The 121,896-nt window shown below is 39.1% G+C and overlaps 5 protein-coding genes and 1 non-coding gene across 10 annotated transcripts in view; 2 read left to right on the top strand and 4 right to left on the bottom strand.

Annotated features, from left to right (window-relative positions):
* The first annotated feature begins 15,657 nt into the window (after positions 1-15,657).
* On the top strand, positions 15,658-65,147 carry cbfb (core-binding factor subunit beta). 4 transcript variants are annotated; one of them, XM_012856689.3, is made up of 7 exons: positions 15,664-16,214; positions 16,608-16,694; positions 27,436-27,552; positions 50,297-50,413; positions 50,549-50,644; positions 53,721-53,790; positions 60,762-65,147. In XM_012856689.3, the coding sequence occupies exons 1-6, from the start codon at positions 16,137-16,139 to the stop codon at positions 53,748-53,750; spliced, it is 525 nt and encodes a 174-aa protein (XP_012712143.1). In that variant the 5' UTR covers positions 15,664-16,136; the 3' UTR covers positions 53,751-53,790; positions 60,762-65,147. The 4 variants fall into 4 exon arrangements, with proteins under 4 accessions (XP_012712141.1, XP_012712140.1, XP_012712143.1 ...); XM_012856688.3 differs by having other exon boundaries at positions 15,666-16,214; positions 60,757-60,865; XM_012856687.3 differs by lacking the exon at positions 53,721-53,790 and having other exon boundaries at positions 15,658-16,214.
* Positions 65,148-68,282: 3,135 nt separating this feature from the next.
* On the top strand, positions 68,283-81,469 carry c2h16orf70 (chromosome 2 C16orf70 homolog). The gene is made up of 16 exons (XM_012856684.3): positions 68,283-69,382; positions 70,896-70,978; positions 73,663-73,746; positions 73,853-73,896; positions 74,220-74,299; positions 74,379-74,473; positions 75,747-75,811; positions 75,986-76,098; positions 77,202-77,335; positions 77,479-77,562; positions 78,159-78,241; positions 78,352-78,395; positions 78,496-78,545; positions 79,796-79,854; positions 79,991-80,063; positions 81,324-81,469. Exons 1-16 carry the CDS (start codon positions 69,319-69,321, stop codon positions 81,417-81,419), a joined length of 1,251 nt encoding a protein of 416 aa, XP_012712138.2. The 5' UTR covers positions 68,283-69,318; the 3' UTR covers positions 81,420-81,469.
* Positions 81,470-91,320: 9,851 nt separating this feature from the next.
* Positions 91,321-99,303, bottom strand: b3gnt9 (UDP-GlcNAc:betaGal beta-1,3-N-acetylglucosaminyltransferase 9). 2 transcript variants are annotated; one of them, XM_012856682.3, is made up of 8 exons: positions 99,088-99,303; positions 96,753-96,884; positions 96,521-96,673; positions 96,316-96,435; positions 95,003-95,329; positions 94,679-94,920; positions 94,342-94,597; positions 91,321-92,398 (listed from the first exon to the last, which is right to left on the bottom strand). In XM_012856682.3, exons 3-8 carry the CDS (start codon positions 96,626-96,628, stop codon positions 92,054-92,056), a joined length of 1,398 nt encoding a protein of 465 aa, XP_012712136.2. In that variant the 5' UTR covers positions 96,629-96,673; positions 96,753-96,884; positions 99,088-99,303; the 3' UTR covers positions 91,321-92,053. The 2 variants fall into 2 exon arrangements, with proteins under 2 accessions (XP_012712136.2, XP_035982296.1); XM_036126403.1 differs by lacking the exon at positions 99,088-99,303 and adding an exon at positions 96,964-97,339.
* Positions 99,304-100,925: 1,622 nt separating this feature from the next.
* bbs2 (Bardet-Biedl syndrome 2) lies at positions 100,926-116,174 on the bottom strand. Its single transcript, XM_012856681.3, has 18 exons — positions 116,052-116,174; positions 115,436-115,570; positions 112,412-112,639; positions 112,190-112,315; positions 110,851-110,913; positions 108,627-108,704; positions 108,369-108,473; positions 108,186-108,272; positions 107,950-108,085; positions 107,683-107,822; positions 106,109-106,238; positions 105,320-105,491; positions 105,082-105,211; positions 104,814-104,933; positions 104,015-104,152; positions 103,641-103,753; positions 103,251-103,399; positions 100,926-101,630 (listed from the first exon to the last, which is right to left on the bottom strand). The coding sequence occupies exons 2-18, from the start codon at positions 115,550-115,552 to the stop codon at positions 101,524-101,526; spliced, it is 2,139 nt and encodes a 712-aa protein (XP_012712135.2). The 5' UTR covers positions 115,553-115,570; positions 116,052-116,174; the 3' UTR covers positions 100,926-101,523.
* Positions 116,175-118,305: 2,131 nt separating this feature from the next.
* trnap-agg lies at positions 118,306-118,377 on the bottom strand. The gene has a single exon. It is a non-coding gene; the product is annotated as a tRNA-Pro (tRNA).
* A 1,214-nt stretch (positions 118,378-119,591) lies between these two features.
* The window catches only part of LOC105921006 (caltractin), a gene marked incomplete at its 5' end in the record, with an annotated part of 2,381 nt that continues 76 nt past the window's right edge, over positions 119,592-121,896 (bottom strand). The window contains 2 exon segments of the mRNA XM_036144821.1: positions 119,592-119,869; positions 121,835-121,896. The exon segment at positions 121,835-121,896 is cut by the window's right edge and continues 76 nt beyond it. Of these exon segments, the coding sequence (XP_036000714.1) occupies positions 119,771-119,869; positions 121,835-121,896 (161 nt within the window).

The following is a 121,896-nucleotide window of genomic DNA, read 5'->3' as shown; positions in this document are numbered from 1 at the left end:
CTTTATCCTACTACTCTCCATTTTTGCATTATTTGCTATTATTTAATCGTTTATCTTTATCTTTGAGGTTTTGTTGTTGTTTTGTTTGGCAGAAGCTATATCCACTAATCCATTGTGTTTAGCTGTGGCACCATCCTGGAGGGTGTTTGGTTGTGGTGCAGTTTGGGGTAAGTATCTGCATTGGTTAAGATACAGCTTCCAGTTACGTAATCTTCTCCTATAACAGGTGATATAGTCGGCTCTGTCTGTTAGTGTTCAACCCTGTTTCTCTACTAGACATAGCTTTGGCTAAATTCTTCTTGGGTGGCAAATTTGGTAAGCCATTGTACGCACTGTCATCACCCTTTAACACCTTTTGGTTGTGTTGCTGACTGCCTTGTACTCCCTTTTTTCCACATCTTTCTCCACATCAGACATTAAAAGGAGTAAAACTACTGAGCAATAAATCTGCACACAACTGTAAAAGGAAAATTGGTTAAACTGCTGAAATATGCTCTTTAATATATTAAAATGTGACACTATAATCTCTTTTGAAGCAGATAGACTTTGTGCTGAAGTCTTTCTCCTTCAAATTCAAAATAACACATCATTAAGAAACACATCAGCATGAAATATCCCAGAACGTGACAAGCTGCTGCTTCAGAAGTTATAGTCTGAGATCCTGCAAGCCAGGCCCCTCAGCAGAAATGCTCATGTGGGTTTTACTGAAAGTTTAAGGGGATTTGTGAAAAAGTGAAGAAGCAAAAAGAAGTGGATATGGAAAAGATGACAGAGTGGGTACATTTTCAAGGTGGGGGGTTCACTAAGATCATGTGGAATGGGTAATCCTTATTCACCTTGAGATATTTAGCCAGAGGACTGCTGATTTAATGAGCCTGACCTGCTGCCAGAGTAGATCTGCTGAAAGACCTGCAACAGTTTGGACATAAGAAGCAGCAACTCTGACTGATGCATCGCACACAACATTTAATGTCATGATTTGGGTTTTTATTATTTGCTTATGTTCTGTTTGGTCTTTATGGTGATTTTGGTTCTGGATTAGTTTAAGTTCTGTTTTGGTTTAGTGATTCTTTTATGTAATCAATTCTGTCTTAGGTTTAGGTTTTTGTACTAGTTTTGGTTAATGGAATAGTTTGGGTTTTAATGTGGTTTGATTTTGTACTTTTCTTCTGGCCTGCTCTGATCACTTGTCACCAGCCTTTATTCAGTTCACCTGCCAGCATTCTTTTGTCTTGCTCTCACTCCCCTTCACCAGTTACCATCCAATCAGCTTCAGTTTAGTAGCATCCATAATGTCTGTTGATCCTACCCGTTTTTCTGACCTGGACCTGCCTGGTGATATTCTGAGTTTGCTTTACCCCGATCTGTACTTCTGCTTGTTTTTGGATTGCTTCTTGTGTACCGGATTTTTTACTGTTATTCTGACCACCGAGCCTGCTTGACCCTGCATTGAGAAGAACACCTCTATTAAACCTGCTTTTTCATTCACCCTGCTTGTTCGGCCTGAATACTGGGTCCTGAATCAGTCTCTCGTTCATGACATTTAATTGGTATCTGGAAAATCTGTTTACATTGGCTGTCGAGTTGGTTTTAGAGGCTTTTAAGGTTAAAGCATGTTTTCTCTCTCAGAACTTAAACAGTCTTGATGCTGGTGTCATTTTTACAGAAGTGATAAAATATTTTTATCACTATTGAGATGGCGCTGCGGATGGCTGCCACGGTGTGTTTGTGCGCTGTTTTTTGCTTTGTTTTACTATGTAAAATACCCGGAGCTCTTACACCCGAGAAGAGCTCATGAACATCAGGGCTACATCACCAGAGGATTTATTCCCTACTTTTCTTCTCCCTACGCTGGTTTACTGAGTGTGTATTGCTTCTGTATATATATCCTTTTTACTTTTTATTTTACTGTATTCTTATTTTTTGTCTGCACCATCAACACCAAGTCAAATTCCTTGTAAGTGCAAACCTACTTGCCGATTAAACTTGATTCTGATTCTGATTTTTAAGATGTTATTCGGGGGAACAATTAGCTCTTTGCTTATTGCTAGTGTCTTTAAGCAATTTAATAACACAATAAATAGAAGCAGAGTTGAAGCACAAATAACCTTTCAGCTAAACCGACAATGTCCCAAGTTACTGAACGCCTAAAAGCCACAGGCATGACTCTCCAATAACATCTCTGCAGATCCCACACATCCTGCACATAAAATGTTTAGACTTTGTGGCACTCTGTAGTCGGTGCTACAAAGCCCTTTCACAAAATCCAGCCTCCAAAGAGACTGTTTCTTCCTCTCTTAAAAACACTTAGCAGTCAGAGGACTCAGACTGACACATGAAGCATCCTTTTTAGGTTGACTGTCTTGGGAAAATATAAATTATGCCTAACACATTGACTTAAATGAATGTGTTGATGCACAGCAGAGAAACCAAACCTCTACGTCTGTATAGTTACCTTAAAACAAATGTGTTCTTAGTGTTTTTGAATTGTGCACACTAAAGGAGATTTCTGTTTAAGTTACAGATTGTTATAGCTAATTTATCAAGACCTAAATGCAAAAAGTCAAAAGAAAAGTATCCCTTATCAAGCAATGCAACAAACACATTTTCTTCAGTTAACATGCAACATTATGATGGTATTGTCAGATGTCTTTTATGTATGCATGGTTTTGATTTTCAGCTATTCGTGAGTAAATTAACATTTTCATTCATGATTCTATAGTTGTGAATGTTGCACTTGTCATGTTACTGAAGCTTCTTCCTTTCAGGACACAAATTCTGTATTTTCCTGAATTAAACCAGCCGCTTTTTCTCAAGAATCAGAAGGATTTTCTCAGATCGACAGCATAAAACCTTCTTTCCAGTGCAAGAATTAGGATGCAGGGGTGACAAGGGATAAAAATACAATGTCCTAGAAGCAAACAGTGATTGAAAATTACGATGAGGCTGTTGCTACAAACAGATGTCCAGACTATCCTGTGACACCAGCGTCATACTAATCATAATATCTCCCTCTTCCTGTCACTGAGTGTGCACACCTGGATGTCATCATCTATCACTGAGCATCTGTCTGGCTCCACGGTTCAACATACAAACTCCTCCTTCACCATCAACGTCAGCGCCTGCCCGTGGTTTTTATGAGTCGGTAAATTTATGTTCCACTCCAGAAGTTGTTCTCAGCAGGCCTCCACCTTGTGCCCGTCACCTGACTACCCGTCTGGCCCTCTGCGGGCCAGCGCACATGATCCCCATCAGCTCAGCAATACTTCAGCTCCTGTGGCTGATTTTCAGCGACTTAAAGTGGGTAAAGTGCCAGGACTATCTGTTGGAATCTGTGCTGTACACGTTAATTACACTGTTACAACATTTGTTAAAAATGATAAGGGCAAATATGAGAAAATATTACCACAAATGTAAAATTTGCATGTCAGAGTATTTAAAAAATATTTAGAAAACCATGTTTACTTTGTCTAACATCATGTGATTGAATTTCATTTAACAAATCCTCGACTGACTCTCTAAATTGCCCTTGGTGTGAGTGCGTGGCTGTTTGCTGTGTCTCTGTGTTGCTCTGTTATGGACGAGCAACGTGTATCTAAGCTCGTCTGGAACGCTTTGCATATTCAATTGTTCTTTGAGGTGCTTCTCAAAGAAAAAGAGAGGACTTTTTCAAAATGCTGCTTCACTGAGAAAGTATGTATTTGCTTCCAGGATTACATGCAACTGTTTTTGTTAAAATCGCTCATTGTTCAGTTCAATGCTTTTCTTGACAAAACACTGTAGTTTCATAGAAATACATCAATGTATAATAGAATAAAATCTTTATGTCCATGGTCAGATGATATCAAAATGTAACTTTTTGGACTAGATCCAAAATGCTAAGTATGAGTAAAGCTAAATTACTACAACACTCTGCACACAGCATCCCCGCCATGAAACATGGTAGAGGCAGTGTCATACTGTGAGGATGCTTTTCTTGACCATAGTTTGGGAGTTGATGAGAAGATGATTGGACATAAAAACACAGCAATCCTAGAAAAAAAACTTTTTGGAGGCTGCAAAAGACTACATTATGGAGGAGTACACAAGGTCAAGATTAGATGCAGGAAGGAGGCGTACAAGAAGACGCTGGAGAGCAACCTCCAGAATGGAAACATGTCAGGGATGAAGAAGATCCCAGACAAAAGGAGGATCAGATAGATGGAAGTCTGACAGAGCAAATGAGCCGCACACATTCCTCAACAGGTTCGCTTAAGCAACAAGCTCAGCATCCTCCTCAGCCAAGAAGACATCCTGCCCTCATTTGACCCACAGCTGTCCTGTCACACCTCAAATGTTTCCAGATTCCACCTTGGCCATGGAGCCTTTTGCAACTACACCTTTGTCTTCAGCCAAATCATGAGGTTGTCTTAGACGTAAGCCCCCTTTGCACTTACAACCTGACCCAGTGATTTACTGGGTCAGGGTTATGTGTGAACGAAGCCAGAGTTAAGACCTTGTATCATACCCGGCAATTTACTGCACCTGCTCTAGAGTGAATAAAGTCGTTTCATTCCTGGGTAAGGCACGCATTTACGTGATTAAATAGGACGTTCTTAGTCTTCGTTTAGCTCTTCCCCTGATGTCTGCACATCGCTTCACTGACTGAGAAATGGACTGAAATTATAGTTCTTCTGTAGTTTTCATAAATTTAATAACCACTGTAATGCCTCCAGTAGCAACAACTTTAGGCGGTTTGCTTCTGAACGTGACGCTTTTTAGGCCTTCCCACTAGTGACGGTTACATGGAACTGTTAGCATTTCTAATCCTGCTTCGCTGGGCAACTAAGAGCGGTGCTGACTTGAAGACGTTGAAGTAGAGGCCGTCAGTCTCTGATTGGCTAAAGCACCACTGGTCCCAAAGCCATTGTTTGCTGTCGCTAATCGGCTCTTTCACAGACCTATTTTCTGACTGAAATTCTTCTTTAGAGCTTGGCTTAATCACTTAAAGCTGTATTCCTTGCATTGCCGCCACCTGCAGGTGATATTATCATTCCACCTGTTCAGGTTAAGCGTCAAAAGAGCTGACCCGGTAATTTACTGGGACTAATTTGCACGTGGGAAAGGCGCTAATTCTTGTTTGACCCGGGAATGTGGTCCCAGTAAATGACTTACGTCTGAAAGGGGCTTTAGGCAATTGTCATTCAACTGCTCAGAAATAATGAACTTTTGAGAGAAATGTTGTAAGGCTGTGGCTAAAAGAAGAAGTTACGATGAGCAGAAGTCTGTCTCTCAAGTCCAATGAAGACGTAGCGGGAGAGACTAAACTGGAATGAGGCTTCAGGTCTATATGGTGTCAGGCTCAGAGGCCTAAAGGGCCGTGCAGATCAGCTCTGTGATATTCAGCACCTCTTCATACTTAGCCTGACCCAGGAAAATGTTTCGATATTTTTCCTGTTCCATAAAAAAATTTTCATCAGTCATCAATGACTTACATCTGTTGCCTGGAGAACCCACGTCATGAAGGTAATAGAGAGACCGCTGTTAGTCCACCTGAGTAAGGAAACAAGCAACTATCTGGACCCCCTGCAGTTTGATTATTGCTGTGGAGTTGGAGTTGAAGACGCCATCATACACCTGCTTCAACAAACCAGCTGTTATCAGGCAAAGCCAGCAGAGCTGTGATTACCATGTTCTTTGATTTCTCCAGTGCGTTTACCACCATTCAGACTGATTTGCTTTGTCAGAATCTCCAGAAGACTCCGGTGGAGGCTTCAATAATTTCCTGGATCAGAGACTACCTAGCGAACTGACCACAGGTTGTGACACGGAGTGTTTGTGTGTTTAACCAGGCAGTAACCAGCACAGGGGACTGTAAACTCACCATTCCTTCTCACTCTGTACACCTCAGACTTCCTGTCATCTACAGAAGGACACAGATGACTCTGCAATCCCAGGTTTATCAGAAATGGACAAGACGTTGAGTACAGACAGATGGTGGAGGACTTTGTGGAACAGTCTGGAAACAATCTTCTATCTTGAATGTGAACAAAACAATGGAAGCGATTGTAGATTTATTACAGAGCGAGAGGCTCAAGTCCTGAACCTTCATGCAGGAGGTGCCACTGCCCAGCACAGGGAAGCAACAGTGTTGTGTCAGGGGGGTGGGAAAAGGTTTTTAAGATGGAGCAATGCTTTGTCTGTTAAAGAGGCCGACTCTTTCTCTGTAAAGGTTACAGGCACCTATTTGCAAACTGACAGGATATCAGAAGAGGAAGTTCAGCAACTTACTTCTGCTCAGGGACTGGAGGTTGTTGTGTGTGAATTAGAAGAGCCTTGATGCAGAACACAGAACCTTGCATGCTATAAGAAACATCTAAAGGTTTAGCTGTACTTATTTTCCATGGTGACAGTGTGTCTTTATCACATCCTAATGGAGAGATTCAGGTTTTACAGACACTAAGAGATCCTCTGAAGATCTGCTATTTGGATGTAATCCAGTCAAATTTTACAGTATGTTGTCAGTTCCTCTTCTTTCCCCTATTTAAGGTGGAACAGATACGCCACCTAGTGGTGGGATGGAGTTCCTTCACCACCACATGTGGATAGATAGATAGATAGACAGACAGACAGACAGACAGACAGACAGACAGACAGACAGAGACTGCTCTCTGCTGGTTGACTTTATGAACTGCATCTTATGTTCTACAGAAGATTTTGACTAACTAATGTCAAGATCTAATGCTTTAGTATAAAGTAAAACAAATGACTTTGCTCCATATTGCAGGGTTTCTCAGCAAATGACCCCAGATAATAATGTCGACCTGTCCTGATCCTGCAGATCAAGTTTGAGATCTTCCAACTTTTCAGACATGTGCGCTAACCGCCACTCAGTCACAGTCTTTTTACAACTTCATTTTTTAAAAATGACCTCCTTTAGTCTATTCTGGTGACCGTCTCCTGGTGTGTCACTAAGTTCAGCATCATGTAACATTTATTCTTGGGCTCTAACGTCCACCTCTTCGTGCAGAAACAGCACAGTGAGCGAAAGATTCTTGTAACTGAAACAAGAATCATGCAGCTTCTTGTACTAAAAGCTCATTACAAAATTTATACCATGATTTGTTTTTAAAACTGCAGATAGATGACACTTAAATTTAGGAACACCTGACTATTCATGTCTATCAGATTTAGTAAGAGCTTATTTTTGGCCTATCCTGTTTTCAGTTATTTAATCATACTTACTTATGATAATGATAATCATTAATATTTCAGTGTTTCTGTACATTTTGAAGGATTTCATCATCAAATCCATCAGATTTCTCCCTCCCAGACTCATGGTGACCCACTCCCGTCTCCTTATTGCTCAGTTAATCACAGTTTCTTTGTTTCTGTCTCTCCTCCTGATTTTCCAGACCACAGGTCCAACATTTCAGTCTTTATCAGAATCAGAATCAGATATACTTTAATAATCCCAGAGGGAAATTACTGTTACTCCCAGTAACCCAGAAATTACTCCCTTGGATATGATGAAACTCGACAAAGATTGCATCTGGATGCTTTACTGTTGACATCGCTGTAAATTGTGTTGCAATTAATTGGTATGCATCTCATTCCGTTGCCAAACGAACTAAAACCAGTGTGAATTGTCACTACTAAATCTACTTTCTAACATTCTCATGTCACTTCCAAAACATTTTTCCAATAAAATTAGACAGGAAATGTAATTTGAAAGATACTCATTTGAAATATTTTTTCTCTAAATCAATATTTTATACCTGTGAGTCAGTGTCGTTGAAAAAATAAACTGTTTGTTGGAACTTGTTCTAAAACATGATAAAAATGGTATAGCTCAGGAAAAGGCAAGTTCTATAAGATACAGAAAAAATATTTAAAAAAATAAAATAATAAAGCTTGACAAAAGTTGACAAAAAAGTTCAGAAAAGCATAAAATACTTATAAATGTCTTTAAAACCTCGGTAGACATAATGTTAAAAAAAGAAACATGTCCTGCTTTATTCCACTAGGGGGCATCAAAACCGACTGTTTTTCGATTTCTTTCCATAATGTAATTTCGCCTCCATCTCATTCCATCCTTGAAAACAGGCTTGAAAACCTGTCTTTTTACCAAATATTTGTAATGAGCTCTTTAAAAAATATATTTTTCCTGTTTTTATTTTTTCTTTGGTTTTATTTCAATCATTACTTTTACTGGTGTATTTTATCTGCATTTTATTATTTCTGTTGTTATTGTATGGATTAACTGTAGCACTTCAAAATTGTTGTAGTATACATTATTATTATTATTATTATTATTATTATTATTATTATTATTATTATTATTATTATTATTATTATTATTTATCCTGTTTCTAAAAAAAGAGCCGTCTACTACGGTCCAAAGTGAAGACGGATAGAGCTGTTAATCAACACAGCTACTCGTGGCACCATGTTTGTTATTTTCTGCCCTCAGGAGGAGTCCTCTGTAGACCCTCCAGCGTCTCCTCTGCAGACAGAAAAACAGTCAGACAGACAGACTGGCTCACCGTAACTCTATAACTCTATGCTGGACCCTGTGCCGTTCCAAATTTGTCTTTGGGCCACGGGATCCCATCGTCTGACCAGGAATAAACACACACACACACATGCATGCAGAAGCGTCTGCACGTCACCTTACTGTACATCCATCTGTGTAAGTGTGTGTTTGCGTGAAGAGGATCACAGGGACCATGCAGGGATGTTTCGGCTGATTCCCAGTCACTGATGTAAGCAGCTTGGTAGCACTGAGCCATGGTGTATGGGTCATTTCATTAAAAGGAGCAACTGGCTTCACAATGCTGAACCGCAGCTTGTTTATCATTTGAGTCCCGCCCCAAATAAAGTAAAACGCTCGCAGACGAAGAGCAAAAAGCCCTCTCGAACATGCTGTATTTGCTACTTTACAGCTTTAGTTTTACAGCACAGTGGCACTTTCTATACTTGCCGTCTTTTATAGTGAAGCTGACTGTTAAGAAGGATGTAAACACCTCATTTCTGTGTGACAGAACTTTGTTGTAACGGAAGCGACGAAATACAGCAGCAGGCCGGATGAAGAGGTGCTTTGTTCATCTCACACATCAAGTAGATGGGACTGGAGGAGCCTGCTGACAACCACCGGAGTCAGCTTTGTGTCACCGTGGCATCACAAGCTTCTCTCTGCTCCTGCCTTGTCGGCGCATTTTAAATATTTATTAGGCCGCAGCAAGCGTCTTCTCGCCCAGCGAACAAAGAAGACATTTTTCTCTTTCTGTTTGAATGCCTGAATAACAACATGCATGAAAAACAGGAGCAGAAACCAAACCAGGCGATGCGGAGAAGAAATTCTGTTTTTGTTTATACCTAAACTTTAGGTTTCACGGACAGCTTGCGTTCACACAGGAAAAAAAAATCAGAGAAACTGCAGCATGAAGCCGTTGTGATGCTGTTTGGGGTCAGCTGGAAACTCCGTTGAAGAAAAGGAGCGATGATACATTCCCTTAATTCATTCGGTTACTGGTGGTATGAATCCTGGCTGCACGGTGGGGCCGTTGGGTTTGAATCTCTGCCTGGGACTTTCCATGTGGAGTTTGCATGCTCTCGCCATGCCTGCCCGGTACGTAGATTAAAAAAACTGCATAACATGGTGCAACACAAAGCATCATCATGCAGGGATTCCCTGATTATAGGGTCGATGCCATTAGATTCAGCGCCATGAGACAAAGATAGAAAATATACGAAGCAACTGATAAACCTTTATTAATGTACTTAAAAAACAAAACTTTATTTGAAATATTGAACATTTGAACTCTCCTTGTAAAGAGGCATCAACCCCACAATCCTGCAAGGCCTAAGGAAGAATAGTAAAGAAAACAACAATGTGTTCTCTACACAATGTGTAATTTTTAAAGGGACAGTTTGTAACTAATTTAATTAGCAAAAATCAAGTATTGCTTTGATGAATACATATTCTGGCAAAGTCTAATAACCTCATATTAATAATAATAATAAGCATTCTCATAACTAATTAGTAGTTTATAAATACATAGGTGTGTCGCCATTTCTGATTTCAGAAGCCGAAAGGGGACAAACTTGTCAGTCGTACGTGTTTTCGATATCTGACAATAACCTTGATACTCTCTCTCTCTCTCTCTCTCTCTCTCTCTCTCTCTCTCTCTCTCGCTCTCTCTCTCTCGGGATAGAGACAAAGGGTATGTATGAACTGTACAAAGAAGGGATGTTGGTCGGTCCGTTCACTGTCTGTAGTACAGCATCAAGACTGACTGGGTCTCTTTACTGGTGTTCATAGTTGCTTATTTCAGACCACAAATAAGCGGCTTCACATTCAGAAACGAGCCCAAAAAACGTGACTGACAGAATTTCTGACTTTAGATTAAAACAAGCAGACTTGACAACAGTGCCAAAAACCATTCCACACGATCATCGTAGCTATTAGCTATTAGCAGTAGCTAACACATGGGTAACATGTTTACATTGTTACACTTATTATACTCCAAGGCTTCCATGGTTGCTATTACAGTGAAGTTGTTTGAAATCCATTTAGCATGTGAAAATCTTACACAATGGGGCTTTAAGAACACAATCCTTATTGTGCTAAAGAATAAAGCATTAAAGTTAAAGGAGCAATAAGTAATAATGAAACCTAGTGTTCCAAATCGGTACAATAGCGTGACAGTGACAACAATCTAAGATGCCATTTGTAAATGGTTATGTTGCTGCTGTCAAACTCCACTGAATTTCTTCTTCCACAGGATAGGTATATAATGTTGCATTCTGTTGTATTTCTGCTCTGCTTCTCTTACTGAATTCCATGTTGGCAGGCTGCTGCTCTTTTGCCAACATAAAACACCAAAGGCTGCACTTTGTTTTGGGAACTCTCATATGATTGGCTCAGGAACCAGGAAGTAAACACGGGCTATACACTGAACCAAAGTAGTTTTGAACCGTACCTCTAGGTTTGAAAGGAGAAAACCTTGACTAAAACAATGTTGATGGAGAGGACCGATTGTTTATAGGGAATGTTACTTCCATCCCGGGGAGACAAATAGGAATGATTTAGGTTCATTTTGCGGTAAGTTTCTTACTTATTGCTCCTTTAATTGATTTGTCATAATGTATCACATCTAGTTAATCAATTTAAAGCAGACAGCTTTATAATGAAACAGTAAGAGCAAGTATGACTATTCTGTTTTGTTTTATAATTTTTTGCTTTTCTACACAGTAATTAAAACTTGGAGCCAAGTTGTTTGTGCTGAACCCAGTGACAAGGTGAGGACATAATGCCTTGATTTAAATGTGTTGTGCTGAGGCAGGAAAACAGCTAAAACTTGCAGGAGAATCACTGATCTGGTGTTGTGGTAGAAGGACTGTTCCATGAGCACATAGAAAACTGCTACATGAAACCAAGATAACTTTTTTTTTTAAAGAAGTGTAAAAGATTCAAAATAAATAAACAAAAAAAAGTACCGAAAAGACCTTAAAAAATCAAAGACATTTGAAATAGAGTAAACCCGCTAAAGTTGATCAAGAGATGAGGAGCCAGAACGATTGCTGAGGTTCACTCAGAGGAGACGACGAACCTCTGGACACTCTGTCCATGAAGTCATCCTTTATTAGTGTCATTTCACTGAAATCAACTCTCTGACACGGTGCCACCACTGACAAGGCATTTGCTATTGAGTTACAGTAAATTTAGCCAAACAGAAAAGTAATCAGAGCCTCAAAGTTATCCTTAGCTCGATCAGCGAAATGATTTTAAGATATGAGATCAGCGGGTTTGGAAGGAAATAAAGTCTATAAAGCGTTTCAATTCTCCCATGAATTTTGCCTAGCTTTGATAAATATTGCTGTTAATATTAGACAGAGAGGAATTTATTTGCTTTGTCATTAAAATTTGATTTTGAGCTGCTTTGGTTGAGCTTTGGCCGAAGAAAGATGCTAAAACTTTAAATAGGGCATAAAACAAGCCTGAACAGCACAAACACAAGGAGACCTGCATTCTAACCCGTTTTTCTCCCTCGTACTTCTATTTCGAGTAGAATTAATGTGGCTTCCTTTGTTACAAAGGCTTTTTCACCAATCTGCAATTTAAGATGATTTTGAGTGCATTATATAACTACTTACCAGTTTGATTGTATGCGATCCAAAGGAATATTGATATATGATTGGATTAATAAGAGTATATATTTTGTATATAAACTGGATTTCTTTGCCTTGTCAAGTACATGGAGATGACATTTGCTGTCTTTTGCAGCTGGAAATTTTTAAAGTATTAAAAATGAAATGAGGTGCAGAAGTTTTAAACCCAACTGTCAAATAAATCGTTCTGGTCCGAGTTAAGCTTCACTCAGCTAAACACAAAACATGAAGGAGAAAACTTTATCGGTTGTGTCCACCGTCCTGTGCGATGATGAGACCAGACTGCATGTCAGAACTGTTTTCCACGGCAACCACAGATTTTCTGATTAATTAATGAACCTTTTACAACATCAGCTACCGTATTTAATCACCCCTGCACCCTCCAACTAGAACACACACACACACAGCAGTGGAAAAAGCGAGCTCTGTGTGAGAAGCTTCTCCAGGCTATCTGAATGGCTGAGCTTTAGTAGAAATCAATGACACGGGCGTCATAAAAGGAGCGTTTCTTTCCATAAAAAGGTTTTGGAGCATATGCTGTTGCCCGAGGCCTTGTTTCTGAGCGTGAAAAGTCATCACTAAAACATTCAGCACAGATGCACCGCAACTAGGGCAAAAGTTTTAGTGTCCCGCTAATTCGACCGCAGTTAAAATTAGACAAAACTCTCAAACGTTTGTGTAGTTAGAGCTTCATCAGAAGTTCTTTTCTTTGATCCGAACACCTTCTGATCTGCCCACACACACACAGAGGCAGACAGCCTGGCAAACACCTTCAAAACAAACAGCACAACATGTCACGGCAGAGAAGCGCCGCGCCACAATGTGAGCGCGCGCTTTGAAAACCTGCTGGCTCATGTTCACGGTTTAATAAAGATTTCTGAGAGATATTTGGAAACTTCAGTCTCTTCATTCTGTGTTTGAGTGATGGAAATATTACAGAGCGTGTTTTTATCTGTCTGTTTACTGCAGGATCAAACCTTATTCTTCGCTGGTGCACGTGTCAAGATCCCGGCACTGCAGCAGACTGACTGAGAAATACAATTAAATATAACACGTGGGCAAGAATGCATTAAAACGCCACATCAGCCACGGCTGTTAATCAGGGATTTTATCCTATGTTCTGTGCAGTAGAAAGATTTGGTTTATTTTGTAAAATACTCCAAATGTTTGGGGCAGAAACTGCAACTCCGGCTCCCCTTTGTGCCTCAGTCTGGAACTTGGTACGTCTGGACGAAACCGTCTGGTCTGCCAGATGTTAATGTTACGAGAAAGTTGAGAAGAATTTAATAATATAACCAGATTATCCAAAACTTCAAAAGTCAGTAATGAAAAGCAAATTATGACTCGATCTGGAAATGTATTGGAGCTTTGAGCTGAAGTTATCTGTTTGGGGTTTTTAACACAATTTAAATCATACAGCTTCCTCCTGAGCGGGCTCTGGGGGGGGGGGGGGGGGGGGGAGGAGGCCCCTATTACTGGTTTCACTCAGACTTACTTCCATTTTGTGCCCCCGTAGTCAAACTCTGGGTGTTGGTTATTTCTCCTGATACTAAAGTTGTTTAATGAATTGTGAAAATAATTCATACAATTCCACAAAAATTCACTTATAATATTGTTCTTTAGAATTTTTTTCTGAAGATTTCACATTTGCCCTGTTTCCGGTAAATGTGGTTCTGGTTTCTTGTGATGTCTGAGGGGTTAACTAAGATAAAACAACCACCTGGTGGTAGGTCAACTCAATTGGTCTTCAGTAGAAACTAAGACAAGCATGTTTTACATTAAATCAAACTAACCGTTTCCATGCTTTGGTTTAGTTAGGATTAACAAATTTGTTTCTTTGTGCCAGAATACTGACAGCAAGAATTGTTTATAACTTTCCTCAAATTCAGAAGTTTGTGTATTTCCTTTGCATTTGGTTGAATTAAAAATTAGAATTAGCTTATTTGTCAAAGATTGCGATCACAATCAAGGAATTTGGTTTAGTTTCCAGAAAGCACATAGACATTAAGAATAAACATTTTAAGTTTAGAAGAAATAAATAATGGAGAAAAGGTTTCTTCACAAGGTGTTTTCCAAGAAGCAACACATTTGAGGCGTTGCCTTAAATATATAATCAGCCGTTTACAAAGTAATCACATCATTATCTGGGCTTTCCCAATTTATTCATAGGGATCTTAGTTTATTTAAAATTTTTATTTGAAGATTACAGCAAAAAATAAAATATCTCCAGTAATCGCTGGTGAAGATTCTCAGTCATCCAGGTCGTGATCATTCCAAGAAAAATTAAAAAACAAAACAACTGGACTTTTTTCTGAAGTTTGAAGACGTTTCGCTTCTCATCCAGAAAGCTTTCTCAGTTCAAATGTCTGGAGTAGTGTGGAGTTCCAAGCTTTATATTATTACCCAAAAAGGCGTTGGTCCGCCCAGTTTTGGGTTTAATTTGCATGTTATCTAAGCTAAAACAACGGCTTCAAACTTTGGAAAAAAGTCCAGTTGTTTTGTTTTTTACCTTTTTTGGGGGATCTCCAGTAATCCTTATTGCATTTTGGAGATTTAGTATGGTTATACCAGCTGACCTATGGATGATTGCTTTGTCTTGGGAAAAAAAGATATATCCCCGATACATGTTTGGGTGAAGGAGATGGCATCTTGTGCTGTACTGGAGAAGTTGACATAAAAACTAGAGAAAAGGCAGAAGAATTTGAAAAAGTGTGGGGACTCGTGTTGGAGTTGGGGGTCAGTGTGCACAACTCTGACATTTCTGTGATCATTATTTACTTCATAACTTATCTATTGTCATTTTAGTTTTGTTTTATATGTGAAATGTGACTATTTCACTGCCTTTGTTGATGTCATTGTGTTTAAAATGTTTAAAGTCAATAAAGTTTTGTTGAAAACAAAGAAGAGATCAAATAATACATACTTTGTCTATTTTCTGGAAGACTCTATGATTATTGCGGGATTCTTTTCATACACTGCCGGCCTCCTCCCTGTTCACACATACGGTTCTCATAAAGTTGCTGCGGTCTGGTCCGAGGCACGCATGCGCAGTGGATGCAGCGTGCGGTTGTGATAGTATTGTGAATGAGGAGGGGTGGAGGTGCGGTGGGGGCGGTATTTTGGGTCTACAGTCACAAGAGCGACTCGGCGGAGCCAGGAAGTAGACTGCAATGCCTTCAGGTTCCAACAAGAGTGTCGTAATTTTCAGCTCTGACAGCTGCGGAGAAGGCATCACAAAGGAAACGGGCAGAGGAACTTTGTGGCTGAAGCTGATAACAAAGAAGAAATGCTCTTGTTCTGTTTCCCATCAGGATGTGCCGCATAATTTATTTGTTTTATTTGTTTATTTTGGAGTATGTGTTTTAAACAGTTTCTTCTGTCTTAAATGACGAATAAAATGTTGCTTATGTCGTTGGTTTGTCTTTAACAAGATCCTAAAACAGCTTTTGTTGTTAAATGTTTGACTTTTAGTGAAGCTGACAAAGTATCCTCAGTCAGCTATTTATTTGTGCGTAAAATCCACGTTTACGCACGAATCCATAGAAGAGGAGAATCTCTGGAAAGTTGCAGGTAGACCTGAGAGCGCTCGTTTGTGGCTCAAGAGCAGGCGCTCGTCGAGGGAGAGACAGAGGAAAGGAGGGAGGAGGAGGTGGAGGGGGAGCCTCAAGGCCAAAGTGAGCTTTATGTACAGCAGCGGGTCACTTTCTGAGAGCCAGTTGGAGCCAGAGGCGACCCGGAGCGCGCAGGAGCCGCACCAAACTGAAGCGGATCATCAGTCCCAATCACTGAGGCCAGCAGCAGGGGAGCACATTGCTCCACACAGAGAAGGAAGAAAAAAAACACAGAAAGACAGACAGACACGGAAGAGAAGTGAAAGAGAGAGAGGCTGAGTGCGGGACAGTCGGCAACAACGCACCGTGGAAGTTTAAAGTGTGCGGGATCAGGAGGAAACAGGCTCGGGTGGCCGTGCAGGGTCGGAGAAGATGCCGCGGGTAGTCCCGGACCAGAGGAGCAAGTTTGAGAATGAGGAGTTTTTCCGCAAGTTGAGCAGAGAGTGTGAGGTGAGTGAGACGGCGGAAATAAAGAGAGAAGAAAGACTGAAAGCGGCGGGTGCAGCGCTGCTTCTTCTCATATTCATTTATTTCATCTCTGCACATGCTGATTAAAGTCAGGAACTATTAACTCACACAGATGCTTCGCAATCAGTTGTTGGATTTATCATTTCTTCGTTTAGGATTTTGCGCATTCTTAATTTTTTTATTATAAGCGTTCCTACATTTTCAGGTGTTTTATTTTCACGAAGCACTGGGGCTTTAACAATTTTTACTTTCGAGCCGAGAACAAAAAATTAATAATTTTATTAATTTAATATTTGTGTAGAAGAGTTTCTGTGCAAAACTGGTTCATCTAATGACACGAATGCTTTTTTTTCCCTTTTTTTTTTTTTTTTTTAGATTAAATACACTGGCTTCAGGGACCGGCCCCATGAGGAGAGACAAGCCCGCTTCCAGAACGCCTGCAGGGACGGACGCTCAGAAGTTGTGAGTCCAGAACTAGATGTGTTTAATTCAGAGACTCGTGTAAAGACAGAACGGGATGGTGCTGATTGCTGAGCGCCATTTATGACACCCAGCAAAGAGGAAGGTGCTCTGCATGTTTGTGTTTGGAGCCTCCAGAGGCGGTGCTAGACCTGAAGTCTTATGGGTCACAAGATCTGGACGTGAATAAAGACCAGATTCTAATTTTCATTTATGCAAAACGTGCAAACGCAGTCAATAAATGAAAATATTATTATTAAAAAGTTTATTTAATTCAGTAACACTTCACAATGGTATACACGTGATATAAAATAACTATACATATACCATTGCTTTCAAGCCTTTGTTAATGTTAATTATGAAGATTTTCTGCTTACAGCGAATGAAAACACAACATTTATGATTAAAATATAATATCAGACATATTTAAAAAAAAACATTTTTAATAAAGAAATGTGGGCTTGATGAAAAGTATGCACCTGTTCAAAATTTGTGACAAACGAGCCTAATCGGAACACATGTTCAAATATCTGTGCACTACTCTAATCTATCTATCTATCTATCTATCTATCTATCTATCTATCTATCTATCTATCTATCTATCTATCTATCTATCTATCTATCTATCTATCTATCTATCTATCTATATCTATATATATATATATATATATATATATATATATATATATATATATATACATACATGCATATATACATACATATATATATATATATATATATATATATATATATATATGATGTGTGTGTGTGTTCGGGTGGTCCAAACACATGAAAAAGTAGATGGCTGGATGACATTAGAGGAGCATAGATGGAACCCAACCTGCTTTCCTAATGAATTTATGGTGTTTATTGCTATGGTAGTTTTTGTAGTTATAACAGACTTGAATTCCAACAAAGGTACACAGCATTGCACTTCTGATAAGGTCTGAGCAAACATTGGTGCTGAAGATGGGAAGCACAGCAGCTTTGACTGTTATGCGGTTCAGAATATATGTGCTTTATTAGAGGTCTGTAAATACAATCATATTTCTTTTAAAAATTTGGAAGAAATGTCTGCGAAATTAAACATAATGTTGATTTAAAAAACAATATTGATGAAACATAAAATGAAAGAAATAAAAAAAATGCTCAGTACATTTTTAAGACATATTGTAAGCATGACTGTCTTCACGGTTCAACCTCATCGGCACAAACTGTGCCGTGCAAAATTCCTTTAAGGTGAAGTTTTAGGTACTTGTGGCAGTTTTTTGTTGAAATTTGATCAGGAAGTTCTACAGGAACTTCACGGACACCTTTGTACACTGGATCTGGGAATGCCTGTGGCAACTCATTTATTTTTGATGTGCACACACACAGACAAACTGTTGGAATCCCACCTAACTGGTGCATTCATTTGCATACATTTTAATCAGTATTTTTGAGTAAAAAAAAATTTTGTTCAGTTTAACCATTACAAGACACCTAACTAAATTAGTTAAACTCAACTAATTGTTTAGATTCATTTGGTATATAATTGGTTTGTGATTATGGCGCAAAGCTTTAGTAAAATAGTGCTAATTTTTAAACATCTACCCCAACTAGGTGGTGGTGTGTGTGTGTTGGTTCCTTGGCAATCACAGGTAAGATGTGCAAATCAGTGGCAATGACTGCCTGAGGGTTAAGAAGCCCAAGTTTGATTTTGATGTTGTTGCAAAACAAGTTGAAGCTGGATACAAACTTAAGTTGTCGCTCCAACACAGAAACAGTCTCAACCACAAGTTTGACAGTTATTTGCTTTAATTAAATTGACACGTATTATTTACAATGTAACCCATCCCTGTTCTGGGCGCCACGAACAACGCATGGGAATGAGCCAACACCTTCGGCTGAATTTTAGCAAAACTATTCAATTCAACGAGCGTTGAACATAACATTCAGAAACTAATGTGCTAAATTACGGTCTAATTTATTTAATGGCTTGAATTTAGAACCCTCCAAAATGCCTTTTGATTGGTTTATTTTGTTTTGATATGAAGCCTCACATGTTGTCTTATTTTAGCTGAATTTAAATAGACGTCTGATGTCTGAATGCTGCGCTGCTCGCTCTGGACTCATGAAAGGAGCTCGGTTGTTGATGCTCCAAAGTGTCCCTGCAGCAGGAAGCAGGACTGAGACCCGTCAACTCTAACTTGTTGCCTTCATGTTCTCCAGCGTTGCTCAGCAGTAGCAGCAGCATGCCTTCAGGGCAGCTCTGTCGGGGCCGTGATTAAGGCGTCATGGATGAGAGTTTAGTGATCTGCAACAAAACGGTTTTCCCTCAGGACTTGTTTTATGGTAAAAATGAGCATTCCTTATCAAAGATCATTAACTGATTTATTGAGAAATTAAATGTTGTTTTTCTCCTCAGTAGGCAAAAGGAGAAATGGTGAGTCATATCTCATGGTGTGTGAACCTTGAGGAAAAAAAATACAATGGTGTGTTTGTTACATGGTAATAACACTACTTGTTTTTTATTTTAAAGAGAAAAGCAACTCTTGTGCACACTGATGCTCGACAAATATGACTTTTCACCATTTTACCAAAATTATGATGCTTATTGCTTGTTTGATTTTGATGCAAGACCTAAGCAAGAGTCTATAATAAAGGTAACTCTTTCACAGAACATTCAACCTTTTAGCTGCTCGGTCGTTGTAGGTGAGAATGAGTGAAACAAGATGATATTGCTGATTAATTAGAACATTAAGACCGAAACCTTTGTGCTTTTGAAAGCGTAGCTTTTTAAATTATTGCTTTACCTTCACACATGTATCGAACTGTGTTTTCTACAGCCTGTAAATGGTCTTTGTTGGCCTGTGCTGCACTAAAAGATCTTTTTTTTATTTTCTCTCTGGAGCTAGCGGCCTGCTTGTTGCTGTTGTCGCTGCAAAGGAATATTTTGTGGCAGGAGAATCACATCTGGGCCAAATCTGCCCCCCACCATTTGAAAACCACATCGCTCTCTGGCTTCAGACGAAGCCAAAATGAAGAGATGGATGGTCTGCCTTTGTCTGAACGTACGCCGCCAGTCTATGTGGAAAACGGGAGAGATTAAGAAGTGTTGCATGAAAGAGCCCAACAAGCCTGCTCACCGTTAGGCTCACAGTGTAAAACTGTTGCTGCTTAGATCATCTTTTCTTATAGTTTTTCAGTACCTCCAGGAATCAAATTGTATTTAGAAAGCACAGAATAAAGCTAAGAGATCCTTTAATTTAACTGGAAATATTTTGGAATTTTAGAATAGCCAAATTAGTTGTTTTTAAAGTCACTGTGCATTGTTAGAAGCTATACTGCGGTAGAGATTTTTCACCACATTTGTATTTTCCTGCAGAAATCCTGTTGAGAGATTTCAGAATAAGCAGTTTCTAAGATTAGATCGCTGGTGTTCACATAATGTGATTGATTTCAAACGTGCCACCCTCTTTGACATGTATGAACACATTAGTAGTGGATGAGTCAAGGCGTACGAGGATTTATTAGCAGTTTCTAACCTGCTGGAAGATTCTGTCGTAGCATTCCTGGGAATCCGCGTCTCTTTAATGAAGCGGCAGGGTGAACGCAGCGTAGAGGAGATGAAGCACTCCCTCCACCTCACCTGTCGCTGCGCACTGCTGGTCAGCTGGCTCACAAAGAAAGCAGATTCAGCTGTTCCCAAATACATCACCTTGTGAAGGAGCTCCACCCGTCACTGTTTTTAGACTAACGCCGTTTAATCAGTTGGCAAGCCACAAGCAGGTAGAGGAGGGGGGTTGCAACATCTTTTAGTGAGACATGATGCGTCCGCTCGTCCGTATTTATAACCTCCAGCTGTGACATCATGCTGCAGATTTATCTATGGAATAAACATGTCTGAGGACCATTTTTCAGTGTCATCATGCTTGGTGTGACCTTCTGTTGGACACAACGACGATGATGGACCGATAGTTATCTAGAAAACTATCAACTGGCCTTTAGTTCTGGATTCAACACAGTTTTCATTTACGTCCCAACAAGTGTGTGGTGAAAAGTTAAAACAACTGCAGAGAATTTATTTTTCTTTTGTTTTTAGCCAATTTTGCTTTCACATCATGCTGAATGTTTTAATTATTTCTAATTATATCTGATGCAGAAAAGAATGGAAAATGTTTTGTGAAAAGCGATTTATTTCTAGTGTTTCATTACTCACAAAATAGTACCACTATAACAAATTATATGTAGTATTTATATCCTCAAAAACTAGTTTGATGCTGTTAAATTACTGAGTGTCTCATGTATGATTAATGTTATTACTATTATTATTTGACAGGGTTGCACATGATGAGACGAGCATCTCTCCAAGGCAACTTTAAAATTGATCCTACCGAGACAAAGAATCCACTTCTCAACAAAGAACTAAGCAACTCTGTTTAGTGCATAAACGAACCTACTGCATATTACAGTTCATGTTTTTGCACATTTAACCTCCACATTTCACAACTGACTGCTGCATTTCAGAAAATGTTGCTTTGTGAGGCAGAAAAAAAGCTGCTGAGAAAACCTTACAGTAAAGAAACAACAGTGATTGCAGCAGTCGAGTCATAATGAGTAATGTTTCCACATAACGTTCAGCTACTGTAATGATAATGATTATCAGCAAATGTGCTCTCCTGGAATACGTATTTTGTCATACATTAGTGGTGACTTAATAATAATAAAGCAAAAGTCCTGTACAGGAAAAACAAGACAAAGCTCTACATTACGGGTCTCACCCTCAGGTACTTTAGGTTCCTGCAGTTTTTCGATGTCTCTTCTTTTAACACACCTGACTCAAATATTAGCTCATTAGCTTGACTGAATGCTAAGGAGGAGAAGTAGGCACTTCACGCAGACCCCTGCTCTACAGAGCATTAATCCATCCACTGTCTATAACTAGTTGTCTTTGCAGTGGGGGACAGTCACATACGGGTCAGACAACCATGCACAACGATACCTAAGGTCCAATTAACCTAACAGTAATGTTTTTACTGCAAACTCCATTAAGAAAGACCCCAGGCTGGGGATTTAAACACCGGACCTCCTTGCTGCAAGGCAACAGTGTTACCAGCTGAGCCTCCATGCAGCTTACTTTGAATCAGTGAAACACCTAAATCAAAGTATAGAAGAAAATAATGAAATCAACAATTTATACGGTATTGTAAATGTTTTTGTTTTGGTTTGATTTAAATATCAAGAAAACATGCCTGTCTTATATCTGTACCTAGACAGTTCAATAAAAACATTAATTCACTCACTCATTCACTCATTTACTCATTTACTCACTCACTCACTCACTCACTTTTTACAAACTAGTATTCACCAATGAAGGCAAACAGCAGGATGCTGTCAGAAACTATTTTCTAACAAATCATCAGTGTAAGAGTTCCAGTTGCGTAAATAAACACAAACATATTTACTGTTGTTGTCTTACTGATATTTTACTTCTTCCACTGACATACTGGATGCAGTTAAACAGAGCAGGGAAGAATTTATGGAAATATGGGATTTGTAAAGTTACACCCAAAATTATTCTGACTCCAGGCAGATTTTGGTTTAAAGTCATTTTTAATTTTATAAACGTGATTCTTCTGCCTGGAAGTAATGTCGACGTTGCATTTGAAAAGGAAATCGAGTTAAACATTAGGGTGATTGCAAGGAGACCTTCTGACAAAGACAAAGACAAAGATACCAGTAGAAACATGAAAATAGGTGTTTAGAAATTAGAAGAACGGTTTAACAGCTGTAATACAAACAAAGCTATTTCCCTTTGTTTATTGAGAAGGCTAGAAATACAGAACATCTTTTGATAAAATCTAAATAAAAACTAACATTCTTTTTTTACATGATTTTTTTTCTTTTGAAAGTTCTCATTTCATGGTTGATTGAAATTGATACCAAATCTACAAAATTAAAACAGTTATTCTTTTGTAAAGCATCTTTGAGTGTCGAAAAATCCCTATATAAATTTGATGTATTATTATTATTATTATTATTATTATTATTATTATTATTATTATTATTATTATTATTACATGTTAATTAATTGAAAACTATCAGTATTCAAAAAGAGAAGAACAACCATTTTTAATTGTACCAGAGGAAAAAACACTATGGCAAACTGTTTTAACCCCACTTTCTTTACGATTTGTAAACGTAAAGAAATCCAGAACAACTTTCTTCTTTAGTTTTATAGTTTAATACAATATTCTGGGTGGAACGAGTTTAAAACAGCTTGAGACGGTAAAAATTTGGTTGTAAAGTTTTGCCATAAAATTTCAGAAACCTATAGCTAAACTTTTATTTAGTGTGGTTTGAAAAGAAAAGTGTTAATTGAGATTTCAAGCAAATGGACACAGAACTGTTAGAAGTGGCATCATGTTTAAAGCTGTTTCAAGAACTGCAGAGATCTTAAATTCAAAAATATATGTTTTTGCACAGGACGAATACAACCTTTTGTAAAGTATTTCTAATCTCTCTCTCTCTCTCTCACTCACACTCTCTCTCTCTCACACACACACACACACACACACACACACACACACACACAGAGCACAACTCTAAACGTTCAGGATTGATTTGATAAATTGAACAATAATTCGAAGTAAATTATCCTCATCTCAGCTCATTAGAGATGAGTCGCTTTCTAAACTATTATTGATTTTCATGTTTCTAGGCTCACTCACTCCGTCTGCCCTTTTTATTTCATTTCCTTTCCTCTGTCTTCTTTATCTTTGTTTTCATTTTGTGCTTGTTTCCTCTTTCTGTTTTTATCCACCTTTTCGTTACATCCAGCTTGTTTTTTTCCCAGCCTTTGTCTGACTCCATTTCATCTCCATATTTTTATTCCCTCTTATTTTTCCCTCCACCTTCTCCCTCTCTTTCTTGGCTTTCTGCTCTGTGTCATCCTCGCCAGCAGTAGTAGGCAGCAAATTAGAATCAGATGGTTGTAATCCAATACTTCAAATCCAGCAGAAATGATGAGTCGGACGTTTTTTGAGTTTGTACCCTCTAATTTCTTCTCCTCTATTCAGCGTTGTTCTGTCCTTACTCTGTGTTATTCACGTTTTCTTTGACGTCCTTTCAGTCTACCATGAGGGACACATTTGACAGGGTGCATAATTCATATGCTTCCAGCTTCAGTCCCATCTCTAATGCCTTTAGTATTGATCTGTCTCAGCAACATATATCACACACAAAGACAAAAGACGTGCGCGCACAGTGAGATGGAAAAAAACTCAAATTCTCTAATTTGATTTGGCGCTTTGCTGTAATTCATCGCTTTATGACTGCAGACAGAAATGCATTCTGTTGCGTTTTCCTATCGTTTGTTTCTGTGCATCCGGAGAGAAGTGCATCACATTATGACAAGAAACCATTTTAGAGAAATCAAAGAAATGGCCGTAGCTGTGATGTGATATGTTCAAATGTTTTGGCGAGGAGGTCAAGCCAGAGGTTCACTTTGTGCTTTTGTTGTGAAAGAAAGGCAGCTAGAGAACATGACTGCACCCAGCGAGGTTGAGCGCTGCAGATTCATGACACTTTTCTTAAACAACACATCCTTTCTAAAGTATTCATACGCCTTGAACTTTTAAGATGAGAATTCCTTTATTGTCCCGTAATGGGGAAATCTGGGTGTGACAGTGGCAACACACAGACTGTTACACACAATTATCAGCAATGAAAAAGTAGGGCAAAAAAGAACAAACTAGTCTAATCTAAAATTAACTCTTAAGAGACACCAAAAGTAGAACATAAGAAAAGTTATTACCAGGGTAAATAAATATTGCACAGTGGAATTTTTTTTTTACCGTGGAGAAGGCAAGGCAAGGCAAGGCAAATTTATTTATATAGTACAATTCAGTACAAGACAATACAAAGTGCTTTACATGATTAAGATATACCAAAATAATAAAATGTAGATAGAAAATAGAATAAAAGCAAGTAGGGATAGAATGTAGTAACAAAAAAGAACATTAAAAACAGTAAAACTGTTTAACTAGAACAGTCAAAGGCAATTTTAAACAGATGTGTTTTTAATCTTGATTTAAAAGAACTCAGGCTTTCCGCACTTTTACAGTTTTCTGGAAGTTTGTTCCAGATAAACGGAGCATAGGAACTAAATGCTGCTTCTCCGTGTTTGGTTCTGGTTCTAGGTATGTGGAGTAGGCTGGAGCCAGAAGACCTTAGTGGTCTGGAGGGTTGATACACTGATAACAAGTCTGTAATGTATTTAGGTGCTAAGCCATTTAAGGATTTATAGACTAACAGAAGTATTTTAAAGTCTATTCTCTGAGATACAGGGAGCCAGTGTAAGGACTTTAGAACTGGGGTTATGTGCTCTACTTTCTTAGTCTTAGTGAGGACGCGGGCAGCAGCGTTCTGGATCAGCTGCAGCTGTCTGACCCACTTTTTAGGAAGTCCTGTGAAAACACCGTTGCAGTAATCAATTCTACTAAATATAAACGCATGGATTAGTTTTTCCAGATCCTGCTGAGACATCAGTCCTTTAATCCTAGAAATGTTCTTCAGGTGATAGAAAGCTGACCTTGTAATTGTCTTTAGATGCTTTTGAAGGTTCAGGTCTGAGTCCATCACTACTCCCAGATTTCGGGCCTGATTGGTGGTTTTTAGCTGAAGCGACTGAAGCTGTGTGCTAACTTTTGATCTTTCCTCTATTGGTCCAAATATTATTACTTCAGTTTTGTTTTTATTCAATTGGAGAAAATTTTGGCACATCCACGTATTGATTTCTTCTAGGCATTTACTCAGTGCCTGAATTGGTTCATAGTCACCTGGTGACATGGTGATGTAGAGCTGTGTGTCGTCTGCATAGTTATGGTAGCTGATGTTGTTATTTTTTATTATCTGAGCTAGAGGGAGCATGTAGATATTGAATAGGAGGGGACCCAGGATGGACCCTTGGGGAACCCCACATGTGATTTTTGTCATCTCTGATGTAAAGTTACCTACTGATACAAAAAAGTCCCTGTCCTTTAAGTAGGATTTAAACCAGTGGAGAGCTGTACCAGAAAGGCCGACCCAGTTCTCCAGGCGTTCTAACAGGATGGAGTGATCAACAGTATCAAATGCTGCACTGAGGTCCAATAGAACCAGCACGGTGGTTCTTCCACAGTCTGTATTTATATGGATGTCATTAAACACCTTGATAAGGGCGGTCTCTGTACTGTGGTGAGCACGGACGTTTTTTGAAGAAGACTCTATATACGATGATATTCAATGTGCATGATAGTGTAGCATCTTCCCGAAGTAGCTAAGGTGTGTGCATGTTGCTTGGGGATCTGGGGACAATGTAAACGGTTAATGATCGGATCAGAACCTGTGCAACCATTAGCATGATGTAAACAATTATTAAGCCCGTTGTGAGCAGCAGAGATTAACAGCAGCTAGGAGAAAGGACCTGTAGAAGAGCTCTTTAGAGCATCAACCATGCAGCAGTCTGTCGCTGAAAGAGCTCTCCAGCTCTGCAACAGCTCCATGCATTGGACCATAGTCCATTGCGCAGTTTTGCTAATTTTTTTTGCACATTTTCTCACGTTTTTGTGTATTATTTGGGATCTTATGTTACAGACCAACACAGAGTGGCCTTTGGTTAGTATATCTGGCACAGTGCTCAGATGGCTTAAATCCTATCTTTAAGATAAAATATTTTAATATTTTTAATAAATTAATTTGAGGGGTTCCCCAGGGTTCCATCTTCGGTCCCCTTCTCTTCAACATTTACATGCTTTCACTTGTTCATGTTTTCCAGAACAATAAAACATGCTTTTCCTGAGGGGCTCAAATTTTTCTTGGAAATCTAGGATTCACTTTCTTGCTGCTCTACATATTTGATACAGAACTGCTTAATGTTACACTGAGTGAATGCTCCATATTCACAAAAGTATCCATATAATGCATTAATGAAAAGAAGAAACACAAGAACTTTTATGCTGGTGAAGATCTTCACTCATACAGGTTATGATCAATCCAAAAAAAAAGTTAAAAACAAAACAACTTGACTTCTATTCTGAAGCTGAAGATGTTTCGCTTCCCATTCAGGAAGCTGGATGGGAAGTGAAACGGGTAAATACTACATGTGAATCTAAGCTCTAACGAGGCCTCACCTGCAGGTCTATGAAGCGCCTTACTACCATTTTGAATTGAGAAAGCTTCCTGGGCGAGAAGCAAAACATTTTCAGCTTCAGAATAGAAGTCCTGCTTTTTTATTTTTTAACCTTTCTTGGATTGAACAACATCATTTAAAAACAGGAAAGGGTTTACTGGCTTTATGGAATCAGAAATCATTTACTCTCTGCTGTACCTCCTGGTGCAGCATAACAATACCAACAGAGTATAGAATAAATAATGAGGTGATTTGCTTTTGTATCCGATTTACAGCTTAGTTTTTGTTGTCCTCTCTTGATAAAGGTAGACTTGGTGCTGTACTGGTTCTGTTTTCTGCTTGAAATTTCTTTCTGCCGGTCTCGATTGGTTTTTCCCTGTTGTCCATGTTGCATTTGGACAAAAACCAAAGGGAACTAAGTGATGCATCCATTGTGTGTTAAAGGAACCAGATGATTCGTGTCACTTGATCGGACACACAGATTCCAAATCCCATTCCGTCTCAAGTTCCTTTTCCTAAAAGATCCAGCAGAGTATGCTTAGATTTTGGATTTTTGCATCCATCTTATCTTCGTCCTTTCTGTATCCACAGGCCTTCGTAGCAACAGGTACCAACCTCTCCCTGCAGTTTTTCCCAGCCAACCTCCACGGAGACCAGAGGCAGGTTCCATCCAGGGAATACGTCGACTTTGAAAGAGAGACAGGAAAGGTAGGACGAATGGAAGACCAACGTCTCTCTGCTCTGCTCAATGTGATTTCTGTTTTTAACTTTTGTCACAGTGGAAAATAAATTTCACATACAAAGCTTATGAGCCTTTGCAAACACTGGATCAGAAACCAGATGGTCATGTGCTCTCAAGTCGTCAGACGTTGACGTCGCAGTTGACATTCTGGAGTTGCTAAGAGAAGAAAAGCGTTCTTCTCTGTTTGTAACTTGTAACTTTCACTTCCTACTTTCTCAAGACAATTTCAAGAAATGAAAATGGCACAAACTGTCCTGAACATACAATCTTTTGTTACATTTTTAAACCACCTCCTATCTTCTATATTTATTTTCCAAAGTGCCAAACTTTCTTTGAGTTTTAATAGTTCTCAAAAATTCTTGAGATTTTCTGAAGGAATTTCAGTGTCATAATGGGCACTGTTTTTTATTTTTTCTAGCAACTGTTTTGGTCCAGTCCTTGAACATTGCATGGACAGGATTCTTTTCATCCATTTCTCTGCAGATTTAATCATTGCTGGGTTCTTCAGCAGTGAAACATGGGTTACACCCTGGATAAGTTGGACTGACAATACAGAACCAAAGCATCAAACATGCAGGACAGACAATCATGCGTGCGCTCATATCAAAAAGCAATGCAAAACTGCCAATAACTCTAAGATGTATGTTTATTACTTTGGGGGAAAAACCAGAGAACTTGGAGAAAATCAGTGCAGGCAAAGGGAGAACATGTACGCTTATTGCAAGAATTCCTTTGAAGGATTCAAACCCAGCACCTTCTGCAAATCACTTTTTGTAAGTTAACCAATTAGATGAAAAACAGTTGATTCATTTACTTAAGTAATAGAAAGAGACCAGCGGAGAAGCTGTGTTGTTTGGGATATATATATATATATATATATATATATATATATATATATATATATATATATATATATATATATATATATATAATTAAATTAGGAGCCAGATCCATAACATTTGTAAAGTCCATAAAAACACAAAGATGATTGAAGATATTAGTGTCCAAAATACATTTGTATGAAATGTTTTGGGTATCCGGTTAAATATAAAGAGTTCAGTTTATTTCGGTTTATTTTTTTTAACAGTTAAGCGTTTAAAGCAGGGGTTTCTGTGGCTCCGCCTAATTTCTCACCCAAATATGGTCCCTCACACAGGTAACACCTTTGCTGTAATTCAGTCACACACCACAAAATGAATAAAAGCCCTGTTTTCACTGTAGCTTCACTCACAGGCTTGTTTAAGATCAAAGCTGAGCAGCTTGACGGTTTACCGGGGGGGACGCCCACTGTTCAGTAGATCAGGAATGCTGTGTTTATTTGCATGGTAATTGTCTCCCCCAGTGTGTTTGTATGTGTGCGTCATGTCCACGGACAATGGGCAGCTGAAATGAATGCCGACTGGCGGCTCATTAAAAATGCATTCTGAGGAATCGATGGACCTCCATGGCCCGAGGCTGACTGACTAATCTCAGGCTGTTAATTATTTAATACTTGTGTGTGTGTGTGTTTGTGTTTTGGTATTAACGTATGCTGGGCATTTCTGGTGTTTACCGGTGTCAGACAAAAAGCAGAAAGAACGCATCTGTGTGAAGGCGGTTTGTTTTTGTCACGTTAACCCTGTTCACAGATGCATAACGTTTTAATGAGGCCAGGAGACGTCAGTTTGAAGGAGTTTAAGAGTCCTTCTCTTGAAATAGACTAAAAGCTTCTGTCTCTGCTCCTCCGACTCACAGAAACATCCACCCTCAACAGATGTATTCAAAGTTGCGTCCATTGCTATCTATGTAATTTACCCTCAGCTTTATTAAAGCGACAGCACACAAGCAGAACATGGATTTCTGAAAGCAAGATGTTGAAGGCAGGCTGGTTGGTGGGTGGGCGGGTGTGGGTATTGTTTAGAAGAGCCTTTAATTGTGCAGATTTTCTGCAGCGCTGCTCTATCGGGATCTGGTTTCACACACACTGATCATGATCCCTCCGGACTCCCCTGCAGGATACTGCTGTCAGGCCCAGGCAAAGATCCTGTGTACGCAACTTTTTCTCTTAATTAACGTCACAACTTAAACTCATTAACTGATGCTCACCCCTCTGATGCTGCAGGTTACTTAGTTTATATGTTAAACTTAAACAACTTTGCACTCGGTGAGAATACTTAAAGTGCCATTTCAGTCCATTAGAAATGCAATTACTGATAAAAAAAAGTATGCATGTGAGATTAAATGATAGGACTATGGAAAAATCCTGTTAATATTATTAAAAATACAGAAATATCTAGACATCTGCCTAAGCATTTTTGACTTGTTTTTTAATTTAAAATTATTAAAATTAATATTAAATTGTACTTGTATTTCTAGAGTCAGACATATTACAATTTTTAATTGTTTACTTCCAGAGAGAGAGAGAGAGAAAGAGAGAGAGAGCTTGGTTACATCTTGACACAGACCAACAGATCCAGACAGGAGAGCTCAGTCTGTTTGTCATGTTCCTGTCAGCTGTCGTTTACAGTAGCGCATCTCTGCTGGTTTCCCGTCGTCGTTCTCTTCTGGATCTTTTGAGGCAGAAATGTTATAGAATTTTGTCAACAGTGGTAGAAATACTGGCTCCTCTTCCCACACTTTTACCTTTGCCAGGCCTCCATGCCAAGTCCCTGGAAGGGAAGCGTAGTGGACGCCTGGTTAGGCTGAAGACCTACGTGGCTTTTGAGTGGTTCAGATCCAACCTGACAGAAATGACATTCTGTGTCAACCTGGGCAACTTTTCTGGTCCCACAGGCTTCAGTTCCGGGGCCTCTGCTTTTTTTTTCTGCTTTCCTTGAGCTTTATTTTTTAGAAAGTGCTTTCATTTTTATGCCAATGACTGTCAGGTTCAATTTCCCTTTAACGAGAAGGGTCCCTCTCCATGCAGGGACTTGATGAAGTGATCCTGGATGACTCTTAACTTTCTTAATTGACAGAAAGAAAGATGCTTTGGTTTTTAGTGTCCAGTGGGTCACCCCTCTGCAGAGCTTGGCCCTTGGGCTCAGAAAAACCTGCTGTCACTAACCTTGGGGTGAAAATAGACAATGATTTTAATCTTGACAGGCCGATCAGTTCAGTAGTAATCCATGAAATTCAAATACTGTTGCTATGTCTCACGGACATGCCTGTCTTGTCTCCAGCTGGTGCAGAACGCAGCCACACATCTGTTAACTGGTACAGGAAAGCGACAGAGCACCTAACTTTTAGTCTCACTGCATGGACTGCCAGTTCATTTTATGGTTCATTTTAAGGTTCTTTTATTTGTTTTTAAATGGCCTTGCCCCACCTCACCTCTCTGAGCTTTCACAATAACAACACCCCTCCTGCTCACTCAGGTCAGCGGGCCAGTTTCTCCTGAAGCTCAGAGTGGACAGAGCTTTCTCTGTGGCAGCTCCAAGGCTTTTGGATTCACTGCCAGAGCACATTAGACCGGCTTCTTCGCTGTGTGCTTCTAAATCTGCTCTAAAAAACTTATTTTTCTCACCATGAGAGAGAGAGAGAGAGCTTATTTTGTTTGTCCAAGTTGCTTTATAACATCTTTTATGTGTCTTCTTGTCTTTGTGTTTTAATGTGATATCAGTTCTGCACTGTGGTGTCAGTTGAGCTGCGTTTAAAGGGCTTATAAATAAAGACAACTTTACAGAACCCTAATTTTTCTGTTCTGTGCAAAGGAATTTTTATGAACACGTGCAGAGAACAAAACGTTATTTGTGTTCAAATGAATAAGAGTTTATGAGAACTTGTTAATCAAGTTAAATTGTTAAAATGTTTCCCCTTATTTTAGTTTTCTACTACTTGGGGGATTTTGCATAAACATCCACCGTTTTTTTTTCTTCTACTCTGGGCTTTTTTTTCTGATTTGTTCATGTTCCCGCCATACATCCCCCACTCCCTCCCTCCCTCAGTCAGTCCCGTCATCCCTCCATCCGCTGCCTTCCTCCCCGCCTGCATTTCCAAACACAGATGGTGCCAAACCAGACAGGCAACACGGCCAGGTTAAACTTGGCAGCTGAATATAAATGTGTGTGTGTGTGTGTGTGTGTGTGTGTGTGTGTGTGTGTGTGTGTGTGTGTGTGTGTGTGTGTGTGTGTGTGTGTGTGTGTGCGTGTGTGTGTGTGTGTGTGTGGTGCAGCAGCTAATGGGAGCCAGCTGTGGAGGAGGTTCACTCAGAGCTGCTAACGGCCAGCAGACCTCACCTCTGTGGAGGACACGAACTGAATCAGACCCACAGACCTTCTCTCACCTTAGGAGATTCACAGGGACTTTAAGTGACCAAATCGTCACATTATTAATGGTTTAGTTGCTCTGATTTGTGGGAAATTATTAGTCTTTTTTTAATCTACCGCTAACTGCTATGTTCCATTAAGACACTATTATTAATCTGTCTTAATATAACTCTGTTAAATCATGCAGCTGATTATCGCTCTTTTGGTTCTGGTTATTTTTCAATATGCTTCTTGGGGGGGATTTTTTATTTTTATTCTTCAAGCAAATAAAGAGCCAAAGGAAAAGGAATGTGATCATGGCTGTTAGTCTCTCAGAGGGGACACTCAAATAGGATTCAGCTGAATTTAATGGAAGATGGTGGAAAATTACAGCGAGTAAAATATTACAAATGTAAATGTTTAGGTGCAACTTTGTCTAGTCCCTTTTACCAAAATCTATCCCTGGCTTCTTTTTTTGTTTTTCTTTATGTGGATTGAGGTCGGATTCAGGTTAAACTGTATAAAATAGTTCTCATCATGTTTAAGATTAAATTTTGTAGCTTTTAAAACAGGCTGTTGTGAAGAATGTTAACCTGATTTCTCTTTAGCAATCTACCAGCACGGTTCTCAATCTTTGGTTCAAAATCAACTGTCCTACCTTGGGTAATGGTACTCATTGGAATTTTTTTTATTAATTAACACAAATGTTTTAATTATTTACGAGAAATGGGCATAGCTCTAATAATCACCAACAGGCAACAGATTAACTGTTTATCAAGATCTTCACCAGAACCTTCTTAAAAATAAAGAGCAGTTTTGAACAGCTTTCAGCTGCTTAAGATGCTCCGAACTAGCATCTCATGATGACATCAAATCCAGTTTAACGGTTTTCCATTTCTGAGACTGAAAACCAGTAGGATTTTATAATTGATATTCTCAATGACCAAGATTACTAATATGAACCGTACAAGAAAATAACAATGTATATATCTTCATGTTGTACTTTCCAGCCCTGCAGCAACATGTTACCTAAAAGCTAAATATAAAAGTGTTATTGAGTGTATGGATGACTTGATGAAATCTAAATGAGCTGCCGTACAGATTAACTGCTTTACATCATGGTCATCTCCAAGTATTAGATGGAAAGCGGCCAGATTGAAATTTGACAATGGGGTGATAAATCTCTGACTTTTTCACTCAAAATTGCAATTTATAGGGAACTTCCTTTTGATTTTATCAACTACAGAGTTGAAAGTTTTACCTGTTGAATAAATGTGGAACACTTAGTTGAAGCAACATCTTTCAACCAATCAGGCAGTGAAAGTGGAAAAGATTTTCTCTAACCTCTTTCGTTACATTTTGAAATAACAAACTACAAAAGTCACATTCTGTGTGCAGTATGTCTTAAAAAGAGCGTCTAGCCTGATCGAATTGGAATATTTTGCATTTATTGAGGTGTTACTGGCTGTAAAAAGTTTGACAACCACTGAGGCTGCATTTTAAGTGAGGCATCTAGAAAAAGAGACTTTAATAGACAATAATATATGTAAGCTAGATTCAGAGAGTAAAGGCTGGAATTTGGTTACTTCAAGTCACCTCTACATTTTTAATAAAAGTTACTGTATTTTTGTACCGCCATGTATGTCTGTATGCACTAACACACTGTGACACAGAAGAAACCTGAAACAGAAAGAGACACACAAAGTAAGATTTGTGGTTAGAGTGAGTGGGTGGAGGAAGAGAGCTAAATGCGAATCTCACCATTGTTTTTCAGCGTCACATTAAACCTCATAAACTTTCTAAAGTTTAATGCTGCCGACTGACCAGTGGCAATTTGATTTTTCACCTGCCCAGATAATAAAAAATATCATGTGCAAATTATATAAATCCCCTGTCACATCTATTCCGGTTTATTACATCTTTAGGAGTTGAAATTTGATTTTAATTTTAACCAGATGTAACAACATGAGGTTTGATTGTTGGAGAGATTTAGGTTCACTGTAAGTGACTTTCCTCCTTGATATCCACATAGTTGTTCCATTAGTCTTTTGTTTAGTTTGTTGTTTTAATGCAGAAGTATACGTGCATATTTTGCACACTTTCAAAATCTCTCAACTCAGTTGCACATTTCATTTAATCTAAATATCTAAATATGATGTGTTTCCCATACTTGCTGCTGATACGCCTGAATTTCCCCACTGGGACAATATAGTTTTAGTCCCATCTAGCGGACCTATCCAATTTTATTCTTTTGTATTTTTCTACCTGGATTATTGACATACAGGGCATGACTCTATTCTATTCTATTCTATTCTATTCTATTCTATTGTAGTCTATTCTATTCTAGTCTATTATATTATATTCTAGTGTAGTCTAGTCTAGCCTTGTCTAAAGCCATCAGAAGTCTTTTTCTCCTTATCCCTTCACACAGGAATATATCTTATCTCTAGTTACGCTGCTATTGGCTGAGGCTACTGATGGACATACTGACCACTTTTCCCAACTCTCCTTTCTCCTACTACTCTCCATTTATGCAATATTTACAATATTTACAAATAGCAGCAATTTCTGCTGCTATTTGTTCATTTATAGAAGTTAAACTTGTGCCAGTTCTGTGTTTAACTGTGACTCTATTCTGGACACAGGCTCTGAAGGAGCTACTGCTGCCAATTACTCTTTTCCCCATGGAAAGTACTTATGGCTCAAGGCTTTTCTGTTTCTCTTGGTCTGCTTCATGTCCTCTCAACCCCAAGTCGGTTATCCCCTCATGCTAAGCGGTTCTGGTGATGTTAGAGTTCTCCTTCTGTTAAAAGGGCGTGGTTCCTCTCCACTGTCACCACATGCTTGCTAAGGATCAGAGATTGATCAACGACTCAGTGCAGTCAGCCAGACTTCCTAGACTGACATTATACTATCAACTCTGTTTGACTGTATTGTGTTTTAATTTAGATCAAACTGCATCTAACTTTGACAACTATTTTAATGCATAAACTTCATTCTGTATAGCTGGATATGAACTTAGCATGTTTGTCATGTAAAGCATATTTAGAAGAGATTTGCTCTGAAAATAAACTACATTTAATATTAATGGTTTCAGCAGATCAGGGTCCTGGGTGACGCGTGCCCAAACTTGGTGGCAGCAGTACTATATCAAGCTGTAAGATTGATTAGCATCAGTTATAAATAAATATTTTCATGAGTATCAAATCTACGGTCTGTTCGTGGAAATAAAGTCATGGTTTGAACGCTTCTTGATACTTACAGTGCATTGCAGAAGTTTTCATACCCCTCGAGCAACAACCACAAACTTCAACATATTTGATTTAGCATTTTATTTAACCGACCACCACAAAGTAAGAGTGTAAAAATGTAAAGTGGAAGGGAAACGTAACATGTTGCGTGAATTTGTTTTCGGTTCCATTTATGCCAACACCTGTAGATAACATTCAACATAGCCAGTCACTTTTAGAAGTCACTCAATTAGTAAATAAAGTAAATTCCAACTGTGTGTAATTTATTGTCAGTATAAATCCAGTTGTCCTGCGAAACCCTCAGATGTCTGTTAGAGAACAATCGAGAACAAACAGAATAATTAAGACATCGGAACGCAGCAGACAGTTCGGGGAGAAAGTTGTGGAGAAGCTTGAAGCAGGGTTTAAGTAAGTAGCTCAAGCACAACTGCATGCCTAATAGGGCATGGATGCCCTTCTAAACTTTAAGGCCGGGCGAGGAGGGCATTAATCAGAGAAGCAACTAAGAAACCCAGCTTGGTAACTCCGAGGGGGCTCCCAAAACTTTGGTTCAAATCAAATTTCAATTGAACCATTATTGGAAAGGCTGTGTGTCTTAACACTGCACATCAACTCTGAACACATCATCTCCAGAAACAAGGTAGTGGCAGCATCATGCTGTGGGGATGCCTTTCTTCAACAGGAACAGGGAAACTGGTCAGAAGTAATGGGAACATGGATGGAGCTGATTACCTGGCAATCCTCGAAAAAAACCTGTTAGAGGCTGCAGAAGGCTTGAGACTAGGATGGAGGTTCACCTTCCAGCAGGAGAATGAGCCTGACAACTATGAGAGGGATCAAAGCATATTCATTTGTTAGAATGGCCTAGTCAAAGTCCAGACCTGAATTGTATTTACAAACTATTGCAAATCTTAAATCTTGTTTGTGTATAGTCTCCTTCCAATCAGACTCAACTTGAGCTGAGTTTGCCCTGAGCTGATTGGGTGAAGCAACACCGAGTGCCCGCCTACCAAAGGCTTGTTTTAGCCAATCACGGTATCAAATGAAAATGTTGTAAGCAGCAGGCGCCATGAGAAACTACTACACATTACGCTGGTCAAGGCACTTCTTGATCTTCTTCTTTCAAAGAAGAAATCGTGGATTCTGACAAAGCAGATGTGATAGCTGCAGCTACGTGTGCGTCCTCCTGCACTGCCATGTTTATGTCGGTTCGGCTTTGGGCTCAGCAGCTCTTGTTTTCTTCACAGCTGGTATGACCCGCCCTGAAACTCAATACTGCAAGGGGATTGGCCCAAATAGTTTTTTTGGTTCGGTTCCGAACGGTTGAAGTGGGAGCGGGACAATATGGATTCTCGTGTGTTTGTGAAGAATTCAGCAAAAGGTTAACCTAAAAAGACATGCAGCTGTAACTGCAGAGAGAGGTGGTTCTATAAACTACTGACTCAGGGGGAATCCCGATAAAACATACCGAGGTTTGTGGTTGAAATGTGACAGAATCTGAAAAAGGTTCAATAAGTAGTGCTTTTAAAAATAGAAATAGTATATAGAAAGCTGGCATATAATACTCAGTAGAATGATTGTTATTCATCTCAGATGCTCAGAAACATTCAGATGAGTGTTTAATGATAAAAATTTATAAATGTGGAAAATTTGATTTGGGATGCTTATTTTTCCTGGGATGCTTATTTTTCCTTCCACCCTATCAGACAAATCTAGAAAATCGGATCAAATTATGGCTCATTCGGCTTGTTTTGTCAGATTTATTGTCTCCTTGCAGTTGGCCGTGATCAAACTTGCTTGCAGAAGCCCCTAAAATCACATCTCAGGTTACACCTCTGCAGCCCTCTAATTTATTCATCAGCTTTAGGCCTGAAGGACTCGCCTGTCGCAGCAACATCAAGCGTGTGTGTTTGCGGGCGAGCGCCGGATCATGTTTCCCTCTGAGCAGAAGCCGTGCCATCTCTGCGTGACTCGTCAGTGACATCATCAAAGCCAGACCACTAATTGGTTCCCTCTGCGACTGCCACTCTCCGTCTGCAGGAATCTGTACGTTTGCCCCTTTGTGAGTGGGTGTGATGTGAGTGCTGCCGGGTTTCGCACCCACAGTGGGTGGTATTGGCTATTTATCGTGTTCTAATGAGTCCTGTACCATTGAAATCCGTTAAAGCGAGTTTACCTCGGAGGCACTCAGACATCAGTGCTTGTAAACAATATTTTCTCCACACCCAAACGCACACATGCACTCACATGCATGTACACACTCTGCCTCCGCCCACAGAGTATCAGATTGCCTCCTCCAGGCCTTAAATCGATGACCACACCCTCTCCCACAATGCCCTGTCCCATCTGCTGGTCTCTGTTCATGCTCTCTTTGTGTGTCTCGCTGTCTTTGTGCTTGAGTAAATTTTGAGCACGTTTGCACACGTGATCAGAGGCGCTGAAAGTCAGACAGAAAACTGATTTCCTCCAAGCGTGAAATCCACACTTGTGTGTCAGTTCTTGAGTTCCAGTAACTGCCTGCAAACACGTCACCTGGAGCCCAGGTGTGTGTTCCTGCTCCCGCTGAGGCCCTCACAAGGATAGAAAAAGTGCTTCAACATTTGTGAATTCTGATCATTTATCAGCAGCACTTTATGGCGGCAATTTGAATAAAGAGAAGGGTTTTTTATTAGGAATGGTGGATCCCGACATCTGGACCAGTATTATTACTGTATTTTCAGATGACTTCTGTGCTGGTAGATGGTTTGAAGGAAAGTCTTTATTTGAAACTTTTACACTCATCTAAAGCTTATTTTCTAATATTCTCTTTAAAATTGAAGGAAAGAATTTGGGTCTGGTAACCATAACCCTCAAGTATCTTGTTTCATTAAAAATGTTATGATTTTTTGAGTATTTGGTTCTGACAGCCTAAAATAAGGAGTTCTTTCTTGCTTACCTACCTGTTTTTCTCCCTGCGGTACCACCCATATTTATTACCTCAGCTAATTAGTGTTATTTACTTAATTACTAGCATATTAACTGACTTACCTGCCGGCTGGAATCCTTACCCAGTTAACTAATTCATAACTTGCTTACTGTGTATGTAAAAGCATAATCCATAGAAAGGCTGCAGACAGGTGCTGCTGATCAGAACTGTTGATAAACTCATCACCATCAGTTTGAGCACCGCTATTAATCAGGAATCTGTCAGTTTGCTGCTCTGGAGCTAGCAGGTGTGTGTTGATACAACATCGTGAAGAAAGTCAGACTGAAAAAGGCTGATGGGAGTCATGGCTGCTAAAGGTGGCATTTCTTTTTTCACGTGTACAGCCTTGCTCATTTAATTCCTCCCATATTTGTCATACTTGAGTACATACCTGTTTTCTTACATGCTTACTTATCTATGTATTTACTCGCGTTAACAGTTCATTACTGTAAACCGTAATGAACGTAAACCAAACAGGACCCTCAGACAGAGGCTGGTGCATCCAGAGGACATAACCCCCAAACCTAAGATGAGTGGAGTGGTGTATGCAGTTCAGTCAGTGAGGAATGTTGTGATCTTTATATTGGAGAAACCAAACAACCTCTCCACAGACGCATGGCTCAACACAGGAGAGCTACCTCCTCAGGTCAAGACTCTGCTGTCCACCTACACCTTAAGGACAAAGGACACTCTCTGAGGACCAAAATGTTCACATTTTGAACAAAGAAGACAGATGGTTTGAAAGGGGCGTGAAGGAAGCCATCTACGTTAAGAGAGAAAAAACAACTTTAAACAGAGGAGGAGGCCTTAGGTTCCAACTCTCAAAAACTTACAATACAGCTATAGGATTAATTCCGGCCAATCATCACCTCAATTCTCACCCTCATTCGGGTGATCAAAACATTGTTCCTGTGAGCCAAGCCAATAACGACCCTAACGACTCCTCGTTACAGAGGAGTGGACCGGTTTCGGTTCAATCTGCTGGCTTAATTACTTCAACGACCGCCCATTACTAAGGGGTGGACCTGTTTCAGTTGAATTTGCATATTATCTAAGCCATTACAAGGCCTTTGTTTGGCAATGGTATAAAGCTTGTTACTCCACATTACTCCAGGCTTTTTGAATTGAGAAAGCTTCCTGGAGAGGAAGCGAAACGTTTTCTACTACGGAAAACAAGTCCTGTTGTTTTGTTTTTTACTTTTTTTTGGAAAGTTCATTACTTTCCACTGTGCAACTCAATAGAAAAAACGAAACATGTTTTTGTGTTAATTTTATCTTAACTGTATTTTTTTTTACTTACATGCATCAGTCTAATTTCAGATTTGTTCATTTTTCATTTGCTTTTATCCAAGGTGGCTTACAAACCATGATACAACAACAGTGAAGACCACTAGTACGGTTCTGGCAGAGGTGACGCTGCAGAAATAAAGAGAAGGGCAGAAAAAGGTGGTTAGGAAGTACAGGAGTCCTGATCAGTGTTTTGAAGATAGACCAGGATGTCTCAGTTCTGGTTGTGCTCAGTAGTTCATTCCACCATCCACATGAAAGGGTCTGGATTATCTTGAGCGTGGCTTAAACACTGTTAGCCGAGAGCATTTGAGTCGATGGGAGCCGATCCATGAAGCAGTTCATCGGCTCACATCAGTGACTTGGATTTGATGCGGGTGGCTCAGGGTAGCTGGGTAGCAGCCTGGTTTTTAGTCTAATACAAGAGCACCTACTGTGAATAGCTTCTTCTTCTCTGTTAAATGTTAAACATTATCATTTGTGCTAATTCTAAAAAATAACAGAATAGAAAAAAAACCTTTAAATTTAAACCAAAAAGACAAGCAGATCAGGAGACTGATGTTTGAGTCCATCCATCCGTTGTCTAGACGCACATATTCATGCAGGGTCATTGTGCGAGAGGCGGGTATACCCTGGACAGATCGCCAGTCCATCACTAGATGTTTGAAAAAAAGAGACACCTAACAGATGACAATATTAAAACAGTCGCCGTCACAGCTGGCTCAGCAAAAGTGAATTTAATGTATTAAACTAGGATCAAACTTCCTCAAATTACTCATGTTGTATAATACTAACTATTTACAGGCAATTTAATTTGTTGATTTTGTTTCCTTTATTTTTTCCCAGAAACAAGAGTAAAACCTTCTCACTGGACTGATAAATAGAACATCATTGCCCCTAAAATGTCATTTAGGCCATTTTCTCTGAAACTAATTTGTTAATCACTGTCACGGCCTGTTGACTAATTTGTTTTGTCACAGCATTCAGTTGAGCCCTCTTCCCTTTGGACTTTCTGTTCGGTAACTCTACCTCCACCACGTGTCAGAATTTGCATATTATTTCCATGCAAATAAAAGCCAAAGGGATCTTCACCTGTTGTATGGCCCGGCCCATGAATGCAAACACATCAGCTTTATAAAAGAAGTGAAAGACTAAGAGGAATAAACTCACTCAGCTCCCAAAAGGAAATCTAACCATCATCAGACAAAAGCATAAAACTAAACGTGACAAAGAACTTTAACGATTTTTATGGCACATGAAAATAAATCAGTTTGAACAAAGAAGACGCTCTTAATTCTTTAGACGCTGTAACTGTCAGGTTTAAAGACAGGCTTGTGATGTTTTTGCCTTTTTCTGACTTTTTATGCAACGACAACATTTTAGTCATCGTCTCGGATGACCTGGGAGTCGCTGTGCGTCATGTGATGGCTGCGTGGGTTTTTGTCTCATGTTGTTTTGCAGTCTTCGTAATTACATGTTGTGAATAAAGAAGAGGAGCGAGTGATCATAAGAAAGGAAAGTACTGTGCTATTGTTCTTCTGTTGCCTCAGCAGGTGTGTGTGTGTGTGTGTGTGTGTGTGTGTGTGTGTGTGTGTGTGTGTGTGTGTGTGTGTGTGTGTGTGTGTGTGTGTGTGTGTGTGTGTGTGTGTGTAATAACGTGCTTTATCTCCACCTGCTGCTGCCACAGCTGCTGCAGACACACAAAACGACACATCCATCACTGCCGTACATCTCTGAATCATCTGGACTTTCCCTATAAAACCAGCAAAATGATTAATTGATCAGGCAATATCAAAACCAAACTAAGTTGCACTCATTGGGCAAGTCTAGAGGAGCACGGCACCGACCTGAGATACTCTGACACATTTAGTACTTGTGGGTTAATTTGACCTTTAATCAGATAAATCTAAGATTCAGCTGTTTTAATTGATAAGATCACTGTCCAACTTTATATTTTCTGAAAGATTAACCAAAGACCAAGCTACAGTGTCAATTTGCAAACAACAGTGGACTGCTAAGTACGGTCTTTAGGCAAAGCTTTGTCTCTGTTTGAGATTTTCATACAAGAAATACACTGATTTGACGTAGTGGATCCACTTAATACTTCCTTTTAATAAGTCTTTTTTATTAATGTTTTTAATAGAGAAGGTTTTTGCTTGGTGCTAATGTCTAAAGAATCTAACTTTCTCTTGAAACCAGCTAAAGTCTACCCTTCACATTCTACAATGCTTTGAAGGTGGCTGGGTTGTAGCAGCTAAGGAAAATCTTCTGAGGCAATCATGAGGTTCCTACGTTCTCAATATTCTCTAGATAAGTTTTTCCTTCTGCTTTCCTGGACATTCACTCACATCAGTGTGACTACAGGTATCAGATATGCACCTCAGAGTTTCCTCAGATATTACACATTCAGGAGGTTTCTGCTCCTTCCCGCTCCTCCTGTCACCTCTCCGTTTTCATCATTTAATCAGCGGCTTTCTGTGGATGCAGGTGAAGGAGTTTTATGTACAGACAACGCTTTCAGCAGGTGCAAACAGAACTTAGCTTGCACTTGCATTCTAGGGAATTTTTACTGGTCTTTATGAGCCGATGACACTTAGGCTCTAAAGCCTGAATCTGTTATTTTATGAGTCAAGCTGTAACTGTAGAAAAATTATATTATGAGTCATTGCTTGCTCTTTTTCATCCTCCTCAACTAAGAAAAAGATGGGTCTTTATCTTTGACAGAATGATGGTTTTATCAAGGATTTGAACTCCAGCCTGAGATAAATCCCTGTACCATTTAGTCTCCCAGCAACCAGCATAGCCGAGCGTGGGTGCAATATGGAGGTGTGTGCACTTTCCTTTAGCTAGGGGCCCTAATCCAGCTTGGTTCTCAGGGTATACCTGTGTCTAAGTCCAAGAGCCTAAGCTATATGTGAAGTTTAGTGGGGAGTGGAGATTACTTGTCTTGTCTACAGAAATGGATTTGCTGCTACCACACTCTGCCAGGATCCCGATGCTGTTCCATCATGAGTTTAAACCAATATATTTACTAAATTATAAAATGGTCAAAGCCCAAAACTTTATCTTTTTGTTTAATGTTAGCTAACAAACACAACCAAACTGCTATATTTTGGGTTAAAACAGAAAATAGCTTTCTCTCAAACCCTTTTTTGAGTCTGAATATCTTGTCCTTGGTCCATTTGTGAACATTGTAAATAAAAACAGGCTTCAAATATTACACCAGCTGGTAGGTGAAGCTTTCTCAGTACTGTACTTAAGAGATGTCCCTGGCTTTAGGGAAAAAAATGCAGCAATTTACTCTGAAGCCATTAGATTATCTTTGTTGAATATGAACATGTTGTCTTTGTTAACTTTTCAAATAGTCATTGTGCTATAAATGATAAAGATCATTACTTTCTCTCACCACAATGAACAGTTTCTACCCTGGTGTTTGTGTAAAACCGAACTCTTCTTCTGCTTCTGATAAGGTCTTAGTTTAAAAACAGTTGTGGAAGAAAGAAATTTCAGATATTCCGTTCCCTTTATCGTCCTTTTGCCTTCATCTTCTGTTTGATTCTTTGTGACAGCATGATGTCCACAACACGTTCATGTTCAGAGCATCCGAGCAGTTGTTATGTCTTCGTTGCAGGTTGTGAAAGGGCCGCCATGTGTGCCGCGGAGGCACAACATGAATCAGCAGTGATTAATGTGAGACTCACTTCAGTGCCTTATTGTCCTGGCAGCGTTCAGGACACTGCTTTACTGGAAAACCCTCTTCTCTTATGAGCATTCAATGATATCCAGTGACAGCTGAAAGAAGGAGAGAAAGAAACAAAGAAGGAGAGAGCAAGAGAGGGAAAGAAAGGAAGAAAGAAAGAGCTGCTGACTCAGACACACACATTTCCAGACGGTCTTTAAAGCCCATCTTTAATCTTCCTCTCTCTCTCTCTCTCTCTCTCTCTCTCTCTCTCTCACACACACACACACGCTGGTGTGAGTCTTTGTAATGGACGCAAACAGCTCCGCAGCCACACGGATGACTCTCTCTGATGTAACATTCCTCTGGATATTAACATAATTACAGTGCGAAATCAGCGTACGCCTCCGGCTCAGACATTGAATAGACATAAACACACATGTGCGCACACACCCAACACCCATAAGAGGGCTCTTTGTGGATGTCTGTAGTCTTCATGTCAAGCTTTAAAACTCAACATCAAATTTGTTTTCATCTCTAATGGAGCAAAACCTTTGATCCATTGGACATAGATTGGAATATGAACATATCCATATATTATATATAACCAGCAAAACATTAATTATGACATGAAGAAACCCCTAAAATCAAAAATTCAACCTGGAAACAACAGCAAAGCAACTTTTATATCTTTGCCTCAAAATATAAAACCAATAGGATTTGAGTTGTGCTGTTAACAGGTTAACTACTTAACAACACAAGTTAGTGCCAAATGATTGCTACACATTTTGTTCGCCGTCAAAACATTTTGACCAAAGAAGATTGTAAATACCGTATATGTGACTAATTTAGTGAGATTCTTTTTTAACTATGATTTTCACTGAGCTTGGTTTGCAGAGCTTACCTGACTCCGCCAGATAGATTTGCTCCGCATATCCATCTGGAAACCTTCCGTTGAAGTAACTTTGGGAAGGGGCGAAAATACTGGTTAGCTGATTGGCCTATGTTGGTGATAGACGGGCCAAATAAACCAATCAGATTTGTCGTCGCTCTGTTACGAGCGACGACGAAAACACAACCACAAGCCAAGCTACTCTTGCTGCTGCAGGTAAAGGCTCGTTAGCTCAGCAAAGAAATACTCTGTAACTCCGATAAAACTTGCTTGATAGCCACGCTAACGCTAGTTTCATCGGCTGAAGCCGCCATATTGTTTAGACTGAACTGACGCGCTTCCCATTGCGTCACACCTCAACCCGCCTCAAAGCCAACGCTGATTGGACGTTCGTTTGGTGAACGGCTCCAAATTTTCTTCAACGGAGAGTAGCCAGACTGATCTGCGAGTGAAACCTTGAAAGCTCGCGAGATCAGGATGGTCTCACGAGGCTATTGCAGAGCGGCCATGTTGAATTTTGAGAAACCTTCAAATTTGTGACTCTAAATTCTGACTTACAGACAGATTCCTCATTCAGGCTTTTGTTCTTAAAGAGAAAATGAATAGAAATTTTCATTTCTAAACCATTTTGGCATATTCTCCATGTCGTGTGTAATTGTCTCTTCCTCGGTAGTAATCAGATTCAGTCAAAGAATTGAGATTAAAACCGCATTACAGTGAGAAACATAATAAAACAACAGGGTCAGTTTACATAAGAGGACTTAAAAAACATCTATTCCAAACCTGGGTCCACATTGTGTGATAAGGACTTGATAGATCTGATCTTTCTTTAGGCTTCCAGGATAAGCTCTCCAATAAACCCAGTTTATATGCCGAAAGTCCTGAACTAAACCTGAAGTCAGTAATTCTGCTTCGTAATTCTGGCCCCTGCAGATGTTTGATCTCCAGGACGTTTTTTTTACTGGCATTTTAGGTGAACATGAAATTCACCTGCCGAACAGTGATGGAGGGATTAGGAGCTTTGTGTTGATCTGTTCGAGTGTGCAGAGTGCAAAGACAAATTGCCACAACTTACAAGGCTAAAACACACAGAGACCCATTGTGTTTGCGGACCTCGTGGGTACTGGCCTGCGTGTGCGCGCAGTAATGGGTGACTGTGCTGAATGAAAGGCTATTTGCCAACAGATCACAGAGAATCTGCGTCACGCTCTGTCTGCCAACACACACACACTCACTATTTCTCCTACACACACTCACAGGCACAGAGTCTAGGAAGACCAGCATCCTCGTATGCTGTTCTCCGCTGATGTCCAGTCTAAATACAAGAAAATAAGATTAGGCAGGAAACACAATCTCCTTTTCTTCTACTACTCTGTGATCTAAATTTGTTGCTAAAAGAGTTAAATTAAAGCATCAAAAATGGACTGCAATAAAATGATCTACTTGCCTGACGTTAGGCTTTGAGTCATGGAAAAAGCTGCAGAAAAGTTGTCGTCCTCCTCATATCTTCATCCTAACTCTAGCATCTAAATATTGTGAAGGTTTTAATCGTCTAGCTTTCTGTGATGTCATTATCTGTATTGTATTTAGTCACATCATCTTTGCTGATCAAAACTGTGTAAAATATGTAGCAGAAATGCTACGCAGGCATAGATTTAAGTGAGACATGAGCAAATCAAAAATTATTCATTTCAGGAGACGTCAGCCTCGGTTCACTGCAAAGTTAAGGTTTTGCAGTATTAGTTGTTGGTATTTTATCGTTTTAGTGATTTATGAGAAACTTTCTCTTGCCAGGCTGTAATGACTGTACAGCAAACGACTGCCATGGTTTAAAAAAAACAGAACAAGGTCAGAATTATACATACGGGCTCAAATAAACACATACACCCCCACTAATATTTGGATTAATGTGCTTTGGTCACACCTTTGCTTCGTGTTTTTGTAGTCAACAAAGTTCTGACGTAAATCTGACTGAAAATGTGACTCTTCCTGGTGAATATGGTAGAGTTTATTTAAATTGCTTGCGTCCCTGGCACATAACTGACTTTTAAGCAAAGTCCACAAACTGTGAACTAGGCCTAAGTCAGAGTTGCTCCAGAAGCTTGATGTTCGCCTGCTTTATCCCATCCTAAACCTGTTTGAATGTGTGTTTTGAGTTGTGGCTCTTATGGATTACTCTATTGTGTCGATATTTCAGTTATTTAGCTGCTGATCTGTTGCATAGTTGAGAAATCCATTATTCATGTTTCCGTCCTCTTTGTGGCATTGAAACATACTTTTTCTCACTGTGGCTCGATCTTTTTCTTGTGTGACCATGAAACCAGTTAACCAACCAAGTTTAATGAACTCTAGTGATTCTGCCTGAAAATGGGTCAAATATTCAGCAGGACTTAAAGCGGTTGACATGAAACTTTGCTGGAGGTTGTATGTTTTGTTCCTCGAAAAGAAATGCAAAAGTAAACGCATCAATAAAAGCCCAATATTAATGTGACATTCGACCACATGATGAGTGGATGGAAACCTCAGGCTAAGCTAACTAAGCTATGAAGTATTCACATAGATTTTACACATAACGCTGGAGGATGTGGACAAAAACGTAAATGAAGTAGTTGTAATAAAGGCTTGGAGCTTATCTGAAGTTCCAAATTCATGTGCGCAACATGGCGCTTCAAATAGGGGCACAATTTTGATGAAACCAAAAAGTGGGACCGCGCTTTTTGTCTTCAATTTTGCTGGGCTTGTTTTTTCTTTCTGTGCTGCAGAGTGTGAGAGCTCCAACGTCTTCATATGGTTCTCTCAGCAAATGGAGATGTGGGGGTTGACATGGTTCTCTCAGAGGAAGTCTGTGGTTGGGCCGTTTCTACATATTTTCCCCTTATGAGCACACACACACTCACACACACACACACACACACACACCCAACACACACACACACACACACAAACCCATTTTCCTTGTCAGAGCAAATGAAGCTTTCCTTTAAAAGAACCGTTCAGCCTCACAGATGTGGAAGCTATTTCTCCTGCTTTTACACACACACACACTCACACACAGAAAAACATTCATTCGAATAAACACAAAACTCAGTCTCTTCGGGCGCGGCCTCCCCTGCAACCCGGGTGCACTGTGGGTAGCTGCGGTAAAAGAGGTCCTGTGAGAGGCTGTCCAAAAATAGCCTGAGCTAAAATGCAGGAACGTGGAGCTCTTCCCTGGTCGAGCATAAAAATCTGCTAATCTGTTTGCGTGTGTTTCTCAGAAGGAGTGTCTGGCTTTGTTAATTTATTCCTAAATATGTTTTTACACAGACAGAGATACCATCTAGAAACGGCGGGGCCTGAGAAAAACTGAGCTAACGTGTTACAGTTTGCTCTTCCTGGTGAAAATCAGAAACTGGAGGAGGAAGACTATTAAAGGAAATGCAGATTTGTTGTTTTAACATCTGTTGGATCATGCAACTATCATATGATGACAATTGAAAGTGAACATAAATTGTAATTTATTTATCATGGCACCTGTTTATATAGAGGTTCCCAAAGTGGGGGTCGGGACACCCAGGGGTGTTGCAAGACACCTCTTGTCGTTCGCAAGATGATTTGATGCATGTGCAAAAAAGATTTAGTATTTCCTACACTTTTGTTTTTATAAATGTACAACTTCATTCTTGTAATGTTATGACTTTATTAACACAGTTTAAAAGAAATAGGAAAACAAATCATCTCCCCCAGCCAAAAGGGGGTCACCAGTCTCCGGTGCTTTTACTTTGGGAGTCGCAGGCTGAAAGGTTTGGGAACCCCTGTGCTAGTAGGTGGGATATATTAGGCAGCAAGTGTAAAATATTTCTGGAAGTTGACTTGCTAGGAGAATAAATAGGCAAGTGTGAAGATTAAAGCTAGTTTGATCATAGCTGTACTGTGACAGATAGATGACTCGGTTAGAAAATATCTAAAAACCGCAGCTCCTCTGGGTTGTTCCCTGTCTGTAATGGTCAGTATTTATCAAAAGTGGTTTGACAAAGTAACAGTGGAGAACCGCTGACTAGATCACGGGTGTTCAGAGGTCATTGATGCATATTGAGAGCAAAAGCTGGCCTGGGTGATCCGATCCAACAGATGAGCTTCTGTCCCTGAGAAAGTTAACGCTCGCTGTGATCAAAAGGCGTCTCGCAGTACATCGGGCATAGTATTCAGAATATCGGGGTACATATGGTGCATTTGCTTTGTACTTCAAAGTCAGAGTTCCCAAGTTTAAAAGTATACGAGCTTGCCAAGCAATCCTGCATTTTGTATCCAATATAGCTGCCATGCATACAGGTTGAGGTGAATGTTGCCATATTTGTTACTCCCTCTGCTAGTTGTGCTTTCTTTAAACCAGTGGCACACATTGTGATGTAAAATATTTGGTTGTGACAGGTTTTGTTTCTGTTTAAATGCACGGATGAAATGGAATACTTACTTGTAACTTTATAATAATATCCTTTATAGCATGGTGTTCATTTATATTTAGCCTGCCTGAGTCAGTTAAGTTTATTGAACCATATTACACCACAACTAAAGTTGCCACTCTTTTAGGGTATGTCTCTAACTGCTTTGCACCTTTAAAGATGGACATTTTTACCCCTTGTTTTTTGAAAACCCATTCTGTATTGTTTCCAGCCAGCACTGGCTGCTGTTCTGTTGTTGTTGGGGTTTTTTGACACTTTTGAGAACATTTATTTAGTATTTTAGTATCTGCATACCGCATACTGCAGATTAAGTAATGTTAACATCAGTTTTTGTTGCAACATTTGAAAAGCATTTACAAATATTTTGTAGTAAACGCCAAAATGTGCGGTGAATATTAAATCGATTTGTGGTGCTCAGGCTGAGCAGATTTTCAACATGTAGAAAACATGCAATGTTGCCTGACTATAGATGAATTTATGCGTGCCGTAGCATTATGCATTGAATCAGCACATCTTTGTGTGCTGTGCAAATGCCAGGCAGCTGTGCAACAGTGTGATGGAGGGATGAAGGTTTGCGCAAGACCAAGACAGACCTAAATGATTACCTAAATAAATATTTCAGCTTAAGGAGGCAATATTATATTTTGTTGTATTTTTTTAGCTTTGCCCAAACAAGCCAATTCATCATTACAAGCAGTTTTGAGTATCTTTTGGGGAATGTTTTTAACTATGATTGAAATTAGAACTGAATCTTCAATGCCTTTTTACTTTTTTCTCTTGTCTAATTTTGACTAAATATTTTCACTGTTTTGCAAAATGTTGAAACATTGGTTGTTCTGACTGCAGCTTAGAGATTCAAGCAAACTTAAACAGAAAATGGTTCTGTGATTGTGGAAGACGTGTGTGTCCCTCCTCGTCTTGCTCGTGTAAATACTCACATACTGAATATTTACTTTGCTGTCCCCCTGGAACTAAGCCATAGAGTGTGTAACATAACCTGGAGAGCTAAAGAACTGTCTGAAGTGGCTTCCCAGTGCTGCTGTATCAATGAAAAGAGCTGAATTAAAAAATGTCCCTCGTTATCGCATGTTTTTTCCCACCGTCCTTCTCTGATCCACACAAAGACACAACAAGAGCAGCTGAAGTTTATTTAATCATATTTTTCTGGAGTCTACTGGTACCTGAACATCAGAACTTTTCTTATTTAATAAGCAAAAAGGGCCTGGAAACTAAAATAAATTGTTAGATTAACTCTCTTTTTTGTTTAAACGAGAAATGAGAGCAAAAACACACACACACAAAAAAACACGTCCAAAAGATTTACTCAGAAATGAAATAGCTTAAATTTGGTTTGCCTCTTTTTTCTGTTTGGTGTCCAACCAAACTCGGGTCTGGTCGGAGCCGCCACATCTCACAAGCTCTTGGTCAAGTGAAGATTTAAATGACTTTCCTTTCCTCTGCACCAGCAGGAGGCCACCAAGGTTTATTGTGCTTTTAATCTGGTTCTCTCAAATATCGTAAACCCAGACAGGGATTGGAACCACAGTGAAAACATTGTATAAATTCTAGAGAAGCAAAATGTGCCATTAAATTACATCATGTTTGAGCATTTAATGGTAACAATAATGTGCACAGGTACAAAACTGGGGTATGAATTGTTTTCAAAGCAGAATGCCCTGGAGCCTCTTCATTGCTATCTCTATCTCAAATTATTTTCCTGAGAGCAGCTGATTCGTTCACATTTAAAATGTACAAGTTATACATGAAACTGGTAATTATTTAAAGCCACTTGGTAGCTAGGGATCAAAATGCTCTAAGTTTTTTCATTGTCCAAGAGAAGGATCTATAGTTTCACTTTTCTTGATTTCTTCTTCTCTGTTTTTTTGTGGCACGGTGCAGGGTTAGTTCACTGTGATGTTTCAGACTCACAGCAGCAGCGACTCACAGGAGGGTCTGTCTCTGTCTCCGTAGGTCTATTTAAAGGCCCCAATGATCTTGAATGGGGTTTGTGTGATCTGGAGAGGATGGATTGACCTACAGCGGCTGGATGGGATGGGATATCTGGAGTATGACGATGAGCGAGCACAGGTATACCATCCTCTCATTCACACGCTTTATTTACCGTTCCTGTCTTTGATGTCTGATTATTCTGAGGTTTAGCTATGGAACAAAAAGCACTAAACACAGTTTCCCCATGTTGTTCCCTGTGTATTGCTTGTGCAGCATGAGGACGCTTTGGCTCAGGCAGCGTTTGAGGAAGCGCGGCGCAGAACCAGAGACTTTGAGGACAGAGACCGATCGCACCGAGAGGATTTAGAGGTGAGAAGGAATGGGGACTCCTGACCTTATTAGCCATGCGTCCAGGGATCTGGAGACTCCAAAGACAAATACACTGAAATCAAATGGTGTAGTAAAGCCAACCAGTTAAAATTCACTCATTTGGATTTATAACAATGAAAGTTAGATTTTTCATGGTTCAGCAGAAGGTTTGCTCACACTCACATCAACGACGTCCAACAGAGGAAGACTCGGTGGTGTTGTGTATATATTTTATATTCTATTTTGCATAACATAACGTAAAGTATCGAGCACCTGTTTTATTTGCAAATTGAATATGAAGAAGAACAATCTGAAGGTTGTGTGAATCTTCTGTTTGGTTCTCATACAGTCTGCTAACAGTTAGCAGAACACGTCCCCATTTCAAGATGTTTTGGCTGACTTTGCCAGAATTTGCATTGGGCTAAAAACAATCCTAGTTTTCCTTAAGCTGTGATTCTAAGAGTGGAAAACGCTTTGCAAAGGAATAACCTTTGAACGTGTTCAGATTTCGGCACGGTACAAGCTCAAACTTTGATGTATTATATCGGGATTTTATGCCATAGACCATCACTAAGTAGGGTATAAAGATAAAATGGAAGAAACGCTATGATATTCAAGTTTTTTTAAATAGAGATGTGAAAAGTCTTCATTCCTCTGTCATCGGCCTGCTTTGCTCCCACCTAACCAGTTGCATTGAGAAGTGTGTAATTTATTTTCAGGGTGAATGCACCTATTCTGTTTCTGACCTATGAGGTTTGTCAGAGAGAAAACAGCTTCATGAATACCAAGGAACCCAGAAGATGGGTCAGTGAGAAAAATTTGGTCCAGTTTAAGCAGGGTTAGGTTCTACAGCAATATGCCAAACTCTAAACATCTCCCATTGCTCTGTTCTGTCCATCATCTGAACACGGAGACCTTCAAAGACATGGACATCCTCCTAAACTAACAGACTGGGCAAGGAGAGCGTTAATTAGAGAACTCAGGAGGAGCTGCAGAGATCCACAGCTCTAGCGTAAGAATCAGTTGATACAGCAAACGTATGAACAAAGGCACTCTGGTCAGATGAAACCAAATTTTTGGGCTTTATGAAAAATGCTGTGTGGCAGAAAGTGACATCTGTGGATCATTCTGAACGTTTCATTCCCAAAGTAAAACAAAAAGGTGACAGCATCATGCTGTCGAGATGTTTCTTTTTCCATTGGGGAATCTGGTCAGATTTGTTGGGAAGCTCCATACAGAATAATCCTGGAAGAAATTAGTTATTTTTTAATACCATGGATTTAAATGACATTTATCCTTAATATTTCATAAATTTATTTTATTCCAATTATATAGCCAACCAGACAGCAAGAGGGCTTTACAATACAATCATAAACATCATTCAAAAACAGATACTACAAATAAAATAGATAAAAGATAAAAAGTGAATAAAGAGAAATCTGTAATAAAATGCCACGCTGCTACTAACTATTAAAAGCCTTCTTGAATACAAAGATCTTAAATTTGGACTTGAGAAGGTTCAGTTCAATGATGGAGATCCAGCAGGAGCTGGTTCTACAATCACAATAGGTGTCACGACTGAGAAGGACCGATCACCCCAATGTTTTTATTTAATTATCTGAACGTTTGAGAAGTACGTGCACAATGTCTTTTCCTAAGACCTTGAAAACTAAGCACAAATGAAAACTAGGCCTAAAATTAACTAAAACCAAGGGCTACAGTTTTCTAAAGAAGGGGGCTTAGAACGGCCTCCTTGCAAGCTATTGGGATAATTTCTGAACTAAGACAGGAGTTGTTAAACTGTCTGTTAAAGATAAAGATGTTAAAAACCTCTGAGCAACTTGGTAGGAAGACAGTTAAGAAGGCAATCAGTAGTTCTCAGAGGAAAAGATACTGGTTCATACAGCTTGTTCCACTGCAGAGACTACTACATTACCAGCTGTACCTGAAAAATGAAAAAAGAGAGAAATTTAAGTAGCGATTCAGGCATCAAGTAAAACAGATGTGAGTTGATTTAAAACAGACATAATTTTATAAAATAAAACCTTTGGGCAATGGCTGCTGTTAGTTATGATGTTAGATAAAAATTTTGTGTTTGCTTCTTTAACTCATATCTTGTACTGAGCAAGACTGTTTCTCAAAGAGACCAAAGATAAATGCAGTCTGTCATTCGTCAGCCTTTCGTCATGGAGTGTGGAATCATTGTGTAACCGCGGTCCAGCTTTAGGCTTAGATGTCTTCAATTTAACAGGAGCAACAGAGTCCAGAATCTCACAGCAGGCCAGGTAGAAGTAGAGAACTGCTGGTGGTCTACAGGCTGCAGAAGGAGCTGGAAATTCAAAGAAGATGGGAAATGATCTGAGATAGCAGTCTCAGAAATGTCACAATGTGAAATCTTCCTCATAATTATTCTACCACATAAAATCCCATTAAAATACATTGAAGTTTGTGGTTGCAATGTGACAAAATGTAAAAAAGGTTCAAAGCAAATCAATATGTTTGCAGGGTATATATATATATATATATATATATATATATATATATATATATATATATTGACCAGACATCAGCGTAGTACAGCTACAGCACACCTTTCTTTGCTTAGCGCTTTGGGTGGCTCTGAGTCGTGTGATGTGTGCTTGTGTGCTTTATTTTTATATAATGAAGTAATATTTGCAGTACAAGTTGTAGGTTTAGTGCATGATCAGTTTGACTCTATAGTCTCATTTATATTTTCTGAAATATTGAATGACTGATTCAGTTTTTGTCAGATGTCCCAAAAGCCTAAGAAGGGAAAGTAGTTTGCATACAGTTGGATTATTAAAAAAAAACCAAAAAAACATATAGATCTTTGGATGGTTTGTTTTGGGTTTTTTTTAAATATAAATTGCTGAACTTCAGTATTTTATACTACTTGTCCTGAAGTATGAGGTCTTGTTAAAATTGTTACGCTGTGAGCTTCAAAAGGCACCCTGACCGCATGTGACTCACTTTCCCAGCGAGGCTTTGGGGAGATCAGTGGCATCGACGTGAAGCTGACGCCCTTCGAATGAACACCAAATTGTTTATTTTTTAGGACCCTGTGGTTTCTAAAATCTGGGACTGATGACACACAGAAAGACAGACAGCCAGCAGAAAAGAACAGGGTCTGTGTCCTTCACTTCTCACCATCTATCACACTGTCATGCACTAAACCATCTTCTGTGTTTGCATGTGCGTGCGTGTGTGTCCTAGTGCCTTGTTTGTGTCTGCATTCGTGTTTTTGTCCTTTTTTCCTTCATCTCTGTGTGGTGGTGGTGGTTTGGGGTGTTTGTGTGCACAGAAGGCTGTGTGTTTGCCTCTTTACTTGTTTGTATTTGTTGTTCATTTAGTATGTGCATGCATTTATTTGTATTTTTATAAAATGTGCTTTTTATTGTTGGTATATTGTAAATAATTAAATTAGCAGAAGATGAGTCCATGTGATGACAAAAGCTTCGCTTTCTAAAAATTTCAGCAGTGTGTCAAAACCTTTAGATTTGGCACAACAATTTATTTAGCATTCAGCGTCTAACAATGGAAACTGTGTCCAAATCAAGGTTGATTTGGCTTCTCGTCCATCTCTGAGTGCATATGGCATAAATCGCCAACCTGCAGTAATTTAAGGTGACGTAGGGTTTTCATGGAGGTCAGGAGCAGAGAAAACCTTCAAAAAAATATTCAATTACTCAAATAAAGATAGATGATGCACTCTGATTGGGGTAAAACTACTTATACAAGTTATGGTTTAGCTTGTACAGCAAGGCGTGTACTTTCAGACCACAAAGGGTAAAGCTATTACTGGTGAAATGTCAGAAGGGTTCTCAGAGCACTTCCTATTTCTTATCAGAGTTAATGTTGCTGCCTAGTAATCGGAAAAGAAAGAACGGTTGAAAATAAGCTATTCCTTAGAGTCATACACCTATGCACATTATTAAATAAGCTGATATGTCTTTGATTGTGTGTAAGGAGCGACAGAGGTGCAGGAGTTAGGGAGTTCGTCCTGCAATTGGTGGGTTTACTTCATTCAAACTACCTGCTGGTGGTGTTCAGAAGCCTTGCCTCTGTCAGTCTGCCCCAAGGCAGCTGTGGCTGCTAACATAGCTCACCACCGTCAGGGTGTGACTGGGTGATTGACTGATTGTAAGGTGAAGCACTTGGGGCTCATCAGACTAGTTAAAGTGCTATACAAGTACAACCCATTTACCATTTAACTACTTGGACTAAAAGAGAGACAACTTCAATATAACGGCACATTCATCGGAAAAAAAGAATGTTTCCATTAGTCAATACAGTCCATAAATTTCTTTCCTTTGGCTTTAACGGGAAAAGTAGCAGCCACACATTGCTACAGGTCTGGGGATAATCCGATCTTGGGGTGGCTAGAGAAACTTGCCCAAAATGATTTAACAAAGGAGGTTTTTACCTTTTCATGTAGGGCTAGACTGGTTTGGATAGCTTTTTTCCTCCTTATTAATTAATTAATCATTATTGCAAGACTGATGATTTGGGCATGATTCGTTGTCAAAGGACCTGGGCACCTCGCTGTCATTGATTTTTAACATAAAACTCTCCATACACCAAGTATTTTACATGAGATCCTCTGTCCAACAACTTGTCCATGTTGTTGAAAACCTAGGTTCACTTAATTTTTCCCACGACCTTACTGACAGACATTATGTCCTCCAAGGACTCCTCTGTACATCAAGCTTTATGCAATTTAAAGTGAATAAGCCTTTAAGAATTGCTGGTAAACACAATTTTTTATGCATGTTAAGGATGAACAAAGTGATAATAAACAGACTACCATTTGATACTGTTGAAATCTGGAGGCAATGTCTTCACAGCAGCTCACTGAGTATTTTGGCTTTTCTCTGTAACATGTTTTATCATCTGAACTGATGAGTCCCACTACTGTTGTGTTATCAGAGAACTTGATGAACTAGTTTGTGCTTAATTTCCCTGGACAGGCAAGTGTCAGCACACTAAAGAGCAAAGGGCTGAATACGTACCCTTGAGGAACTCCTATGCTCACTTTCACAGAGCATTATGTCTTACTGATGATAAGTACTCTCTGTACATTTTGTGACAGGAAGTGCAAAATCCAGTAACCAGGTGGGATCTCACTGTTAAAGGCTGAAAAAGGCAATAAAAGAATCCTGTGGTAACTGATTTTCTGTCTTCAGAAGGAACATGATGGTGTGCAGAGCATGCCTTATCACTTCATCTGAGGAGCAGTTTGAACAATAAGCAAACTGTAGATGGTGGTGTGAATCTGGATTTAATGTGTCCCATGACTTAGTCATTCAAAGGCCTTCATTATAAGGAAGGTCGCACCCAATGGGCTGGTAGTCATAAGGCAGCTCACAGAGGCTTCCTCAGGTACAAGTGTCAAAGGAAGGTAAGGTGTTACTTATATCATCTTGGAGACAATTTGCATTTTAATTGGAGATAGTTTAACATGTTAGCATTTAATTGAACATTTTGAGCTGATGGGAATAGAATCTCTTCTCTTACTGACAATAAAGGATTCATTAAAATGTTTCCTAAAAGTCTGACAGTTATCAAATCCCATCACAGTTTGTTATCTAACAAAATAAGATTATGTAGTGGAGATCTTGTCTAACAGTTGCAGAAAGATTCTGGAAATCTGCTCTGAGTTTTTCTTTGGGTGTGACTGACGTGTTTTGCTGAATAGCTGCACAGATTCGGGCCTCTGCATTTCTGTGGTCTGCACTCCACCTCTCTGTGTGTCTCTGTTTCTCTGTAACTCTCTGTGTCTTGTTAGCGGCTGATCGAGTTATCTCTGCTGCTTGCTATTCAAAGGCAAAGTTAAGCCTTTTGATCTGAGGGAGGTCAAAGACAAGGAAACAGATGAGTAGTTCTCGTTTTTTCTTCTTTTTTTTATCAGAAAGGCAATAATTGGTCTGTTCGGTTTTTTTTTCTTTCTATAACCAGTAGATTCCCATCAGCAGATAACATTTCATATGCAATTTTTTATCGAAACATCTAATAATATTTCCCCTAATACCAGGAAATCCCACTGAGTACCAGCATCTTTGATTCCCATTCATTATTTTAAAATCCTAGTTTCCCTTTTTATAGAATCAAACTCAATATACTTTAGCTCAAACAAATGATCATGTTTGCATTTCCTTCTGCAGTACTTGGATTAATGCAGAACTATGTTGAAAAACGAATCCACTCCAACTTTTGTGAAGTAGAGGAGTTCTTTAACTTTTTGTTTTAGCACTGTTGTAAAATGTTAATGTCTCTTTTGCTTACTGAAGCAGCAGACTTGTCATTTCAGCAGATATGACATGATTTTCATCTAAATGCAGTGATGTTCCAATCAGCCAAGGTCAGAAGGTACCTGTCATAATGATATATGGTGAAGATATAGATTAAGATGAAAGCCATTTAATTTCACTGTGCACCCATCCACCCCCTTCACTTAATGTTGCGTCGTTCTAGCTAAAGTATTAAGCCTCAAACTATTCCAACATTCAGGAATCAGGCTCTGAAAAAAGGTGTTGGACCTCTGAAGTGCTGTACATTTGCAATCCAGTATGAATATAGAAACATGTGCACACAAACAAACACACACACACTTGAAGTACTGTACAAAAAGAGATTTGTCCATAAATGATGAGCTGGCACTGAAAGCATTAATATATCATTAGTATTGATTGCTATCAGACCCCCTGCTTTGACTAACACACACCAGTTCACAAACATATTCAAACGCTTTGCAGGTGCACAAACCTGCAGAAACAGCAAATCCACTCACAATCACGATGCGCCCACACACACACACACACACATACACACACACACACACACACACACACACAAGGTTTGCGTATTGAGTTGTGGTTAAGCAGCCTATCGTGGCCCTGCAGGCTTCCATTTGTGTGCGGATCAATACAAAAAGCTCTCTCCGGCCCTGATGATTAGCAAAGACCACTCCTTCCCTCGCTCTCAGGCGCTCTGTGTCGGATTTTAATAAAGCTTCACTAAACTGAACAGACGAACACAAATCATTAGCTTCTGCCTAATGGTTTAGTGCTTCTGCTGTCCATGAATCCAGTGAAAAAAAGATCTGTGAAACCTCCGGAGGATTCCAAACAGCAGAGTTTTCTGATTGCAAAATGATGGAAGTACTTAAATAATTGATGCATTTGACCAAAACATTTTTTTTTTTTAAAGTTCATGGAAAATTCCACAATCTTTTTGAGTGCTTAGATAGAGAAATGGCAGGCAATTAGAAGTTACTTAGATGAGTTTGGTTTTCCCAGTTCTGTTGAGATACAAGTTGTCTATTATTAAGTAACTTTTTATGTTTTGCGTTTAGAGACATAAATGTGTCTGTACTACTGGGTGATGCAAAAATCACTTGGGTTTTCATGCTTTATTAAACTAGACATGTTGTCACTCATTTTCAGTCCATTAGCTGGAAGTTTGGAGGGAATCCAACTGTGTTTGTTCAGCCAGTGAAACCATCCGGCATCTTAAAGTCATAAAGTTCCCATTTGTTCCTCTTTGTTCAGTAGTTTTAAAAATTCCTTGAACTGAAAAATCCCAGCGAGAGCAACGTTTGACACTGAGCAAATGTAATTTTAGCAACTGGTTACAAACATGTCTTGGTGATGGATCTCAGGTTTATTTCTGTTTTGTTGCCTTTAATTTACAAATCCTTGCAGAAACAAGCAGTCAGATTAGAATAAAGTCTTAACAAACTCTCACCAGGAAGCACACAAAGAACAAAATATTGATTAAAAATGTGCATTATTAGTTAAAGGAGCAATAAGCGATTTTTCACCACTAGGTGGAGCTTGAGCACCATCTGTAGACCAAAACAAGATGTGTATCAAGCCATGTGGTTTATTCTTTAAGGTTGTAGTTGTTCTAATGGTCATTCTATGAAGTTTACAAGCACAGGTTAAAGAGAAAGTTCACCCTCAGTCAGTTCAAAGTTTTAATCCTTTACCATTTAACAGTTTTTCACATTGATCTGGTCTTTATTAGGTTCTAAACTTATGTACATCTTCCCTTAAGTGTAGAAACGTTTCTGTCATTTCAATATCTCTCAAACAAATATTAAGCTAAAATGGAAGAGTGTGAAAGCTGGGAATCAAAAACCTTGTAATCCTTGTATATCCTGGCCAGAAGGAATTCTTCCAAACTTCCGTATTTTGGTTTTCTTAAAAAACACACTAATATGCCGATGCTTACCCTATTTTATCACACTATGTTCTCCATCTGCTGCAGCCGAACCATCCATTAAAAACAAAGTCAAAAATGACGCCGTGCTGAACAATTAGGAGTTGTTTGTTGCAACTCTGCTTTGATCCAAGAGTCATGTGACTGTAAATGAGCCACGTGCGAACATGTGAAAGCAGCAGTTTTAATTAAACATCCAAGGAGCCAGTCTGGCTGCGTGTAGTGAAAATGGAAGCATGACGTGTGTGTGTGTGTGTGTGTGTGTGTGTGTGTGTGTGTGTGGGTGGGTGTGTGTGTGTAAGTGTGTTGCTATTACGGTGAGTCACTGAGAAGTCACAAACTGCATACCACTTGAGCTAAGCAACCCCTTCACTATCTCTGTCTGCATTTCTGTCTGCTCCCAGCTTCACCTTCTCCTGCACCTTCTCACCTCTATCACACACACACACACACATGCAGTTATCGCTTCAGTGTAAACATACAACCAAAAGTATTTTAGTTACGGACACCGAGGGTCACACCATGGCCTCGCAAACACCACCACCACACCGAGTCAGGAAATATTTTTAAAAGTCTTCTCATGCTGAAGGCCTCTGTTGATGACCTAACCATCAACTTTGTGAATGTGTGTGTGTGTGTCTGCATGTCTGCCGGTTTATGTGTCTGTTTGTCTGCCTGCTGCTGTTTTTGTCTGTCTACCAGATAGCTTGACTAAAATAACAGCAGTGTGTGTAAAAACAGCAATAAGAGATGCATTTTCAAGCCGTTTGGCTCTATCTGGTGGCAACAAAGAGTACTGGAAATTCTTTATTATTGGTATCTCCTTTTAGTCTGGATTCAGGACGCATTTGCGTTTGGTTAGTCGTCATCAGCTTCTTATTCTTTACTATCTCAGGGTTTTCAGTTTTGTAACAGCAGGAAAAGTGTGGATAAGTAGGACGAAAAAAGAACACTGAGTTTGAGGAATATTTTTCATCCAGACCTTTTCTCTTTTTTTTTTTTTGTAAAAAGAAAATTCAAAATATGAGGAAACTTTTTAACATTCATTTATAGTTTGATGATATCCAGAGTTTACTGCTGGACATTTGGGCTTTTTTCCTTCTCAATGTTCAGTTTGGGTTCAACTCTTCTTTGTGGTCTGAAGTACATGCCGTGGGGGTGCGCACAAATGGGTCTTTTAATGGACATCGACCATCAGTAGCCTCAATTAGGACCACAACAATTACTAACAAAGTGGCATCAGGACAAACTGAGCGTTTTAGAGCGTCCATCACAAAGCCCTGATCTCGATCCCGTAAAAGATTCTGGTGAACTGGCCTGCAACCCTGACCCGGTTTCACCAGTTCTGTTGGGAGGAGGAATGGGACAAAATTCCAGCTAACTATGGTGAGAAGCTTGTAAAGAAAGAAACAATCATACAGTTTAAAAGCTTCTTTTTTTTTCTTATAAATGCCAAGAAAAACTTCTGAATTTAAAGAAAGCTAAAGAACATTTCTAAAGCAATTATCTTTATCCTTATTCTGAAATTTAGCAAATAGAAATAATTTAGGTAAGCTTAACCGACCAAAAACAGGAAAAGTTTATTCTAAATAAATGTCTGAACTTGAGAAAAATAAGATAATTTGTATTTTTAATCATTTTATGTAGATATATAATTTTAAAACATAAATTCTTCATAAAGAAGTCAGACTTTGTTTATACAATTTTTGAATGCCGTACTTAATTTATTGTATTTTCTCTGTAATCTTTTCTTTTTTTTTTGCCATCTCTATTTTCCTTCCATCCTCATTTTTCTGGACCTCACTTTTCCCTTTCTGTTTCACTCCTCTCTTTCTTTCCTCCTTCATCCCTCCATCCCTGTCTCTCCCCAGTCCAGACGACAGCAGGACCCCAGCCCTGGCTCAAACATGGCCAACGCTGACGTGGAACACAAGATGCGCTGACGATGGAAGAAGGAAGAGAAAAAGGAAACTGAGGCAGTTTGTTTGTTCAATTTCAACACAGCCGGCTTGAAAGAAAAACTGCATGAAACTGCAGTCATGGACCGATTGTTCTGCATTATTCCTCAAAACGGTTTAAACTTTTGATTGATATATTTCTCAAAATTTTGAATGCAGACTATAGAAACTCCTTAAACTGAAATTTGCGATTGACATACACATATAAACGACAAAGGAAACCAAAGATTTAAGCAGAAACATTTGGATGGATGCAGTTATTTAGATTTCGACTTGATGTGGACGGTTTCAGATCAATGCAGAACATTGATAACGAGGAAGAAGGAGGAAGAAGACGTTTGAACAAGAAGGAGCAGAGAAAAGAAAGAAATCGTTGTGGCTCAGGGTCACAGTCAGGGCTTACTTCCACAGCATGAATCAAAAGAGGTTTTAACAGGTCATGTTATTAAAATACACATTTTCATTTTTTTCAGTGTTTCAACACCATGTTTGCCAACATGCCTGTGAGAGCTTCCATTTTATCAACTTAATTTCTTAAAACCTGCTGTTTTCTGAGACCAAAGTTCACTTTGCTGGAGGGAGGGAGGGGGAGGGGGGGGGTAAAAATAGGAGACCTAAAAAATGAGAGAGACAAACCAAAGAAATATTTACCAGGCTGGAGGGTTAAGAAGTGTTTGCATTGTGTAAATTTAGATTCTTTGAAACCATCACAGCTTATGTAGCGACAACCTGAAGGCTCTAAGTGTAAAAACTGCTACATGACCTTCTGCTCTCATACAACTGGCTTAAATGTGTTGTGTGTTTTTCATGGGGAGAGTTAAATGTCCTTCGTCTTCCAAGAGGTTTTGCACTATGTGATACAATTAGTCTTGACCCCCACATTGCTTGTCCTTTTACTGCATGAAATCAAACATGGGGCTTCCTTTGCTCCCTATTGCTCGTATCACAGCCTCTTTATCGTCAGAGCACTCTTTATCCGCTCTTTGATGAGGAACAGCTGGGTCAGGTTGGGTTTTTAAAAAATATTAGCGCATGAATTAAAAATGTCCATCTATCCATCCATCAATTGTCCATACCCACAAATCCGTGCACGGTTGCGGGGCCGGCTGATGCTCCAGCGGTCACGGGGCGAGATGTAGGGTACACCCTAGACAGGTCGCCAGCTCTTAATTTCCTTCTCTTGTTGTATTTATCATTATTATTTTTCTAAAAACCAAAACGAATTTGTCAGAAGTCCTGCGCTTTTATGATCATTTGAACCCAGGAAAATACTTTAAAGTTATCCTCCACCTGCTACACCAGTATTTTGGCAATCGCGTCAATTTCATCAACACATTAACTCCAGGGTCCTGTTTGCTTCATTTATACACTCAGGTTCACACGGTAAAGTGTAACGTTCAAAACTGTGAGTAAAAATATTATCATTGACCCTTTTCTTCAGGATTTCCTCTAACATGTGTTTCAGCATCAGCATTGGTAAACTCTCTGGTTTGTAGCTGTGCAGCTGTTTTACTGACGCCTTGAGCAACACCTCAAACTGCTTGGTACGCAAATAGGAATGAACCGGTTCCATTTTGTGTTTTAAACCAGTTCCAACTTGCACACGTTAGCAGGTCAAGATGACACACTCCATTGCAACGTTTTACAGCAGCTGATTTTGCAGCATAAAACCCAGAAACTAGGTCAACACTAGAAAAACGAGAAACAAGGAGCTGACACTTGGGGGTTCGGATCGAGAGAACCCTAGGGTTTTCTCAAATTAGTCTTTTTAATTTAAATTCGCTCTTTAATTGCTACCAGTAGCTGTTTGACTTTTTCGTAGAAAGGATGGAGTGCCATGAATGCCACTTTTGTATATTTCAATATAGGGTATTTGAAATTTGAAAAATGCAATTAAAAAAATAGATAAATTAGTCAATAAATCACTTGGTGCCAATAACTGATTAAATGCTGGATTGATATATGAAATATTAATAAGTTAGTTTTTTAAAACTTGGAAGCAGTTGTATAATATTTAATTGATAAATTACGTCATGGTTATTTTTGCTGCAGTGCATCATGAAATATTTGTCAGTGTGGTCTATCAAACAGACCCCCCCCACATCTGGTGGGTTAACCTACACAGCAATCCAACTTCAGACCAATTGTTTTGACCGGAGCAATGTTTGCTGATAAAAATACTAAAGGTATATAGTGTTAAAAAATATATATTAGGGAAACAGTGGTACTTTTTGCAAACAAAACAATAAGAAAATTTATCTGGACTTATTTAATCAGTTCTTTGATAAATTACCTATGTTTTTGTTTCCAATTCTAATTAATTAACAAATTAATTAACCTATTGGCTCATAAATTAAGGATGTAATCATTTAGAATTTTGTTGCATATCTGGTCCCCATACAACAATATCTTCCAATCAGCAGCTCGGGTATGTTTTTTTTGCTCTTATCTACCGATCACATCCCATGAAGCAGTTTAAATGAAAGGGAAGACATTTAGCAGATATAACCGAAAGCGATCATTATAAATGATCAGGAGAATTCATGTTTACAGGTTTAGACGTTGGCTCTGCTGTGGGTCGACTTCACTGCCTTCACTGAGATCAACTAAAACCCGTTGAAGAACTGAATCAGAATGAACATGATTAACTCGTCAGACTGCGCAGGATGTGGCAGTATGAGGTCCATTTAACTCCCAGACGCCACCCAGATGTTCCTCATCCTTACAGGGCTGTCCAACTCTGAACGCTGTCCGCTCGATCCTGTCCTGTTACAGCACTCATGTATCGGACCCGTGTGTTTTCCTGTAAGTTGTTGCCTTCCTTTCGTTGTGTGAAAGTCATGATGTTTACTTTTTATATTTCTCTTATCTCAGTAGGAGTTTTTATTTCTTCTCTCAGACCCGAAGCAGCTGCAGGACATATTGTGTAAATCAAAAAAAGAAAAACATCTCCAGAAGATTGGGAGGTCTGGGGATTTTTGTTGCTTCTTATGTACTCTTTTTTTAATGTTTTTTGTATTATTCTATTTTATTTTGTAATAAATCCACTTAAATGTGGATTGAGTCTCGTCCTGTAATCTGAAGTGGTTTTACAGTTTCTGAAATGAACGGTTTTATTGGCTCCGGGTCTTTTAAGTTCGACTTATTTTGATAAATACAGACTATTATCTCTACTTGTACAGTTATACAACTGTATGTTTCAGCATGTTAATTAGCTTTAAAAGAAATTAAACAAAAGAAATAATAATAAGCTGGAGTTAGCTAGTATTTTCAAAATGTTTCTTCAGGTTCTCTCTGCAAATGCAGCCATAGAATCAGCTCAGGGTTGAAAACAAACAACAAAAGACTTTATCTGACATAACAATACTTTACTATAGCTTTTAAACTGATGAACCTTATAGGCTCAAATATGTTATTTCTTTCTGGCAATCAGGATATTTTTATCTGAAGAAATTTCTTCCCGAAGGTTCAGCTGGTTGAGTCAATAAAATTAGTCAAAATGTTTTTTTCTTTTTTTATTAAATCTGTTGTTTTTTTCTGAGTGAACCTGCAGGATGAGGAGGGGCGGTTATGTGGTCGGCTGTGATGTTTGTAGGTTTAGAGAGTAGATAAAGAACTCAGTCCTGGCGTCATTGTGAGATAAATGTGCAGAATTACAAGTGGAGCTCATACAGACTTCATGAAACTGCAGCGCTGATACACACATATTCATGATGCGAGAACAAATATTGTTGTATAAATCAGATGGTCAACAGTGAAATAAAAGTAGGAGTGAAAATGTTCTTAAGAAGAAACTTTTCTATGATTTGGTAAATTAAAACAATATTTATTTATGGTTTATAGTTTGACAATAAGCACTTGTAAAATAAATAAATAAACAGAATAAGCAAAATGTTCCAAATTTGACATCTGACCTCCAAAAAAATTTGGTTATAGATTTAATCAAAAAAAGATCCATGTTTTCTCCACCACCCGCAAAAAAGGAACTATAATAAAAAAAACTGTAAAAGAAGCATCAAACTCGTCCTTTCATTATCTTAATGCAGGCATTAAGTCAAACCATTAAAATAACATTTCCTTTCCTTTTCTACATTGCCTGTTATTTTTTTAACTTATTTATATGTTAGAACATCTCTGATGTGTAGCTTGTGTAAACCTTGCATTTCTCTTACTGTTTGTGTGCTCTGTGTTTTCATCTACTTTTATGTTAAACTTGTCCTCTCAGAGGAGTTTAACATATAATATGAGATATTCATTTCAAAATGTTGATTGTTTATCACAATAAATATGTATCAATTCCTCTAGTTGCGTTTGGTTTTTGACTTTTGACAGCAGTAAGGTCCAGATTTTGGACAGAGAAAAGAAAACTTTGAACAGAGTTCACAACTGGGTCCTGCAACTAATTCAAAAGAGATTAAATAAGCAGTCTCATCATGATTGAGATGAGCCAGCACTCCACTCGCACCAAGCAATAGCCTCTAATGACCCAGGCGAGTGACGGTGGGTCGTTAATTTGCATCTGATTTGGAATGCACCTAGGAGGATGCGCTTAAAAACAGCAGTGATCCAAATACTGGTTGCTTAAGAGCAAGCTGCCTGAAATGACAAAGACTCCTGGATAGGTGTTGAAACGTTTTCAGAAAAACTGAGCGAAAGTCCGGTTTCCTCCAATTTAAGCCTTCTTCGCAGCCCCATGTTGGGAGAGGGCCTATGTATCAGGACAAATGCATCAAACTGTTAACTAGAGCAGCTGAGAGCTATTGATTGGAGTTTTTTTTGCAGCCACAGGACCTGCGCTCCTGGCAGACATTGTGTCGACTCAGTCTCTTCTGCAAACCAAAGTATTTTTGAGTGAAATTAAAGCTATGCAAGTCAGAAGAATAATGTGATTGTCTAATTGTTTTGTTGATAACCATTATAAGCCATAAAATGTGATAACATTGTATTTCTCTTCATTTCATGCAAACACTCAAGCTAATGTTTCACAAATAAATTGTGCAGGGTTGTGAACCCCTGGTTCAATTAGATACAGGGTGTATACCTGAAGCTGTTCACAGTGTTTTAGTTGCACAGCAGCCAAATTCAATTGTGAATTTGGAAACAGACATTTGCAGGTAATTTGCTTTATTTCCACCTGGAAACGAAATAGGACAGAAGAAAAAACATCAAAGGTCAAACGGAAAACATTATTGCTGCAAAGGATGCTGAATTATGGGTGTACTTAGTTTCCCTCACAAGACACAAGCCAGTCAATGAAACCTTTCTTTTCCCGTGATAATATACTTAAAATAAGATAGTTTGGTGGTCAAATTACATATTTGTGCTTTCATTGTGATTATTACATGTAATAGGGAATCATTTTACTTTATAAATCAGTTTAAGAATTTATTTTTCTATCTACTACATTTTGCTGTCAGTAATGAACCCTCAAAAAAATATAGGAATATTGTAGCAATTTTGTTGTATTATAATATATTATATTATTGAGTCATTATTAAAGAACTTTCTTGGCATTTAATTACACAACATATCACAATGTTTTAATAGCATCTAGGTCAGGACTTGGACTAGTCCACTCCAAAGTCTTAATTTACTTTTTCTCCAGGCATTCAGGCGGACCTCCTGGTGTGTTTTGGATCATAGCCCTGCTGCAGAACCCATGTTGGTTTCAGCTTGAGGTCACAAACAGATAGCCAGACCATCTCCCTCAGGGGTTTTTGGTAGACAGCAGAATTCATGGTTCCATTTATTGCAGCAAATCTTCCAGGTCCTCCAGCAGAAAAACAGCTCCAGGCCCTCACACTACCACCACCATCATCATTTACTGTTGCCGTGATGCTCTTTTTCTGAAATGCTGTGTTACTTTTACACCAGATGTCACGGGCCTTCTGAAAAGTTTAACTTTTGTCTTGGTAGTGTACAAAATATTTTCCCAAAAGTCTTGGGGCTCATCAATATGTGTTCTGGAAAACATTGTGGTGAGAGAGTCACAAAGACAAATCTGCTAAAACACCAGCTGTGAAACAAGATGGTGCAGATGAAGAAGAAGCCTCTAGAAACTTAACCTTTTTTGAAGACCTTGCATCACTGGTGCTTTTTTTATTTAAGTTTGTTGATTCGGGATCTCTCCAAGGGCTTGAGGACGAAACAACAGACAGATCCAGACAGATTTTTCTTCCTGACCTACAGGCTCCATAGAAGCTCCCTCTAAGGACCGCTGGACTCGCGGGATCAAATGTTCACACCAGAGTATGTACCTCAAATTACTCCAGCTAACACCGAAGCTAACTGCTAAGCTAATTGGATCCATAAACACTAGAATATGCTGGTGAAGATTCTCAGTCATCCAGGTCACGGTCATTCCAAAAAAGTTAAAAAACAAAACAACTGGATTTTTTTTTTTTTTTTTTTGTATACACAGTGCAGGGAGGAATGTTCTGATCTTTATATTGGAGAAACCAAACAACCTCTCCACAGATGCATGGCTCAACACAGGAGAGCTACCTCCTCAGGACAAGACTCTGCTGTCCACCTACACCTTAAGGACAAAGGACACTCTGTGAGGACCAACATGTTCACATTTTGGACAAAGAAGACAGTTTGAAAGGGGCGTGAAGGAAGCCATCTACATTAAGAGAGAAAAACAACCTTAAACAGACGAGGGGGCCACTTTTTTAGATAAACTCTAGAAGTGTGCATGTGCAGCCAGCAAGCGGAAACTGGCAAGGAACGTGCATACAAATTGGAGCTACATGATGACTGTCTTTTGGGACAACCAATAGATATGGCAATCCCCCAGAAATCGTAACTGAAAAATATTGCCCACTATATCTTTAATTATTCCTAAGGACTGCATTAAAATAGATTCTCTTTAAAGATTGTTTTTGTGACAACTTTTCTCTCATGTAAACACATATTAGCATAATGGTTAGCATTACCAAACATTTAGCCTACTTGTACAGATGAAAAGTGGCTTTAAGCCCCCTTTTCCCTAAGTTGACACCAATGGTCAAAAGGTTGACCGATGTTCCCCCTCGTTTTGGTTCTTTTTTGGTCTGCTAATCTGAAAAATGTAAAGCTGGAAGAATGAGCTGCTACGATCTGGCAACCCGCCTGAGTTCCGTCTCACGTGACTTCAACCCACTATTACTATTGGTGCACAATGGCATATTTACTTTGGCGTTGACCAGAAGTAAATATGTAGTTTTTTGGACCCGTCAAATTTTATAAACTAAATTATTTATATACCAGCTATACATTTAATTTCCAGTTAAATTAATTTAAATTATTTTACTTTTATTCTGCACCACTCTAGACATTGTGTGGACGTATTATTTTAAAAGAAATATTCGTTTTGATGAAAAATAGTTGCAGCGTTGAGGACGCAAAGTAAATTGGAAAACGGGAGTGACGTCATCGCGTTCTGCGCGTACAGGAAGTTGAGCCATCAGCTGATCCCGCTGGCTGTTGTTGATGTCTGAAGTTGCTGCTGCTGGTGCGGGCGGACGCTGCGTCTCTCTTATCGCCTCTCGACATTAACGGACGCGGCGACAGACCGAAAAGCGGGCACAGCAGCGGGCGTTTACCGGGCAAAAGGGACGCGGTACATTGCGTAGAGGTCTCAACCTGCGTCCCCGGCGGCGGCGGAGCTAGCTCCTGAGCTGAAGGGAGAGAAAAAAAAAACAGCCGCGACAGGCGACGGCGTCTCTTTGTTTGAGTCCCAGGCAGGATAACAACTTTCTCTCGTCTGACTCAAGTATTTTCCTCCTGCGACTAGTTTATTTATGTGTATAATTGATCACGAGCGCACCGTCAGGGCAGCTAATTGGACGGCTAACGCTAGCTTGTAGCTCAGATAAAACACATTTTTGAATGTTTTTTTTTCTTTCTTTCGTAACCGTCCGACATTTACTGATAGGAAGGATAACGGGCGGACTTATTTGTTTATTTCCACAGTCCCGTTTCTTCGTCGCGTCCCGCCGCTGAACAAGTGGGACTTATCTCTGCTCTGCGGCGGATGTCAGCTTGTTTTTATTGATTTTATTTTTTATTTTTAGAGGTCATAAACAAGCTGCTGCTTTGACTGACAGCTCGCTTTGTTTGTTTTAGGTTTGCTGGCAGGTTGCGTCATTTATTTATCAGCCCTTGCTGGATATTTTTGCTATTTTTTTTACGTGTTACACATATACATCATATGGTAAAACTGTGCTAGGAAAGTTTTTTTTAAAAAAACTTATACCTCACCTTTTAACCGATTTAACATAAGGATACATATCATGAGATAAGAAAGGGTCCGTTTTGAGGCTCAGGAATTTGGCAGCTTTGGGAGAAAAATAGAGGTTGGTAGTTATGATCTAAAATAGAAAACTAAAACTGCTGCGAGAAGTCGCTGTTATCAGGGAGAGCCAGCAGAAACACAGGCAGGGTCCCACAGTGTCTTGAGGTGAGGTGAGCTGCCCCCCCCACTACTTGCCAATGCTGGATCTGGAGGTGGTCCCTGAGAGATCACTAGGAAATGAGCAATGGGAATTCGCCTTAGGTGAGTGACAAAACCCCGTTCCTCAAAAATGGCAGCCTTAGGAGAAAAATAGATATTGGTAGTAGCCATGTTCAAGAAACTGTCACAATACTGCCCTCTAAGTAGGGCTGGACGATAATTCAATAACAATATATAACAATTGATAGATGTATATCGATGATAGAAAACAAAAAGGATCAATAAAAAGTTCAATTCAATAAAGGTTTTCCTTTCTTTTGCATTGTAGCCATCTAGGTTAATATTACATCATTACATCCTCCTAACCAATCACAACGCAGACACAGTAAAGCCCCGCCCACTTCAGGGAGTTCAGAGAGCACGTGTTCTTTTTAATTTTTTAAAAACTTGCAGTTTTGCTAAACAGTTGGTTGAATAAAGGGTTGAGTTTGAGTGTTTGTGTTCTGTATCTAAAAAAAGTTGTTAAGCAACAGCATAAAACAGCCAAGGGCTGCACTTAAAATATATGTTTTGAATTTGTTCTAATCGATAACTATCATTATTGATCAAAATTATTTCTTTTATCGATATGCCTTTTTTGCTATTATCGTCCAGCCCTACCTTCTAAGTAAGTTAGAATAACATTTAGAAAGTTGTTTATTTCAGCGATTTATATAAAAAAAATTTAAACTCGTGTTAATACACCACATGCACAAAGTGACAAAGCTGTTATTTCTGTTAATTTTGACAATTATGGCTCACAGTTAATGGAAAATGGAGTTTGTCCGAAAATTTTAAGATCACATAAGACCAATAGAAAGTATTTGTAATGCAGACATGTTAACGGCCTACACGGTGGGGAAGGCTGGGCGTTGTCTAGCTAACAGACCGTCATATGGCCACAAAAGGGCATTGCTAAAAAAATAAATAAAAAAACTATTCACAGAATGCCTGATTCAAGCATTTTAGTGGAAAGTTGAGTGGAAGGAAAAAGTGTGTTGAGATTGGAGTCAGTGCATTAGGAGCACCACGAGGGTTAGAACTGTCACGTTCCTTTTGCAAAGTCACTTCTGAACCGGAGACAACAGGAGCCTCTTACATATGAGAAGGAGGACTGGACTGTTGCTTAGTGGGTCAAACTCCTCTTTTTAAGATGGAAAAGTAAATGTAACATTTGCGTAGGATGCATTTCTTTTGGCTCATTTCTGTATTAAAAATAATTTTGTTTTTTGTAATGTTCTGAGAAACTTAATTGGGAGTTTTCATTAGCTATAATAACCAAAATAACCTGAAATAAAAGCTTGACGTACGTCCCTGTGTGTGTGTGTGTGTAATGAACCTATATAATACACAAGTTTAACTTTTTGAATTGATTTTCTGAAATAAAATTATTCTAATTTGCCAACATGTTCCTGCAGATATCTGTACACCTGTGTATAAATTAGGCCTGTCTAAAGATGACGTTTGCTGTGAAATTACTAACACATGAACTCAGTTAATAGAGATAGCATTAAGCCACATTCAGGACTTTGGGACACTGTTGTGTTCTTATGAGTGTGTGTCTTTATTTTTACAGGGATGCCATTTTCCCAGGCCATCTCTATCCTCCAGAAACACTGCCGTATAATCAAAAATGTCCAGGTGCTATACAGCGAACAGGTAAAATGGCCACATATCTGCTCCTAGGTCCTCCACTGGTTGTGTAACCTCCAAAAATGTTAATCAGCTTGCACAAGAGTCCCTGTTTTGGCAGTACTGCGAGTTTTGCAGACTTTCCTCAGTTTCATAAGATTTATTTTTGAACTAAATCTTTGGTCAGATTGTCAGCCCCCACCTACCCTGTTATGAAGGGAGGATGATCCAACATTCAGGTTGTTGTTCAGAAAATATAAATGGTTTTAATAATTTTTCTGAACGTGCTTCAAACTTTTTTGCACATTTTCATATCCATCCTGTGAAGTGATTGTTTTTAGGGCAATGTAAATCTGACCTATGAATCATTTAAGTTAATTAAAAATAACCTCTTTTATTAAACTGTTATTTTAAATGTTTGCGTTATGGTTCTTCTTTACTCTGTCTTATTACAGTCTTGGTTATTTTGACCCTTTGGGACATTAAAGCTTTTGAGCTTTGTTCTTTTTATCTTTGACTTTGGTGCTAATGATTTTAGCTTTTAGATGCGTCTCTGCTTCAACACACCTGACTCAAACTTTAGCTCTTTAGCAAAGAGTTGGACGGCACATTAGTCGGGCAATTTGATTCAGATGTGTCGGGCAAGGGGCAAATCTAAAAGTTTTAGGACACTCGAGGATTTCAGTCTGAGATCACTAATTTAAAAGTAATCCACTTAGAGTTTGCTGTATGGTGTTTATGTGGTTCCAGTCAATATCTATGAACAGGAGGGTCACTATTCGTTATTTGGATTCGATCTGGGGAGGAAACAATCGGATTAATCATGATTGATTAATGAAATGGTCGTCAACTAATTTAGTAACTGAATCAAATTGTTAACTAGAGTCTACAGACTGTAAAATATGTCATCTGCTCAAAGAACAAAAACAACAAAACTCAGAGCAGCAATCAAGCCGACACTTTACAAAAAAAAAAAAGATTTTACATTTAAGATGAAAACCCTTCTTTGTCTGTAAATCCAGAACTACTGGCTTAGTTTAGGCTTCACGCAGTTCTAGTTCTGTTAAAAAAAAGCACTTTGGCTGTTTGATTATTAATCTGTTAATTAAAAAATAGAACACAGACTAAACAATAAGCAAAATAATAGTTGCAGTCCTAGTTATATTGTCTGCTGATTTGCAGATCAGAGTTTATTTTCTCTCATAAGAGACAAGCCGACCAAATTAGAATAAAGGTGAAGTGAAAATTCAACTAGTTTAAAGTTGAGGTGGGTAAAAATTCTGATTCGTCAATGCATTGCAATTAATTCTTTACCAATTCAATATTTAATCATAAAATCCTCTGAATTGATTAGTTCCTCTGGCCACTGGGTTAATAAGCGGCAATTGAGGGATTAAGTGGTTTGGAAAATGGATGGATGGATGGATGGAATTATTTACTTTTATATCACTCTTAACTTCCTTCTATTGTAGTTCCAATCCCTGTTTGCACCAGTTAACTCTTATGAAATACAAATCCTGATCAAACCTCCAAGTGACCTTCTTCTTGTTAATATTTATTAGATATCAAACCACATTTATTTACACCGAACTATAAGCAGATTATAGAAAATTACTTTAAAGTGTTATTTGTCAAAGTGGGTGGCAACCCACATTTCTCTGACTCTTTTCCTGAAATATAATGTTCTCACTGCTCTTTGTAAGCATCTAATACATCCAGCATGGGCATCAACGGATGTGAAAGTCTATCAAGCAGGATTCCTTATTTATGAGTTACACCAGCATTTAATTTCCCTTAGGGATTAATAGTGTTTTTGAATTTAATCGAATTATTGTCAAGCATAATTTTCTTTTTTTGCACAAGTTGAAACTGCAGTGATGGTTTTGATTTGATATATTGTGCAGCTCTAATGCTGTATAATATTAGGATAACATGCATAATGTGATTATATTGATTAACGTTGCAATAACAATGTGACAGATAAATAAAAAATTAAATGTGTTAATGACTTTCTGCATTGGGTTGATGACAAACAGAACCCAGATAATGAGTAGCGCATCCAGCTTCTGGTGTTAAAAAAAAGTAATCTCAGAAATTTCATAGAAAAAGTTACTTGTGGTATTTTTTTATATGGAAATGACTTAGTTGTAGTTTCTTAATGACCTTGCCACCTGTTCTGGAGTTTTTTTCTATACTAAAAGCAGCAAGTATAACCAAATATTTTACAGATATTAGAGAGACTGAATTCGTGGTAGTTAATTAGCTTAATTTGCTTTGTGTGCAATATGCTGTTTTTTTTCCAATATATATTTAGGGCAATGTTATATAGCCATTGCGTACTATAATATCACAATAATGTTAAAATTAGCATAAATGGTGCAGCACTGCAGCTGTAGTTCGAACAGGGATATGCATCACATTTACAGATCTACTCTGCCTCCAAAGAAAGTGACTCTCCAGTTCAGACAATAACATTGGCTTGTCTTCCCCTGACACCTTCGCTGGTTGTAGATTTTTTTTATTTTATTTTTTTCTATTAAGTAGCACAAAAAGACTGACATGACACTATCCGCACTTTGGGGTTTGCAAGAGAGTTCTCTAAGCAGCTAAATGTTTTAAGTTAGCTGTGAATGCATCTAGTAAAGCTTAGGTTTTACAGTAATTTCAACTAAAGTGGATTATTTTTAATTCTTGACCTAATCTTCCTGCAGACACCACTCAGCCATGACCTCATACTGAACCTGACTCAGGATGGGATTAAACTGCTGTTTGATGCCACAAATCAGAGACTCAAGGTGAAAATGGCTCATTTAGCCCAGATCTCAAACTCCCATTGTGGCATTGACCCTCGTCACTTACAGCCTCTTTATTACTGGTTTTATTTATGCTTTGATTTGTTAGGTGATTGAAGTGTACGACCTGAGCAAAGTCAAATTAAAGTACTGGTGAGTAGAAAGATTTTTACAATCACAATAATGTTAGACTCCTGCTTTATCTTGCATCTATATTCAATTATTTCTCATTGGCTGGTGATGAGTCTATAAAATTTAAAAGGCCATTTTCCTCTGTGAGACCCACAGCTGCTCAGTCATCTCACAATAATTGAATCTGCTCTGGTTAATGTGTCTCTGAGATTAGGTTTTTATTATTGTCTTTCTTCCTGCAGGACCATTTCCAGTTGCCATAAGTAGTTTTATTCTCTAATGAGACCCTTTCTATATTAATGTTAACAGACCCAACATGCTGTTTTGTGTGTGTTGTCTTTTAGTGGAGTCCATTTCAACTCTCAGGCCATCGCCCCCACAATAGAGCAAATAGACCAGTCATTTGGGGCTACACACCCTGGAGGTACTTAATGACAAAGTTTGTATTGGTCAAGAAACACAATTTAATTTAGTTTAATTACTGTTGTCCTCTCCCTGTGCAGTTTATAATGCTGCAGAGCAGTTGTTCCATCTCAACTTTCGAGGACTTTCCTTTTCCTTTCAACTGGACTCGTGGAACGAAGCTCCAAAATACGAGGTAAGGATGACTGGACCGGTTCCCTTCTCAGACGGTTAAAGAAGAGTTGTCAGTCTTCTTTATGTTTAAAGAATGAACCTTAATGCATATAGCTGGTTGTGAACTCCTGTGTTAGACCCATCTGAAATATTAAAGATAAACGCTACAAGTGAACAGAATCACAGTTTCAAATAAAGTTTTTCAGTTATCTATATCTAAAATGATTTATACCCTTTGCACCAGTGAATTGGCAAAGCATTGCATGTGTTTTATGGGAAGTTTTCTGCCTGGTTCAGTTGGTATGTTTGATGATTAATCGTCTGTGATAAGCTCCGGGTCCCTGAGGTTGGAAGGCCTCCTTGCCATGACCCTAATGTTTTGCTTCTTTCAGCGTTTCTCTGCAATATTGAAATTGGGATCAGTAATTGTGCCACGGGTGACTTTGTTTTGACATTTTATGTCTTTGCCCCGCTGAATAAATGTGTTTGAAATAAACTTTGGGTTGTTATAATTTTTCTGAATTACATTTATGTTACTGCAATAAGAATATTTATCTTTAAACTTAACACGAGTAATGTGGAAGCGTTATTTATAGACTTCAGGTATACTGACTTCCTATACATGAGGGAAAAGCCTTTGGAAAAAAATTGCTCAAATGTAGGCTGTTGATAAAAACCAAAGAATATTAAAAATGCTTTTAGATTGCAGTTTAAGATTGAGTCCAGCACTTGGAGACTAAACTTGTTGATTAGAATCATTGTTTATTGTGGCTGATTAAGACTTTAAACATATCTTTATTAGGTGGACTAATAAATGTGGCTAGCTCTGTATTCACTCATTCTAATCTTTTTACGGTTCTTTGCATATTTTGCAAATAATCCGGAAAATACAATGACTAGTGTTGTGTTATTTAGAGACAAAAGTTGTGAACTTCTTTAAGCTCAATCATCTAATGCATCTAATAGCTGATCTAATTAAGGTTTTGTTTTTGTTTAATTGGTAAACAAAACTATATATATATATATATAAAACTATAATATATATATATATATATATATATATATATATATATATATATATATATATATATATATATATATATATATATATATATATATATATATATATATGTGTATATATATATATATGTGTATATATATATATATATGTGTATATATGTGTATATATATATATATATGTGTATATATATATATGTGTATATATATATTATCAATCATGTAATTAGCCCCAGCTGTTTTGCACAGACTAACTTTGTTGTGGTTTCATCCTGCAGATTCCACATGGAGCCATGGTCAAGAGGATGCACATCTACACTGGCAACAACCTACAAGAGACAAAGTACATAATAACCACAACAATTCCATGTGGCTCAATGCAACTTTCCTGTTAAAGGACGTTAATCTAAACATTAATGTGTTTTACAGATTCTCAAATCAAGTTAAGAGCAAATAGCTGGCGTTGGGATGAAATTTGAAGTCATTACAGACTCTCATGTTTCTTGTGTGTTCTCAGAGCTCCTGCGATGCCGTTGGCTTGTTTCATGGGCAACATTTATGCAGAGTGCGTAGACGTCCTGAGAGACGGGGCGGGTCCTCTGGGGCTCAAACTTCGCCTTCTCACAGCAGGTAACACCCTTCACCTGGTTCGTCTGTAAGAGGCCACAATAAAACTGTAGGTTGTATGACGCTTCTGCTGTAGAAGTCACCCAGCAGGGGTCGGTTGCTGCTCTGAAGTGGTGTCCTCTTGGTTTTTCTGGGTTTAGCTCATTTAGGTTGGAAATCAGTCGCCTGGATCAGAGACTTGACAAACAGAACAGAGTTTGTGTGACTAAAGGGTTTTGTGTCTGGTCAGCAGCTCAGGAGCACCACAGGGGACTGTACTCTTACCGTTCCTTTTTACTTGGTTCAGACTTCCAGAAAGACTAAAATAAAATACTAAAATGTCTCTGCAGTCATTGGGTAGAGTCCAGGGACTTTGAGGACCACTTTATGGCAGGGCGTGGAAGCAGTCACCCCATCTTGATTGTGAATAAAACAAAGGAGATGGTTGTAGATTTCAGGAGAAACAAAATACGTTAAACAATATTTCCTTTTTGGGAATAGAAGTGCCGGTGTTCACCTGGACAGCAGATTGGATGGGAATGGAACTGTGAGGCAGTCTACGAGAAGAGACCAAGCAGGCTGGACTTCCTGAGAAAACTTGGGTTCTTCAGTGTTTGCAGCAAAGTGCTGCCGATCAATAAGTTTGTTGTGGAGAGTATGATCTCTGAGTAATATTTGGGGTTTACATTAGTGAAAATTAGCCTTATTGGTGGCTGTTTAAATCATTCAACTTTTCTTATTTACAATCTATCCAGTATCTGTATCTATAAATTAATTTAGCTAGATGGAATCAGTTTGGTATTTTTAAAGTCTGAATAACAAGTAAATGCCAGAGACTTTATGGAAAAGTCCGATACAGTGACAGAACTTGCTGGTTAAACTAATTTATTTCTTTAAATATACATACAGTTGCCTGAATTGTGGCTGAGTTTAACCCTAACAGTCCAGAAGAAGGAAGAAACCCACCACTACGATTTCTGAAAAAAATAAGGTTACGCGTTAAAATAAAGGAGTTTTGAACAACTGTGATAGAAACTGTAAAAAACAAAGGCAGTTGAGAAAAACAGCATTAGAATAAGATTTACGAGTTTGTGTGAAGGTGAAATTATCTCCTGGTTCTGCTGCAGGTTCTGGGCTCGGTGTGATTGCTGATGCTAAGGTCCGGTATCTGGAGAGGAGCATCTTCTTTGGTGACTCCTGTCAGGATGTTCTGGGCGCTCTGGGCTCGCCACACAAAGTCTTCTACAAATCTGAGGACAAGGTCGGAGCTGTTTCTCTCTAAGTGGACTTTTACTCCTTATCAGTGTTTTCACTCTGTGTTATCTATTTTTTTTAAAGTCTTAATCTGTGTTGGGTTTCTTTGAATAAATTGTAAGTATTGTCACTTTTTGCTGTGTGTTTTAGATGAAGATCCACTCTCCGTCTCCTCACAAGCAGGTTCCCTCTAAATGTAACGACTACTTCTTCAACTACTTCACCCTCGGAGTGGTACGTGTGCACAGCCTGGGAATAAACATGTAAATGTTTATGAGCATGGCCCCAAACATTTAGTAGTTCTATAATTGTGATTCTGGGAAGTTTGAGAGGTAAACTACGGGACCTGATGCTGTTTCTTTTCTCTGCTGTATGATTGCAAGCAATTTAAGGGGTTTGCTGGTGCATCCCTGTAAGCGCCAGGCATTACCGTAGTTATAGACAAGTGTGTAAGCAGAACAAAGCATCATCAGCAACAGGTTTGGATACAATGTCATCACAGTTGGTGTCTTTAAGACTAACTGTGTCCAACATGAGCCTGTGGTTCTCCTCTCTGTCATTTTGCAGTTTGACTTAAACAGATGTTTATGCAGGCGGTGAACTTTGCGGGTCACCGCCTGAATTCCTGGAGCGGTTTGGGCCGTCCGCTCTGGGAAAGTAAACAAGCTGAACTCATCTGGGGCAACTGTTGAGATGGGCTTAAAAAAGCAGCACAGCAAGGTTCTGTGTGAAGCTGCAGGGCTGCGTTTATCTGTACTTACTCACTCGCTGCTGGAGGCTAGCTCTGTTAAAAATGCTGCGGCTGATGGATGGGTTTTGTTATGTTCCAGGACATCCTGTTTGACTCGACGACTCACCTGGTTAAGAAGTTCGTCCTTCACACGAACTACCCGGGGCATTACAACTTTAATATGTAAATATTTCCTGCTTTTTGGTCAAGCTTATGTTCTCATCACCACCGCTTCTACATCTCAGATGTTTAATTTAATCCTTTGATGTGATTGGTTATCTCTGCTGACACAGATACCATCGTTGTGACTTTAAGATCCCACTAGTCATTAAAAAAGGTGAGCTTTCTCTCGTTTGGTCTGATGCCTGTGAGTTTTAATCTCCTCTTTAGTGCTTTAATGAGATCTTTCTTTAACCTGATGTTGTTTTCTGACTCAGAAGGAGCAGATTCTCTGACAGAGGAATGCATCTTAACAACCTACAGCAAGGTCAGTTATGAGGAGAAAACCGTAAACGCAAAACAGTTCCTTTTTAAAAGATTTGGAAATTTAGATTTTTAGGCCTTGTATCATTAGGAATTATGGAAAAAATATTTTTTTAACTACAAATCTAGTTGGATCTCCTAATGTATCACGTTTCCATCTCCATCAGACCAGTAGTGATGTTTTTACCTTCAATTATTAGGTTTCATCTTAAATTGTTAGCGTATAATATCTTGGATGTGATTAATTTATAATCCTAATCTACAGCCGTTATGTAAACCTTTTTTAAAAATGACCGACATGCTTACACCATAATTTAAAAGAATAACACAATTACAACAATATTACCATCTATATTATTCATTCACTATTATTCGTATTCATACACTTGAAAATTTAGAATATAAACCAACAAAACCAAGAATGCTTATTGCACAGAATATTCTACAATTTTGCCCTTCTGCTCATTAGACATTTTCAGTCTAACCAGTCAATTAGCCTAAAAATTTAGGCTACAAATCTAATCATGTTTCCAGCTGTAACTGTAAAACATTGTTAACTTAATAATTATAATATAAATCAGTTTTATTTATAATGCACTTTACATAAAAAATCTCTACAGCCAATAATACAATATAATTAAAAACACAAACAATAAATTGCACCAGTAAAATTAGTGATTGCAACACAAACAATGAAAAATAAAAGTAGGACAAAATAAGAGGGCTCTGTTCCTTTAGTTTTACACACCGTGACTCGCTGTGGTTTTCCTGAACAGAAATATTTCCAAAAAGATAATTTTTTTCTCTCTTTCAAGCGAGGAGAAAAAAGTCTTTCAGCCAGCTGACCAGCAGAGCTGCAGCGGCTTTGAAGCCACAACATTTAAAAGCAGTAGCAGACTTCTTATCACCGGTTACCAGAATACGTCCAACAGCATGTTTGACGTGTTTGAATTACAGTCCTGACATCAGTTGACTCCTATCACTGTTTTCTTTTAAAAACCTGTTAAACCTAGATTATAGATTTTTCCTGGATTTCCTCTAAGCATACTCACTCTGAAAGTAGCCTGTCTGTCGTGTCTATTGAGCAGGTTTTGAATCTGGCACAATGACAGCTTACTTATTCGTCCACTGAATATGATTCTCTGTTCATTTAGGGATTTAGTTGATGTACACCTGAGTTGTCAGCAGCAGTATTCATGTATTTATTTCTAAAAATGTGCTTTGATGAGCTTTCTCCGTATGTTTCTCCGTCAGTGGGATCAGATTCAGGAGCTACTGGGTTATCCGATGGAAAAACCAGTGGTCCTTCACAGGTAAACGAGCTGATCATGAATATACAGAACAGAGTCCATATGTATCACACAAAGGTTTTAAATGGGTCAACGGTCAAGTGATGATGCGTCGACCTCTAAATATAAGCTATTCTCATCTGATGTTTGTTTTTGACAGGTCTTCATCGGCCAACAACACAAACCCGTTCGGTTCCACTTTCTGCTTCGGACTGCAGAGGATGATTTTTGAGGTCAGAACTTTCTGCATGTCTATGTTTCATAGCGGAGATTAGCGTTCGCTCTGTCCGTGTGGGAAACAATGTCCAACAAATCTTCTGTCATCGCTGTAACAACAAAATATGTCACCTTAGATAAAACGCCCGACATACTTCAAAAGTAATAAACTTGGCTGTGTTACATTGCCAGCAGGTGGCGCTACACAAACCTTTACTGAAGGCTGCAGCACAGAGTTGGAGTTCTTAACAGGTCAAAAAACAAGGGAAAGATTGGAATAGGGCATGTTAGCAGCAACGCTTCATATTCTAGGCCTAGTCCTAAACCCACACAAGTTTTTACTGCTTCAACAATCTGGTTTAAATTATAAAGCTCTGCAGAACCTTATGACGATTTGTAAAAGCTGTTCCCGTCATTTCAGTCAGGTTATTGGAGCTCAAAAAAACATTAAAACATGCAGGACAGGACCAGAGGTGGGAAATAGGGTTATATATATATATATATATATATATATATATATATATATATATATATATATATATATATATATATATATATATATATATATATATATATATATAAAACCCTATTTCCCACCTCTGTTCCCACCTATATATATATATATACTATTATATTATATTATAGCTGTTATCATGGCTGTAATTTCGATGGCATTTTTAATTTTATGGCCAGAGATCTATGCTGAGCTTGTAAAAATAAGATGAATCGTGATCCTAGAGATGGTGAATATTTCCAACACCTTGGTTAAGCTTATGGTGAAGCTGCTCTTTCTTTGCAATGCAAGAAACAAGCTGAGAGCAAATATGAGGAATCTGTTAATGAGACTTTCTGAATGTCATTAAAACATTTGTCTCTGCAGAATTTATTATCATGCTATCGTCTAAATGTCATTTTTTTGTCCATCTGTCCATTTATCTGACTCTGTCCATCCGTTCATTTTCAGACCTTCCATATCTAAAGAAAAGAGGCAAAAAGATGGATTAAGAATTCAGTAAATCTGGAGAAGTCCTGACATAAAGAACGTCCTGTAATAGTTCTTCTACAGCTGAACCCGTTAAAACCTTAGCTCAACGTGTGGAACAGAGTTAACCCCAAAAACAACTTTGTTTATTTACAGCTTATCTTGGTTGTTAAATGTTTTGCACTTGAAAATTAGTGATTCCTTGTTTTTAAGCATGAACTTAAAGCCCAATTTGAACCTACTTGTTCTGAACATGCATCGTGTCTCTTTAACGCCCTCTTGTGTTCTTCTGCAGGTGATGCAGAATAACCACATAGCTTCAGTGACCCTCTATGGAGCTCCACGGACCACCGGTCAAGCCCGGCCCGAGTCCAGCGCTAGTTCTCACTGAACCAGATTTTTAGCTGAGCAGGTCTGACAGAATAACTATAAACTTGCTCAGAGTGAATGGATAAACGGTAGAACCAGACCTCCTGTCCCTCATTTGGTACCAAGATTCGTTCGCCTGTTCAGGCACGCCCCACTCAACAAAGCTGAGCTGTTCCAGCAGGGAAATGGTTCTGCTCTGGGAGCATTGAGTATGCTTAACAAAAGAAAGCTTTAAAATCTGCATCCTCAGCTAATTTCATCCTGTGACGCCCAGAACCAAAGACGGTTCTGCTTGCCTGTACAACATGAGGAGCTTCACACCATTGTGAGACGATATTTGGATTCATCCGCCGCAAATCTCATCGAACCAGAAACAGCTTGCAGGAGAAAACGCATAAACTAATAAAACTACATCAGCCAACCACACTGCCATCCCGGTAAGCCCAGCTCGTCTTCCTTCTTCAGGACCGCTTCAAACTGGGCCCAGCCAAACCCGTCCAATCCTGCGCCGTGAGCCCGGACACGTTTAAAGCTAAACGTCCATTTCTGTCCGTAACGAGGAGACCCAGCCTAACCCAAGCTACACATCATCGGATCAGGTGATCCCGAACTGACGCCTCTCATAGAGCAGAAACGTCCAAACATGAATCATCATCATCTCCACCTTTGCCGTCCTTCATCTTCATGTTGTGGCCGGAAACACTTGCTTCCTTAACCCAGAACTGCGGCTGTTAGCTTCGGACTTTTACCATTCTCTGCCACAGCAATCATCTCCGAGTGTTTACCTGCTCAAGGTTTTTTTTTTTTTTTAAACATTTCAACAGACTTTAACTGCAGCATTTTCATCATTTCAGCTCCTTTGGTTAATGAGTTCCTGATAAACTACGGCTGGTTTAGATGTTTTGAACAAAATACAGGCCTGGAGGCTCAACCCGAGAACCCGCGCGACTGAACGAGGGGCAACCTACGAAAAGCACAACAGGAAGTGCTCTTGCTTTGCTTGAGTGATTGAAAAATCTTCCTGCATGTTCTGTTTGGGCCTCATCATAGCAACCATTTTCGTTGTGTAATAATAATTTGTTGTGATTCATTTGTTAACATTTGCACTAATGCACACGTTTTTACTTGATCGTGCCCCATCCTTTGAGGTGGAAATGTATTGGAAGAGTCGAAGGGACGACGCTGAGTGTGTGGGTGACTGTGTGTTGGTTCTGTGTGCCGGAGCAGATGTGAGGCAGTATCGGGTCTCTATCATCATGTTCTGTTTATGTCTCATCTTTCTACAGTGCTTTCTTCTCTGCGTCTGATTTATGAGTTGCATTTCATCCGTCTGCTCTGCCTGCAGCTGTCTCTTTGTTTAGTTGCCAAACGCTAAAGCCAAAGACCTTTTTAGGATTCTTTCATTTGATTAGTGTTATTTTCTCGTCTATGATCGCCTGCAGAGTCTCGGATTTTACTAATTACTAAATTCATGTGTCTGTCAGTTTTGACAGTGATCGTCTAACCTGACCAGCCGACCTTCAGCTCATCTGTTTTGGATAAGACGCATCGCATTAAGTGTCAGCTCGTACTGTGGTTAATGTCCTCGGTGAACTGGGACTTGGACAGCCGTCATGTCTGTAGTTGTATACCCGACTTTGTCTTGGGGGAAAAAAAAAAAATGGAGAAGATCCATTATTTCTTTGTCAACTCCTTCCCCAACGTGTAATTTACATTGTTTTTAATTACAAATCTATTAATAAACTGTGCATTTCATTTGAACAGGAGGTCATTGTTCCTTGAGGCAAAGGTTATTGTTTTTCTGGTTTTGTTAAATATAAGGGTTAATTACTGTGCCTTTAAAGTTATCCACACCCCTTGGATTCTTTCACATTGTTTTTTCATGTTAAAACCACAAACTTTACCGTTCTTCCACACATACTGCCACATTCTTCATTGCACAAAGCTCATCATTACACAGACTTGACGGAGGACATCTTTGAACGCCAGTCTTTGTTAGATCAAAACCTGAACTTTGACTGGACCATTCTAACGTGAATATGCTTTGATCTCAACCAGGGGTCAAACTAGTCCTCCAGATCTGGTCTCCTGCACCTCTAGGTGTATCCCTGGTCCTACACACCTGAATAAGATGGCTAAATTGCATCCACAGCGTGCTATCAAGTTCTACAGAGTTCTGCAATGTTCTGAATATTTTATCCAGGTCTGTTGAAGCAGAGACAAACCTTAAATGTGCAGGATACCGGCTCCCGAGGACTAGATAAAGATCTTATCCAACTCATTGATGTTCTGGCTGTGTGTGGCATCCTAGTCCTGCTGGAAGGTCTAGTTGGACAGCCTCTAACTGATTCGCTTTGAATTTACTTTTATTAAGCTGCGTTCATCTTCCCATCAACCCTGACCAGCTTCTCTCCATGCTGAAGAAAATTGTCACCATGTTTCACCGTGGGCATATTCAGGGTTATCCATTTTCATGGTGTTTTGCATCTAAAAAGTAATAATTAGTCTCATCTGAACAGAGAGTCTCTTTCATATCCGTCTCTTACATGTCTTGTGGCAGATGTTGGAGTGGAAATGTTTCTGCTTTCATTTAACAGTTTTGCAACATGCTGTGAATTTTGCAGCCTGTGCCAGGTTTGCTGTTCCTGCTAAAGGAAAGTGTCCCCACAACATGATGCAGCCACCACCTTCTTTCACTAGGGAGGGTTTGTATGCAAGGTCATGCGTTCATTTTATTTAATCACATGTTTTATCATTTCCTTACTAATTGGCTACATTTTTCAAAGGTCTTATGTTGCTCTGTTTTTTTTTTTTTGGGGTCTCTCCGTAAATACGGATGAATACAAATGCATGCCATATATTTTTTTATTTAAAAATACTTTGAAATCCATGCATGCTTTTTCTTCCACTTTTCAATCATGCAGTCTTTTATGATCTGTCAAATCTAGCCATAAATGCTAGAAGTTTGTGGTTGTACTGTCATTAAAATGTGGAGAAGATCAAATGGTATGAAGACATTTGCAAGCATTGGGCCACTACACAAAATATTCTGTAAATTATCTTTAACTCAGATCTTAATTTGTGATTTTTGTTTGATCCAAAAACAACTGATTAAATCTTCAGTTTTCTATTTTTTTTATTTTCATACATCAGTGATCTATGGGTCGTTAAATGCATGTGTGTTTCTTATCAGGCAGCAACGAACTTCTAAATTGGCTGCATGTAAAGTAGCAGGAGAATCTTTTCAGTACGCCGAGAAACTCATATTTCCCGTTCACATCATTTCAAACCCGTAATGTTTTTTTCTGTATCTGGGGGGGGGACGAACAAAAATGTGACATTTTGTGGATTTATGTTCCATGGGAAGCTGACAATGATGTATAAATACTGTAAATAGCTCTTGATGGCACCCTCTTTGTTATGGCTCGCTGTCTTTGCTTCTATACTGTGAAGAAAGTTAAAAAAAAAAAAAAAAGGGGGGGGGGTGCTTACAGCTGATACAGTGACTCACGCTGGAGGGATTTCAGTCAATCCGAACCAGTTCAGTCATTTCTTGTAGACTGTAGATGGCTGCAGGTAAATGGGACGTTTCTGTGAAGCGCATAAACGCATCATGCTCTGCTGGACAAAGTTTGATTCCTTTTCATTTCACCCAGTGGCTCAGCCTTCATCTGGATGATCTTTGAAGTTCAGGTTCTCAGTTTCTTCAGCTTTGACAAACTTTTGGGTTTTGAAAACCTATTTCCAACATATCTCTTTGGGGGTTCTTACGTCTCCCAATATTTGAGGTTTCTTTGATTTCTGCTTTGGTTTATTTCTGGTGGAAACTGTCATAATTGTTATGGCCAATTTCCCTCTACTTGCAATTGTGGAAGAAAATGTATTAAAAAACAAAACAAAGTAAAAACAAAATGAAACGTTGTGCCTAATCTCCCACTGAGCCCGTCTTTGACTTCTGTGGGATTTGTTTTTCTCTGTAAAATGATTTTCTGCGGTACTTAGTGTGAGAATGTGTTTTAATTGCGTTGTATGCGTGTTTGTCATTGAGCGTTAGCACCATTCTATTGTTTGGCCTGCTTGTTGTTTTAGTATTTTATTTCCTTCTCATATCTGCAAATAATCCCAGGTTGGGTGTATTGTTCTGCTTTTATGTAGGATATGCATTTATCTTTTTCTTTATTTGGTTTGGTTTTATGACACCTAAAACACTTCAATTCTATAAAACACATGATTTATTCTAAAAGCATCCTCCATGTCTAAAAATCTAGTTTGCCGCCATCTCGGTGTGAGTTTGAATTAATTGGGAATCTAACAAAAACAAATCAGTACATATTATGTTATCTAGTAAATGTTGACATAAATTTTAATTGTAAAAATAAGCCTATTTTACTTGTTAAAAGAAACCAACCAAGGAAAAAGTCAGGACTCCTTGTACAGCTAATGTCTAGTGTTGCTTTTTAGATCAATCCAGCACCTTTGCTGTATGTCTGAGGAAAGTATCCTCCACTCTTCCCTCCCAGCTGGGATGTTTGAGGGGTTTCCTGCAGCTTTGGCCCGGTTCAAGGCGTCCCACAGCATCTCAGTGAGACCAAGATCTGGGCTTGATCTTTTTCGGCCAGTCAGTGGTGAATTTACTGGTATGCTCTGGACTATTGTCACGTTTCAAGGTCCAGTTCTGCTTCACCTTCAGTGTTTTCATAGATGTTCTCACAGTTTCCTTAAACAACCCCTGGTACCCGGTACAGTTCATGGTGCGTTCTGTTGCTGCAAAGCATCAGCAAACCATGATACTTCCACCTCCGTGCTTAACTGTTGGCCTGAGGTTATTTTTCTGAAGTGTTGTTTGGTTTATGCCAAAAATGACATAAATTTACTAATCTGTCCAAATTATATTAATCTAGAAGTCCTCTTTCTTTGTGACGATCAGCTTTCACATCAACATTTGCTGGAGTCTGCTGTAGATCCTCTGATGGCATTTTAGGGTTTGCAGAGCCTTCTTTTAGCATCTTGTGGTCTTAATCCAGGTGGAGCCTGCTTTGGCAGCCAGACCTAGGCTTGTTGGCAGTAGTTTTGAATCGCTTCCCCTATTAGACTATTTTCCATACAGTAGAATCGCTGATTTCACATTAATTGGAGACTTTAGATCTCACCATAATGTTCACTCTCAGGAGCACAACAAAATGTCTCCTTTAAAATGCTGAGTGATGTTCTATCCATGTGCACCTGATGTGATGGACCAGAAATTGCATTTTCTATTAAGTATTTCCCCCTGTTTTTATTGCAACTGTTACAATTCATATTACATTTCCATGTGTACTAATATTTTCCTCACAATCTTTCTGTGAGAAAAATATTAGTGGATGGAAATGTACATGGAAATGTAATATGAATTGTAACAGGAAAAAAATAAATATATTCCTCACAATCTTTCTTGGGGTGTCTTAGTTTTTAGTTTTGAGTCCAGGGTTGTTTGTGTTTATGTTCATTTTGTTTATTTTTTATATTTTTTAGGGGAAACAAGTACATTTCACCTAACATGCAGATTGAGGAAAGTGTATGATCCCAGTTTTAGTTAGCTTGGTGCTGGATATGTTCATTTCTGTGGGGAAGTGTTTGTAGGAGCCATTTTTGTGTGTTTGCGTGTGTTTTATGTAACGCCCTTGTTCAGCCACTCGGTTTAACATTTGTGTTGGGGAATGTTTTTTGTATAAAAGATGGTAACTGTTGTTAAGATAGCAGGTGTTGGTATTCTAAAGGACCAAACAGTTTTTTGGACTGAAATTGAATAAACTGAGCCTACATTTAAAAGTCCTGGTGAGTGGAGTTCACTCACAGGTCGTTTAATTGATAAAGACTCGTGCAACATAAAACAACACGATAAAGCAATGAAAATACTCTGGCAGCTTGCAGGTGGACTCAATTTTTGCTCCATTTCTAATCAGCATTGTTATTTAAATGCATAGAGAAAAGTGCACTCTTACTCTAGCTAATCCATGGCTATATAAAACATAGCAAGAGTGAATAGAAGCAGCCAAAAGTCCCCTTTTTCTGTGCATCATCAAGCTAATGGTACTTGTGTGATGGAATGAACGGAATCAAAAATACCGCTATACAATCAAGTCATTCATTTTGCTGTGATAAAGAGGAAACAAAACACAACTATAACCTGCTATTGTACGTAAAAGGATCAGCTGATTATTTATACTTACTTTGGACACATAAAAATTAAAAACCAAGATAAAAACTGAGCTTCCACATAAATTACATCCATATTTGCCTCAGTGGACGGTCTGCTACAGTAATCGATCACTGTGTGGCATGAAGTGGGTTCTTTCCTTGTTCCTCAGTCTTGGGTTCCTTTACTTGAGAAGCCAAGTTTCCAGTTGTTTCATAATCCTGAGGTAAACAGGAGAAATTTGCCACCTTCACCTATTTCTTTTCCCAAACCTAACCCTCCTTGGGACAGTAAGAGTACTCACTATTAAACACCTATTCATCTATTTCACATGTTCTTAACGAGTCTTTGTTTGGTTAAGAAACAGTTGTGCTTTATGTTTTTCACATGTTTTATTTTTTCCCCATATATGGTCAGATATGTTCAGATTTATCCCCCCTACCTTTGGTGGTTTGTGTTGTATCAGTAAAAGATCTTCACAGTCTTTGTCTTAAATTCAAATACTGACCACCAGATGCTGCATCAGTAGAGCAAAGGTAGTTTAGTTTGGTCCCTCTGAGCACCAACACCTGTTGCCGCAATGAAAATGTCTCCAAATACAAAAAAATCATAACAAATTGTAACCCCTTGCTGCCCAAACAAAATACAAATATAACATTATTGTGTCTGTGGGGCAGAGAGCAGGATTAGATTGATGGGTGCAGATATCACCTTTTTTAAATGGAAAAACAAATAAGACCATAAGCTTGGGTTTGTCTGGTTGTGTTGTTTTTACGGTTTGCTGTAACTTTTATTGTAAAGCTTCAGAGAAATTATTTTATGGTAAACATTATTTGTTCTTGGCTCAACTCTGATCTTCCTCCACTTATAATATTTTTCTGGACGAAGTTTATGTTTAGAATCCCATTTTTAGGGAGAGTAGGACAAGTAGTTAAGATGGATGTAAAATTCTTTGGAATGTGGCTTTTTTTTAATATGCATATTTTGAATAACTTTGTGTATGAAATAACAGGCAGGTTTGTCCAGCATGTCCCAGAGTTAAAACGGCAATAAAACCATGTAGTGCAAAGAAATGCATGAGACCGAAGCTTTACTGCAACAGAACTCCACTGATGGTTGTTGAATTTTCAACAAAGCTGATGGACTTTTGAAAAATCAAATACTCACCATTTGTTGACAACAGAGATTTTTTGTGTTGTACAACCAAAATATGAAAAGAGAAAAATAAAATGTGGATGTGACATGGTGTGAAAGTGTTTTGGATTTTGTTTAAACAACTGTGTGGCTCTGGTCAGAAGTTTGCATCGGCGGCAGTAATATCTTATCCATTTTAGGTTTTTCCTATTTAAATGTTGCCACAGAGAGTCATGTGTCTCCTTCTCACCCTATCTTCTGCATCTTTTTATTTTGGGGTGGCTGTTAATATAAATATTCAACTTCATAATCCTTCAGATTAATAGATTTAGGAAAACTCCAGCAGCCTAATGTTAGGCTAGTCAAGATGGTTGTTGCCCATTCAACAACAATGTTAGGTGTGTGTGTATTTATTTATTGTCCCAGTTGTATCTAAAATACAACCATCTCGCTGTTGATTAGAGGTGAAGTTGAAGAATGTTTTTATTTTATTTCCTTCAAAGGAAGAGCACTTTGCTTTTTGCTTTTTTACTCAGAAATGGCTAATATTAAGCCTCAAAGCGAGGCTTGAATACTGCAGGATTTAAACCTCAAACTACTTTGCAGCCAAAGTTAGAATTGAACCCCTTGAACAATGAGCATGTGGGTCCATACAAGCCTCAAAAGGTGTGAGAGCAGGTCATACCTGTGAACAACCGGTCAACATGCAAGCTTTTTCATAAAGCCATCTTGTCCAAGACGACCATCTACAGTTTTCATTCAAAAAAGAAACAGGCTCCTTGTCCTAGGGCAGTGGTTCTAAAATGTTTTCTGTCTCGCCCCCTTTGAAGAAGGAACATTTTTCAGGAGTACTGAGTACTGGAGCAGTCCCATCACGGGCTGGCGAACGAGCGACAGGAGAATACAGGCAAAGTCAGACCAGATGCTTGATTCTGCTGAGGTTCCTGTTGAACATGCTCAGCTGGGAAAGCCCTGTACAATCACAGGGTGGCGCTCCTGTTTAAGCCCATACTCCTGCTCACTACAGGAGTATGGGCTTAAAGACAGTCCCATTACCTTAATGATGTTGAACTAACAGATTCTATCAACTTGTTTGTAAAGTAATCATTTGTGATTTATTACTATATTACAGGGAATGGTAATGATTGTGCCGTAATTGTTTATAAAGAAGCACAACCTTCAGTGATTCAGTCAGATTGATATCTAGACTGATATATTATCAGATATCTGTCTCAAAGTATGACAGTATTTTTTGGTGTCAGCCTGTTTGATAAGATTTTCATGTAACCCGATATGTGAAATTTTGACTATTAACCACACGAGGATCCAAGTTTGTGCTTTCAGGTTGCTCTTCATTTCCTTCCACACAATGACCCCAACCCAAAAACATGCAATGTTCTGCAGCCTGAAGAAAAAAAGCACAAATTATTCCTGTCATGGTCATACTTTGAGCAGTTCAGCTGGTTTCCATTATGTTGTTCCTCCACCAGGAAACAGATTATGCCACAGTCTCTTTGTGTATCATCCAGGTTCACAAGGTAAAGAGGCTAAACAAAGCCACGGCAGTAACAGCGAGCACAAAGTTTAACCAGCAAACTACCATGTCTGCTGAAAACTCTTTCAAACCTTAATCTTACAATGCAACTGCTTTGCTTCTCTGTGCGATATGCCTGTTAATGTCTGATAGGAATCTGATAACGTAGCACAAGACCAGAGCTCGTCCCCGCGGGCTTTGGCATTGTAGCTGTTGGGGGGTGTCCTGGGGCTCCTTCCTGATCTTCCCTGGGATGGGGGAGGCAGCTATCTCTGTGTTGGCCCCTCTTGGGCTCCTTTGTTCGGGGTCCGTTTGGGCATCCGGGGTTCACTGCAAAAAGGCAACTAAAATAAGTCAAATGTTCTTGAAATTAGTGTTTTTGTCCTTGATTTGAGCAATTAAATAAGATTATCTGCCAATAGAATTAGTATTTTTACTCCTAAAATAAGATAATTAGATATATTCATTTGAAATAAGATGATGGAATAAGATTTTTACACTAAAAATAGGAACAACTCATCTCATTGGCAGATCATCTTATTTACCTGCTCAAATCAAGTGCAAATAAATACACTAATTTCAAGAAAATTTTACTTATTTTAGTTCTCTTTTTGCAGTGGTCTGGCCCAACGCACTCTCACAAACACCTACAGGTGCTTGGACTCAGGTACTTAGATTCACTTCTTTACAGAAAACTCCTATTATTATCTTCAGCTGTCACTTTATACATTTTGTATTAAATAATCCCGTATATTCTTCAGTGATGGTATCAAGGCGTTGCTTGTTTGTACCTGTAATACTTTACCAGTTTGTTTTTCTGTTGTAGAAGCAGACACGGAGGATGTTATATTGCTCTCTCCCTTTCCTCTCCTCTTTCAACCTCTTTCTCCCTTTTAGCATTTTGTCTCATCTGTTTCTCTCCTTTCTTCTTCTTGTAACTTCCCATTCCAGTGTCCATTGAACATAAAATCTAAAATATCTTCTTGCATATATAAATCAAGTGGAGCACTATGATGAAAGAAGTAAGGCTCCACTTGTGAAAGTAAAATCTATTGGGCTTTTTTTGGCATTAAGACAATTCTTAAGGCCACATTGCCAGACAGGACACACAAAAAAAAAGAAAAGAAAAAAAAGACAGGTAAACATTGGAGCAGCACAGTAGGCTTTGTTTTTCAGCTTTTCAGGCTCACAGTTTTCTCAAAACTCCCTACCTTAGCTTTAATTCAGGGATCATGAGTTTGACCACTTGAGGGCATGCTTGAGCATCTTATAGATCATTGAACTTTCAGCCCAAGATGGTCAGGCTATAATTAGGTATGGAAAGAAATAAAATGATAATGATGACACAGCAAAACATTAGTCTGTACGTAGTGCATTTTACAACCCTCATCCTATTACACACGCAGCATACATGAGAAGGGCACATCATGCTTCACAAAATGTGCCTCACTTCTACATGTAAAATAGGTTTTTTTTTAAAAACCACCATACATTAGCAAGATGAGACCATGTCACAGCAGCATCACAAATTCAAATGTGCAAAGAAACCTGCCCTTTCTGTAAACTTAAAACAAATAAAAAACCTTTCTATCTGGCAGTTGATAAATACAGTGAGAGCAGTTTGGTCCCAGAGGTAAAAGTTAAGATGCATTCCTGCAGTTTCAGCGCAGAGAGCCGAGTCAGCTGGGAAAGATTTCCGTGCAGCATTTCATTTCCTGGCATACGCTCCATCGGCTTGGTTGAATAAAATCTCACATCGCTCTCCAAGACTGCACGATACCTCCAGCTCCAACTCCATCCGTTCTGACAGGAACTAATGTGTGAGAAACACTGGCTTCTCGCCATAATCCGTCGCATCTCCTGCCGTCTCTTCAAACCTCCCTCTCCATTTGAAGGGTCCGTATGCCAGCCGGGTTCTGTTGTGGCAACTCAGCTTGGGGTCGTGCAGGAGGTTCCACATGAGCCAGATCTGCGGCACACTGAGGCTGTGAACAACCATGAGCTCTCTGTAAAAACACGGGTCGAAGGTCTGGAGGTGAGGCGCCGCGGACGGCCGGGGAATCCCGAAGGTGCGAAATCCCTGATGACGTAAAGGGTTGACACCAATCAGCTGGAGGCACATTCCTAGAAAGACGTCATCGATCGGAAACAGTTCCACCTAAGAGACATTTAATAAATCAGTCACTAATTAATAAATTATTCTTAAAACATATAGTGAAACAATTGGTAAAGGTCTTATAAATAGACATGGGCCAGTGTGATGTTCTCGCAGAATGACAAAACCTTGAATGAAATACAGTTAACGTTTGAACACAAAATGGAACAAATGTGTTGTTTAATTTCAAACAGCTGGTAAATCAGCTTGTAGCTGGGAAACTATCATTTTTCACTATATTTTTTTTAAGGCATTAACGCCTCTTGAACTTCTTTGCCTCATGAAGACCCAGGAACCCAGCAGAGAGGTGAGGGAGACAGTTTTGGTTGTTTAAAGCATTGTTGGGTTCTACAACAACACCCCAACCTTTGAACATCTCCCAGAGCTCTGATCCATCATCTGGACCTGCAGACCTACCAGGACATGAAAGTCCACCTGAACTGAATCCACAGCTCATAACTTATCAATTATCCATTATTCTCTATTTCAGAGCTGTTCATTTGTACTGTTTATATTCTCATATTGTATTTATTGTATACTGTATACAAATTCCAACTCCCTCACATACATAACATTGCAAATAATACTTGTTTATTCCATGATTCTCATTGTCTGCACTCATCACTCATGTATATTTGTACATATATTTTCATAATAATAATAATATGTACATAATAATAATAATAGAAATAATGTTTACGTCTGCATCCTTTCCACTCTGCTCATTGCACCACTGCATTATCGTCTCAATCTGTCCACTTGTTTTCTATACTGCAGATTGTGTTTGATTTTTATTATTGCATCATTGTGTTATTGTATTATGGTATAAGAAGGCACACTGTGAGCATTGTGCAATCCAGAGTCAAATTCCCCGTATGTGCACACATACTTGGAAAATAAAGATGACTCTGAAGAGAGAATCTGCTGACAAGACAGTTATTAATCCTGCACTGGCTTCAAATCTGGCTTCAAGGGAAGAAAGAGAAGATTGCTGAATCACTTTAAAAAAGCTGTAAAAAGTCACACTTACTCTTTGCCACAAGCATGTTTGACACACAGCATACTATGAAATAAAATGAAAGAACGTGTTCTGCTCAGAGGAAATTGAATATAAACTTCATGGCGTTCATGCATAACACCATGTGTGGAGGAAAGCTAAAATCACTAAACACATTACAGCCGGTGTAAAAAATGGGGGTGGAGGCATCATGCTGGTGGGTGGATGCTTTTCTTTAGCAGGGAAAGGGAAACTGATCAGAGCTGATGGGAAGATAGATGGAGCTAATTACAGGACAATTCTGGAAGCTAAACCTGTTAGAAGCTGCAGAAGACTTAAGACTGGGCTGGAGGTTCACCTTCATGCTGGACAATAATCTGCTGGAATTCAGTCAAAACCGGTATTAAAATGACATAATCAAAGTCAAAACCTAAATCCAACAGTGAATATGAATACCTTAACTCCCCTTTCTCTCTGTCTTTTTTCTCTTCATAGAAGGTACACCTGGTCTCAGTTGTGGCAAATTGGCGTTCATGTTGAACGCATTCTTCTCTGCATTGTCTGTTTATGACCCTGTCATCTGGTTTTTGGATTGTCCGGTCTCGCCTTGCCCTCACTCGAACTCCTCATCGGCTCTCTGACTTCTGGACATGACTCGGACTGTTTTGGACCACTCACCCTGCTCGACCCTTTGCATCTGTCAGCCTTCTCCTGACTTCCTATCCAGGTATACCCCTTGCTCTTCTCATGGGCCAGCTTTCTGCCTGCACCATATTTAGCCGCTGTGAGCAGCCTGCCACTTGCACTGCCTGTCCCCAGCTCACCCCAGACGCTTACCAACCAGCATCATGTATTTATTTGTTTTATTTACAATAAACCTTTTAGCGTGACACCATGTCTGGCTGAATTTTTGTGTTTTCTATCTGGTGCATTAAAATCTCTGGGGTACCTGCTGACACGCGGAGCTCAGTCTTCGAGCTGTGTGTCCTGACATCACAAACCCTCCTCCTCCAGCATAACTGGGGTACAGGCCGCCTCCGTACACCAACTCTGGAACGTAATACTTGGAAGAGCGGCGGCGGATTGGTCTGGCATTAACGATAATATCCCCAACAAACAAATCCTCGTCTGGCTCCCGGCCTTGGAGCATCTCCAGGATGTTTTCCACGTTTACGTACACGTCGGCGTCACCTTTAAAGATGAACCTGAAGGAGAGCAGATGGACTTTAATTAAAGTTTGAGATGAGGCTGAAATAAAAAATTCTGGAAATTTTCTTCACACTAACTTCACATGAGGACAGCTGCTGTTGACCCATTCCAGAAAATGTGTTTCCTTCAGAGTCAGGTTAAAGAACGTGTCTTCAAAGTCCCAGAGCAGGATGTCCTTGAAGGCTTTGCTCTCGTAGGTCAGCAGACGGTCCCACTGAGGCAGGGAGGACCGATTCCGGGGAATCCCCAGCAGGAACACAGTGCGTATGGATCCACCGGGTTGGAAGGTCCCCTCCTTCCCCCACGTCTGTCGCACTACCTGAAACAATGGAGCGAGGAGGAAAAAGAAACAGATGAAAAAAGAAAATTAAGTAACCGGTTCAAACAACAAAAATGGCTACCTGACGTTTGTCGAAATCTGCAGCTGTAGATTTCACTGCGATAAGCATGAAGGGAGCAGACGCAGCGCCTCCTCCACCTTCCTCTTCTTCTATGATGCGACATTTCCCCGGCTGGTCGATGAGCAGACTAAAGTTTCTGTTGTCCTTTTCTCTTAGATAGCTCTCGAAGTCAAACGGCGGCAGTGTCGGCAGTTGTTTTCCTGCAGCCGCGGTCGGAACAACCTTTTTCCTCCGTGACCTGGACCTGATGTGAGAGCTGGATTTAGGCTGGGAAGGTTTCGACTTGGTTTGGGGCTTACATGACGGCATCTGTGGTAGTAGTGGAGACTGAATTTAAAAAAAGGAAGAAAAAAGAAAACAAGCCATTAATGTTTCACTTTTAAATTCAAGCTTTGAATATGAGGGCTGCAAGAAAACCTTCTAGCTTATTTTCTTCCTCTATATTTTTCAAGGTAATTATCCCATGATGAAAAAGCTGGCTCGTTGTGTAATTGTAAGTGCAGAGCTCTACATGTACAAAGGTGGGTAGATTAGCCAAACATTGCACTTAAGAGTAGCATTACTTAGAAAAAATTATGCATATCGCAATAAAACAATTAATCACATGATGAAAATTACTAGCAAGATAAATTTAAATGAGCTCGATCAGGGGCATTGCAAATTGATGTGCGCTTCCAGATACTGTAGTTCGCTTCATCTCTAAAGAGATCCTGCTCTTTAATTTAGTTGAAAAGCTGGCATTTCAAAAAATGTTGCAAACATTCAACACCCAAAATAAATTGCCTGGAAAACATTTATGTCACAAAAGGCAATTCCACAGCTGTACAACAGCACAAAAGACAGCATTATTATGCCATTATCATTATATTAGTTGAAAATGGTCTCCAAACAGCCATATTGTAGTTTATCGTAATCATTTCTGGAACAATTTATTGTCCAGCAAAATTTGTTATCGAGACAGGCCAAGAAAAGAATATTACTCCACTAGAAGTAAAAAAGTAAGGTGCAGTAAAACTACTCCTAGAAGTTACCCCAATAAATGTACCTGAGTAAAGGCAAGTAGTTACTACCCACCTCATGCCTTGTAACAGCAGATAAATATGAATCATAAAATAAACTTTATGCCAGGGATTATCTGGATGATTTCTGCTTTCACTCCTTTCACTGTTCTGATGCAGATTCAAAATGTTGTTTAGCTAAATACATTGTGATTATATGTTAAATTAATGAATGGATGGAGGCTCTCGCTGTCCATATGAGAAAATAATCACACCAGATCTACAACCAATTGGACGTGATGTGTGAGTTCTTACCTCAGGTGACTCTTTTTTTACTTTGGTCCCACCGGATCCCAACATGATCCGACTGGAGCTGGTGGAGCCGTGGATCTCCAGCTTCCAGACAGGTCTGCTCCATCCAGAGGACAGAACAACCTAGAAGCATCGCCTGGATTAAATGACACATAGATGGAAGTTTTTTTGTTCCTCAAATCACTGTTCATTGTATTGTCCTCTTCACCTGACGAGTGTACAGCAGAAAACAGAGCAGCACCAGAAGCACGACCGTGCACATCACGTCTCCCTTCACGTGGAGGACCCTCCTCATCATCACTACCTTCCTCAGCATCTTCTCAGCTGTGCTGCATCTTCCGACAGCGGTACAAACTCAAACCTGAAGCACAAAGACACTCAACTTGGCTCTAGAGATGGTTTTACAGAGACTCTTGGAAAAATACCTCTTATATATGCACCTGTTTTCCTCTCTGCTCTGCTCTACTACATCACTGAAGAGCTGCAGAACACAAGTTTGGATTCGGCCATGTCAGTGTGTACATGTGCATCATGTTCCTCTCCATCCTCAGGCATCGTTGGATGAGAATGTCCTAAACAACGAAAAACAAAAGGCAACCTTGATGACTCCAAGCAGAACTGCACAGTTAAGTGACACTGATAATATATCACCTTTTATTCTCCTTATCAACGTTTCTTTTCCCCTATCTTTTTAATTCTTCCTGATGAGGAAAGATAAACTTCCCTGAAAAGACGGAAATATATGCACCTTCTGAAATCTCTGCCATTTTATTGCATAAACTGTTGTAACCTTTGCCTATAAATAAAGATAAGTTTCAAAGTTTATTGTTCTTAAAGCAAAGGCTTGATGGTGGTGAGATGACGTGATGCCCAACTGCTGTTTTCTGTGACATGCAATCCAAATATCAGGAGTAACTGTGGAAATGTGTCACTTTTCTTCCTTTTACCCCCTTTCTTTTAAAACAAATCTTCCAGCATCATTTCCTCTGCCGATGCAAATTCAAGACTCATCCCTGAATCCCACTGAAATCTTGTTTACTTCTGTTTTCAAGGCATGTTCCTCTGCGCTTTCCCTCCGGATGAGTTAGATTATTTCCTTACTGTCGGGACATAGTCACAGTTTTAACAAATATGTAAAAAGCACATTTATACAAAAGTTACCTACTGCAGCTTTAACTCATATTTTAATTGTGTTTTAGATTTAGGTGTGTTGTGGATTTGTTTCTTGAATGCAACTTCCAAAAATAATTTCTGAATTCCCCCCTTTCTTGTTTAAGCCATTAAGACAAGATTTATATCATGTTAAAGCGATTAAAGAAATACTTTTGTTAGATTGTTTGGTAGCGTGGGTTTACATCTTCCTTGATAACTTTGTGTCATGACACGTCTCCCCTTGATCAGATTATAAAGCATTTCAACATCTCTTACCATATCTATGCAGAAGAGACAGAGAAGAGACTGTTATTGTCTTTACACACTGAGCAGATAAAAGAGAATCAACTGTCTCCAAAGCAAAACATTAGAGATCAACAGTCAGCTAGACTTGATCACACACAGCATAGAAGAAATACTGGTATAGTTATGGATGCATACATTCATTTTCAACATTCATATAGAGACTTACTGAATCAGCTTACTACCATCCTGGAAACTTTCCCAGATAAATGGATTCCTCTGCATTTCCAGTAGATTATATCACCATATCACGGTTTAATACACCATATTTAAATGGTGTATTAAACGGATCTCTGTAAAATCTATCACACAGCTGCAGCTGTGGCAAAAATTGCTGCTGCCAGACTACTGAACAAGACCAGGAAATTGAGTTCTTAAATCACAGCACTGGTGCATTTAATGGTCAGAAATACAAATTGCTGGTCATGTCTGAACCAGATCGACCTCCCTGGTCAACAGAGACCTGTTCTCTCGGTGTTCTCAGGACCAAACCAAAGGAATGGCGGAAATATAGTTGATTTGCTCCTTGGCTCAGAATCCAACTTCTTATAAATTTGAGATGTAGGCAACAGACACTTTTAAATTCTTTAAATAAAAATTCCCTATTTCAGGCATCTTAACCATAAAGGTCAAATATTTAATCGATTCATCTTTATTGTCTTTGTTTTCTACTTCTTTACCATTGCTTCTTTAATAAGATAAGATAAGATAAGATAAGATAAGATAGGCTTTATTGATCTCACATAGGAGAAATTCACATGTCACATCGGCTCAGTAATCAGTAGTCATAGGAAAGAGGGGTCAAGTAGGACGAGGTGCATCAAATATATACACAGTGTGTCCTCGTTATACAATGGATCAAAAGTACCTACTATGAAGAAGAAAGAAGACATAACATAAAACTAAAAGCAGCCATTTAATGACGCAGCACTGGGACTTACCTTTATTCATAACGGATAATGTACAAATAAACCAGCCTGATTTCATAAAAGAAAAGTAAAATCTAAAATGCCACAGTTTGATATATGTGGCAGAGAAAACCTCAACGTCACATAACCTTTTCGTCTGAATATAATAACTTGCTACAGAACATCGTTTGCTGGTGATGAAATATTTAATTTGCTGTATAAACAAAAAAACTTTCCTTGTTAGGGGGGCGATTGGAAATTAGTAAGATTATAAACGCAAAAAACTACCAAGTATTGACAAAACTTACTTTTCTAAATTGACAACTCTGGCTCTGGTTTCCTCCGTTAGAAAACAAGTTAACTTCTAAATTAAACGATATCCCCGATTAAAACGCACAGCGTTCCCACCTACCGGAGGAGGCGATCAGAGACGGACTGGAAACATCGGTTCCTCTGATCCCACAAAGGTCCAGGCAAGCCGGACTGTCTGCGTCAGCAGAACCGAACCCCAAAATTCCTCTGGTTCTGTCTGAGCTGGGGCTGCGCGCAGGACGCATTTATGTACCGTAGGGGAAAAACTAGATGTAGATGACGGTGAGCCCTCTATGCTGAAATGTACGTTTTTAAAAAATGTACTGACTGAACAAACCTGCGCACCAAAATAAACAGAAGCCCGCAGAATAATTAACTAAGAGGCCGCAAATATTCTAACATAATAGGTAGCTTTTCTCACATGACTCATTCCAAAAGCCCTGAACGCAACATAGCCATCAAGTTTGGACTATTAAGCAGTTTTTTACCCCCAGGAGGTAGTTATATCAGCAACTAGGTCAGAGATGTGTACTTTGTATAATTAAAAGAAAAAGGCGCAGTAGAGCGTGCGCGAGCGGTAAGAAAACGGAGCCGACAGGAGGTTCTTGAAGGCATCATCATCATCATTCGGTGCTTTGGCCATGTGGTTTGAGTTGCAGCAGAACAAATCCGGATGCCAACGCAGCAAGAGAAGAAGGCGGTAGAGGGAAGGAAAAAACACGACATGACTTCAACTGGATTACAGTCCTGCTCATGGATGCAGCTGGAGAAACAAATGTTTCATAAATGGATCTTCATTAAACCGCCCCTAATTTTGTAACTGGCGAATATGCAGTAAGACTTTGCTCCAATCTTCTAAAATTAGAACAGATCCACAGTTATCCAGGCTTTATGAAAGTTTATAAAAAATATTTGGATTTTAGCCTTTTTTTCACCAAGCTCAGTGAATGAAAGGGTTGTTACCCAATATTTGGTAAGTACAGGAGTGGTGGCCTAGTGGTTAGAGCACAGAGCTTTGGTCCCAGAGGTTCTGAGTTCAACTCCCACAAGATGTCATTCTGGCTCCCTGAGCAAGACCTGTAACCCCCAATTGCTGCAAAGTGGCAGCCCACTGCTACCCAAGGGGATGGGTTAAGATGCAGAAATGAATGTCTCCATTGGAGATCAATAAAGTTCAATGATTATTAAAACTAGTGTCAGGCCAGATGAACACATCTTAAAAAATTAAAACAGGGCAACATCCAGAAAATACCTGACATCATCCTTCAGACCATCATCTAACCTGGGATGTTAATTAACAGTTTACGGGCCCAGTATCTGCAGGAGGCACCAAAGAGCCCTGGAATTGCCAGGAGCCAGCTCTGTAAATGTTTTATTGTAAGATTTATCAGTAATATGAATGCAAATAAAAACAAATATGTTGTTTTGACGCAAATGCACCAACGTTCAAACCTGGATAATAGAAGGAGGCCTTTTTTGATCTGTTGTACAAGATGTTAATTGGAAGGAAGCCCCCCCCCCCCATATCCAAGCCTGTTTATATATCTATACCATCTTCAACGAGCTCTGAGCTCACTGCCAGAGTATGAGCACTTTTTCCTGGCTGAACAATTCATAGATCAGAGGTCAATAGCTTAGCAATAAAAATGTCTTTGAAAATGAACCGCGTTTCTTAAAAATTAGATGAAATTTGGCACCAATAAAGCCTAAAGACCCAAGAATTATTTCAAAACCTTTACCTCATTGCGCCTACATCCAGCTTCTTTAATGGAGTACTGGCTTATTCTAAACTTTGGTTAACTTAAAATAAACAGCTGAGTAATTATGTTTCTGATGATAGATCCAACCAAACGATGAAAATATCTTAAAACTTTAATGTTTAAAAGGAATGCTGTAACAATCACAAAATCCAAAACTACAAACGTAAACAAGACAAACTCACACTCAGAGAAATTTAAAAGAATTTTCTTTGGCGAAAAACTCGACTCTGAGAGCTGAATCCTCAGGACCCTGAGGACTCTGAAGCTGCTCCGTGTCTCGCTCCAGCTGTCTCCTCTCCAAACCTCACTGAGTCAGCTGGATTCAACAACCGGGGATCAGATCCAACACAGTCATTTGGTCCAAACATTCACATGGCTTTTCCTGAAGCTTAAACATTTTCAAACACAAGTGCCACATTGCCTGGAACGGCGCTAAGAGACTAAACGGCTTTATTCAGCTGTGAGCCCGTAGTACAGATGCAGGCAAACATGAGTGGGAGTGAGTGTAGATAGTGGTCAACTGTGCTGCACTAAGTCAAACCCGTCTAACTAGCCACACAACTAAACAACAGCTCTAGGTCTGTTTTCATTACAGCTTCACGTCTTACTGCAGTGGTTCCCAGTGTTGCTGCCTAGTTGTTGCTTCATCAACTTTAAGGCTGAACTAGTGTTTGTCCCACGCTCCTACAATCTTATGCACATTTTCCATGTGTAACACTTGTCCTTTATAGCGCTCATCGACGTCGGGTTCTACAGCCCGGTTCCTCCGGCTGGCCTCAAGAAGATGCAGTGCCGGCCCTCATGACCCTGAAGAGGGCGTTGACGTTGTTGCTCTTGATGGCATCTCTGCAGGCAGCGATCACCTGGTTCTTGGGTTTCCCCACTGAGGGAGAAACAGTCAGGTGGAAGAAATGTGAACTTATTAAAACTAATCATAAATTAGTTCTTCTAATTATTGCTGAGAGTTTTCTTTCTTAACAAGCATGTTGCAACTGTACATTCACATTTCAGATAACGCATTTTATTAATATTTTATGTGACAGACCAACACAAAGTAGAGCAAAACTGTGAAAAGGAAATGAAACGCAGCTTTCAACATAAAAAATATAACTGGAAAATGTGGCGTTGATTTGTATTTAGTACCCTTAACTTTGGTGCTCCTGAAAAAATTTAAATGAAGAAAGAAATGTATTAGCAAACAGAGCGTAACTGTCTATAATTTATTATCAGTACAAATCAAGCTGTTCTCTGAAAGTGTGAGAAGTTTGTAAGAGAACAACATCATGAAGACCAGGGAAAAAAGGAGACAGGTCCGGGAGGAAGTTCTGGTTCAGTTTTAAGCAGGATTAGGTTCTACAACAATATTCCAAGCAATAAACATCATGATCTCTAATCAATCCGTCCATCTGTCCATTTCCACTTGTCTGGGTTTCTCTCCTGGACCTGTTGTCCATATCTCAGACATCTCTCCCCTCCTGCTCATTCTGGGCGACCCCAAGGTGTCTCAAGGCCAAACGGGATATATAATCTCTCCAGCGAGTTCTGGGTCTTCCCTGGGGTTTCCTTCCAATGGGACATGCCTGGAAAACCCCCAAAGTAGGTCGTCCAGGGAGGATCTTGATCAGATGTCCAAACCACCTCAACTGTCTCCTTTCGATGTAGAGAAGCAGCGGCTCTACTTTGAGCTCCCCCTGGATAACAGAGCCCTGAGGCTGAGCCCAGCCACCCTCTGGAGGAAGCTCATTTTGGTCACTTGTATCCAGGATTTCATTCTTTCAGTTTTGATCAGGTTTGAATCTAGACGGACCGACAAATCGAGAGTTTTGCTTTTTGGCTCAGCTTTTTCTTTCCCACAACAGACCGGAGCAGCGGCTGCATTACTGCAGATGCAACCCCGTTCCGTCTGTCCAGCTCTCGTTCCATCCTACCATCACTTGTAAATAAGACGGCAAGTAACTTGGAGAGGATAAACCGACTAAAACCTTTACCATTGTTTCTGCAAAATCATATTATCTATTTTCATTCTTACTTGCCACAGGGACTGCAGATGAAATCAAGTTAAGAAGCTAGAATCTGATGCACTGAATCTTTTCTCTGTTACAGTTTTTCTATACATCGCTCCTGATCAAAGAAATAAATCAGTCAGATAAGCCAATCTGACTGAGCTTGAGTTCTATTGCAAAACTGAGGAAAAATGTCTCTCTTTATCTGAAAAGCTGTTGGAGACATTCAACCGAAGACTTGCAGCTGCAAATACAGTGAAAGGTGTTCCTGATAGTACTTATAAATATTGATTTTGATCTGTAAAAGAACACAAAAGCAACGCAAATTTCCCTTCCAATTGATCATTTTGCACGATGTCCTGTTGGTCTAGTCACATAAAATCTCAACAAAAACATATAAGCTTGTAGTTGTAATGTGACAAGATGTACAAATGTTTAAGGCGTTTGTCTACACTTCTAACACAGTATAGGTTTAAAACATTATTAAAGCCCAGTCGTACCTCGGAGTCTACCGGCCCGCTGGATGGCCTGGTTGACAGACTTGAGACGGGCCAGCAGGGCGTTGTGATTGTTAGAACGGATCTTGTATTCATTGATGAGATCCCTGTTCAGATCATACAGCTCCCTGTAACGCTTCTTCATCGTTCTCCTGCAGACAGAGCCATAACAGTGTTGTCAGTGTTTGTTTAACTGCAGGTTTGCTGTTTATTTCAGACATAGAAACTGCCTTGAGTCAGAAATTAGCTGTTCTAACAGTCAGTACGATTAAAATGGATGGTATTAGTCCCAACTTTGACCAGTTTGTAACCGTTTCTGAAGCTCGCTCTATTGTTACACATGTGTCGTCTACATGGATATAAAGGTGTGAAGGCAGCGTTGTGGTAACTCACATGTCAGCCATGAGGCGAGCGTCCTCCGCCTGGACCAACATGTTTCTGATGTAGTTTGAGTGGTCAGCCATGTCAGCGGTCAACTTCTGATGCACAGAGTGAAACTCGTCTACCTGTGATATAAATATTCACGGCACCGCATTAATACATCTCATTTTACTGAAGCAAAAGTAAAACCAATGGGAAAAGATACTTAAAAACATAAAAAACTACAGCAGGATCCTCTTGAAACGCGTTCTCTGAAACAGCATTTTTTCATCGCACAGCTTTACATCACAGGCAACTGAAACTAGAACTAAGCCTTTATGGCACAATTGATTTTATAACTAAAAGAGGTTTCAAATAAAAATAAACATCATAATCCGAACGAGAACCTCAGTGAGTGTTGTTCGAAGCTCCTCGTAGTATGACGGAAAGTCTGCTTCCACCGACAGGTCCTCTATCGCCAGGAAGGAGGCGAGGGACTGGACCAGATCCCCTGCTAGATCAATATCATCGGTACTCAGGGTGATCTGATGAAAAAGATCAGTAGTGGGAAATATTAGTGGATTAAAGAACCATGAATGCACCACTTTATTAATATGTAGTTCGGTTCAGAAGTCAGTTTTTTGGTTTTCAATTATTTATCTGAACCCTTCTTGTTGCAGGAGAGAATAATTAAACAATATACAATTGACATGTTTTATAAAAAACAGCAATTGGATTTAAAATTTCTGCTTAAAATTAAGATTTTATTCAGAACAATCTAGGGAATAAAAAGCAGTGATAACAGAGCAGATATGTTTTGCGGCCCAGTGAGTTAATAAAGATTTCCAAACTATTTCAAGTCAGACTATTACCAATGATGCACAGAAACAAAATATATTAAAATATAAATATACAAATAACAGTGTAAATATAAACAATATTTAAAAAAATAATATTAGCATTCTTGATCAGGGCTGTTTTTTTAATGTAAAAAAATCTTTATATGATTTTTATTGAACTATTTTTAGTGACATATTTGCCTCTCTAGGGTCCCTCTGAGGGACTCAGACGGTTAAACAACAGAAAAGGTTCTGTTATTCATGTATATTTTTGTGATTTAAAAAAAGAAAACTTGTCTTATAAAATATAGTGTATTGTTGTGGCAGAAAGTATTTTCCTTTTAAATGACCATCAGTTGCCGTTTACCTGTCCATTACTGGCCATATGAAAAGACATGCATCCTCCTCCACGGAGAGAATTAAACGACACATTGGGACTCTCTATCACCTCTGGAAGCAGGAAGTTCTGATTGAGCCACATTACTACCTACATTCATGCAGATAGACGGAGAAACAATAACAAAAAGAGCAAGAAAAAGGTAAAATTTTTCATAGCAGAATGCTGCCTCCTGAAGCACAATGAACCACATCAGAATAGTCTTTCAGCGTCTCCCTCCCTCCAAGTGGGTACCAACCCTCTGCGGTCGCTCGTTGATGCTGAAGGAAACTCTCCCAGCAGGAGGCGCAGCAGACGAGTCCTCTGTGATCTCATACATGGAGAAACGCGGCAGCTGGCGAGTGATTTCGAACACGTGGAACTGAGTGCTGAAGAAAAATGCTTTGTTTAATCATTGAGGGGCTGTTAATTTCAGAATGCAACACGAATTTACGAAATGATGGAAAGTTTGATTAAAGTTATTCTACACATCCTACCTGGTCCTCCCGCCAACAAAGGCTTTGATGTGCAGATCCACTGGAATATCTTTTGGGGGGACGATGGGAACTCGGACACAGCCTGACAGGTTCTGGACACTGGGGTGAACAACATGACTCTCACCCTCAAATATTCCCTCAGCAAAGATGAGAACTGCACGGATGATTGTTTCTGAAAGGAAGACATCAGACTTCCAGGTAATTCTTCCAGATTTGCTGAGAACATAAATGCTTAAAGGTATATAGCCACGTAATATGCTTATTAAAAACAATACCAAAAAATGTTTGATCATGATAAAATAAGGTTATATACATCAAGCTTCCGTCTTGATAGTGTTTTAATAGTCCTTTTTGAGACTAAAAATTATGCATCACATCTGCGCAATTAGCAGGTTTAGCCTCCGCTTCAGTGAACACCAACGTTCAGACTGTATTCCCAGAGACATTCCAGGCTTTTCCCTCTTGGAATAATATTTTATGTGTTTTTTTTTCCCCCCATTGGATCTTGAAACATTCTTCATTGTTTCATTGGGAGATGCTAATAGCCGTTAGCCACTTCCTTGTTTTAACCCCTGCTGTACATGCGCAGTATGTACTTTCGTTACAATCTTAAATAAATCAGGCTTAAATCAGGCTTTATTAACCAACAAATTGAGCAAAAACAAAGCATAAAACACCAAAATAACAGCAGCAGGACGTGATAATCTTTCATAAAAACTTTAGATGCAAGATGCTGACGTGTAAATGAATAGAAAAGGCAAATAACGTGGCTATGCACCTTTAACATACCATTTGGAGTTGAGATGCTGAGCTCTACATGAGCCTTCTGGGCCTCCGTAGAAGCTCTGACCGACAGCGCTGTCTGCAGCTGAGTGTTGGCTGGTATTACACCCATCCTGCTGTTTGTCTGTGACACGCCCTGAAACAGATGGTTTGGTTAAGGTTAGCCTCTTAAAAAAAAAGCTTAGTTCTGATGCAAACCCTGAAATTAAACCTGGTTACTTTAAAATAAAGAAACAAAAAAAAGGAAGATTAAAAAAAGATTTGCGACAGAAATATAACTTGAAGGTTTTATCTTTAATGGTAATTAACTTTGATGATGGGAAACAAATTAAACTTATGAATAATTAACTTAATATCTTTGGGCTTTGGTTCTGCTAGAGATTCATAAAGACAAGAATCACATTGTAATAGTGTAATATTAATCTTACCCATACAAGCGCTATATCATTTATACCTTGCTAGCACTAGTCCGGAGCCTTGCTTGTCTTGAGCACTCCCTTATTTCTTAGTGACAGAAGGTGTCTGAAACATTCCTCAGAAACTGTGGTCCATATTAGTAAAGTGGCATAACACAGTTGCAGCAGATTTGTCATCTGCACATCCAAAATCGATATGAGCTTTGTTACATGAAGCACTATCCTGCTGGAACTAGCAATCAAAGGATGAGGGCACTGCGGTCATAAAGAAAAGGAACAATACTCAACCTAACGACTCCTCGTTACAGAGGAGTGGACCAGTTTCGGTTCAATCTGCTGGTTTAATGACTTTAACGACTGCCCATTACTAACGGAGTGACCTGTTTCTGTTGAATTTGCATGTTATCTAAGCCATTACAAGGCTTTTGTTGGGCAGTAGTATAAAGCTTGATGCTCCACATTACTCCAGACTTTTTGAATTGACAAAGTTTTCTGGATAGGAAGCGAAACATCTTCAAACTACGGAAAACAAGTCCAGTTGCTTTGTTTCTTTTTTACTCTTTTTGGAATACTCAACTGGTACTGAGGGGGCCAAAGTCTGCCAAGTGAATATTTCCCCAAACCATTACACTGCCATTAGCAAACTCGATCCATGCCTTCATGTTGTTTACACCAAATTAGTACCTGATCATCTGAATGCTGCAGCTGGAATCCAGACTCATCAGACCTGGAACCGTCTTTTTAATCTGTTATCGTCACATTATGACCATTATAACCTTAGTTTCCTATTCTTAGCTGACAGGAGTGACCCACCGTGTGGTCTCCTGCTGCTGTGGCCCATCTGGTTTATGGATGTGAAGCTGATAAATCTGCAACAACTGTGTGATGCCATTACATCAATATGGGCCAAAATCACTAAAGGATGATCCTGGCATCTCTTTTGAATTTGTCAAATAATTAAGGCAGCTCTGAAGGTAAAAGGAAATTCAACTCAGCACTATCAACATGTACATTATAAACTTTGACAAACACCAGGTAAACTGCAACAAGAAGCAGTGTCTGGAAACTGCACAGTTGATACTGTGCATGTATCTGAGTCACATACAGAGGTTCAATAGTTTGCAAATCTGTAAATTAAATCTAACAAATGAAAATCGTGTACACCTTGGCATTTTCTTCATAGTTGCGTAGCTCAAGCAGTAGGTTCTGTCTGCGCTGGCTGAGCTCCCGAATGAGATCCTGTTCAGTGTTGGAGTCCATGAGATTACCTTTTAAATCCTTACTGGCTGGCAGGTAACCACGAACTAGTAAATACACACACGGGCAAGTGTCATTGAATCAAAACATTACAAATCCTGTTTCTTTGCACAAAACATTTAGAAGTGTCGCTATTTAAAATGTAGTATGAATGGACACGAGCACCAAACTCACCTTCTCCTTCTATGGAGGTGCAGATTAGTTGTTTCTGTCCGTCTAACCTGTAGTCTCCCTCCACCACTCCAGCTACAGATGAGGAGAAATTGTCTTTAAAGATAACCTCCCCTGTGCGGTCGCTTCGTGCATCAATCTGAAACAAGAGCTGGATGTCAGCAGAAAACAGAGTCTGCAAAGAGCAAAACCCTAAAAAAAAAACAAATACAGGAAAATATCAAATTCCATGCACGGACCTTTCCGTTGGACCAGCCAGTGATGAGTTCCACAACTCCATCACCATTCAAGTCAAAGGCATGGATGCTCATTGCATGGTTCTTAGACTGAGTGAAAAGGTCGGTATGTAATTAACCTGATTAATTATTAAAAATGGACAGATATAACAACAGATGTAGAGTTGAAAGTCTGAGCATGAACACCTTGATCCTCCAGTAGCGGGCTGTGCGGTCATAGACTCCAACGGTGCCATTAGCCAGAGCGTAGCCAAACCGACTGCCATGCATATGACATAATGACGTCACTGTCTGTAAAGATAAGATAAAAACACCTGTGATGCACAAAACCAAATGTCCGTTTGTCTTGGACCAACACAAAAATTATTTTATGCATTTTGTAAAGCCAGAAAATCTTTTTTATAACCTTATGAGAGTAACAAAAACAACCAAGTGTTTGTTTACCTCGTTTTCTGTCATCTCGGATACAAGTTGATCCTCTTTGAATACCCTGATGTCAAAGTCCTCAGACCCAACAAGAAGCTGTCAATAACAACAATTCGTTTTTGCCATTAATCAACAGTTCCTTAATATTTTTATCAAGTGCTAATATTCCACAATGTAATACTTAAAGGAGCAATAAGCGATATTTCACCACTAAAGGGGTGCTTGATCACTGTCTGTACACCAAAACAAGATGCACGACAAGCCATTCCTCTCTCTATCTTCACTCCAGCTGCCACCCGAGCTTTCCCTTCTCACGTTGGCATATTTGTACAGGATAAAAACACAGCAAACAGCATCACCTTTTAGAGGAACATGTCTAGTGAAGTAAGTAACTCATAAGTTTAGAATGCCATTAGAAAGAGAACGTTTGATCTGCTGGGGGTGCTCTCCGCCATGTTGCTCCAATGCTCCGCTGCTCTGAGGGTGGTACTATAGGTCAGGGAGTGGCAGCTGTTCACGTGCACGTACACACGCGAGGCCGGCCATGTAAACAAGAGACTACAGAACAACATTAAGATGTGGTGTGAAGTTATATCATAGTCAATCTGAAATATTACTTTTAGTTCTTCAAATCACTATTTTTTATTTCTGTCTAAAATAATGAAATTTCGCTTATTACTCCTTTAAATGAACATTATCCAGTTTATACAACTTTAATCGGCTTGAAAGATTCTTTTTACTGCAACCTTCTCAGTTGCAAATAAAAGAAAATTCTGTAAATGTGATGTTGGTTGGGTACCTTAAAATTAATTATTATAAATGAACAAGAAGAGAATCACTGTTCTTTTATGCATCTTCAAAAACAGAAATATACAGGATGCACAAAATTAGAAAAACGTGAATTTGCATCATTCTTGTTCCATGTTAAAACAGTGATAAAAACTGCAATTAACTCAAAAATGTCTCACTCTTTGCTTTTTTTTTTTCCATCATCACAACAGTCTCACCACTCTTCTTTACCTTTAACCTGTCAGTAACTAAACTCTATTTCAGCCGTGGCCATAGCAGACATGGAACGTCAACCATTATTGCTAAATGCATTATTGTTTGAATAACAGAGTTGGAATACATGTCCCCTCAGTGTCTAAACTAGTTTTTGCTATTGCTATTGAATTGCTATTGATGTCTTAGACCATAAATGTAATTTATCCCACATGTCAAGCCGTTATGAGATGCTCTCATGTTCTCTAAAAATGAACTAGATATTATTAGCACTAATACCTTTTTTTCGTGACCCTACCTCAAGTACTGTTATTGCTTAAGAATAATGTGCAATAATTTAACAATAATCTAAGCACAATGTGCAATAAACAACACTGTAATATAACATTATTGCAAAGTGATTTGCACAATTGTTTCTTTCTGAAATACAACCAACTCTACATAAGATAAAATTATTTATTGCTATAGTGACTTTGTGTCTTAGCGTAGTTTTTAGTCATGATTGAATTGTAATTCAAAAAATTTTCTTAAAATGTAGATAGAAAATTGGCATTTTGTTAGTAACTGTTTTTAGATTGCTTTTTGTCATCCTTCTTCCTTGTGCCAACTATTTTCATACCCTTGGATTAGGTTTCAAAGGACTAATAATAAATTCAGTCTGATAAACCTAAGGAACAGGTTTAAGGTATTTAAAAAGAATATGTTTTCAAAACTATTAATGTTTTCCGTTACATCAAACATTCATCCATCACTCCATCTTCTGACCCGCTTAATCCCTCATGGGGTCGCGGGGGTTGCTGGTGCCTATCTCCAACGTTCACCGGGCGAGAGGCGGGGTACACCCTGACAGGCCGCCATTACACCAAACACTTTAGTGTTATTAGTTTTCAATGGTTTTATGCAAAGAATAACACAACGCTGACCCTCTCCCACCTGTTGCTGTACAGTGCCAGGAGTTACTGAAAAAGGGCTATTAAAATTTTCCCTCACTTAAACTATGTCCCAAAAACAGTGAATAAATGTTATAGAGAACATTATTATAACCATTATATTTAAATATTCTATATTATTCTACCAGCTTTAGGTATAGCTGGTAACAGCTGTAATCTATTAAATTTTCCAATTAATAGAAATCCAAATGATTTTTGGTTTCTTATTTTGATCAGGAATCATAAACTCAACTCTTATTGTCAATGTTTCAACATTTTGTGAATGTTTCTGCAACAAACCTCAGACTTACCTCATTTTTCCCATCTCCAGTGAAGTCACAGAGCACCAGAGACCTAACATTATCACCAGTTACCTGAGAAAAAGGAGACTGCAAAGTCACAGCCTGAAATATTAAAATATGTGCTGCATAAACATTTTATGGATATGTTTAGGCAAATAAACAAGGTTTTGTATTGAACGGAAATAAATTGTACATTTTAGTATTTATGGTCCATGGTATATTTTCTTAAGTGAGCAAAGTCTAAAATATTCAACCCCCATATAAGTTGTCTGACAGTTTTTACAGCCTAAGGTGGAGTTGAAACAGAATTAAACCCTTAAACTCTATGATGATCTTTCACTTGTTTCACCTGTGATGCATTTCTAAACCCACCTAATGACGGTGAGTTACAATCATAGCAGAGGAGCTTCTACAAAAGCTGGGACAGGAGATTTTCTCACCATACCTGAAGGGCCTTGGTCATAATAGGATTTCCCAAGAATGAAAATTCAAAGAAACCCTCCTGGGACCATTATAAATAATTTTAAAACTTATTGACCGGCTGCAAACCTATCTGACCACAGAAGAAAGCTCGGTATAAAATCAAAGGCCCAGAGCAAAGAAAAGCACCACAAGACACCTAGAGAGTGACCTGATGAAGACTGGTGTGATTGGTTCAGATAAGAGACACACACTAATACCAGGACTTCCAAGACTGCTCTCTTGACCTGAAGGAACATCAGAAGTCAACCAGAATGTTAGCTAGGGGGAACCTGGACAGGACAACAGAGTTAAGGAGAAATTTGTATGAACTGATTAAACTAAACTAAACTGGAACAGTTTGGATATATAGACCAGGCTTTCAGCCACGCAAAATGATTTTTACCCCTACAGTCAACCATAATAAACTTGATTATGTACCTAAGCAATAATATGCCAAGTACAACTCAGAGTCAACTGAGGCTTGGTAAAAAATAATGTTCCTGGTCTTCTCAGTAACCCGATTTCATCTAACCAAAAATCTTTGGGAATTAGAAAAGCCAGCTGCAGCCATAAAACATAACTGAACAGGACGCCGTCTATCAAGAGATATAGGAAGCATGTAAAAACTTAGAGAAAATGTTGGTTAGAAGTCCTTAACGGATGATCACAAAGTACTGCCGGGTGGGAATGAACAAAATTGCTGATGTGTTAGAGTTACATTTTTAATATGAACTTCAGGTTAAGTCGGTTTCTGTTGTCACTGTATCTCAAATAAGTATCAAGTATGAGGGGTTGAATATTTCCAGTTTCAACAATAACTGAAATCATTTTTGTAAAACATATTTTCAAATATGACGAACTTTGGAGTGACTTAGGAGAATCTTACTGTCCAGAAATGGTCGTTCCCTTCATAGTCAAAACCTTGCAAGGCACAATTCCCTCCAATGATGGCGAGAGGAGAGGAGATGTCTCCCAGTTTACCCAACACAATAGCATTCGCTCCATCTGTGACCTTGAATGACACAAAGCAATATGAAAAAACTATTCACCAACATCTAGGAGTCTGCTCTACACGTACTGATTCCACAGGTAGGATGTTTCCACTTACATCTCTGTAAAATACGTCTGTATTGTCGTGAACATCATAAGCTAACAGGTTGGTCTGAGATCCCACAAGGAGCGTGTCTCCAGTGCTGTTTGGACCCAGTGTCCCTGCAGTCAAACATGTTACGGCCTGGTTGATGTTGAGAAGAGAGACGTCCGAGTCATGCGCGCTCTGGCTCAGGCGATGGCCCGCAGGTCTCTGACCGCGATCATGAGGGTTGTGGATGAAAACCTTTGAATATGGTGAAATGCAGAGAAAGAGAACTGGTTGAAAATCAGAAACATGGTAACTCACACGCATAATGTAGAAAAAGGTAAAACCCTATATTTCATATTCTGCTACCAAGGAGCTAGATTTGTTTGTCATCATTTAAAGAGACAAAGATTTAAATTGCTTCAGGGTTCCTTTGAGGACGCATTTGTGTATTTCTGTCTGGAAATACAGCTTTGACACATGCTGAAAAGTTAGTCTATTGAGCATGAAAATAAACAAAAGTAAGAAACAGATGAAGAAATAGCCGAATACTTCCATAAGGTCACCAACACAGGACGGCAAAGCGAGGTGAGGAAATGTCTAAAGTAAACAACATCATCAACTTGACGGCTTCCCATGATCAAGATAGCAAGGAGGAGGATTACAGCAGCAGGGAAATTTTGTGCTACTTCATCTAAGTAGCACAAAATCTTGACAAATGTCCCCAAAATGAACCAACCAGGCTTTAGCTTGATGCAAATGAAAATAAAATCCCAGCCCCTTGATACGTCACACTGCAATAGAAATGTAGTTTTTTTTATATCTTGCAACATAATTTTCCACAAATTGTAGCAATGAAAGTTTTTCTGATTTAGTTAAAAATATACAGTAGTGTGCAAAAGTTTTAGGCAGGTGTGAAAAAAATGCTGTGAATAAAAAATGCTTTCAGAAATACAAATGAAGATCGTTTATCTTTATCAATTTGCAAAATGCAAAGTGAGCGAACAACAGAAAAATCAAAATGGTGTTACTACCTTTTGCCTTCAGACCAGCACTGATCCTTATAGGTACACTTGCACAAAGTAAGGAATTTTGTAGGATTATAGTCAGGTGTGTGATCAACCAATCGTACCAAACAGGTACTAATGATAGTCATTGTCACACGTTGGTTGAAACAAAGTCATGAACTGCAACAGAAACAGTGTAGGAGGCTTAAAACTGTGTGAGGAACAGCCAAACTCTACCACCAAGGTGAGGTTGTGAAAGACAGTTTCATGTCATGCCAGTGTTGAGCACAGCAACAGGACACAAGGTAATAACACTGCACCAGCAAGGTCTCTCCCTGACAAAGATTTCAAGGCAGACTGGGTTTTCAAGATGTGCTGTTCACGCTCTTTTGGAGAAGCACAAAGAAACTGTCAACATTGAGGATCGTAGACGCAGTGGTCGGCCAAAGAAACCTGGTGCAGCAGATGAAAGACACTTCAAGCTTATTAAATCAGAAGATGTCCAGCAGTGCCATCAGCACAGAACAGTCAGAAACCCGGCACACCCATCAACTGTCCAGAGAGGTCTGGCCAGAAGTGGCCTTCATGGGAGAGTTGCAACCAAAAAGTCATACCTCCGATGTAGAAACAAGGCCAAGCGACTCAGTTATGCAAGAAAACGTAAGAACTGGGTGGCAAAAAAATCGCAGCTGGTGCCCTGGACTGATTAAAGATTTGGCTGTAGCAGAAAGCAGTTTCTTTATCAAAGAGCTGGAGCTATATTTTCTATTAAAAGATGTCCATGACATCTCAGGTCCTGTTTCAACTCTTTAGTGGACTCTTTACGGTTTTCTTAATGCAAACTGTTCAGATACTATCAATCTGGGTTTAGGTATTTAGAATTTACTTTTTCTTCCATCCTTTACTTCGGAATGATGAATCAGTACACTGCGAGGAATCAGACATGTAGAGGACTGATGCCTAGACAACAACCTGGTGCTGAAAGTGTACAAATTGACGAAGATTATCACTGACTTTCATATCTCAAATCTTTTAAAGTGAATGGATACAAGCATCACTCCAAAGCAGCATCCTCAGAGCAGTCTACTTAGCTGAGGTTGAGAAGGTGTTGACATTCTGCATCTAAGAATGGTATTCCAACTATAATATGGCAGACTAGAAGGCCCTGCAAATTACAGCAAGACGAGCTGACTAGGTTACCCGGTGCACAGGAGTTACTGTTTCAGATCCCCTGCTTGAGCAACGCTCTAGACATCGTAAGCCTCCTCACACCCATTACGTGAACTTTTGGACCGGTTACAATCAGGAAAAAAATTGTACAACATCATAGGGCTGGACAATGATTCAATAACAACATAAATCAATCAATAGACATATATCGATTGATAGAAGAAAAAGGGGTCAATAAAAAGTTCAATAGAATAACAGTTTTCCTTCCTTTTGCACTCTATCATGTTGGTTAATATTACAGTCATTACATCCTCCCAGCCAATCACAACGCAGACCCAGGAACACTCCGCCTCCTTCAAAGAGTTCAGAGAGCACGTGTTCTTTTTCATTTTTAAAAAACTTGCAGTTTTGGTAAAAAGTTGGTTGAATAAAAGGTTGAGTTTGAATTCAGTGTTTGTATGTTCTGTATCTAAAATAGGTAACTAAGCAACAGCATAAAACGGCCATGGCTGCACTTAAAATATGTTTTGAATTTGTTGATAATTATCGATATTGATCAGTATGTTTTCTATTTTATCAATATGCTGTTTCCCCCCTATATTGTCCAGCCCTACAACATCAAACTCAGGACTAGCAGACTGGGCCAGAGCTTTCTGTTTCAAGCTGCAAAAATGCTGAACTACTAAGATTATGGAACTTAAATTCTGGCACCATTTTTATGCAGAGTTTGTGTTGTCCCTGTTGAATGAATTTTGTATTGTAAGCTGTAGACGCCATTGAAAATTATATCTTGTTTCATTGTTAATTATTTATTTTGCAGTAGCCTGCAAACCTAATTCCCTTTGGAACAACAGCAGCAATGACTTATTCTCCTCACCTTTCCAGCTTGCGTGGCCGCTGTAAGACACGGGTGCACTCCATCAAACTTCCCAACAGCCACCATGCGGGGGTTAATCTTGTGGTTCAGCTTCAGCGTGAAGATGGGGACCATCATGGCGCAGCCTCCTTATCCCTGCACAGTAAGACGTGCTGTCAAACTTCTTCGGGTCAGTGTTTCATAGCCTGCGGACACTTTTGCTGACGAACCCCTGATGTCGGTAAAGCGCGTTTCCGTGTCCGTAACCCGTTGGCAGGCGTTATTTTTGCGCCTCTAATGTAATTACAGGCTTTACCGCAGCCCGGCCGGTAGCGACTTCTGTTGCCTAGCAACAGCGAGCAAGCTAAAGCTGTTCACCTGGCTAATCTCCCTCTGATTTGTGGCACTAGAACGCGGATTTTTACAACCAAATCAGTTCACGTGACTAGTTTACAGGTAGTTACTGTTGTGATGTATCAGAATACCAAATACCAGTTATACAAAACCTAGGGATTTTTGTCGAGAAATGTAGAAAGTTAGCTTATCGTATCGTCAGTTCTTTTTCACGAAACTCGTACGAGAAACAATATAGTAAAAATAAAAATAATGAAAATCATGACATATATTAAAAACATACCACGCTGTGCAATCACTGACCCAAGCCCCTTAACAGATGCAAACTGTGGGGGTTTGTTGGCATGAAGTCGGCTAAGCAGTAGCTACAGTCTGACGTCACGCTGACAGGCTAACTTCCGGTCACCTCTTTTCAAAGTAAATCGCTCAGTGAGTGAGTGACCCAAAATGACTGAATAAATAAAATAGTTTTAGAAACAGTTTTTTTAGTAACGAACTATTTGGATCAACCACTGATGATTAAATTAGCAAAACAAACATTAAGGACAAATTGCTATTAATTTTAATTTGCCACTTGGGGAAAATGAAGATAAAATTTTTGATATGGGTTAAAGTTATGACGCAATGGGAGATTAAATGGAGAGCTAAACCACAGGGAAGATTTTTATTTTGTTTAGTCGATAATGTACAGAAACAGCTCCAAAGATAGGAAAGAAAAGAACACACAGTAGGTAACCGTATGTTGTGACACATTAATTTAAATAGTACATTTCATTTGATTAGAAAATATGAAAAAGCTGTGATTCACGTTGTTTAGAGGCAAAGTTGTGGGCCCACGTGCAGTTGGGACAGGTGTTGGGTTTGAAGTTAATTAAAAGAAATTACATATATATATATATATATATATATATATATATATATATTAGTGGCAATTACAAACACATTTGTTATCAAGGCACTTTACAAAGTCAATGAAATCATACATACAGATTGCTCAAAAAGTTTCATATCTAAGGAAACCCAGCAGGTTATATCAACCCTTGACAAGCAGTATTCACTCCTCCTGAAAGAGCGTAGAGCCACAGTGGACAGTCGCCTGTATTGTTGATGGCTTTGCAGCAATCCCTCATACTGAGCATGCATGAAGCGACAGTGGAGAGGAAAACTCCCCTTTAACAGAAAGAAACACCTCCAGCAGAAACAGAACCAGGCTCAGTGTGAACGCTCATCTGCCTCCACCCACTGGGGGTTAGAGAAGACAGAGCAGAGACACAGAAAGCACAGAAGCTCACATTGACCCAGGAGTCTTTTATATGATAAAAAGTAATGTCAGATGATCTGCCTCCCTCACAGCTAACAGAATGCCAGACCAGATGTACCTACTATGAAAACAAAAAAGACAGAGAGAACATAAAATGAAACGTCTAAATAACAACAAACAATGGAAATTGGAGAACAGTAGGATAACTCAGAGTGAGAAAAATAGACCCTGATGTCCTCCAGCAGCCTAAGCCTATAGCAGCATAACTACAGAGATAGCGCAGGGTAACCTAAGCCACTCTAACTAGAAGCTTTGTCAAAAAGGAAAGTTTTAAGCCTAATCTTAAAAGTAGACAGGTGTCTCACGGACCAAAACTGGGAGTTGGTTCCACAGGAGAGGAGCCTGATAGCTAAAGGATCTGCCTCCCATTCTACTTTTAGAGACTCTAGGAACCACCAGCAGACCTGCAGTCTGAGAGCGAAGTGCTCTGTTAGGAACATACGGGGTAATCAGAGCTTGATTATTAAGGGCTTTATACGTGAGAAGGAGAATTTAAAATTATATTTTGGCATTACTTTGTTTTTTTTTAAATACACAGATATGTTATGTGCATAATAATTCAGACATATACTTGACTGATCTTTAACTTTTACGTTTTGCTTTAATATATTAGACAGATTGAACAGATGACAGGTTTTCCAGATGTACCATCCAGGACCTCAATAAAAGGCCTAACAGGGATTTGAATCTCAAACCTCTGACTGAAAACCATGCCTGTGGTCCTATGAGCCAGAGATCAGGCTCACAACTTCTCTATAAATCTTTATAGAAACATCTACAAAGTCTGTCTACATGTAGCAACTTTGGATTTACTTGTCACTGTGTCCGATAGCCTCATTCAGTCAGTAATAGCTCAGCAAGATTGTTTCTTGAAGTATTTAAACTTAGAATCCCAGTGCTTTCTTATTTTGATGTAATGTACATTCTTATTCTACAATAATGTAGAGAAAAATAACAACAATGTTATTCCAGAAAAATAAAATGTAGAGGCGAAATGTAGATTAATTACAGCTGCGTTTTTTAGACTATTTAGTCGAGAACAAGGGATGAAAATGAAAAAAAAATCACTCCTTCTGCCATGAAGGACAGAATGATCGCAATGTTTTTCCTTGTTTGCCCTTTTCCGTTTGGTTTAATTAGTTATGTCAGATGTATTTTTTTAGAGATTACTGTGGGGCAAGGGGAAAGTGCTTGAACCTTTGTAAAAGTACCAAAAGGGCTCGTCCGGGATTTGAACCCGGGACCTCTCGCACCCTAAGCGAGAATCATACCCCTAGACCAACGAGCCACAGAGACAGCTTCAAACATATATGATTAAGTGGGCTAAAACATCTGTAGTGTCTGTCTATGTGGCAGTTCTGAGTCTAAATGTGAAGTTGTTCAACACCTCCATCTAGTGGTGAGTTAAAGAGAGGCATGCAAGTTTCTGCATCAAACTCAAGTGTCGATGGAGAAATCTGAAAGAGCTACAACTTCTTTGGTTTAAAAGACTTTACTGTATACACTAATTGTAATAACTTTGTGTAAATCTACACATGTCTAAAAGAGAAACTATTTATCACTTTATAAGTTCCAAAAGTATGTCTGAATTGAATTAAATGTTGAATTGACGGTTCCAAGCAGCGTAAAAGTTGGACTGGCCGGGTAAAATTTCCTGATTTGAACATATGAAGAAATATGCAAATATGCCACTGTTTACAAACCCTTGACAAACTTCTAAATTTTACATAAAAATAACAAGAGTTTATTATTTATCTTTCTCTCCTTCTGTTTTTACCATAAAGACAATACTTTAGGCAGGTGTAATTTAATGGTTGACTGCCAGGTTATCTAGATATTGTAACAGTTGCTAGACACTAAAAACCTTTAAGAACCAAAATGAGCCCATACAGTATTTAAACCCAGGACCTCTTGCATCCCAAGTAAGAGGGATGCAAGAGGTCCAGGTCCCTAGACCAACCAGCCATGGCGAATCAGCTCTTTATGTCTGTGTACAAGTCCAACCATCTGTAAAGTCTAAAGTGGCAGCTTTAGACTTAAATGTTTTATCCACTAGCATCCTCTAGTGGTCAGATATGTGTAAAACCTTTTTTGTTACAAACTGCAAACTGAGCAAGAGTCACTATATATTAGTTATGCACTCCTTCTCTAAATGTATTATGAATACTATGCATGTCATACCGGCATCTATTGCTAATTTCGTTTACAACACATTGAAAATCACCATCATTCACATGTGCATTTGCTTATATATTTACTTTTTTTTACCTGCCTTTTCACCTCTCACAGACTGACAGAAAAATCATACCTCTAAACTCAGACGCAATGGAGTTCAGTAAGGTGGATGTCCCAGCTTTGTGGTTGGATGTCACACTAGTTTACACACACATCATAAACAGCTTTGTGGCTAAAATGTAAACCTGACACAGCTACCTGAAGTAATTGTTTTAAGATAGGTTGAAATGATAGAGAACTATTCACTGACTTGGCTTAAAGTTTTTAATTGTTAAATGTAAAGATGACAACAAATAACTAGATTAGAATATTTTTAATATATACTTCAAACAAAAAATGTGTGCAAGCACGACACACGGAAATATTTATTGAAAAGCGTTTAAACTGCTGGGACAGCATCAAATGTGAATCTCAACAAGACGTGCTTTTTGAGCTAAAACTCATTCTCAGCAGGTTGGGTGGCGTTCGGGCTCCTTCATTATCTGTTGAAACTCTTCCCAGTTGATTTCACCATCACCATCTAGGTCTGTTTCCGCAACCATTTCCTGAAAGGACACAAAACAGTAAAATAATATGATAACAAATCAACAGGAAACAAATGCAGGAGACTAGATAAGATGTCATGGGTCCCACAGAAGCATCCCTTGAAACTACCAGCATGAAGCAACCTTTTTAATGGCTTTTCAGAGAATTACGCATTTGAAAACATCAGCAGAAAAGAGAGTTAAGATTGACAAACACTTATGTTCACATGCCTAAATATTATAAAATAAAAAATAAATAAATACCTTTTCCATCGTTTACTTGCTATGCACCAAATGAATTTGATGTATAAATGTATTACCTTTGATTTGCAGTGATCTACTTTAGAAAATGGCTTGATCAGTGTATTAAATAAACTTCGCTTTTGTCTCTCATCCCCTCTCTTTCTTTGAGGTCACCTGGTCATGTGTTGCCATGGAAGTGCCCTTGAGCAGTGCTGATAAGGAAGCCGTGTGTTCAATCAGGCTCATAAGGGAGAAAAAAAAACATACTGGAAGAAGGCAGGGTGACTTGAACTGTGGGTTTAGTTTATTGCTGTTTTGAGCTTAAGTGGTTCAAGTTAGAATGTAAATGTGTAAATAATGTTTACGTGTCCTATTAGACTTCGTTAATAGAGTGTCTACGGTATAAATAAAGCGTGAATTTGTCCGCACCCCTTTTGATTAGCATTGGTATAGGCTGTAGTGCTTTAAAAGCTGGGTGGTATGAAACAGGCCTTTTCCATGTTGACACATTGATTTGATTTGGTACGGGTCTGCTAGATTCAGTTCTACGCGGGTGGTTCTCAATTAGAACCGAGTGCCAAGCCAACATGGGCGCAGTCGACATAGCCAAGGCAGCGGCAAGCATCCAGCACGTGACTCTTCACAAAAATGTGTCCACCTCTGCATTGGGCCGTTGTATTGATTTGGGGGCTTCCATCTTTCTTCAGCATCTAATTATATACTCAGCAGCTGCTGTGTGCTAGTTTTTAATTATTAGGGCGAGTCTGATTCTTGTTTCTGAGTTGCTCTAATTACGCAAACAGTGACCCCACCCCATAGCAAATCAGCGACCAATAGTCTTCTGAAGTCGTGCCTTCGGGCCAACTTGCTGCATTAAAGCAACATCAAACCAGGTAGTAAAAATAGCAATGGTTCCACATAACCTTTACCAATGCAAAAGTTGGTACTGGTGGAAAAGGGACACATATCCGTCCCTCTCCGTTTGCCGAGGAAGGGGAGTCCATGTCAACTGGCCATCAAAGATGTGGGAAGTTTTATTTATTAATTGTTTTAATGGGGTTGGCATTTTGGCAGGTGCTGATGGTGTGCGTGAGAGAGAAGCCTGCTGCCCGTTCCCAGCTGCTCTCAGTCTGAAAGGCAGACAGCAGCTCAGTCGTCTACCGCACACGGTGGATGGATCAAAGGCCGGGAACACTTTTTTTAACCAAACACTCTCCAGAGACTAAACTTAAGAGCTTTCAGCGTAATTTGAGAGAGATCATCGGTAAATTTGGGCTGGCCCTGAAAAAAAAAAGTGAAACGGGGCTTAAAGCTTTACCTGAAGGATCTAAACAAGCGAATTTCTGAAAGATCCAAGTGGGACAGCAGAACCTTATGTCAGGTTAATCAGATTTGCCAGGGTCTCATTTCTGTATGTCACAAAAACCTGATATTGTGCCAATGTTGAGGACAGTTAAGTACCGCAGGAGGAGGACACACGCGTAGCTGCTGCTATCACATCTGTTTGGTAAGAATCCACAATTTCTTCTTTGATAGAAGAACAGCAAGAAGTATCTTGACTAGCTTAACATGTTGTGATTTGCTGTTGTAATGAGTGCTGCACATTATCAATCCTGCTGGCCAGATTATGTTTAATTATGACACAGATACATTGTTTTTTGTACAGCAGCACTTTCCCTATAAAGGATATCTGGTTTCATAGAGTATGAAAAAGGCTAAAGAACCACAAAGGATCCACATCACCTTTAGCTCCTCAAATGAGATGTTTTGGCCAAGCTCCTTTGCAACTCTTTGTAGATTTTTGA

The sequence above is a fragment of the Fundulus heteroclitus genome, chromosome 2, assembly GCF_011125445.2.
Source record: "Fundulus heteroclitus isolate FHET01 chromosome 2, MU-UCD_Fhet_4.1, whole genome shotgun sequence".
NCBI lineage: Eukaryota > Metazoa > Chordata > Actinopteri > Cyprinodontiformes > Fundulidae > Fundulus > Fundulus heteroclitus.
This window is presented reverse-complemented; position numbering and strand designations above follow the sequence as displayed.

Coding starts and splice junctions, on each gene's coding strand:
- cbfb (XM_012856686.3), top strand. CDS start 16,137: ATGCCGCGGGTAGTCCCGGACCAGAGGAGCAAGTTTGAGAATGAGGAG. Junction 16,695..27,435: donor GGGACGGACGCTCAGAAGTT/GTGAGTCCAGAA, acceptor CTGTATCCACAG/GCCTTCGTAGCAACAGGTAC. Junction 50,414..50,548: donor ATGACGATGAGCGAGCACAG/GTATACCATCCT, acceptor TTGCTTGTGCAG/CATGAGGACGCTTTGGCTCA.
- c2h16orf70 (XM_012856684.3), top strand. CDS start 69,319: ATGCTGGATCTGGAGGTGGTCCCTGAGAGATCACTAGGAAATGAGCAA. Junction 69,383..70,895: donor GCAATGGGAATTCGCCTTAG/GTGAGTGACAAA, acceptor TTATTTTTACAG/GGATGCCATTTTCCCAGGCC. Junction 74,300..74,378: donor TGGGGCTACACACCCTGGAG/GTACTTAATGAC, acceptor CTCCCTGTGCAG/TTTATAATGCTGCAGAGCAG.
- b3gnt9 (XM_012856682.3), bottom strand. CDS start 96,628: ATGCTGAGGAAGGTAGTGATGATGAGGAGGGTCCTCCACGTGAAGGGA. Junction 95,330..96,315: donor TAAAAAAAGAGTCACCTGAG/GTAAGAACTCAC, acceptor TTTTAAATTCAG/TCTCCACTACTACCACAGAT. Junction 94,598..94,678: donor AGCAGCTGTCCTCATGTGAA/GTTAGTGTGAAG, acceptor GCTCTCCTTCAG/GTTCATCTTTAAAGGTGACG.
- bbs2 (XM_012856681.3), bottom strand. CDS start 115,552: ATGATGGTCCCCATCTTCACGCTGAAGCTGAACCACAAGATTAACCCC. Junction 110,914..112,189: donor GGAACGACCATTTCTGGACA/GTAAGATTCTCC, acceptor CCTTTTTCTCAG/GTAACTGGTGATAATGTTAG. Junction 103,754..104,014: donor TTCGAACAACACTCACTGAG/GTTCTCGTTCGG, acceptor TTTATATCACAG/GTAGACGAGTTTCACTCTGT.